The sequence below is a fragment of the Corylus avellana genome, chromosome 8 (genome assembly GCF_965113065.1).
Source record: "Corylus avellana chromosome 8, dhCorAvel1.hap1.2, whole genome shotgun sequence".
NCBI classification, from domain to species: domain Eukaryota; kingdom Viridiplantae; phylum Streptophyta; class Magnoliopsida; order Fagales; family Betulaceae; genus Corylus; species Corylus avellana.
This window is the reverse complement of record NC_142497.1, coordinates 4,920,367-5,062,039: the sequence shown is the minus strand read 5'-3', so window position 1 is coordinate 5,062,039 and position 141,673 is coordinate 4,920,367. Positions and strand designations below refer to the sequence as shown.

Sequence of the window (141,673 nt, the reverse complement as noted above, 5' to 3'; positions counted from 1 at the left end):
GCACAGAAGTTATGTAACACCTTAGACTAATAACTCCTATAAATTAATGTTTGGGCGCGCTACTGTTACTCTTGGCCTTTAAGTATATTATTTTATAAATATATAAACCATAAAACTGGAGTAGTTGTAAATTTAAAACTTTTCTATTACATGCATACAAATTTACCAGAGCTCTAAACCACTATAACATAATGTGAGCGTTTCATAACCTTCTAATCACACCCCTTGCATGACAATCTTCATACCTATCAATTTTACATAAAATAATATCATATTCCTTACGTTATACTCTACTATTGTTTAGCTCAAGCTCCTGAGTCGTTGTCGTTCCTGTCTTGCTGTCTGGTTCAATTCCTCTTTTATCTGTAAAGAAAATTTACAATTGGAAGGATGAGTTCACGGCTCAGTAAGCAAGTAAGTTGGTGCTAGTGTGTGACTGCGTTAACATTTCATAGCTTATTCATGAACATAAATAAAAAAACTTTATAGAAATCATTGCTCCAATTTCTGAAAAAATTTCTTAGTAAACACTTGAACATTTTGCTGAAAGCATAAAAAAAACATTTGACTAAACATTTCAACTTCAATGGTTGATTGGGAGGATCATTGCAAAGATTGAAATATTGAGGGGGACATTGCAAAAAGGATAGTAGTTAGAGGGGGTAAATGTAGTTAACCCTAAAAATAATTGCTACCATTCTCGCCGTTGATATTGTTATTGCCGAGCAGAAAGTTTTTTGCCTATACTTCCTTTTTCTTTTGTCAGTTTTATGCTTTATTCCATCATAGTTGATTTTTTTAAGCTCGTCTTGTAAGAGAAGCTTATTCATCTTTTATGTGATTTTATCGACACGCCACTAACATATATGTCTATTTACATGAGTTATCCTTCTAAGCAATAAAATATGCTGCAATAATTCATTGTTAATGTAATGGAATGGCTGCCATATTTTATAAGAGATGTTTACTATGAGTGTATCCATACCATTTTTTCTCTCCTGATCAATGCTGTGCTGATGTTATTACTCTAAGCATCATTCTGTTGCCAATATCTCGAGCAGATTTCAATGTTTTCAAATGGATAAAATTGCAACAGCAGCTCATACTTTTCTCCCGACCTTTGGTATTGTGCATTCATTGTTTTCCCTGCAAGAAGTTTGTATTTGGTCTTAGATGAACTCCCATGGAGTCTGCATGTCGAGGCTGCTTTCTTATGCAGGCATACGTAAGAATTGCTTAATCAGATATGCAGTAGTGTCTTTAATCTTTTTCTATTCATAATATTGTTGAGTGTTGTTTCGTCTTTTTCCTGGAATGGCTCATTGTTATCTGACAATGCAGGTGCCATTTTGGATCTCACAGTTTTTCGCTGATGGTTTTGGTGTACCCATTCCAGCAAGGGAGCTATTTTGGAGTCTAATTTTCACCCTTCTCATCCCTTTAGTTTTGGGAAAGGTCCCTTCCTTGCCTTTGTTTCAAGTTATTTTACCCGTAGTTTGAATTTTCCAGTTTGGCAGAAATAGTAAATAACAAAATCATCTCCTTATTGTTGCATAAAAGCCCTCTCTAACAGTCATAATCACAGCCTCCCCTTAAAGTTTTTACCTGATGCTTGTAAAATTACCAAAGGAGTGAAAGAAAAGAAGAAAATCTATATTTTCCACATTAAATCCGAACCATAAATATTATATGATTAATAAAAATCATAAACAAGTACAAATTAAAAAGAGGTTGTGGTTATTCATCAATTGAACCAATGTAGCTCCATTTTCTGTAGTCTTATAATTACTGATTTGCTGTCAGTTCGTAAGTGAAAGTATGTAGAACTGCAAAGTTTACTCACTAAGTACTGATGTCTCTGGAACCAATACTGTGACTGGCTAGAGAACTTATTCGCATCATGTAACTGTCAAGTCCGTAAACACTATCCTTTGTCCAATTTTTGTTAATTAAAGCCCCGTGTTGTATGGTGCTCATTTTGAAATATGAAAGTTATGTCCTTAGCTGAATCGAGATCTATGGTTGTTTCACATTTTTATCAAGAGAAGGGGACTAGCGAGACAGTATCTCTCTCTCTCTCTCTCTCTCTCCTTCCAGGGATAAATATGACCAATTTCCTTTGCTGTTAAATACAAACTAATGGTAGAAGAAATGGCCATAATTTGTTTACTGATATGTTCACCAGCTATGTTTATTAATTTATCCCTACCCTAACTTTTATTCATGCAATCACTTCGCCTTGAATTTAAATCTATATCATAGTGTCTCTCCATGGTAACACACTCAAATAAAGCCTTTGGACCAATCCATTTATATACCAAAAGTAAATATGCCTAACATTTCCTATGACCAATGGATTCCAGAATATATCAGCTCTCTAGTCTTAAGGATATTTTTCCAAGTCACTATTGGAAACTCTTTTACCTGAAAATTTATCATGGGGAAAAGGTTTACTATACACTAATGTTACCTACATATTATATGTGATTGTGATAAGCTTTTGATCTTGAAGGTACTATTAATTTAACCTTTAGCACCCGAAGTTATTTAAAACATCAAATTGTGTCTTGTACCGGATTCAGGTAAAATGCTAATGTGTAGAGTATTTGAATAATAAGACTGAAGTAGCAGGGCCAATTGATGCTGAATTTTCTCATACTAGTTCCACTGTGATAAAGCGATTACAGCTTATTGATAGATCTTGATTATCATTAAAAATCACATACAGAGGCAACCGTATTGGAACTTTTGAGGGTCATTCAGTTGATCAAAACATTTTAGTCTCTATGCTACGTGATCATGAATAACATATTACAGGTAAGCTAACCTTCCACTCAAATACCGGCTTATGAAATGGCGCTAATGTTTATCTGGTTTTCTGGTTTTTAACTTTTGATCAGATTAGGAAGCACCATGGGATTAATGTTATGTTTACCCAGGTTGCTGAAAGTATTCAGTAGCTGAAATGCACTCTACTTACAACTTTTAGATACCTTCCCATAATGAAAAACCATTATATGTCAGAAGGACAAGTCTTTTATAAAGAACAAATAATTGAATAGACCGTATAGTAAGGAAGCATCAATAGTCCAAATACTTCCTCCTATCTTTCCTGTATTTGTTTGTACCATGACTGCTACATGATCAGCAACAAACGTTGAATTGTATATCATCTATATCAAAAGTTAAGATCGGCATGTGTCCTACTTATGTACTCTACGAACGATCTTTGTTTCCTTAACTTTCTTATCTCTTTTATTTTTCTGGATTATGGTACTGCTAAAAGGTTATAGGCAATATTAGATGAATTGTTTAACTTCACCATTTTTATCATTTTCCTTGACCTTCCACAGTTTGCAGGATTTTTATGTGATTTTTCATTGACAGGTAGTACGGAATATGTTTAAAGGTAATACAATACCTCTATTGTTCTTCACTTATTTTTGTTTAACATTTATAATTTTTTCTGTGTACGAAAAGTTTAAGTTCCCCTTTTTACATCGTAAAAATCATGTCTATCTCATTATTGAAACTATACTATGCTAGTTCACTTTAGAAGACCTAGTCTGACTACAGTTAGTAGTAGTATAGATTAGTTAGATTCCTAGAACAGAAGAACAGCCTTTACTTTATATTATATGAGTTCTGGATAGCTGGGAAATTATTTCTTACATATTTTTGTTTTCCTACTTTCTTTTCCCACAAAATATCTTATTATGATTGGTTTATAGGTCTGGCAGCATACATTGATCAGAATCAAAGGATTTCCTCAATGATAAGTACAATCCTTCTTAGTCTTGTGAGTATTTGAGCTTACTTGAAGCGAGAAAACAGGGCATTTTCTAAGTTTTATGGTCATGGCAATAAATATTGATTATCCTTTTGTTATTTCTTTTTTGAAAAGTTATCCATTTTTTATCGTCGTTTGGAAATCTGAGTAAAAAGTACACGGAAGCTTCTCAAAGCATAGTAGCATTTAGTATATGCTGGTAAAAATATAAAACCAATGAGAAAGAAGTTAAAATGCTAGAAACAGTAATTACAAATTGTGGAAGAAGAAGTTGAGAAAGAGGTGTGATTGGCTTCAACATATCAATTAAATGCTTACTGCATGACAAATTTAGTCCCTACCAATTCGTCAAAGTCATTGGCTTTTGACTTATGAGCGTGCCTCCATGATACAATGATGCCTAGACTTAAGGTTATGTTTGCTTTTGCCACGCAATAACAAATGGCAAACACCCTCTATGGAAATCTGTCTGCTCAAATAGCAGTTGTCCTGTTCTTTGGGTGAATGATTTACCACCAAAGATTAGAAAAAGAAATACAACAGAAAGTTCTTTGAGGATAGAAAGTCAAGAAGAAGATAATGACTTTGAAGTCTTTAACAAGTCTCGATGAAGGCGATGGCTTTGGATGGTAAGCTTTGGGGTTTCTTTATCAATCAAAACTTGTTTGTTTGGAACCAGTGCACCTTTCATTGTTTATTTGTTCTGTTGCTTCTTCCTTCGTTCTCTTTTTATCTTGGTATTCCTTACTGGTTTTTTTCTACTGGAAGTATTTTTGTGAGTACGTTCATGATCCATTACTAATAACTTTTCTAACTTTTTCTAGACGCCATGGATGCAAGTAAGTAAATCAAGACCCTTGCTTTTAACGTTTATGCCGCAAGTATTTATTGAAGCCATTGGGATGGGAATGTGAGTTCTTCCTATATCAATTAGATGTTCTTTTTTATCTTGGCTCATTAAGAAAAAGAAAGAAAGAAAGGGTTTTGCACTGGTCTCTCTCTGTTTTGGCGTATTTGCATTATTACCTGTCTTTGCCAGATAGTTTTCCATTAAGTTCTTTTTAGTTAACAAAACAATCAAATTCTTTAGTTAAAGAAAAAAGAACTTGTGATCGTCTCACAAATATCATCATCTGCCTTTGTTTGCAGATTAGTGCATCTCACCTTACTGGGTTTTAACACCATTGCATTAAAGTGCATGTCAGCTGCTTTTGGTGGTACTGAATCCATTTTTGCAAAGAAAGAGAATTTCCGTGCTCTCTTAATAGTTTGTAGCCAGGTTAGTTTAGTAGTGGTGAATGATGTCACTCATTAGCTACATCTTATTGATCTCCATATTATCAGATGACTAACCATCAAGGCTGACCATTTGTGGAATCAAATTTGAAAGATAGAACCTAATTATGTTGGACTATATTGATACTCCTGCTTAACCATCCCATATCTGCAGTGACAACATAAGAAGGCTTTAATCCCATGTGGGATATCTTATATATTGTTATCTCCTTGAATGAATTTCTTTCACTTCATTTTGGATGTGATAGACAATGAAAATGTCCAACAAAAGATGGTTGTTCCATTCTCTCTTTTTGGTAGCCAATGTAAATTGCATTTCTATTCCTATATTTCTGTTCTCGGGAGAGAATGCAATGATAGATCTTTCAAGGACCATGAGCATAAAGCTGCATTTTTTAACTCTTTTTGTGCTCAGCTTTCATGATTTTCTTTTCTTTTCTTCTTCCTATGTACCCAAGTTGCGCCCTTCGCTTTTTAATAATATTTCGATTACTTGTAAAAAAAAAAAGAATCAGAGTTTTTTGAAATGAAAATTAGCTTTTAACAAGTTCACCTCATTATGTAGAAAGCCCTGCTTATCGTTGTAGCTGTGGTGGAGCAGCTCAGTGGTACACTAGGTGAATCAGGGCTGCTAGTTCTTCCTTGTGTTGCTGCACATATTAACCAGGTTCTTGTCATCTCACTCTTTTCCTTCTCAATTGTTTTTCCTTATTTTCTGTTTTTTCTCTCTTGGTTAGAGCTAGTTTTAGAAGGAACATTTTCAGCTTACACTAAATTATTGGTGCAGGTCATCATCGATTCACTATTGGTAAACTTTTGGCTCCAGAAAGATAAGTCATACGACAAAAATTTTGAAGCATGACCCTCCTTGATTTGAGAAAACAAAAAAAAAAAAAAACACCCTAAAGTTGCATGGTAATTGCTTCATCCATGACAAAAGATAGGGTTTATTTTAATGACCAAGTTCAGCAACTGTGAGCCTGTTGAGGGCCTCTTGAAATGAGATTTGTATGGATTGGAATGATGACTGTAAATGTTGTAGTTATATTCTGAAATTGGAATGATAAAAATGGATGTACGGATGAATGCTAGAATTTTGTTTTTGTTCCTCACCAAAAGGTATTCCTTTTGCTATAATTTAATAAAGAAAAAATGTATTTAAAAGTGTAAATTAGAATTGTATTACAAAAGGATTTTAGAAAATTTGGTTACGGTATAATTCCATTCACAATTATATTGCTCCACACCAAACAAAAGAATACATATTCAGTACGAGAGCTCATTTTATCAAGATGTGGTGTAAAATTTCTTTTATAGCCTTCAATAAAAATTTGATACATCAGGTAAAAACACAATGAAGATGAAAACAATGTATCTTTAATTCAAATCAATCTCATGAACTTTGCTATTCATTATAACCTAACGGCTAACGCCCATCACTCATCACAGAACCTTTTCCCCCCAACTCATGTTCGAGCCCTCAACACTGGAATCTCTAAAACTGACTAAGACGGTGACTCCGGTGATTTTATCAGTAAATATTTTGTCAATGAGGTTTTTTGTCAAGTGAATGAAAATTATTTGGTGTGAAATATTATATTATTTTTTGTGTTTCAAGTTGAGTTGTAAACTTTTTACTGAAGGGTGCAAAACACTGAATTTATATCATGACCTAATTGAAAGGATTCTCATTCTCATGTTATAGCCAAACTAAGGAATACAATAGTTGTTCGATTGCAACTTCTCTCATTCCCAATAATAGTTATTTTTCTTTTTCAATGAAATAGTTATCCTACGTAATAAATATACTCTAAAGGTTAAAAATGTTTGGATTAACAAAAAAAAAGAAAAAAAAAAAAGAAAAAGAAAAGTTAAAAATATTAAAGATTATAGCTAGCTGAGACTAAGTCGGCCGTACTATTAGAAGGTACTTAACCCGAGGTACCAGGGCTAGCCCAATTTATTGGAGAGTCTTAGGCAAAACTTTAAAATTGGACCTTATTTTTTTAATATTTAAATATTAATTAAATAATATTTATTTAATATTGCAGGAGATCTTTACCTAATAAGCACCCATTCCGCACTTAGTGATTTTTGTTTGAGACTAAAATTACCATTTTGCTCTTATTCTTTGTTCTTTATACTTAAATTAAGCAGGCTTATTTTTGTCTTTCAGCATTTTCGTAGATTGCAAAATAACCATTTTAACATTTTTGAAATGTGAAAAGTTGAACATTTTAACCTTTTGTGAGGGGCTACATTTCTGCAAAATAATTACAACAGACAAGTCTGTGGGATTCTCAGATTTTTTTTTTTTTAGAGGGCCTCGATATTATAAACAAATAATATTATTTTTTAAAAAACATGTTGGCTGTTGAGGGCCTCGTGGCCGTTGTGCAGAAGGCCTCCATATTATAAAAAAATAATATTATTTTTTTAAAGCATGTTGAAGGCCTCAAGAAAGCATGTTGAGGTCTTGATATTATAAACAAATAATAATATTTTTCTTAAAGCATGTTGAGGGCCTTTATGCAAAAATTTGTTTGCCTCATTAAAAAATATTTTGAGCCTTAAAAAAATCTTTTTTGAGCCTTAGAAATTTGCGACTCTAGACGCCGGCCTAACTCGCCTAGCGGTTGAGCCGGCCCTGCGAGGTGCGTGCATTGCTAGGAATTTAGTCAATTTATTCAGCATCTACCTTATTGATCAGTACTTGTATATCTGACCAGAAAACAACAAAAGATCTGAAGGACACCAACCTTTCATTTGGATAGTGTTGAAGTACAATGTCCTAGGAAGCTTGGAAAATCTGGAACCATTATGAAGCATGGTGTAATTCCTTAAGTGTATCTCACCCCAAAATGATGTCTAATTGTCTTCTTGCTCTACGCATATTATATCATCAAGACTTGTGAGTAACACATAAAATATTACAAAATACAAATAATTATGAGAGAGATTTTAAAAGCAGTATATATATATATATATATATATATATATATATATATATATATATATATATATGAAGGTGGCGATTTTGTCCTCCAGGTACATATATATTTATAGGTTGGGACGGGTGCATGACTATCAATCAGGAATACGATTCGAAATGATAGAATGAGATTTGGCTTACATGTTGTTATTAAAATAACAGCATGTATGCTGTAGTTTAATTAACGGTCAAGATTAAATTTCTCAAAATCTCTTTTCATTTTCTCTCTCCTATTAAATGCTTCTAAAAGTAAGTTAACTTTAAAATTCAATCTTGACCGTTGATTAAACTACAACATACATGCTGTTAATAACCGCATGTAAGACAAGTCCGAATGAGATCTGGCTTACATGAATGGAAAGAATAGAAAGAGGGCACAACGTGCGAGATTACAAAGGAATAACAAGCATACTTACTTTCGGAGATTTGTACCCCTATTAATGAGAGAGGACGTTTGAAAATGGCTCTGAATGCTTGACAAGTGGCAGTTAATGGGCCACCAGTTGGGCCTTGGAGGCCCATGAGTACATAGTATGTTCATTGTCAAACCGTGAGATGTCATTCCACCTAAAACCAATTGGTGCTAAGGAAGACAAACATAAGTATTTTATGGACCTCGATATTGCGCCTAGTAAGCCTATTTTTATAGCAGTCTTAAGGAGTTGTAGCATTGCGTCCTCGATCACAATGACGCTTTCACGACTCGATTCCATGGCTTACTAGCTCTAGTACCATTTGTCGGACTGTGGACTGTCATTCTACCTAAAACCAATTGGTGTTAAGGGATGCAAATTTAAATATTTTATGGACCTCAACGTCGTGCCTTAATAATATTAAACTTATGTTATATTTTTAATAATAAACTTAATAATGTTATATTTTAAATAATATTTAAAGGTAGTGTACAGAATCTTCTTTTGGGCAAATGACAAACTGAATCAGTACTGAATCTTATATATATATATATATATGCTGGTGCTTCCGCTAATGATGTCTTATAGTAAGGATTTGGAAGGGAATATATATTTCTGTTTACTGGCCCATGCCAGTATCCTGGGGTCTTTGGAAGTGGATAAGAAACTGAAATTTGGTAAGAGAAAAATTGTCATCAAGCAATGCCGAGGCACCACGTCAATATATATATATCTGATTACATTTTGTCGTTGAGAGATTTGCTGACACTTTCTCAACTTCCTCATTGTGTCTTCATGTGCATGCGTGTGTTTTTTTGCGGGCCTAGCTCTTGGCTCTTGCTGCTTGTTTCTGCACGTGTACATGTTCTGATGATCATTTGCACTCGAGCCGCCTGTGAGGAGTAGAACAAGGCGGGCCCCGGAAGAGGGATACGACAGTTTACTGTATGTTTTTTTGTGCTCTCTCTCTCTCTTTCTCATTGGATGACAAGTTTTTACGAGAATTGGGTTTACAATAAGATCAAATGTATTTGTTTTACTGTCACAGTTGGAGTAAACATAAATCCACTTATAATATCCATGAAGATTAAATTGCTACATGTACTATTATGAGGTTTGTGTCTTACATTAAGAAAGTATAAAGAATAAGAGTGGTTAATATAACTAAGTAGACCTAAGCCCATTAACTCAAGCTTTTAGACTAGAAGTGGAGTCCTAATATATATATATATATATATATATACTCTTGTTTGACTCATCTTGGAGTTCCCCAACAATTAGTATCAGAGCCCATGATTAGCTTCCACTGCTGTTGATACGAGTGTCTTGGTTTGACTCCAATAATGAGGGGAGATTTCTAGTATATGTACTTGTGAGGTTTGTGTCCCACATTGAGAAAGTACAAAGAATAAGAGTAATTAATATATATACTCAAGTTTTTTGACGAGAAGTAATATTCTAATATGTATATTAATTTACTCTTATTTGACTCTCCTTAGTGCTTGTCTCCCTATCACTACGTATTGATGAAAATTTGCGAAATATGGTGACAAAATCATTATCTATACAAAAGATTAAAACTTTTAGAAGAAAAATGAACTTGGTGAAGTTCCACATAATGGGGATCGAGAGAGAAAGATTTGTTGGGTGGTTCCTCATGGAAACAAGCCAAGTGTACAAGAGAACAAATGGGCTAGCCTTTGTTTTATTCCAAAAAGTAAGACGCATTGGCTTTTTAAGACTAAAAACAAGAAAGAAAAAGCAACCAGAAACACGACAAGAGAGAGAGATATCAATCTGGAGAGTAACGCCGGATTGAGAGAGAAAAGAGAGAAAAATTGGAGCTTTTTTCGCATACTTATTTCCATCATGTAATGGAGTGTTGCTTATGGTTCGATTTTGATGAGATTTTAGCATGTTGTTTATAATGATGAGAGTTTTGTAATAACTGGTGTCGATCGTTTGAATTTCTCTCTAGTTGCTTAGTTGCTCTTACCTATTGGAGTGACGAATTTACTTTAAAATGTTGTTCGTGACGATTCGAGCTTTATATTAACTAGTGTCGATTGTTAGATTTTCTCTCTTATTGCTCGGTTGCTCATACCTACTAAGAGTTCTTTTTCTTTGTCATTCTTATTGAAATGCACTATAGGAGTGACAAATTTACATTAGTATGTTGTTCATGACGATGAGAGCTTTGTATTAACTGTGTCGATTGTTGGATATTCTCTCTAATTACTTAGTTGTTCATACCCATTTAATGATATCTTTGTTTGTTTTTCTTGTTGAAATGCACTCTTGGAGTGACAAATAAGAGAGAGAGAGAGAATTCGGCAGCAATTTTGATCATATTTAACGCTCAATCAGGAGGTCTCTTGGGGGACTATGCTTCAACTTTCAAGCATATACTATTAACCACCAAATTTCAATAAACTCAGTTTGGTTTGAACTTGTCCATTTAGAAAGTTTTCAACCAATCATATATCACCACATCACACCAATGGGTCCCTCACAGCTAGTCAATTACAAAGTGCCACATGCTAGATATAGTTTGGTGCACAACTAATATGATCCCAAGTTTCATAACTGGATGCGGAAAAAAAAAGTGAAAAATAGAATGGCCACTCATACGCTGAAACGTTTTTAGACCTTTATTGAAGATATTATTGGGAATCCAATCATGTGTTGCCATGTTTGAGTGAAAATTAACACTTATACTATTACACTGCTATATTCTCTCAATCGGGGATTGTCTTCAATTAACAAAAGCATTGACTAAGGGAAATGTTTTTCTTACAAAAGAATCTGACAAAACTTTTATAAAGAATAATAATATGAAACTTCTTTTATCAACAAAAATATAATACACAAAAGTTTCCCCATCATAATATAATACAGAGCATCCGTCGCATCATTATTAAAAGTCTTCTATATGAGAGGGTCGAATTCCAGACCCATGTTTGATATCAGCGGAAGCCATGAAAGATTGGGAGGATCGATGGGATGGGTGGGTCAAAGAAAGGCTTTTTTTTTTTCTTTTTTTTTTAACAGATTAGTCTAATACAAATGTAAAAAAGAATTTCGTGAGATAAAAGTGAAAAACTTTGTTTGATAATGTGAAGAAAGAAGTTTAATTTTTTTTTGTTTGACAATTTTTTTACAAGTTTTTACCTTGAGTTGCTACCATAAGCTATCTTAGAATATATGGAAAATATATAATATTTTTCGTATATTTCATAATTATGCTAATATCAAATATTATCTATTTATGGGTTGATTGTAATCAAATATTAGGATTGTAATCAAATCAAGGGGACCTTTGTTTCCTTCCGCTTTCTCTCTTCTCTCTCTCATTCTTCCGCTCTTCAATATATTTAACAATATATTTAACATGGTATCAAAGTTATTTCAACATGGTATCAAAGCCACTTTTTTGTGGCCTTCAACGTCATTGACGTTTTCGGCTGTTCTCTCCAACAATCTCATTGTTTCGCTACATCTACCTGCCACGCTCCTGCATGCGTCACCACACACCGGTCATATTCGGTGCGCCGATCTAATAACCGCCCAAGTGGGCTCATTTTTTTTTTCTTTTTTTTTTTTTTTCTTTTTGCCCATCGTTAGCCCATTTTGAAGTTTGGCGCATTGTTAGCTTTGGCCCGTTGTCGGCCCCTTTTTGGATTTTGACCTGTCGTCGAACCCTTTTGAAGTTTGGCTCATTGTCAACCCTGACCCGTTGTCAACCCCTTTTGGAGTTTTGGCCCGTTGTTGACCCTTTTGTATCTGCATTCACCAGTTACCTACCGCCATCGCTGGCCGTCCCGCCAGCCTCTATCTCTTTCGACAGTCACCACCATCTATGGCTCGTTCCCGGCCTCCGCCACCGCCATTATCATTGTTTATGATTTCAAACTCAAGGTTCCAGAATATTCCACATTGAGTTTGAGGGGGGATGTTAGAATATATGGAAAATAAATAATATTTTCCGTATATTCCATAATTATGCTTATATCAAATATTCTCTATTTATGGGTTGATTGTAATCAAATATTGTAATTGTAATCAAATCAAAGAGATTTGATTACAATAATTGTATTTAGACATTACCCTATAAATAGAGACCTTTGTCCTGTAGACAAAATAACAAAGTTAATGAGCACAATATAGCCCTTAGGGGTATTCTTAGTGGTTGACGTAGATGTCTAACATCGAACCACCCGTAAGTTCTTCGTGTTCATTCTCTCTCTTGCTTCTGTTATTATTTCCGCATCATCATTATTTTAATATGGTATCAGAGCTATTTCAACAAGCTACTTTCTTTTCGGACCCTCGATCCCTCTGAGTCTATGACTACTACAGTATTAATCTTTCCTTCTACTAAGAGCACTCATAATGACTTATCTATTTTTTACTTTTATCTAAAATAGATAAGCAAAATACTAAAAAACCTTTTACATCAAATTATGCATCTCAAATGCAAAATACATGTAGTGGTGTACTGTTCACACATCCATCTCATTAATATACTATTTCTCTCTCCGCATCTCTCTTTTCCCAAAATTTTCTCCTACTAGTTCTCTTCCATATTTTTCTTTTCCCAAAATTTTCTCCTACTATTTCTCTCTCCACATTTTTTTCCCAAAAGTTAAAAAATAATGTTAGTTCTTGTGTTAGCTTGATTCAGTTCCAAAATGCAGATGCTACTGTTCACAGTCTCAAACACTAATATAGAATGCTCAAAATCCAATCTCCATCAATCATAATGTAGATTCATGTGTTATGAACGTCTCTGCAAAATTTCAGCTCAATCGGACCACAAACGCCCATTGATCGGAGCTGTTGATCAAGACTGGACAGCATGTCCAGAATGCTGTTTCACCCATTGCATGCCCTGTTTGGACAGGCCTTCCCCGGGTCCGGACCGCATTTCCAGAAACCTTATTTTTTCTCCGCAAGGCACTGTCCAGACAGCCCATTAACCTGTCCGGACACCCCATAAGTTTTAGGCCAAAAAACGTGATTTTAAGTGGGTTAAGTCTAGAATTTTGTCGGGGGTATATATACATCATTATAGAAGAGAGAGGCACGAATTTTTGCCCCCAAAGAATTCGTCGGAGGCTGTGCTAGAAGAGATCATATGTGGTGAGCGTTAAATTAAATCTCTTAGAGTTTTAGTTATTCCTTTGATAAGTCTACGGTTGAGAAGTCTATCAGAATGGTCCGGTAAAGGAGAATCACGTTGAAGAAGATTGTGAGCAAGGAGACGAGTTGTAGGCTTGTCGATCTTACAGAGCCAAGGTCTTGCAAAGGGTTGTAAGTGTTCCTAGTGTCTGTAATCTCTGGATAATCTTTTGATAGTGATTTCCTGGGTTTGGCTGTCCCAGAGAGGTTTTACTTTTAGATCGGTTTCTAAAAGGTTTCATCTTCATAGCCAAAATATCTATGTCTGCCTCTTTATTGCTTTATATATTTTGGGTGATTGAATTGTTTATTGCTTCATAGTATTAATTCCGCATAAATTGTGATAAACAAGTTTTTGGAGTCGGCATAGCGTTTTTCAAATAAGATCTTTAAGAAAAATACAATCCTTACAATTTTTTTTTTTTTTTTTTTAATGATATAGATAAAAAAATAGATAATGGGATATATGGATTCTTTTAAAATTCATTTGCTAAACTAGATAAAGTGGGTTTTTATTAACCATTTTACATAAAAATATACTTAAACCAATGTGAATGCTCTTAGTCCCAACTCCCAACAGCTACAGCAGTGAACTCATAAGTTTGATAACAAGATTTAGAGCAAAACATAGCATCGTGTAAGACAGTTCTTTGCAAAATATCAATGCAAATAATGAAAGGATAGAGTTTTCCTCCAAATTGGGTTTGAAGAATTTTTTCCAACCCAATCTATAAAAATGACATATGAGATGCATATGTTTTTTTAATAGAATGAACACAGTTAGAATAAATTTTACTAAAAATTCATGTGCATCTCACATGTTAATAAAAAAATGGACACGTGTCATTTTTATAAATTTGGTTGGAGAAAAACTCTGTCCATAATTAAATGCATTATACATATTATACATGATATAGCAAAATTGTAAAGTCATAACTCAACTCCATATAGTGTATCTGTGCCCTTAACCCCTTCACAGTAGAGTTTGAGCATCTTGAGCAACATAAGGTACAACATCAGTGTCTCAATGAAGTATAATAGCAGTCACCAACTAGCAATTCGACCTCAGTGGGCCACACTACCAATGATGTTATGCCGTTACCACCTTACGTACACGGCTGGATCAATAACTTGTCTGGCCCATTGGATCCAATTGGTAAAAACATAAACATAAAACTAGATCACTGGGTCATGCCCATATAATGCTAAGCCCATAATTAAAAGTCATATGTCATACGATGCAATTATTTCATTCTTTTACATGCATGCAATGATAAATACTTGCACGAAGTTTCATTCCTTTTGTAGCATTTAATGCATAAAATTTAGTTCATGCGCATTGTTATTTTTGTACAAGGTAGAGATAGAGCATGGATGTTTCATACATAAAGTATTATGCCATCAAAAGAAGATAGCAGTCTCCATGTGAGTTTTACTCAAATTAATCATATGGATTATCCTAAAACTAACTTGGAACTCTTTAACAATGTTCTCTACGAAAAATCCCTATGTTAGAAGGCTATACCGGAACAAAAACTTACCTTCGATACCAAAAATTGAAAAAAAATACGATGTTGGAACAAGGCATAATTGATCCCGTTAGGCCTAGGATCGAACCCAGCTGGGGTTGATAGTTCCTGTCAGCTTGGGATCAATCCTCAATGAGGCTGATTGGTCCTGAGTAGTTTGTGCTAGATCCCAACCAATCTTGAACACTCCGGTGTTAGGAAGATAAGCGGTCATAGAGTTTTTACCAAGAATATATTAATATACATATTTGAACATTACTTTAGTCCAAAAGCCTAAGTTAATGGGATTGGATCCACTTAGGTATATTAACTATTATTTTTCTTTATATTTTCTCAATGTGGGATTCAACACTCACAAGTGCACTAATTACAACAATCTTTCACTCACTTGTAATTATGTTCACATTGACCCAATTCACCCCTCACTTATGAGTCTTTTTACATTTTTAAGAGTATCCCGAGTCAAGAATTGTGAAAGTAGGCACAACTCCAAACCAGACGCGTCTAGACACCCGTCCCAGAAAACTAACCATGACTTTGATACTATTTGTTTGAGAGATAAGTGATTATAGAATTTTTACCAAAAGTACATTAATATACATATTTGAACATCACTCTAACCCAAAAGCTTAAGCTAATGGGCTTGGGTTATCTTAAGTATACTAATTACTTTTTTTTTGTTCCCATTAATGTAAAACTCAACATTCACAAGTATACTCACACCATCCTAATCTTGTATTTTTCCCTCTTTCTTTTTAGTACGTTTCTGTCCTAATAGTACTCATCATCTCTAGCTAGCTAGCTATATATATATCTCTTCCTAGTACAACCATTAGGAGTAAAATTGAAGAATTGTTAAGTACGAGAGTTAGAAATCGACAAAAGAAATGTAACAAAAGGTGTTTTTAAAATTTTTTTTTTTTTTTTAAGTACTGCAAAGGAGTTAAATGCACTGTATGCTCTTTGACCAACATCACCCATTTCAATATTTTCATGAATTTCCGAACTGTACTTTTTATATATGTATTAGTGCTTCATTTGTACAAATCACACAAAGCTAGCTAAAAGTAAAAAGTAAATAATAATAATAATAATTTGCAGGTTTGCATCGTATCTAGATGAAGAGGATTCTCATGAATAGCAATGACAGTGAGAACAAAAAACATGTTCAGTGTTGTAAGCAGGAGGTACTCTTTTGTTTATGTATAGTATGTCCGTCCTCTCCGTTCGGACCGTCGGGAAATCCAACACCTGCACATCCTCTTTTGAAGGGTCAATTACATAGCCTGCCTCTCCATGATTGACACATTGTTATCTCATCACCCAAATAGTGCACCAGTACTCGCTACCAAACAAATCAAACATAATTGCGCAGCTGCCTAAATATATGCATGATTCAATTTTTTTCTTCTTTTTTAATTTCTAACATATGAATAAACTGACCAGAAAATAGAATAAAAGCCTAATATAGATCGAGAATATAAAATATTCTAGCATTTTCGATTGAGTAAACAAGAGAGGATTGACCAAAAGAGAAATTTTTTTTTTTTTTAATTTTTTTTATTTGGAGGGGGAAAACAACAGATTTGGAGGCAAGAAAATGACACTTATCGAGCGTAGTTGGGTGGCCACGATGTGCGTACTGAAAATATCATTTCGTATTGGGGTCTCATATACAATTCTAACATATATTATGTATTTTTTTTATTGCACACTTTACGATAATATTGCCCCAAATACAAGTTATAATCACGTTGTTTCTTGCCATTCTTGCTCTAATCTTCGATGTCAAGATCTTCCCGCACAACTAATTCAGTATTTGACAATTAAGCATCAGTCGTAACTCTTGCATAAATATAGTACTACATAAGTTAGGGAAAACTTCACTGAAGACTCTCGAACTTCTACATGTTTTGAAATATCCCTCTTAAACTTCAAAATCTCTCAATTTAGTCCTCTAAACTTTCAATTGCTCTCAATTTGGACCATTCCGTTAATTTCAATTGCTTTCAAAACGGATGGAAGTTCGGGGGTCTTCAGTGAAGTTTTCCTTATAAGTTACATACATATAATACTATGTATGCACAACGACCTAGGGAAAAATATTAATCACATTTGCACTATCATCCCCAAATTTGGTACATTTGACTAAGAATCCATTAATGTGTCATGTCAACACCAATCATATTTGGACACATGTCACTTACATTAAAAATTAAAAAAAAAATGAAAAAAGCAAAAATAAAATACATATATACAAAAAAAAATTTTAAAAAAATTCAAAAAAAAAAAAAAAAGGAGGGGGTGGTTGAGCCCCAATTTGGCTAAATGGGGGACCCTCTCAGTTTTTCTTCTGGTATATATATATATATATATATATATATATATATATATATATAATGTAAGTGACTCATGTCACAACATGATTGGTGCTTATGTGATGATTAACATACTCTTTAGGTAATTTTTAGTGACAATGATTTTTTTTTTCTTGCTTATCTTATGAAGTGTTTAGTCACTTTTAAGCTTTAAAAAACCTATTTGTCAAAACTCCAAATCACATTGACCAATTTAATATTTATTTCTTTAATTTTTATTGCTAAAAGTGACTTGCACAATGAAAATGGTGTGGTTGCTAAAAGTATTTTTGTTGTAGTTGATATTGTTAAGTGTTTAAGATGGAGGACTACTTCTAGTATTCTAAAAGTGTGTGGAATTAAAAAACAGGCCATCCAAAAGCCATTGTGAAGCAAAATGGAAATTGAATGGTTGCCCATTGTAGGTATATATGAGGTCTTTGATGCCTAAGCTACATATATCTCTAGCTGTCAAGATAAAATCACCCAAAGCTATGAGAGCTACGAAATTCTATCAATTATGCACTAGAGTCTAGCTAGACCTATTTAAATTTTGCAACAAAACCTGCACCATCGAAAGCACTTCTTTTCTTCTTTAGTTAATTTTTTTTTATTTAATTTTATCACTTTAATTATATTCCAAGTACGCTAGAGAGCATAGTTACACAATGCAATAAAGCCTAGTATTTGATCGGCCAACCATAGAATAATACTAGAAAAAGCAATACAGTAAAGACTAAAGAGCTGCTGTTTCTACTAGGTTTTTCTAGTCAGTCTTTGAACGAACACCCTCTTGGTCTTATTCAAACAAAAACCATCATTAGCTAACAAATACTGTGCTCCAGGCAGGCTTGCTGGTTTTTTTTTTTGTACTAGTTTTCAACGTCTTCTTGCAGCTGTTTCCCTTTGGGCATTGAAGAACACGGCAGCCACGGGAAGGCCAAGTTCATTTTCTTCTGCAAATTTTCTGGTGTTAAAAAGATCCCTTGGAGGAGGGATAGTGATCCCTGTCTGCCTGCGCTTCTGCTTGAATAGGAGGAACACAAACCTGTGAATCCCTATGTTTGGCCTTGGCATTTCATAGTTCACCACCTCCCTTCCTGTTTGAAAGAAAACTGAATTTAATAATTTAATTTATATTTTAATACTCTTCTTCATGAATGAGCTAAAACAGCTCAATATATAAAATATTTAATTTAAATAAAAGGTGAACGACAAAATTACCAAAAGTAGCGTTTGTTGTGCCCGGGATATCTGTCACTATCCTGAAAGATGTATAGAGTTACAAAATAGTCGAAAGAAAGCAAGAAATATTAGTTTGGTTTACTAAAACAAAAAATCAGAAATATATATAAAATCTTTCAGTAATTTATGCATACATGATACACCGGCGGCCCCATGCAACATATTATGTTTGTTGCCAGAACAAGAAACATATATAGTTTGTGGTTACTGTTGATTAATTGGTTGGCCTTGTTTTTGCTTTTTAAGGTTCTTTTTCTTTTCATTAAAAAAAACCACCGGTGGGAGATGTTTTCTAGGTTAATAATACCAGTGTAAGTGCTCCCGCAGGTATGGATCACTAGGACCAGGAACATCTGGGTCTGTCATGATCTGCAATATGAAACAAAGATTCAATCATGGAAGAAGATGTTATAGAGATAAAGGAAAAAAGATGGGGTGTATATATATATATATATACCAGTGTGAAAAATGATCTCATATCACCACCATGGACATCAACCTTAGGTTTCATGGTTACTGCAGAAGGAAAAAGCTCATGACCATTATATACTTGCTTGTTGCAGTTGTAAGTCACAGTCATTTTCACAGTTGGAGAGAAAGATTCTACAACATCTCCGATCACTCTCCCAACGACAAGAGGATCTGACATCTTTGCCATGAAAGAAAAGGGAGAGAGTGGTGAGATGCAATAATAAACTAGAGAGCTTTTCTTTTAAAACTTTCTTGTGGGGCTTTCGTATGGTAACCTCGTATTTATAATGTTGAGAACCGATCCTCAAGCTACGTACCAATAGAATATAAAACTAAATAATAAATTCATCTATTCCTATCCGTTTTAAGCTTTTAAGACAAGTGGTAATTTAATATGGAGACATGCTATACATCATTCTCTCAACCATGTTTCAACCATTTCTTTTTGCAAATCTAATGGATCAATCATTGAATTTGTGGACTCATATGAGTTCCACAAAAATTCAATAGTAGATTCACTCATTCACTATACGGAGATGGTTAAAAGATGGTTGAGAGAATGATTTTTATAATTTATCTTTAAGAGATTTTTATCATTTCTCTTTAATATGCATGGTATCAAAATTAAATGTTATGAGTTCGAATCATGACCTCACAATTCAATCTTTATTTTCAATTAAATATTCTACATGCTGGACGTAACCTATTATTAAAAGACAGTTTGAGCCCACACGTACATACGTCTATAAGATATTATAACAGATCTCCTGAGTTCGAGATCTCTTATTCACCTTTCATTTTAATTAAATATTCAACACATTGAGCCTTCCCTTAGCTATCAAGGGTAGGCCTTTTTTTTCTTTTTCTTTAATTTTTTCTTTTTTCTTTCGGAGTGTGGAAGTGTAAGGTTGCAAACACCATAGTGTTTGAATATATATATATATATTAGTATAAATTAAGGTTATGTATCACTCAAAGATTTTAGCATAATTGGCTAATAACAATTAAGATTATACAAATTAAGGGGAAACCTAAAATATGAATGAGTTACTTAAAAAGCACTCACTACAAGCATTACCAAACCAGCCTTAAGTCTTTAGTCTGAAATTTGTTTAGAAAAAGAATCAGTTTTCTTTTTCTTACTTTATTAATAATAATGATCCTTGTTAAAAAAAAATTCCAATGCTGTTACGACCTAAACTTCTAGTTTCGTCACTCGAGAATAACTAGTTAATTCAATTAGTTACAATGTGAAAGAAAAACACATTATATTAAGGAAAAAAAGAAAAGAAAAAACTCAATCTAATGAAGCAAAGCTATCTCAGCAGAAGTTCATTGACAGATGTCAAGTCATCACATCAGGGGCAAGAGTTTAAGATTGAAATAATTCAAAATGTACCAATTGAAGGCAAATATATACATTAATTGGACTGAAAATGATATATATATATATATATATATATATATATATATATATATCCGAAAAGAAATTAAAATTAAATCTAGTGCATGCGCATGCACTCCATCTTCAAGAGGTTTTGACCTAAAACTTAGAGCATGGGATCCATTCTATCATTCTATGGCACATGATCATGTCTCATCGATCTAGTCATCTATATATGTGTACAGGGAAATAAATATATATAATTAGTTATAAATAAAATCCGATTAAGCTCATAAAAAAAAAAAAAACCATTGTTTTTAATCATTAATAATCACGTCAACAGAAACATTCAACTGATCAATATACACACACACACATATATATATATATATATATATATATATATATATATAATTTAAAAAAAAAAAAAGAAAAAAAAAAGGAAAAGAAAACCTCGAGAATACGGATTCTTTCAGTAACTTTTATTAGTTGTAATAACAGTCCCCTGGCCTGCGTCATTCTGCAGAGCATGCATTACAAGTTGTCATTACACGGTTAATAACCTTTGCAAAAAGAGAGAAATTTAGGGTCAGTTTTGAAAAACAAAAGAACAAAGAAAAGATGGATTTGATGTGTACAGTTGATTGAGTTACTGCACCTCTCTCTCTCTCTCACTCTCTCTCTAGGTACATTATGTGTCGAAATTATATATGGCTAAACTACAAAGAGTGACTTCTTCGAATCTGAGGGAAAAAGGTAAACAAAAAGTGACTTGAAAAAGGAGAGTTCAACTCAAAGGAGGTTCTCCCTCTCCCCCCCTCTCTCTCTCTCTTGCATGTGATGCCTATGTGCTGTTCCCATAGCTGGAAAAAGGATGAACTTTCATATGGGGTTCTCATTTTCTGGGCTTTTTTTCAATTAAAGAACAGATACAAGCTAAAAGAAGTGGCAATCCCTTTAGTATTTAAGGTAAAAAAGGGATAAATTCCTGAGATGGGTGTTGCTAGAACCTACCTATATCTGATGAATTGTTACTATTTTTATAGATACCATAAGAAAGAAAGGAACTCCACCACCAAAAATGCCACAAGCACACACTGCTAGTGGTGTCAGTTTGGTCGTCATTTCTATTCTTCAATTGGAATTGGGAGAGAGTGGGTTTCTATATTTGAATGAGGGCCATATTCGGCTCTGGATAGTATGTGATAATCTAAACTAAGACTCAATTATTATTATTTTCCGTCTTAAGCATCTCTTTTTCCTGCTGTTCAGGCATTAATATTTCACTTTTCCAGTTTTTCTGCCACAAAACTTCATATATTTAAAGGCAGTCCATTGATCTTTTATGCCCCCGGCCACCTCGCATAAGTGCATTTCGTTTGTATACACAATATAATTTAATTTACCAACTAAATTAACTAACATCTTTATATATTTTATATTAGGAAAATGTCCCTATATATAGCCCCTTTAGCTTTGGTCTAGCTTGTGCAGATTTGAGTTTTGATCATGTTACGAATAGGTTATTCTATCAATTGTATGACCAACTAAATCATGTAACATGTACCAAAAGCCATGTCATCATGTCATGTAAGCCAGTAACTAAAGAAAAAAAAAAAAAAGACAAATGGAATGGTGGCTCTAACCTCCACTCCCGCAACAGGGTTGAAGGGCTGAGGCAGAGCCACCCTCTGCCGGGGGTTGGCCACGTGAGCCACACCATCGCCTCCCTTGTATGGAACTCCTACCTATATATATTGAGTGTAGCCCTAAATTAACATAGGAGGTATGCATATTGTAACACCCCCGACTTGCTAGGACTATATTTTGTTAACTAATGCCTCATAGGCGCAAAGGAACATTAGCCAGGAGACCTAGAGCATTAATGATAACTAAATGATAGTTTAAAATAGGAAAAATTTCACAAAACCCATTTTGGATTTCCACTCGTTTTGATACTACTCCCTTAAAGTTTAAAAACTCTCAATTAAGGGTATCAAACTTTTAATTTCTTTTATTACCCAATTCTGTTAGGATTTTCTATTAAATTTTGTCAAAATTTTCAAAATACCCAATTTTTTATATATAAAATAAAAAATATTGCAAAGATGTTACAAAAATATTGAAAATATGTTTTTTTTTTTTTTAAAAAAATTATATAAAAAAGTAAATGCTTGAATTTTTACAGTTTTTTATTTTAAAAAACAGAGGTATATTTTGGAAATTTTGAGAATATTTAACGAAAAATCCTAATGGAATTGGGTAATTGAAAGAAATTGAAAATCCGATACCCTTAATTGAGAGCTTAATTTTTGGGAGGTAATTTTAAAATGCGTGTAATTTCAGACAGTTTTTTTTGAAGTTTCTCCTTAAAAATATTAAATGCGAAAACATAAAGTTAACATGAAAATCTAATTAGGTCAATACAAATTAAACAAACTTAATCTCATAAATGTAATTTTTTTTTTTTTTTGAAAGAAGTCGAGCAACATAAAATATATGAAAAACCACTCAGGTATAGCGCTCCATAGAGATAATATCAGAAATACATTGCGGACAGTCCTCTATAAGAACAAATTCCTCATTGATGGCTAGCTAATGCGCGCTCCTTTTGGAAGCCCATGGGCAACGCTATTCAGAGCTCGCTTGACATGCTTTACCTTCCATTGAAATAAAGAATTCAAAACTTCTCTAGCCTCATCAATTAGATGTCCATACCGGCTCCAATTTCTCCCCGCTTTGTTCAACGCCTGCATCAGTAGCACTACTTGGATGGCATCACCCTCAAGAATCACCCTAGAAAATCCCAATTCTCTACCAAAGTTGACAGCTCGTAAAGTTGCCATAGCTTCTGCTATATCAGGTTTGATAATGTGATCCTTTGGTGCTGACAAGATTGCCAAAACCTCACCCATATTGTATCTGATCGATCACAACAACACCAATACCCATCTTCCTTCTACTTTTGTCCAGAGCTACATCCCAATTGATTTTAACAAAGCCATCCAAGTTGACTTGCCATCGTGTAGCCCTAGTACTGTCTACTACTATTTCTATGTATGGCCTTGAATTGGCATTACGGAACAAAGTAAAAATTAGAGTACTGCCTGAAGGAACAACTAAAAATTTAACTTAAAGGAAATAAGATATAACATGCATAAATGACCCCCTAAGCCTACGCATTAATTCTCGCCACCTATCCCGTTTCCTTCATAACACTGAAAGGGAAAAATGAGCACAAATAAAACTTCTAACTAATTAAAAATGATTGGGTCTAAATCATTTGAAAAACAAATGCTCGATCATTAAGGTAGAAGTTCAGAATTAAGTATATAACATAAATTAATTTACTCTAAACTCATAAAACTTTTTCTTATCTCTTTTATAATGGCCTTGCATACAATTGCGTCCCGTATGCATGTGATTGTGCGTAATCTCGAAGAACTTGGTGCTCCTTGTGGCCGCAGATGGGACCCCAATTTTGTGTCTCTAATTAATGAGATCATATGACGGTTTGAGATTTGGATCGGGATCCCAGCAATAGCTGGGAAATTGCCCAACATTTTTTTTTTGAAATTCTAGCTATTAAATCTCATTCAAGGGTCTACAAGTTGTTACGTGTCCTACTAATTAAAAAATAATAATTTTATTATTTAAATTCTAAAAATAAAATATAAAAAAAAATGTGGAGTGGCCGACCACTCTAGATGAGCCATGGGCGTGGCTTCAGCCACGCCCAAGGGCCGGTTGGGGGTGGCTTCGGCCACCCCCATGGCCCCAGGAACCACCCCTTAGGGTCGAAACCCAAAAATTAAATTTTTGGGTTTGGCCTAGGGGGTGGCTGAACCACCCCCGGGGCCTTAGGGGGTGGCTTCGTACACCCCCAAGGAGCGGTTGGGGGTGGCCGAACCACCCCCTGGGGCCCTAGGGGGTGGCTTCGGCCACCCTCATGGGTTAGCTGGGGTGGCCGGCCACCTCCAATGGGGTGGTTGGCCACCCCATATTTATTATTATTTTTTTGTTTTATATTTTATTTTACAATTTAAATAATAAAATATTATTATTTTTTAATTAGTGGAACACGTGACAACTTGTAGACCTTTGGATGAGATTTAATGGCCAAAGTTTTTTTTAAAAAAATTGTTAGGCAATTCTCCAACTATTGCTGATCCCGATCCCTGAGATTTTACATTATATATATAAAAAGTATATTTCATCCTAGAATCCTCTTTTCACAATAGCAACTTAATTGATTAATTATTGGATTATCGTTTCCATTTCTGAAAGGACACCTCATTAATTAATCGTGCATTATATTTATAAGAAGTCTTTAATTACTTTCCAAGAAATGGAATCATTCATCGTAATGCACAACTTAATAAATTAATTGTGGTCGAAAGATATATAGTGGAAAAACTATTACATTATTATTACAACTAAATTATCTTCGGGCCCGACATATTGAACTAGAATATTCTTACCATGTTCGTTACTATAAATTTGAAACTTAAGATGTGAATAAGGGCTGACAAAACAGGTACTTAGCAAATAAATAAATACTTATTTATCCTATGCATGCAACTATTTTTCATGACGCTTAAAAGAATCTTATTATAAAAATATATGCATAAGAAGATCGTGTTTCACTTTTCAAGATTCTCAACTATATAGCTATATATATATGACTACTAAGCTACACAAGTGAACATATTTTGATTTGACATAATTAATGGTGGAATGATAATATATATATAATTAATCAGGAATAATGTGTGAAAAGAGGGCAAACTTTCAATTTTTTTTTTATTAATGTTTTAGCTTTAATAAAACATGCCTTTATTAAGCTATTTGTAAAAACAATGGCAGTGTGTGGGCAATGATGATGGGTTAAGCATGAACGAAAACCTCAGATTTGATGATGGGTTGGGTTTGATTTGGTTTCTAGTGATGTGGTGCGATTGCCATAGAGGACTGGGACTAGATGGATAACTAATTTAATAATATTTGATGATTGTTAGATGTATAATAATTATGTGAAGATAATACACATGGCACGCCATAATTTAACTAGTTGTCTTTTATTTTTTTTGTTTTTTCATTTTATAGGTGTGGCAAACGACCTACGAATAAAATAGATAATGAAATAATTAATTTTAAACTATAAAAAGTACAATAATTAATTTTATCATGTTTGAAAACCCAAGAAAAACTCCATCCCCAAAAAGGGCTTAGGCGACGCCCCCACAAAAGGGCGCCGGGCGGAGAGCGTCATCCCCACAAAGGCGAGTGAGTGGTGTGGCTAAGGATAGATCTCTACCCCTCTTTTTCTTTTTAATTTTTTTGGCATAATTTCATATATGACGTGGGAACGTGGATCTTGATATACATAACATATTTTTATTGGTTTAATGTGAACAAAATAACAATTGGTATGTCCTTGGTTAAGAAATTGATAAAAATTTGACGATTGGACTTGTTTTTTACAAGACAAAAACTCAAACTTTAATTGTCAAATTAGAAAATTTCCCTGGTGGGCTGCACAGGGCAACCCAAAAAGGTTGGGGGTTCTCGACTTCCAAGGTGGGCACAAAACACACCGTTTTGGGTAGGGACTATTATGAACTTTATCCATTTATTGATACTCAATTGAAAGAAATAATGCAGCTAATTTGGTCAAATTTTTTAAAATATGATATTTTTAGATTTTAAAATTCGAGTCTTATATTATATTTAACAGTCTAAACAAGTACAAATGTTTGTATGTAACTAAGGCAATTGGGTTTGGCATGTTGAAAACTAAAATTATTTGTCTCACTAACAAACAAATCTATACATTGATTTGGTCAGTTGTACTTGTAATTGAGGGTTTAAATTTTAAAATTTGAGAAAAAAAAAAAATTAGGGGATCTCAATCGGGTGATTGTCTCTTAAAAAACTTGGGAAATATGTTAATGTAGGAATATTTCAATGGACAAAGTTTTCCTCAATATTGAGTTGGAGGAATTTTTTCCAGCCTAATCTATAATACTGATATGTGTCCTTTAAGTATGTGAAATCACATGTTTTTTTTAATATTAGGTCAAACTTGGAAGAAAATTTAATAAAAAACACATGTGTATCTCATATATTATTAAAAAAGGATTAAGTTTTTTTCTAAATTGGGTTAGAAGAATTTTTTTTAACCTAATCTATAAAAGTGACATGTGTAATTGAGAGATAGGAAGAAAGAGGAGTGCTACACATCCTCAATTTTCTTTTAAAAAATTAATTTTTAAATGATGTGTCACCATCTCACAAAATTTATTATTTTGGAAAGTGTGTTACCACTCAATATAATGGTGATACACATTTGATAATCAATTTTTGGGAAAAAAAATTTGGTATATATAGTATTTCTCACGAAGAAAAATCCGAAAACACCGTAATTGCCAAAAACAACGTTTGGCTATCAGAGAGCGGGAAGCTAGGCGCTATGACAACCATTTCAGGGCCTCCAACCTTGCTTGTGACCTCAACTATTTCTACGTTAGAGAAATGCAAAACCATACATGAAACGCGCCAAATTCACGCCCACATGATCAAGACAAACCTCGTCAATCACACATTCACCGTAGGTAAACTCATTGCTCTTTGTTCCCTCTCCGGTCTCTCCGGTGGCTTAGACTATGCTTTGTCAGTCTTCAGTCAAATCCGAAACCCAAATGCTTTTATCTTCTTCGCACTGATAAAGGGTTTTTCTGAGAGCTCAAACCCATTACAGTCTATAATTCTCTATGCTCATATGCTTTCTTGCTTCAAGGAGTTAAAAGGCATTGAATTTTCTCTTCCTTCTGTACTCAAAGCATGCGGCAAATCGCGCTCATTCGAGGAAGGGCGGCAAGTTCATGCCCAAATCTTGAAAACCCATTTCCGTTTTGACCCGTTTGTGTCCAATTCGGTGATTCGGATGTACGAGGAGATCGGCGAGATTGAGTTTGCGAGAAGGGTGTTTGACAAAATGTTTGACAGAGATGTGATTTCTTGGAATTCGATGATTAAGGGTTACCTGAGGGCAGGAGAGATTGAGTTGGCGTGTGGGCTATTCAATGAGGCGCCTGAAAGGGACGTGGTTACGTGTAATGCAATGATCGATGGGTATGGCAAGAATGGAAAGTGTGAGCTTGCTGAGGAGGTTTTCAGGATGATGAGTGATAAGGATGTGGTTTCTTGGACATCGATGATATCGGCGTATGTACTTGATCATCGTCCGAGGCAAGCATTGGATTTATTCAGGGAAATGTTGAGCCTGGGAGTAAGACCTGATGCCGCTGCTCTTGTTAGTGTTCTTTCAGCTATAGGCGACTTGGGTTTTGTTGAGGAAGGTAAATGGATACATAATTACATATCTGCCAATAAGATTACATTGAATCCTGGATTTATTGTATCAGCTCTTATTGACATGTACAGTAAATGCGGGCATATAGAAAATGCCTATCATGTCTTTAGATGTGTATCTCATAGGAAAAACATTGGGGATTGGAATTCTTTTATATCTGCCCTTGCAACCCATGGTCTTGGCCAAGAAGCTCTTGAGATCTTCCTTGACATGGAAAGAAAGGAAATTGAGCCTGACGAAATCACATTCTTAGGACTCTTAAGTGCTTGTAGCCATGGAGGTATGGTCGATGAGGGTCAATATTATTTTAAAATCATGCAAGAAAAGTACAATATTGTTCCTAAGATTCAACACTATGGTTGCTTGGTTGATCTCTACGGCAGAGCAGGGCTTTTAGAGGATGCACTTGGGGTTATACAGACTATGCCCATGGAGGCTGATGTTTTAGCTTGGAAGGCTATTCTTAGTGCCAGCACAAAGCATGGCAATGTTGCAATAGGTGAAAATGCTGCCTTCAAAGTAATGGATTTAGCCCCAGAAGACTCAAGTTGTTACATTCTTCTCTCCAACATCTATGCCAAGGCCAGGAGATGGGATGACGTCGCCAAGGTTAGATTAATGATGAAACAGAGAGGGGTTAGAAAGATACCTGGATGCAGTTCAATCCTTGTTAATGGAAAGGTTCATGAGTTCCTTGTAAGGAAGGAAATGGATATGAGAAATGATAGTGAGGTTCTCTCTAAGATAGAGGAGATGGTCTCTAGGCTAAAGTTGGAAGGCTATGAGCCTGACCTGACCCAAGTTCTACTAGATATTGAAGAGGAAGGGAAAGGAAGCTCGCTTTGTCATCACAGTGAGAAGATGGCACTTGCATTTGGGCTTATAAACGTTAGAAATGGTGCTCCTATTCATATTGTGAAGAATTTGAGGATTTGCTGTGATTGTCATTCCTTTATCAAGCTGGTTTCTAGGGTTTACAACCGTCGGATTGTTGTGAGAGACCAAAACCGTTTCCATCACTTTGAAGATGGTTCCTGCTCCTGCAAAGGCTATTGGTAATATGCACTTATGTAGCCTAATTGATAGGATACTTATTAAATGATTAAATTCATCATTTCCTATTAACTTAAGTTTTTTAAGATAATTGGTGATTTGAAATGGTATCAAAGAAAAGGTCCTAAGTCCTAACCGTGTCTCCATCGTTCACCTCTCATTTTAATTAAATATCCAGTGTGTTGAGCCTGAGACTTGAGTTCACACGTGATGAGAAATGTTAAAATACTAATTAAATAATTAAATTCATAATTTATTATCAACTTAAACTTTTGAGACATGTGACAAATTTGTATCAATGCGCATAACCAGTATAATTAAATTACAAATTAATTATTAATTGTGATTGTTGATATCGATTATCAAATTAATTTAATGATGAACCTAGTTATGAATGTGTAAAAATCGAAATAATTTATATTTATGAGATATGAAATTGTGTTAATGATCAATTTAACTGTCAACTCAACCCATTTATATTTAAATAGGTTAAAACGGATTGATAATGACTATGTTTATGTCAACCGAACACGATTTAGTTATTAAATGAATTATGTGCAATTAATTAAATGAGTTATGTTCGTGTTGACCATATAATTGCATGTATACCTATGATTCAACATGACACAGACCCAACTCATTAACCTAAATAACCACCCTTAAGACAATCTGATGGCAAAAATTCCTTTTTTGAAAAATATTACAATGTTAAAAATCTATTTGGGCTTTTAGTAATTTGACTAGGTGAATAATGGAGTGTCTACGACTCTACAAATGGATTTATTAGGACCACCTCTCTCAAGAATTGATATATCTTGAAGACAGACTCCTGCGACATTCGTCAAGGTTCATGTCAGGATTTAGGTGCTAGTTAGGATTTAATGGAATTTGAAAAAATATTTATGCCTTAATTTTTGATTTTTTTAAAAAAAATTTTACAATGAAGTATTTTTTAAATTTTAACCGAATTTAACAGAAAATCCTAATAGAATAGTGAAATTAAAAATAAAAAATAAAAAATTGATAAACTAAATTGAAATTTCTTGAAGTGAATGAGAGTAATTGCAAAAGCGGTGAGTTAAGTAAAGTTTCTTGCACCGCTCATCTTAATTACTCTTTTGTTTGTCGTGTTTCTCCAAGTAGTCATCTGCCATTTTATGTCATGGTTTTACTTTCCTGATTTTGGCAAATATCAGTGGATGGATCCTAACTCTTTATTTGATACACATAACTTGCCAAATGTCATCCTGAGTTTGCTTGCATGTCTAAACAAGGGTCAAGTTTATCTTCACTCCTATCCTATTATCTCATATCATTTATGAAAAGTGACTTCTACAATGTATAGAGACTGCAATTATTTGAGCAAATATAATAACATCTGGTGTTTGTTATTAAATTTTCAATCTAATAGTAATTTTCATTGTACCACCATTAAGAAGCCTGTGTGCTGGAGAGTGTTATAGGAGGAGTATGAGTGCATTCCTTGATGAAAATGACAGGGGTAACTCCCACCAAAATGACATGCACCCACCGGTCTTACAAATCATGAAGCTTAATGGCCTATAATGGCATTGCAAATTGCAATTTGCATGCTGTACACGTACGATTCATCTGGACCCTCCTTTTGGTAAGAAAAGAGAAAATTGTCCTTCTCTTTCCTGCAATTCTGCGGTTCAAACTCTCCAGACTCACGTGGGTCTTCGTCACTTGTTTGTCTTATACAAAGTGATTGTACTTTTGGAAGGAAAGGCTGGTGGGACAAGCAAGAAAGTTTATGCTGCGCAAGCCAGGGCTCACACCAGGAAGATCAAAGCCAAACCCACTTCCCTTCTTCCATTTCCTTCAGGTGGGTTTTCGCAAATTTTGCACTTTTTCTGTCTTATTTTGTTTGAGTTTGAGTTTTTGTTTATGGGTTCGTATTATTTTGCTTAAATTTGGTTCATTTGGATCAGATAGAGTGAAAATTTAAGGGAAATGTAGAGTTGGCTGGTTAATTGGGTTGCTTTTTAGAATGTTATGGTCTTAGTTTGGAGATTAGCACTTTCACTTTTCATGAATCCGAAAGATGACAGTAAATCTTGGTAAGTGAAATTAGTTTTGGTTTGCGTACTCTTGGAGATGATCTGTGGTCTACTTGCTTCACCTTTTTGTTGTCTACTTGTGAAACTTGTAAAATGCAATGATCTTATTTCATCAATAAATGAATCCATTGTAATCTTCAGCATTTCTTAAATAAATTAGAAGTGCTGGTTTGTCCGATTTAAATCACTGGGTGTATACAGGTGGGACTCATTTTGTCATTCCATCTTGAAATTTTCTATCTCACTTTTGCCCTCACTATGGACCATTAAAAGACGCTTATATCCTCAATTCACGGCTATCAACGGAGGGTATAAGCGTCTTTAAACAGTCTAAAGTGAGGGCAAAAATGGGATAAAAAATTTGAAGATGGAATGTGGGGTGCACATGATGAGTTAACTGTCTGAGTTAACGCCTTTAATTGACGAAAAGAAGATTTTGGCAATAAAATAGTAGTTTGATGGGATTGGGCAGTAAGATTGTCAGTTCATGGGGATAAATTGACAATGCGTTGTAATTGATGGGAAAAAGGTAATTACCCATAGAATTAATGAAATTAATTTCATTGAGTGATTATAAATCATTTATTTCCGCTGCGTTTTATTATAGCTTAATCCCTTTATTTTATATGCTTACATGTGGTTTGAGAGCCAACTTTATGCTATTTTGCTTAGCATTTTATTATATGTCTCATGTTGCATATTGAAATAAAATGAAACCACCGGCCTTGTTTTATTTTATTTTTTTGTTTCAATAATATTTTAAAGGGGAAACTTCAGTTTGACCCTCTGAACTTCAAGCAAATTTGACAAAACCGCCCCCCTCCCAACTTTCAAATCTCTTACTTTGGACCCCTAAATTTTGATTTGCTCTCACTTTGAACCCCTTTGTTAGTTTTCAGCGTTAAACTCAAACGGTTTGACTTTTTATGCCCATTATACCGCTACCCCAAAACTACACCGTTTTGGGCTCCAAAACTACAACACCCACCCAGCCCAAAACGACGTAGTTTTGGGCATGAAAATTATTTTTTTTTTTTAAAAAAAGCAAAATATTAAAAAATAAAAAATAAGAAAATAAGAAAATTGGGGTGGCTCCCATGGCAAGTCTGGGGGTGGTCGAACCACCTCTATGGCCAAGGGAGTGGCCTGGCAACCCCCAAAAGGCAAAAAAAAAAAAAAAAAAAACGGGAGTATTGGGAGTTTTGGGGGTGGCCGGACTACCCCCAAGGCCTTGGGGGTGGTTTCAGCCACCGCCTACCGGCCATATGGGGTGGCCGTAACCACCCCTAGGCCCTTGGGAGTAGTCCAGCCATTCCCAAAAGCCTAAAACAATTTGCACGAGAGAATGAGTTTGGGCATTTGGGGGTGGCCGGACCACCCCCAAGGGCCTGGGGGTGCTTTTGGTCACCCCATACGGCCAGTAGCCCAAACCCATTCCCTGTGCAAAATTTTTTGGCCTTTTGGGGGTGGCCGAACCACCCCCTTGGCCATGGGGTGGTTCCTCCACCCTCATACCGGCCATGGGGGTGGCCCATGGCCAAAAATGGGGTGGCCGGACCACCCCATTTTGGCCATGGGGGTGGTGCTTGGCCAAAAATGGGGTGGCCGGACCACCCCATTTTGGCCAAGGGGTGGTTGGAGTCTCCCTGATTTTAGTCTTCTTTTTTTCTTTTTCTTTTTCTTTTTTATTTTTTTATTTTTTTATTTTTTTTTAATTATAATGCTCAAAATGACATCGTTTTGGGCTGGGTAGTGATGTAGTTTTGAAACCCAAAACGGTGTAGTTTTGGTTGAGGGTATAATGGGCACAAAAAGTTAAACCGTTTGAGTTTAGCGGTGAAAACTAACAGAGGGGGGGCAAAGTAATAGAAATTGAAAGTTCAAGGAGGTAAAGTGAGAAAGTTTGAAGTTCAGGGAGTTTGTCAAATCGGCTGAAAGTTCAGGAGGCAAAGTGAAATTTCCCCTATTTTAAACCTGGATGCCATGAGTACAGAAAACTGACCCAGAAATGAAACTGCCCTGACCACCGTGACCCACTGTCTTAGCCGCCAACAAGCGGAGTTTCGCGGCAAAAAGGATGCAGCGGAGGGCGGCCAAGGCCGCTTGTTGTGACCGGCGAATGGTAGCTCGTATACGCTGGAATGAACGGCAATTTAGGCAGTGTGGGTGACGGCGAAAGATCTTGTGGATGTGGGTTGGACGGCGCCACGGCTTCCTGCCGGTTGGCATCGTCTGGGGTTGCTGTACGGTGGCCATGCACGGTTGCTGCATGAAGCAAGCGATAGCCCATCACGGCCGCCTGTGAGAGAATAACGGCGGCTCTTTGCCACGTTGCCAATAATGGACAACTGCGGCATCCATACACAGGCTGCCTGTCAGCTGGCCGAAACGGTGACCCTTTCGCCAGTTGCCAAAACCTATTAGGCCATTAGGTGGCGGCCCTTGGTTGCCAGCGCATAAGGTTGGCCGATGGGCGATGGCGCATGAGGAAGTAGAAGGGGGTGGCAGCTAGAGATTTAAGGATGCTAGGTTAGGCTTTGTTTTTTCCGAGTAAGGTTTCAACCCATATGGAATCGGGTCAATATGCGAGCCATTGGGTATGGGTTTTATTTTTAACCCAAGCCCGGTCCAATATATATATATATATAAACTAAGTAATTAAGTGGTCTTACCCGTAGCCCAATAAGGTGGCCCAACCCAATATAGTAGCCCATCCGTTTTTTTTTTTTTTTAAAAAAAAATAATAATAATAAAATTTGGGGTCATGTGGGTTTAGAACTTGGTTTTTCCAGGTATAAAGGGCCTAAGGCCATTTTCTAAGACCATTAGGCGATGCAATTTAATATGTTCTCATATCACAATTTTATTTTTCTTGTGATTTAAATTGTTCAGTATTAAAATTATTATTTCTTTAATGCATGAACTTAGGAATATATTTATTCTTTTAATTTATATTGTTTAAATATAAATTGCTTGATGCCTAGTTTTAATTTATATTGTTTAAATATAAATTGTTTGATGCCTAGACGTGAGAATAATTAACTAAGCCACATATATTGGTGAATGTTTATGGTACTATCCAAAATTGCAATATCTATGAAAGTTTTGGCAATGAAAGTCTTGGGATTTAAGAGTGTCCAATGTGCACCCCCTCACTTTCCTGGGAACTTATTCGGTTGTACCTTGAAAAATACCATTTACCCACTTCCATGTTGGTTTGTTTTTTATAATTGAGAACTTTATTTTGGCATCTGTACAATTATTAGATGTTAACGAAGTAATAATTATCTGAATAATTTTGGGAGAGCAACAACATCCCGATTTTATAATGATAATTGCATCTAGGTTATATACGTGAACTTCAAAAGGAAATGAACAGCATATTGTAATTAATTCATAAATTTAATTGCTAATCCCCAAATGGAATTTTTTTATTCTTATGACTTAATTAGAATAAGATAGTAAATTTAACATTGAAAATAAGATTTCTCTTGATCTTCTGCGATAATTGTGTTGCCATATTCTTCTCTAATAATAATAAAGGTGGAAGCAGAAGTAAGCATATCGACATCAAGTACCTTCGTGTGTGAGAGAATATCAAAAGATTAGTAAATAATGGAGTTTTAAAAAGGGAATGTTAGGGGTTCTCTTGGTTTTCTCCTAGTGTCCTCCTAGTCCTAGGTGGATATTATTTTATAAAAAACAAAAAAGAAAATTGCTCTTATTTCTCTCACTTAGTATTTATAAAATAATATCCACCTAGGACTAGGAGAATACTAGGAGAACACCAAGAGAACCTCTAGCATTTCCCTTTTAAAAACCCTTGACTATTCTAATTTTGGTACTTATGTGGATTGCATAAAGGGAAAGCAAACCAACAAGGCCTCTAAAGGTGCCAAAAAGAGTTATGAGATTCTTGAAATCATACATACAAATATTTGTCGACCTTTCTCTACTCCCTACTTGAATCGTCAGATATTTTATATCTTTTATTGATGACCATACACGGTTTATGTATCTTTATCTTCTAAATGATAAGTCTGAAGCACTAAATGCTTTCAAGACATATAAGGTAAAAGTAGAGAAACAACAAGAAAAGAAAATCAAGATCGTAAGTTCTGATAGAGGCGAAAAATACTATGGAAGGTACATAGAAAAGGGGCCAAGTTGATAGGTCCATTTACACAATTTCTTGAAGAGGAAGGCATTGTTGCTCAATACAAAATGTCTGGCACACCACAACAAAATGGTGTAACAGAAAGAAGGAATCATATACTTATGGACATGGTTAGGAGCATCCTTAGTAATTCCCAGCTACTTTTATTTCTATGGAGTGAAGTCTTAAAAACTGCTATGTATATATTAAACCAGGTCTCATTCAAGTCTGTCCCTAAGACACATTTTGAATTATGGAATGGATGGAAACCAAGTTTAAATCACTTACATATACGGGGTTGTCCAGCTGAAGTGAGGATTTACAATCCAAATATAAAGAAATTAGACCCAAGGATAACCAGCAGTCATTTTATTGGCTATGCAGTAAACTCCAAAGGATTTAGGTTTTACTGTCCTTCTCATAGTACTAGAATTGTTGAGTCTATAAATGCATAATTTTTAAAGGATTTTGAATATATTGAGAGTGCTTACCCTCAAAGGATTGAATTAGAGAAAGTACAATAGTTAACTAAAGCTCCTTCATCTAAAAGACGTTTGATTATGCTCAAGGAAATCCAAATTGATTACCTTGAACTACAATCAATTTCAGAACAGCCAACTCATAAGGAACAAGTTCAGAATGAACCTACTCAACCTCCTCCAAATGTGGAGGAAGTAGGATTAAGGAGATCCTCTAGAATAAGTAGACCAGCAATCCCTAGTGATTATGTTGTATACCTCCAAGAGTTTGATTTTGAAGTTGGGCCTCAGGATGATCCAAAATCGTTTTCACATGCCATGAGTGGAGATCACTCCACATTCTAGTTAAATGCCATGACGGAAGAGTTGGAATCCATGGCTAAAAATCAAGTCTATGATCTCGTTGACTTACCGAAGGGAGCTATAGCTGTAAGCTACAAATGGGTTTACAAAACTAAGAAGGATGCTTCCGGTAATGTTGAACGATATAAAGCTTGAATTGTGGTCAATGGTTTTATGCAAAAAGAAGGCATTGATTATCATGAAACTTTCTCTCCAGTATTAAAGAATGATTCATTTAGGATAATCATGGCATTAGTAGCTCATTTTGATCTAGAGCTATATCAAATGGATGTGAAAACAACATTTCTAAATGGCAATCTTGAAGAGGAGGTTTACATGAAACAACCTGAAGGTTTTGATGATAACACTCAGAAAGCTTGCAAACTAAAGAAATCTATTTATGGGATAAAACAAGCCTCCTGTCAATGGTATATCAAATTTCACAAAGTTATTACCTCATATGGTTTTATTGAGAACTTTGTTGATCAATGTATATATCTTAAGGTCAATGGGAGTAAAGTAATATTTCTAGTCCTGTATGTAGATGATATTTTGCTTGCAAGTAATGATTTAGGTTTACTACACAAGACCAAACAATTTATTTCTCAAAATTCTGAAATGAAGGATTTAGGTGAAGCCTCTTTTGTCATTGGCATTGAGATTCACAGAGACAGAAAGCAAAGAATTTTAAAACTGTCTCAAAAGGCCTACATTAAATTTTTTTTAGAGAGATTCAGACTGAAGAACTATTCAGCTTCTGTAGCACCTATCATTAAAGGGGATAAATTCAGTAATGATCAATGTATCCAAAATGCATTGGAACAAGAGCAGATGAAGAATATTCCATATGCATCTGCAATCGGCAGCCTATTGTATGCACAGGTCTGCACTAGACCTAACATTGCAATGGCAATTGGAATGCTGGGTCGATATCAAAGCAACCCAGGATTGGAACATTGGAGAGCTGTAAAGAAAGTCATGTGGTATTTGCAAGGAACCAAGGACTATAGTTTGACATCAGACACATTGACCATTTGGAGGTAATTGGATATTCAGATTCAGATTTTGTTGGATGTGTAGATAACAGAAAGTCTACTTTAGGGTATATCTTTCTTCTTGTTGGAGGGGCTATATCCTGGAGAAGCAAGTAAACTATAGTTTCTACATCTACAATGGAGGCAGAATTTATTGCATGCTTTGAAGCCACTACACAGGCACTATAGTTGAGAAATTTTGTTGGTGCTCTCAAAATTGTCGATTCTATAGCAAGACCAATGAAGATCTTTTGCGATAATCGTGCTTCCGTATTCTTCTATAAGAATAATAAAAGTGGAAGCAAAAGTAAGTATATCGACATCAAGTACCTTCGTGTGTGAGAGAACATCAAAAGAAATAAAGTGTTCATTAAGCATATCAGTACTGAATTGATGATCGCGGATCCTATGACTAAAGGTTTACTGGTAAAGCTATTTAAAAGTCACGTTGAGCATATGAGGCTCATTAATTCATTTTGTGTTTAGTTCTTTCTTTTAGTATATAGACATCAAGTTACTGTTATAAATTTTTGTGCACATTTATTACCTTATGCATGGGGATAAAAATAAAGTTGGACCCGAATAACTTATGGGAAGTTTATTCATAAAGTTTGATTGCCCATACAGTACTCATTTAAGGGATATTATATATTGTAATGCATGAAAGGGATGACTTATTATATAATGGTTTTACCGCCATGATTCATGTGTAGTATTCCTTATGTGAGTGGGAGAATTCCATAAATAATTAGAATAAATAGAGTAATGGCTATATTATAGAACCGAATTGTATAAGGAATTTATGTGTTATAAGGGCCAAGTGGGAGAATGTAAGAAAATCCTTATGAGGTATGACCTTTTTGTCACATTTATTTAGTATATTTATTATAATTACGGTTACGATAATCAAGTGATTTGATCTAGCCAAAAGATGTTATGAAATTCTAAAAGATGTTATGGAATTGATGAAATTAATTTTATTGAGTGATTTTACTCTTTGATGGGAGGAGCAAAATCAATAACATTTAAGAATAAGGGTCCCTAGCCTACCTAAAAAAAGTCATTTGTATTCCATCATTTGGTACTTGTAGGCATAGGTCAGAAGATCCCCTTTCTATTTTGTTTTATAGAGGTGCATATTGCTAGAGATTGATATTGCTTAGAGGTTCTTCATTATGCTTGAGCAACAATGGCTGTAGGTGATTCTAAATCCTTTATTTCCGCTGTGTTTTATTATAGCATAATTTACTTTATATGCTTACAATTGAACGACTAATCATGAACAAACCGAGTCATTTGTTAGAACATTAATTAAATAATTAAATTTACAACTTCCTACCAGCTTAAATTTTTGGGTTAATTGATGATTTAATATTGTATCATAACAGAGGTCATGTCAAATCTTGTCTTCGTAATTCAACTCCCATTCAATTAAATATTTCACTCAATGTGCCTATTAGCTTAAACTTTAATTGGTCAACTAATATCAGTGTAGTGGCTTGTTATGCTGCATATATAGCTATTGCTTTATATTGAGTTGCATTACATTGTTTTATAAAACGGTCAACATCTAAAGCCCCATGAAAGATAAGGAGACCCTGCATGGTATTGTCTATATGTGATGTGTTTCACAAAATATTACATTAAGAACTTTGCAACTCCTATATTTTTTGGAAAAGTTTTCCTTCTTCATAGTTTGTTGTTTTATGTTGTTGCTTACATGGTACTAACTATGATATCACATTCCTTAGCTATGATTGCACCAATTGCAATGGCATTGGCAGTGGGTTTTCTATGGTGGGCTTATCAGGCATTGAAGCCTCCACCTCCCAAAATATGTGGATCACCAGATGGTCCTCCTATCACTTCACCTAGAGTGAAACTCAGTGATGGAAGGCATTTGGCCTACAGGGAGTCTGGAGTTCCAAAGGAAGAGGCTAAGTACAAGATCATTGTCATTCATGGCTTTAACAGCTCAAAAGATATGGGTCTACCTGTTCCACAAGTATGAACTAACTCTGCTTCTTTAATTGTTGCTGACTTTTTTAACTTGTTTAGAATTATGGTTGAATTTCCTATTTCAAGGAAATTAGCAACTTAAATTTGATTTCCAAGAAATGTGTGGAAAGAAAAAGAAACTCATGTTATCTAAGTTGGTTGCTTTTATTTGTTTTAACTACAATCAAGATCCTTGAATGAAACGATGAGAGACAGAGAGAGATTGGTCTAGAAGATGCAACAAAAAGTTATTCTTGTTAGAGAATATATGTATATACTAAGAGTATTTTAGTCTTTATGTTGCCTTTAGGTTTATTATATTGTTTTGTATTCAGTACAAAATTTAAGCGTAAATGAGAAAACAGAGCATACAACCATGCGCTGGTTGCTCGAATTATCTCATTGTTTTTGTTACTGCTGCCAAAGTAGGTGTTATTACCAAGCACAACAATGATGAATAATATGGAATCGAAGGAGAGAGATCAAGAGAAAGCCAAGACACAAATTTACGTGATTCGGCAATGTGCCTACGTTCACAGGAGAGTACCGTTATATTTTACTATTCAATTATCTAGGGTTACAACATAACATATTTATAAGAAAACTCTAATTGTAAGTATTTTGAAAAATTCCAAAATATCCCCAACAACTTATTTGTCTCCAGACCCACATAAACTTAATTACACCAAATGGGCTAGTAGTTTCAGAATACCTAAGAGAATATAAGCCACTTGTTCTAACAATCTCCACCTTGGTGAGCATTCACCTCTTCAAAGATAATCAAGTATTGTGCCTCCACCTGGAATTGATAAGTTTGGGGATGCCGCCACCTCTCCTCTCCTTTCTAGCACCTAGAGACATTTGTCAAGACCAAGCAATGCTTGACCTTGTCTGTGGTAACAGGCTTCATCAACATGCCCGCTGCATTCTCAAAAGTGTGAATATTCTCAAGTAATAATTCAACTGTAGCAACCAATTCATGATCTTGTGAAACCTCACATCAATGTGGTTGGTTCTCGCATGATACACCTGGTTCTTTGCAAAGTAGATGGCAATCTAACTGTCATAATACAACAAAACTCCACCTTGCTGAATACCTAGCTCCCTCACTAACCCTGTGAGCTACAAAGCTTCCTTTGCAGCCTCAGCCGCATCCATGTACTCCACCTTAATCATGGACATCGCAACTGTGGACTGGATCATAGACCTCCAACAGATGGGTCCTCCTGCAAGAGTGAACACATAACCTATGGTCGATCTCCTGTCATCTAAATCCCCTACATAATCCGCATCTACATACCTGACAACTGACAAATCAATTTTTTGTTTGACAAAAGTGAAGTCATACTCTATAGTACTTTTAAAGTATCTGAAAATCCATTTGATTGCATTCTAGTGCTGTCTTCCTGGATTTGCCATGTACTTGCTCACCAGACTGACTACGTGAGCCAAATCTGGCTTGGTACATACCATAGCATACATCAGACACCCCACTGCACTACATATGGGACCTTAGACATGTCTTTAGTTTATTCAACTATCTGTGGACACTATGAGGTAGACAAACAGAAGTGATTCGTCAAAGGTGTACTCACTGGTCCATGCTAAACCTCTCCAACATCTTCTTCACATAGCTGGCTTGAGATAGCCACAATTTCTTGGCATCATTGTCCCTGCGAATCTCCATCCCAAGAATCTTTTTGGTTGCACCCAAATCCTTCATGTCAAATTCTCTACTCTACAAAACCTTCAATTTGTTGACTTCCACTATACTCTTTAGCGTCAATAAGAATATTATCCATATACAGTAACAAAAAGATAAATGAGCCATCATCAAGGCTCCTTATATACACACAACAGTCATATTCACATCTCTTATATCCAATTCTCATCATATAGGAGTCAAACCGCTTATACCATTGCCATGGAGACTACTTCAGCCAATAAAGTGGCTTCTTCAATTTATAGAACAAGTGCTCATGTCCAAGTTGACAAAACCCTTATGGTTGCTCCATGTAAATTTGCTCCTCCAAATCACCATGGAGAAAAGCTGTTTTCACATCCATCTGCTCTAATGCCATGTCATAATGAGCTACCAATGCCAATACCGCTGTGATGGAAGTATGTCTGATCCTTCTTCATTTTTCTTGAACACCCATTTACATCTTATTGCCCTCTTCCTCTCTAGAAGCTCCACCAAATCCCACGTTGGTTCTTATGTAAAGACTTCATCTCTTCCACCATAGCACCCACACATCTACTCTTCTCTTGGCTATTGACAGCCTCTTGAAAAGTAATAGGATCTCCGTTGTTGATGACAAGAGCATAAGAAACCATGTTTTCAAAACCGTACCTAGTTGGGGGCTGATAGTGTGTCTAGGCCCGTCTATGGCTATAATATGATGCTCCTTAACTCCTGAAGCAAAGGTCTCTGTATCCTAAGAAGTGTTATCCTGCACAAGAGTCTTTAACTCCACCTACACCACCTGTTTATCACTGTTACTGCTTTCTGGCACCTGCTACTCTTCACCCTGAGTACTCTTTAACATGAAATTTTCATCAAATACCACGTCCCTACTAATCACCACCTCGCTTGACTTCAGATTCCAAAACTTGTAACCTTTAACCCTTTTCTTGTATTCGAGAAAGACACATTGTCTAGACTTTGGATCAAGTTTCATTTGTTCTTCACTCGGTATGTGCATATAAATTGGACAACCAAATACTCTCAAACCAGAGTAATCTACCTCATTACCTGTCCACACCTCCTCTGCAACTTTCCCATTTAGTGCTACCCTCGGTGACCTGTTAATCAAGTAACATGCCATACTCACTGTATCTGCCCAGAAAATCTTTTCAAGTCCAGCATTCTACTTGAGACATCGTGCCCTTTCTGTAATAGACATGTTCATCCTTTCCGCGACACCATTTTGCTGTGGTGTTTTGCATACTGTGAAATGTCTCTTTATACCATGCTGTTAACAGAAAATTTTGAACTTGTCATTTGTGTACTCAGTATCATTATCTATCGTGAAGCACTTAACATTTTTCCTAGTCTGGTTCTCCACTTTAGCTTTCCACAACTTGAACTTGGCAAACGTCTCTAATTTGTGCCGCATGAATTACACCCAAACCTTTATGGAAAAATTATCAATAAAAATCACGAAATACATATGTCTCCCCCGTGACGCTGTCCTCACTGGTCCCCAAACATCAGAATGAACATAATCCATAATATCTTCTGTCTTGTGTGTGGTTGTCTTAAATTGAACCCGATTCTATTTTCCTAGAACACAGAACTTATATAAATCAATTTTTCACATTTTAACACTCTTCAACAGATTTCTCTTATGAAGATTTAACATGCCCCGATCACTCATATGATCCAAATCCATATGCCACAAAATAGTACAGTCAGACTCAGACTCTACAGAGGGGATTCCACCTACAACTGTACTTCCCAATAATTTATAGATATTTTTTGAACTTTTCTACCATCTCATCACTACCATCGTATCTTTAGTCACCTTCATTGCTCCATCTTCAGACTTATAACTATAACCGTTTGAGTCTAAGGTACCCAATGAAATCAGATTCTTTTTCATGTCTAACATCACATAACATTCTAACTACACCATCAAACATCTTAATCCTGATATTACCTAAGCTAGTAATTTTACAATGCGTACCATTACCGATAGTAATTATACCAGAATTAACTAACCTGTAGGTGTCAAACCAATCTTTGTTGGATGTCACGTGAAACGAATATGCTGAGTCGAGAATCCAAATGATGCTTTGAATTTGATGCAACAGAAATCATATCACCATCAACATCGTTTGAATTGTCATCCACTATATTCATGGACCTTGAGGAACCTTCATTCTTGTCGTCCTTGTTCTTCTTACAATCTGGACAATCCCGTTTTATGTGCCCTTTATTTCCGCACTTATAACAATTGATGTCCTTCCTCTTCCTAGACTTTGACCGAGAATTCTTGCCATTCGAACCACCATTGTTACTGCTTCTTTCACGCTCTTGGTTACCTTTTACAACTAGCCCTTCTCCTTGAGAACTTTCATCACTAGTTTTCTTTCTCTGATGAAAAGTCAACAGGGCTCCTGTAACGTCCTCTAACTCTAGGGACTCATTCCCCCATGTTAGGGTTGTAACAAAATTCTCATACATAGGAGAAGTTGTGAGTGAATTCAATAGCATCAACGCCTTGTCTTCTTCTTCGAATGTCACATTAACCCTTCAAATCGCCAATTACTTGATTGAACACGTTGATGTGTTAGCTCAGATCCAAGCTCTTCGCCATCTTCAAGCTGTACAACCGATGCTTTAGATAGAGCTTGTTCGTCAACGAATTTGACATATACCGATATTCTAGTTTCAACCAAATTGCTGCCGGAGATTCTTTGTCCATGACATGATACATCACGTTATTCCCTAGACAAAGCCGAATAGTAGCTACTATGGGTGGGCGAAAACCCGCCCGATACGCCCGGATTTAGTTGATTTTTTGAAAAAAACAAGTTGGATTTCTTCCAACCCGTGCGAGGCGGGGCGGGTTACGGGTAGAGAAAATTTTGGGCAGCAACTGCCTGCCCCGCCCCGATCCGCTCCTCAGAAAATAAAAGGAAAAAAAAAAAAAAAAAAAAAAACCCTAGTTCTTCTAAGTTGCTCCCTCTCATGCTGCCTCCTTAGTCCTCTCTCACTCTCGCAAGTCTCGCTACTCCTCTTCTCTTTGCTCCCTCTCTCTCGCAGCTCCTCTTTTCGTTGCTCCCTCTCACTCTCGCTGCCCCACTTTGCCTACCGAAAAAACATGCTTCCTTATTCGTCTTTGGGGATTCGTTATTCAACACCACAACCAATTTCCAGGTAAATTTTGGCCTGTTCGGTGAATCATTTTTTAAGTACCCCACCAGTAGATTTTCCAATGGCCGTATAATGCCTGATTTCATTGGTAAAATATTATTATGTCTCATTATCTTTAAGTTCTTGATTGTTGTTAAATTGAGTGTTAAAGCTTTTGTTACAGCTGAGTATGCAAAGTTGCCGTTAATTACACCCTAACTACATCCTTTTTTTTTTTTTTTTTCTTTTTCTATTCATAAGAGGGAAACAGGGAAAAGAGAAGTATTTACATCCTGATTATAATCAATATTTTGAGAAACACCCGACTCGCCCAACCCGAAACCCGGCAGATAGGGTTCACTGTATCTGGGTTGCAGGTAGGGTTTTTCAAACCTGCTTGGTGTGGGTCGGATAACAGAAATGGGTGAAAATCGACCCGACCCGACCCGTGCCCATCCCTAGTAGCTGCCGCTTTAGCCTCGTGTTCCTTCAAATCTATGTCCGGCATACCTTCTGGTTTCATCCCATATAAAACCTTCATCATCCCTTGTTGCACCAACAAATCCTTGACACTTTTTTGCCATAACCGAAATTATCGATTCTATCGAACTTCATCACGTCGAATTTCACAAAAGATGTGTCAATCCGAGCCATCGCGGAATGAAGCTCTAATTCCAATTGATGTTACCACGCACAACAATGATGAATAATATTGAATCAAAAAGAGAGAGATCAAGAGAGAATCGAGACACAGATTTACGTGGTTTGATAATGTGTCTATGCCCACAGGAAAGTGCAACTATATTTTACTATTCAATTATCAAGGGTTACAACATAACTTGTTTATAGGAATACCCTAATTGTAAGTATTTTGGAAAACTACAAAACTTATTTGTCCTCAGGCCCACATAAACTTAATTACTCTCTATGCCTGAGAGAATATGAGCTACTTGTTCCAACAAATGGCCCTGAGTTTTTTATGTAGATCATAGTACTTGGGATTTCATGAGGAAGACCCATGCAGATGTAAATGTGGAGGCACCCCAAGGAGTCGTGGCAAGGAGAGTCAAGACAAGATCACAAACTTGCGCGGAAGCTGAATTCTGAGCTTCATTTGCAATCTCGTCTGAAGCCCGTCCGGACTAGGAGAGTGAAGTGTCTTCTCGAGAGCCTCATCTGGAGTTTCATCTGCAACCATCCGGATACGAGTAATCCTGAGAGCCTTGTCTGGAGTCTCGTCCAAAGAATATTTGGACAAGCCTAAACCCGAGAGCTTCGTCTGAAGTCCTCGTCCGAAGACCGTACGGACGCCTTTGTTCTTTTCTTGTTTTTACGTCTTTATTTCAATGATAGTCTAGACGGCCATCGTAGAATTGGAAACCGACTATATTTCATTTTTTTTATTAGATTTAGGGTTTTGGAGCCTATAAATACATGTTTTATAGACCATAGAACTCAACTTTTGATTATTATTCAGTTTTCTTAAATAATAATACTCAGAATTGAATTTCTAGCTACTTTTCCTTCAAACCCTAGATAGACTCTGTTATTTTGAGAAGATTTCTCAGATCTTTGATAGACACAAGATCTAAAAATATCTAACTTTTCGTCTTGTTATTGTTTTCTTTGCATTTCACAAAGTCACACAGCATCAGTTTTGCTATAAGACTTGCACTTGACCACCCAAGACTTTTATCATTGCACCAAAAATCAAAATGCGCTACTTGTTTTGTAGATGATTAACGGCAATATAGGAAGTCTTTTTTGCAATGTAGATGTTATATATCTGAAATACTGATAGCAGCTAAAACCCGAAATAAAGATGATGGAAATCAAGCTTCCATTTTGCCTTCTATTACCTTTAGATTTAAGACTGTATTCGGTACTGGATTTACGTGGATATTTATACTTTGATCTTCAAAGGAATAATTACTACAAGGACATTTCTTTTTCTTATGCTCATTGAACAGGAATGCATTTTGTTCTGTTTTGTTTAATATGCTGTAAAAATATAGTAAATTGGAGAATATATTTTATTTGCAGGAACTTATAGAGGAGCTAAAGATATATATGCTGTTCTTCGACAGAGCAGGTTATGGAGACAGTGATCCATATCCTTCTCGCTCAGTGAAGACTGAAGCATTTGATATTCAAGAACTAGCTGACCAATTGCAAATTGGGTCTAAATTTTATGTAGTTGGAGTCTCATTTGGAGCTTACCCTGTTTGGAGTTGCCTGAAGTACATACCACATAGGCATGATCTTTACTTCAACTACGTACCACCATTTATTTTCATTTTCCCTTTTTTTTTTTTTTTTTTTATGTTCTTTCCGTATGTTACTGGGACATTATTTGCAGGTTGTCAGGAGCTTCCTTGGTTGTTCCTTTTTTGAACTTCTGGTGGCCTATTTTTCCTGCCAATCTATCAAGAGAGGCATTTAGGAGACTGCCTTCATCTCACCGAAGGACAATTCGGATTGCACATTACACTCCTTGGTTAATCTATTGGTGGATGACTCAGACATGGTTCCCTTCATTGATCACGGATCAAGGAGCAATGTTCAACGACCAAGATTTAGAGATCTTGAAGAGTTTGTTAGAGGCTCCAAGTGTAGGCGAGGTAGTCACATATCCCACGCTTTTTCTTGGTTTGTTGCACCACATTAATATTTCTTTTTATAAGGATGCCACTTTGCTGTTGGTTGAATCACCCATGTGCGACTAAAGATGTATGAAATAAACTCAAAAGTTGGCCTTTGTAAAATCCTGAATTCAGTAGGTTCTAAGATCCATCACAAACTGCGAAACTGCATTTCGGATTAGGCAAGGAGTAAAAATAGGAGATTTTTCAGCTGTTAATACTCGTTTATGTTTCTGGATTCAGGAAAAGATAAAACAGCAAGGTGTTTATGAATCACTGCATCGAGATATATTGGTTGGTTATGGCAAATGGGAATTTGATCTCTTGGACATAAACAATCCGTTCCCTAACAATGACGGCGCGGTTCACATTTGGCAGGCCTATGCAGACAGGATCATTCCTTTTAAGCTCAACCGTTATATTTCAGAGAAGCTTCCATGGATTTGTTATCACGAGGTTCCTGATGGAGGGCATATGATATTCTTGAAAAGTGAAATATGTGAAGCCATTTTGAGGGCACTTTTGCTTGGATAAACTTCTCTTTTTGAGGCATATATGCTCCGGTACGATGGTATCTCACTAATTAAAAATAAACTCTTTGATGTCCCCTGCTTAGATATTGCTTCTATGCTGCTATGGTGGTAATGTAAATGGAGAAACTTTCTTCCTGTGGCATCATATATATATAAAATAAACTCTTTGATGTCCCCGCTTAGATATTGCTTCTATACTGCTATGGTGGTAATGTAAATGGAGAAACTTTCTTCCTGTGGCATCATATATATATAAAAGAAACTGCAACATCTTATCTAGCCTAAAACTCTCCTGGAGATTGGCCTTTTATTCTGATCTTGCTTGCTTTAGCCGAAAGGTCAAATATACAAAAGAAAAAAGGGGGGTGCCGGGGTTGGGGGTGGTGGGGGGAGCCGCGTTATATTGTAAATTTATGCAAAGTAAAATAAAAAATGCTAACCTTACGAATGAGAGAGAGCGTAAGAGAAGTGTGTTGAGAGGTATATACTATATAGAGGTGTATAGAAATGGTTACATTGAGGCCTCCTTATATAGAGGCTAGAGGAAGTAAGACTCCCTCTCCTTAGCAATGTGGGACTCAGTCTCACATATACACTAACATCCCCCTAGGGAATGGTTGTGTGGGGTGTATGGAATGGTGTGGTAGAGGCCTCCTTATATAGAGCTAGAGGCGAGTAAGATAACAAATGTTGGACTAAAGTCCCATATACACTAACAATCATAAACAAGATAACAAAAATGACATCAATGTGTTTTATTCATCCTATGGCATATTTTGTGGGCACTTTTTGAGCGTTAGAGTATGTATTATTTTTATATTAAATAGGTTTAAATGGGTCATGTTTATATCAACCGAACACAATTTATTTATTAAATTAATTATGAGAGTATCGTGTCACATGTTAAGATTAATGGATTTAACATGATTAATTAAAATGAGTTGTGTTGGTTTTGAACTATATAATTGCATGCGGGGAGACCCAGCTGATGCTTTGGGGGGCTGTGACTCCACCCAAAACTATAAAACATTCTCATTTTTTTTTTTTTTTTTAATTTTTAGTTTTGCCCATCCCAAACCTAAAATTTTAATTTCGCCCATGATTGCATGTATACCTATGACTCAACACAATAGAGACCCGGCCATGAGCCCGAATGACCACCCCTAAAAACAATCTATTGGCAAAAATTCATTTTTGGAAAAATATTAAAATCTTTGGGCAAAAAAATTTGCGGAAGATGTGCTTGGGAAAAAAACATCTAGAAAGTTAAATCTCATCATTTCGTGGGCCAACTTTGGAGTTGAGGATTGCATCAAATCCTATTAGGATATATGTCTCCAGAACTGATAATACCATATTATATTCTAATACATGTTTTGCCATCGTTGAGAACCGAGAGCTTATAGTATTTTGACTTGGTAAAAAATGGAGTGCCTACAAATGGATTAATAAAGTTGAGAGAAAAGTCAGAATTTCATTTAGATAGCATTTTGATGTGAGAGGTCTGCTTCGTCCCTCTTCACAAACTGATGAGAATATTTGAAAGAAGATGATAACCCATGAGAGATGGAGGATTGTAGAGACTATGGAAGAGAAATACTCAAGAGAGATCGAGGGAGAGAAACAGAGAGAGAGTGTAACAACACACAATTTGCTCTCACAAGAAAATGAGAGTAAACTAGTGTTTGGTTAAGAGGATTTTGCTGAGAAAATAGGAAACAGAGTTCTTATTCAAGCCACTTTGTAATGTCTCCTTCTACAATTGAGAACTAGCTAAACAGAATCTACGGATGCTAAGCTAGTTGATTACAAAATGATACTGAAAGCTCGAATGCCTTAACAAGACTACAATGGGGCTTTTATACCCATTGACATGGTTACAATGGAACTTAGTAAGAAAAGAAAAAATTGTCCTTCACTTTCCTGCGATTCTGCGGTTCAAACTCTCCAGACTCATGTGGGCCTTCGTCACTTGTTTGTCCTATACAAAGTGACTGTACTCTTGGAAGGAATAGCAAGAAAGTTTATGCTGCATGCACAAGCCAGGGCTCACACCAGGAAGATCAAAGCCAAACCCACTTCCCTTCTTCCACTTCCTTCATGTGGGTTTTCTCAAATTTTCACTTTGTCAATCTTATTTTGTTTGAATTTCAGTTATTGTTTATGGGTTCGTCTTATTTTGCTTAAATTTGATTCATTTAGATCAGATAAGAGTGAAAATTTAGACTATCTTCCGAGTTTGTAAGGGAAATGTAGAGTTGTCTTGTTAATTTGATTGCTTTTTAGAATGTTATGGTCTTAGTTTGGAGATAGCACTCACTTTTGATGAATCATCCGAAAGATGACAGTAAATCTTGGCAAGTGAAATTAGTTTTGGTTTGCGTACTCTCAAATAAATTTCTCATGGACTTTCCTATAGAAGCCTTTTTTATACGGCTGTCATGCCATGTCATTGATGAAAGAAAATCCTTACGTGGTTTGGCCTTTATTTCACATTTATTTACTATATTTATTATAATTACAATTCAGATAATCTAGTGATTTATTTTGCCAAAAAGATGTTATGAAATTTTAAAAGATATTATGGAATTAATGAAATTAATTTTATTGAGTAATTTGGCCTACCTATATCATTTCGTACTTATAGGCATAGGGAAGAAGATTCATTTTCTATTTTGTTTTATAGAGGTTTGTATTGCTGGAGATTGATATTGCTCGGGGATTCTTCGTTACGCTTGAGCAACAATATTAATTGGAGGTAATTCTAAATCTTTTATTTCCTTTGAGTTTTATTATAGCATAATTTATTTTGCTTAGCATTTTATTATATGTATTCTGTTGCATGTTGAAATAAAATGGCCGCCAAAAAAAAAATATAATAATAAAATGAAACCCACTGCCCTGTTTTTTTTTTTTATAATATGTATCCTGATTAATTCTAAAAAAATAAAAAATGAAACCCACGGCCCTGTTTTATTTATTTATTTTTTTCAATAATATTTGTATTTTTTGTTCCCGTGAATATTGAAACAAAATGAAACCTGGAGGCCAGAGTACAGAAAACTGACCCAAAAATGAAACTGCCCTGATCACCGTGACCCACTGCCCTGGCCACCGTGAACCACTGTCCTGGCCGCAAACAAGTGGCGTTTGGCCACGTAAAGGATGCAGCGGCTTGCGCTGGAATGAACGGCGTTTTGACGGTGTGGGTGACGTCGAAAGATCCCGTGGATGTGGGTTGGACGGCGCCACGGCTTCCTGCCGGTCGGCGTCGTCTGGGGCTGCTGTACGGTGGCCTTGCACGGCAGCCGCATGAAGCAAGCGCCAGCCCATCACGGCCGCCTGTGAGAGAATAACGGCGCCTCTTCGCCTAGTCGCCAATAACGGACAAAGGCGGCAGCCCGTGTCGGGTGGGTGGAACGACGACCCTTTCGCCGGTCGACAAAACTTGTTAGGCCATTAGGCGGCGGCCCTTGGTGGCCGGCGCATAAGATTGGCCGATGGGCGGCGGCGCATGAGGAAGGAGAAGGGGGTGGCGGCTAGGGATTTAAGGATGCTGGGTTAGGTTTTGTTTTTTCCGAGTAGGGTTTCAAACCCATATGAAACCGGGTCAATATGCGGGCCATTGGGTATGGGTTTTATTTTTAACCCAAGCCCGGTCCAGTATATATATAAAAAATAATAATAATAATAATAATAATAATAATAATAAGAATAAGAATAATAAAAAATAATAAAATTAAAAAAAAAATTAAAAAAAAAAACTGGGTAAGTAAGTGCTCTTACCCGTAGCTCAATAAGATCACTACAAGAAAATGATTTTTTTCTGACGTACGTTTTCTGACGTGTCAGGCTGCCTGACACGTCAGAAAACGTCCCTGACGTGGTGTTCCTGACGTGTCTCGCGCGTGAATATTATAAGTGTCAGAAATGGAAAATTTCTGACGTGTCGATTTATAACACGTCAGAAATTTCTGACGTGTTATAAATCGACACGTCAGAAATTTTTTTCTGACGTGTCAAATTCAACACGTCAGAAATTTCTGACGTGTCACAAATTGACACGTCAGAAAATTTTCTGACGTGTTAAATTGTGGCACGTCAGAAAATTTGGTTAATTTTTTTAAATTCTTTTCCACCCCCCAATATATTTTTCTTTAGTTTTTTTGAGACTATACTCGAATTTTGGATTACAATTAACCTGATATACAATTTATCCATCAATCATTGCAAATAATTCTAGCAATTTTTCCGTCAATCTATACAAATAACATAAGTCATGTTATTTTTCCATCAATAACAAATAACATAAGTCATAACCTAATAAGTTAACACATCAGACTATTTTTCCATCAATCTTAACACACACAAAATAACATATATATACCAGTGTCAATAACCATCCACAATTATCAAAAAACTATCTCTGTTGTTATAAAAAGGGATATCATAAATACAATTACGTCAACAAAGTAACTTTTATACAAGTATGAATGGCAAACCAGACGGTCAATGCTGATTATTGACATTCATAGCATCTTCTCCATCACCTGCAAACGATAAAAACAAACAATCACCAAACAATATTGACTATGTAAGGGCAATTCATTTATGTCCAAATATTCACCCAACTCAATTGTTGAGTCTAACACAGTAAATGATATAACAACAAGAGGTAAAACGATGATGAAGTTAATTAGCCAAAAATGCATATAAAAAAAAAAAACTAAAATTCTCCGCCTCAAGAGCAATCAATGTTGACGTTAAATTTATAGACTCATGCGCTTCATTTTTGCCATGGCAATTATGTGAGATATTTATTAACATTTTAATTTGTTGAGGATATTAACACATAGGACTTTACATATATTCAAATCATGTTATATTATTTCCAACAAATTATGATATTCATCTAGTTAATACTTGATCGTTTCATACTCTCAAACAATCACATACACTAGATTGTTAATATTCTACAAGGACTATAGTTGTATATTGATCTCATAATACCAATAAAACAGTTCAAAAGCAACGCTCGTACGTACCCACATCCACCACCAAACCAACAATGATATATAAACCAAATTCAACAGGAATTACACAACATTAATTAATTAAGAGAATGACTACAACATATATATCCATACTCTAAATTTATAAGTTGACATATATATAGGTTTTAGAAGTTCACATGATATAGCTAAAGTTCTAGAAACACATTTGACCATTAAAAATAGAAGCAAGCAAGTTAATTCAAGAAAAGGTGGCCACTATTTTCTATCTCCTAAGGCAGCCCAATTGGAATGCTGTATGTGACAAGTCACGCAAGAATTAGTATATGGGTAACAATGCTTTCTGATTTAATACACATGAGGGATTTCTTCTTCAAAAATAATACATGAGGGAGGGATCCTCGGCCCCGCTACTCTAATCTAGGAAACAGTAGGCCCCTCCATAAAACTGAAAAGGTCATAAGATAACACAATTCCATATATATAGGTCATAAGTTATAAGTTATAAGTTATAAGTTATAAGTTATAAGGTCATAAGTTATAACTGAAAAGGTCATAAGTTATACGTTAACATATATATAGGTTATAGAAGTTCACATATATATAGGTAAAGGTCTAAAAACACATTTGACCATTAAAAAATGTCAGTACCTGCTTCGCCGTCGATCGACGATGGCACCACCGCAATATGTGGGGAAGCTCCATCTGGTGCAGAGCTGAACCGCATCATTGCCTCAATCTGGCGCAATCGGGCGTCAAACGCTGCCTGACGTGCATTGTTCTCGGCCACCAATGCATCTATCTCTTCCTTGTGCTTCGCCCTCTCCGCCTCAAGAGCTCTGTCAAGCGTTTCTTGTGATATCATGGAGTACTGGCTGGTGTTTTCTGACCTTGCTTGTGAAGGTGTATAGTATGAACGTATGGAGCCCCGCACGGGCAAAATACCCGATCCAAGCTGCCGAACCCTACCGGCGTATTCAGGCTTATTTCCATGGGCCTGTGCATACGCGTCGTTTGGCGCCCACTTGACCGTTCCCTCTGTGATGCTAGACGACGCTGCAGGGTCGGTGGGTATCAGCTCCTTCATCCTTTTCTGTATGTTACATTCATTATTGGGTCAGTGGGTCATACAACTGTTAATTGCAGATAATTTTAAAGTATATAAACAAAGAATTAAATTGTAGCATACACATCTTTCTTCCACTATCTCATTCGGATAGCTTTTGTCCGCCTTCGTGTGCGTGCTGATGTAACTCTCTGCACGAGTAGGATACTTGCCCAGACGTATGGCCTGCCGAAAAAATAGGACATACAAATATTTTTAAATATATCAAATGATTTGTTGTTTACATGTTAAATTACACACTTACCTCCTCATCTGTCGCTCTGGCATAGCTCTTCGATCCGGTGCAATGGGGCTCTTTATTTAATGCTCGCAAGCTCTTCATTTTGTTCGCATAGTCCTACACAGTTACCATATTGATATGTTAATAATGTAAGGAAATTTGGTTTTAGTACTCTTTATATGCAACACTACACAATAAAGAGGCAATTTCGTTTTACATGACACTCGTACATGTTAATAAAACCATATAATGACACTACACAAAATGAAGAATTTAACTCATGACCTACCTTATTCTGACGAGTACACCATCTCTCCAATAAGATCTCCACGTCTTCGGCATTGTACTCGTCAAGTGTTTTGTCCCCCACTCTTGCCCGTATAGTATCCGGAGTATCTTCCTCCGTAATTGCACAGCGTCTTTTAAGCTCGTACCTCCAAGTCCGCAGCTTTGATCCCATATCCTTAAATGCTTCATTCTTTATGGCTTTCAAATTGAATTCGGGCGGGACGAAAAAGTATGCCTGCACATGTTCAAAATTATTAAATTACAAAAACTAAAATATATGTGTGCAACTTAGAACGTATATATACATATATACATTATGAGTGTTTTAACATATATGCAACACATACCATCAAGGCGTCCCAAATATCCTCTTTGGTACGCTGCGGTACCTTTAACCAATCGTCCGGTATTCGGACATAATTGGAGCTCCTTACGATATCTCCAGCCATCCGTTTAAACCTCATGGAACTAACGCCGACGGGCTGGCATGCAGCATTGTACTCCATAATGATCCGCTTGCCGGCAGGGACTCCCGGCAACCTGTGCGAGTCACGGATGGTAAACACCTCAATAACTTCGTTTCCCTCTGAATCGGTACCTAATAAATTAAAAAATTACCGATGTAAGTTATGTCGAATTCAATACTAATTACAACTAAATTAAGACATATATACACAACATTCGAACATATCCACTTACTTATGGTGCGGACCTGCCGAGGGAGTAAGTGGTCGCCGGGAGCAGGGTCGGTTGGCTGCGGGTCAGCCGTGTCCTGTGTCGCACCAATACAGTCCTCCTCGGCCGATGTGTCACTGTCGTCGGGACCTGCTATATATGTTTTTTAGAATATTTAGAATTATATGAAATTGTAGTTGTAGTTAAATAATATAATTGATATCGCACCAATACATTTAGAAATTTCCAAAAAACTTGCAATCTTTCCAAAAAAAAATTCGGTCATACCTGCGCTATGCTGGCTATCATCAAGGTGCTCTACATGTCCCTGCATACGCTGTCCAAGCTGGCTCTCTGGCAGATACCCCGTCTGGGCCATGCCTGCCCGACCGTATGGATTATGGAGAGGGATCTCCCCTTCCATATCGCTTGGAAGTACCGGTCGATACCCGTCCTGAATACCCAAAAGCTGAGCAACGTCTTGTTGCTCGCTATCATCAAGGTGGACTGACGGAGACCCAAGCGACATAGGCTGTCGCTTGAGAGACGAGCCCCTGCGTGCTCTTCTCTTCCCCCTATGGCTCATAGTAACCTGCAAAAAATACCACAAATTCAATTAATCACGTATACAATGTATGAAATATTCACTACGTTATGTATGCATGACTCACACGTATGAAATAAGATATACTGACGTTTTTTCCCAATTAAACAACTCTATTAAATGCGTTGATGGGCATATAGTGAACAACTACCAATCTAAACATATATATATATATATAGCTTTTATTCAATCACATACGCTTCAATTGGATCTAAGTCGGGTCTGACGTATTGGATATGATCCTGCAGATCCTGATCACAATTTCTGGTCAATATGAGCGGCTCACACTCGTGATAATTGGCACCTGAATCCTGATGCCCTTCACTCTGACCAACGTCGTATATATTTCTTGGTTTGGTCCTTACTGCGCAAACCCAATCCGGGTATCTGCCATCTTCTACGTAAAACACCTGATCAACTTGTGAAGTTAGCACATATGGCTCATCAGTAATCAATTCTCCGGTGTGAACAAGGTTTTTGAAGTTCACAAGTATCATGCCATACTCATCCACCTTGTACCCCTTGTCCCTCGTGGTGTCCGCCCAATCACATCTGAACATAACGTACGTAGTTCTGTCGTAGTACTCAATCTCAAGTACTTCCGTCAACTTCCCGTAGTACGTTTCGCCATCAACAGTCGGCACACACACCCCGCTGTTCTGAGTCCTCTTTCCGGCATCAGATGCAATTGTACGAAACAACTTGCCGTTAACCACATATCTATTGTATCTGACTGCTGACTCCCGCGGCCCTCTACAATGCATTATCAATTTCTCACCAAGTTCCTTCCTACATCGATCATCCAATCGATCGACCTGTGAATATTTACAATACAATGTTAACACTTGGTTAAAGAGTGTTCCAGTTCATTTGGAAAACATTATGCATGCAAATATAATCCGACAAGTGATTTTGTTAACATCACGTCATTCTTACGTAGTCACGGTACCAGTCGCAGAACAGCTCATAATGTTGGGTTTCCAACTGATCCTCTGTTGTTCGCCCCCTAAGCGTATCCATGTGCATTCTACAATTCGATGATGAAGTTAATTATAATTCGATACGGGAAATGTTACAAGTTCATTGAATATACAATATGGCGTAGAATGACATCGACTTACGTTCGCAATTGAAGGAAGTCGTCCGAATTGAACATAATATACCGGTGTATCTGTGTCATTGTGATTCGGTCGAGCCGGACTCGTGTTCCATGTCCCTTTGAACCATCCGGATTTCTTTGTATCCTATTGTGAAATGTTGGTGTATTATCTAAATATCTCGAACAGAACGTCACCAACTCAGTAGCTATGTAACCCTCCGCAATGCAGCCTTCAGGGGCCGCTTTGTTACGCACATTAGATTTGAAAACTCCAAGGCTCCTAAATATGAACGAATATACAATCAATCAGTGCAGTTAATACTTGTCTTGTATTATAGTTAAACCATAAAATATGAAATATTCGTAAACAAAGTTTACCTCTCTGCCGGATACATCCACCTATACTGTACTGGTCCACCGAGTCGGCATTCACCGATAAGATGCACGACCACATGAACCATGCTTGTGAAAAAGCTGGGGGGAAAAACCTGTTCCAACTTGCACAACGTGATATAGACGGCACTCTGTAGTCGGTCAATATCCTCTTGTGTCAATGTTGTTGAACATAGTTCCCTGAAGAATGCAGACATCTCAACAAGTGGTCTAACCACGTTGCTTGGAAGTGATCCACGCAATGCAATAGGTAGAAGCTGCTGCATCAATACGTGACTGTCATGACTCTTTAACCCCGATATCGTACAGTCCTTAAGTCGTATACAACGGGAAATGTTCGAGGCATATCCATCGGGCACCCTTACATTTCGTAACACTTTCAAAAAATGTGTCTTATCATCCTTGGACATCGTGTGGGTAGCTTGCCGCATATATGTCTTACCATTCTCGCCAGTGTAGGGATGAAGTGTACGTCTCAAATCCATTTCTTGCAAATCTAAGCGGGCGGCGAAGTTGTCCTTCGTTTTCCCTGGAATGTCCAGTATTGTACCAAGTATGTTGTCCATCACGTTTTTCTCTATGTGCATAACATCAAGGTTGTGCCGTAATAAATTATCTTTCCAATACGGCAACCTAAAGAAAATACTTTTCTTCTTGAATACTACATTAGAAGTATTCGTCTTCTGCTTCTTTCCTTTTTCTTTCGCAGCCTCCCTTGCCTGACCAGCGTTCTCATCCCCAAACACCATCCCTTCTAATTGGTTCATGATTTCGTTTCCACTTGGGACATCAGGGGCACATTCTAATTCGACGTTGCCGTCAAATGTTCTTTTGTTCCTCCTCCATGGATGATCCATGGGCAAGTATCGTCTGTGCCCCATATAACACCATTTATGACCATGTTTTAACCACTTCGACCATGTCGAGTTCATACAGCACGGACATGCCTTCTCACCCCTGGTAGACCATCCAGACAAATCTGCATATGCTGGAAAGTCATTAATTGTCCACATCAACTGCGCTCGTAGGACAAAATTTTTTTTCTTTGAGACGTCGTATGTGGGCACCCCTACATTCCATAGTTCTTGTAACTCCTCAATTAAGGGTTGAAGGTAGACATCTATATCCATTCCAGGTGAACTTGGGCCTGGAATAATCAATGATAGTATAAAAGATGTCTGCTTCATGCACATCCAAGGAGGCAAGTTATAGGGCATAAGCAGTACAGGCCAAGTGCTGTGAGATGTGCTCATGTTTCCAAATGGATTAAATCCATCCGAGGTTAGTCCGAGCCTTACATTCCTGCTGTCCGCTGAAAACTCCGGATGTAAATTGTCGAATGACTTCCATGCTTCGCCATCAGCCGGATGCCTCAATACGCCGTCCTTTGTGCGGCCTTCTGCATGCCACCTCATAAAGCGTGCAGTATGCTCTGACATAAACAACCTCTGTAGTCGTGGTACAAGTGGAAACCACCGCAACACCTTTACCGGACGTTTCTTGCCCGACGATATAGGTTGACCATCCTCATCTAAATTGATTGCATCCATCCATTTAGATTTTCCACATACGGTACATGAATCCAACTCCTTTGTGCCCTTCCAGAATAACATACAGTCATTACGACAGGCCGGTATCTTCTCATACCCAAGTCCCATATCTCGTAAAAACTTTTTCGCCTCATATGTATTACCAGGCAGCTTTTCATCACTCTCAGGCAGCAACTGGTTGATGAACTCTAGGAAGGCCGAGAAGCTTGCGTTACTTAGTCCACCAACGCACTTCAGGTTGTACAAGTGTACAGTCGCACTTAGTTTGCTATGTTTTGTTCCGTTATGAAGTGGTTTCTCCGCCTTTTTCATAAGCATATAATACTTTACTGCGTCACCTTCAGCGGCTTCTTCGTTTACAATGTCTTCACCCCCTTGCACTACGACTTGAGGCTCACAATTGTCTTCCCTGACCACTTCGTGCATGCCGAATAAGTCACGCAACATTGCGTGCATGTCTCCACCCTGATTTGCAGTTGCACCCGCATCTGAAGCCGGGCGATTCGAACCAGACGGTCTATCAGGACCCTGTACATGCTTCTCACCATGATAGTACCATAATGTATATTCCGGCATCATTCATTTTCCCCCTGTCAAGTGGTCGAATACGAAATCCGGCGGGTGGCGCCGGTTATTTCGACAAATCTTGCAAGGGCAATTGATTTTTCCATCAGGGGTTTTACAGTTACTAACTGCAAACTCCACGAACAGTCTACACCCGTCTCTGTATTCCCTCGTACCCCTAGACTTTGTCATCCAACTCTTGTCCATTTTTCGCTACGTACATAAATTACGAATCAATAATATAAAAGACTTAAAAAATATATACCTCATTTCAAGCACATGCATATATATAAACCTAAATATTTCAACCACGTTAAAAATATAAACCTATATATACATTATCATATAGGTTTAAATTTTTTATGTGCAAATATAATAATATTCATGCATATATATATATATATATATATATATATATATGGGGACCCTAAAATAATTAAATAACTAGGTTAGTTATTTAATTAATATGAAGTTCCAATATTCATGGATATGAATTTGTTAGAAAAAATAAGGGGATAGTACCAATTAAAGTGTGTATTCATTTGGAGTACTGTCTCTATTTAATTAATACTCATGTATAACTTACAAATTAATAAGAGATTTAATGTACGTCTCAATATTAAGACTCATTCAATTTAAGTATTAATTAAACAAAGTATGGAATTAAATCTCTATAATTATCACTACGTACTACACGTACTTAATTAGAAGGTCAAATGATTAAAATTGAAATTAAATAATGTTGTATAAATTATTTACTAATTAATAAGCCAACATTTTTCAGCTAAACAAACAAAAAATAAAAAAAATAAAACAACAATCCGGCGACATTTTAAAAACTATTATATTATGAAACAAAAACCTAGCTATCATCAGAAACATCATCTTGCATGCATGCATGTGCATATACAGCGAACGTACAATAAGTAAATAACATTTCAAGCAAAAAAAAAAAAATAACAAACACCTCCATCAATTAATACCTACTCACAAATGCTCGATCAATCCAATATATATATTAACCAAACATCATACGGATTCATGACAAAATAAAACATAAATTTGATTAAACAAGACAAAATATATATATATATATATATAATAAAACAGTATATATAAAATAAAACTATATATAAATAAATATATATATATATATATATATATATATATATATATATACCTGCAGGAGATCGAGCTGGAGGTAGTTGATCGACGACGGAGAAGTTTCAGCCGGCGAAGTGATGGAGATGGCCGGAGCACGCGCGTCACGTGAGCTGGAGAGAGATAGAGCGAGAGAGAGAGAGAGAGAGCGCGGGAGAGGGAGCTGATGAGAGAGAGAGAGCGCGGGAGCTAGAGGGAGCTGTGGGCGCCGGAGGAGAGAAGAAAAAAAAGAATGGGAGGGAAGAAGAAGGCAGGCCGGCGGGAGGAGGTAGCTGGAGGGAAAAAAAAAAAAAATGGGAGAAATCCCAAATTTAAACGCCAGCGTACGCCTGCAAGGCGTGGCCGATGGGACGGCCAGCAGGCGCTGGCCTTCCCAAGGCCACGCCTGACGCGCCATCTTAGCACGTCAGGAACGCCTGACGTGCCAAGATGGCACGTCAGTAATTATGTGTATATATATATAAGTTAAATATTTGTATTATATTTTTATTTTATTTTCTTTTTGCTTCAATTCACATAATTTAGGTTTTAATTTAAAAAAGCATTAAATACTATTTTAGTATATGTGTTTAATTGGACCATTATTAAATATTTACTTCGTGGTATTTGGAGTTGTGTAATTATCAAAGTTAATTTTTCCTTCTTTTTTTTTTTTTTTTTTACAGATTTTTGGTTGTCTAAAACTTAATAGCCATCACGTTAAACTTATCAATTACTATCATGTGTTTTATATGCCGATACATTAATATCTTTTTTTAAAAAATAATTAATTAATTAAATTTGAGGGGGGAGTTCCAAATTACATCTTTGCACTAATTAATTGACACATTAATTGTAATATCGTGTGGAGATTATAGTTAAATGAAGTCCATAAAGCCTCAATTAATAATTTTGGGCCAGCAGCCTATTTCAATGCCTACCTCTATCGACATTCATGCTTTAACTTAGACACAATACCCGGCCAATTACCCATGCATGATTAGATGATAGCCATTTAAAAAAAAAAAAAAAAAAACCACTTGTAAAAGTAAATTGTCCAAAAATTTATGGACACGTAATTAAAATTGTATTTAAGTCATCTAAAACACTTGAAATCATAACAAATTCCCCAAAATTGTATTATGCTGATCATAAGAGTGATGACACAAATTACTAGGCCAACTTGACAACTTGGCTTTCATGATTGAGGATGATGTAACGTTGGATAAGCTAATTTTTGGTTGTGCTTAGATGAAGGTTTATCAAAAAAGAAGGAATGCTGGGTCGACACATTGAAGAAAAGTTTAGTTCTGATTGGTTTAAATTTATTTGACATGGCAAAAAAAAATGACCGTTAGATCGATTTTTATATCACTATATATTTTGGAATCTCCTTAAAATAATAAAATTAAGTAATTAACATGCATTAGGCATATTGAAGTATATAAATATTAAATAAGTTGTATAAACAAAAACAAAAAACCAAAAGAAAACAAAAATAATAATAATAATAATAAACATAATAATAATTATAGAAATAAAAATTTCTGACGTGTCGTTTTGACACGTCAGAAATTGCTGACGTGTCGTTTTGGACACGTCAGAAATTGCTGACGTGTCAAAATGACACGTCAGAAATTTCTGACGTGTCAAAACGACACGTCAGAAATTACTGACGTGTCGTTTTGGCGCGTCAGAAATTTCTGACGTGCCAAAACGACACGTCAGAAATTGCTGACGTGTCATTTTGACACGTCAGCAATTTCTGACGTGCCGAATGTTGGCACGTCAGAAATTAATAATTTTTATTTCTAATTAAAAAATTTGCGTCAAAATTAAATTTGGTTAATTTTTTACTGACGCGTCAAGAATTAACACGTCAGTAAATACTGACGTGTTAACTTTGACACGTCAGAAAATAATTTTGCTGACGTGTTTAATTAGCACGTCAGTAATTACTGACGTGGCAAAAAAAAGACACTGTTTACCACGTCAGAAACTCCCCTTTTTTTTGTAGTGGATGACCCAACCCGATTAAGAAAACAAACCCATCATAGTAGCCCATCCGTTTTTTTTTTATAAAAAAAAATTGGGACTAAGGCCATTATAAACGGCCTAAAAGTTTAGAACCTGGATTTTTGGGCCTAAGGGCCATTATAAAAGTTTAGAACCTGGATTTTTCCCGGTATAAAGGGCCTAAGGCCATTTTCTAAAACCATTAGGCCATGCAATTTACTATGTTCACACATCACAATTTTATTTATCTTGTGATTTAAATTATTCAGTATTAAAATTATTGTTTCTTTAATGCATGAACATAGGAATAAGTTATACTTTTAATTTATATTGTTTAAATATAAATTGTTTGATGCCTAGACTTGAGAATTATTAACTAAGTCACATATGTTGGTGAATGTGTATGGTATTATCCAAAATTGCAATGTCTAGGAAAGTTTTGGCAAAGAAAGTCTTGGGATTTAAGAGTGTCCAATGTGCACCCCCTCACTTTCCTTGGAACTTATCCGATTGTACTTTGGAAAATACTGTTTACCCACTTTCATGTTGGTTTGTTTTTTTATAATTGGGAACTTTATTTTGGCATCTATGCAGTTATTAGATGTTAATAAAGTAGTAATTATCTGAATAATTTTGGGAGAACCACGACATCTTGATTTTATAATGATAATTGCATCAAGCTTATATACGTGAACTTCATAAGGAAATTAACATCATTTTGTAATTAATTCATAAATTTAATTATTAATCCCCACGGGGGAAGTTTTTATTTTTATGACTTAATTAGAATAAGGTAGTAAATTTAACATTGAAAATAAAATTTCTCTTGATTTTCTGCGATAATCGTTCTGCCATATTCTTCTCTAAGAATAATAAAAGTGGAAGCAGAAGTAAGCATATCAACATCAAGTACCTTTGCGTGAGAAAGAACATCAGAAGATTAGTAAATGATGGAGTTTTAAAAACTCTTGACTTTACTAATTTTGGTACTTGTGTGGATTGCATAAAGGGAAAGCAAAAGCCAACAAGACCACTAAAGATGCCAAAAAGAGTTATGAGATTCTTGAAATCATACATATAGATATCTGTGGACCTTTCTATACTCTCTACTCGAATGGTCAAAGATATTTTATATTTTTTATTGATGGCCATACATGGTTTATGTATTTTTAACTTCTAAATGATCAGGCTGAAACACTAAATGCTTTCAAGACCTATAAAGTAGAAGTAGAGAAACAAAAAGAAAAGAAAATCAAGATCATAAGATTTGAAAGAGGCGGAGAGTACAGGTATGCAGAAAATGGACAAATGATAGGTCCATTTGCGCAATTTCTTGAAGAGGAAGACATTGTTGCTTAATACACAATGTCTATCACACCACAACAAAATGGTGTAGCAGAAAGAATGAATCGCACACTTATAGGCATGGTTATGAGCATGCTTAGTAATTTTTAGCTACCTTTATTTCTATGGAGTGAAACCTTAAAAACTGTTGTGTATGTATTAAACTGGGTCCTATCAAAGGCTGTCCTTAAGACACCTTTTGAATTATGAAATGGATGGAAACCAAATTTAAATCACTTACACATATGGGGTTTTCTTGCTGAAGTGAGGATTTACAATCCAAATCTGAAGAAATTCGACGCGGTCATTTTATTGGCTATGCAGTAAACTCCAAAGGTAGGTTTTACTGTCCTTCTCATAGTACTAGAATTGTTGAGTTTATAAATGCAAAATTTTTAGAGGATTTTGAACATAGTGGGAGTGCTTACCCTCAAAGGATTGAATCAAATGAAACACAAGAGTTGACTAAAGCTCCTTCATCTAAAGGATGTTTGATTCTGCTCAAGGAAATCCAAACTGATTAATTTGAACCTCAATCAATTTCAGATCAGCCAACTCATAAGGAACAAGTTCAGAATGAACGTACTCAACCTCCTCCAAATGTGGGGGATGTAGGATTAAAAAGATCGTTTAGAATAAGTAGACTAGCAATCCATAGTGATTATGTTGTATACCTCCAAGAATCCGATTTTACGTTGGGCCTAAGGATGATCCAAAATCATTTTAACAAGCCATGAGTTGAGATCACTCTACATTCTGGTTAAATGCCATGAAGAAAGAGTTGGAATCATGGCTAAAAATCAAGTCTGGGATCTCGTTCACTTACTGGAGGGAGCTGTAACCGTAGGCTGTAAATGGGTTTACAAAACTAAGAAGGATGCTTCTAGTAATGTTGAATGATATAAAGCTAGACTTGTGGCCAAAGGTTTTACGCAAAAAGAAGGCATTGATTATCATGAAATCTTCTCTCTAGTATCAAAGAATGATTCATTTAGGATAATCATATCATTAGTAGCTCATTTTGATCTAAAGGTACATCAAATGGATGTGAAAATAGCATTTCTAAATAGCGATCTTAAAGAAGAGGTTTAAACGAAATAACCTGAAGGTTTTGATGATAACACTTAGAAAGCTTGCAAACTAAAGAAATCTATTTTATGGGCTAAAACAAGCCTTTCATCAATGATATATCAAATTTTACAAAGTTATTACCTCATATGGTTTTATTGAGAACTTTGTTGATCAATGTATATACCTTAAGGTCAGTGGGGGTAAAGTAATATTTCTAGTGTTGTATGTAGATGATATTTTGCTTGCAAGTAATGATTTAGGTTTACTACATGAAACCAAACAATTCCTCTCAAAATTTAGAAATGAAGGATTTGGGTGAAGCCTCTTATGTTATTGGCATAGAGATTCATAGAGACAAAAAATAAAGAATTTTAAAACTGTCTCAAAAGGCCAACATTGAAAAAGTTTTAGAGAGATTCAGACTGAAGAACTGTTCGGCTTCTGTAGCACCTATCATTAAAGCGGATAAATTTAGTAATGATCAATGTCCCCAAAATGCATTGGAACAAGAGCAGATGAAGAATATTTCATATGCATTTGCAGTCGGCAGCCTATTGTATGCACAGGTCTACACTAGACTTGACATTGCAATGGCAGTTGGAATGCTGGGTCGATATCAAAGCAACCCAGGATTGGAACATTGGAAATCTGCAAAAAAAATTCATGTGGTATTTACAAGGAACCAAGGACTACACTTTGACATACAGACACACTAACCATTTGGAGGTGGTTGGATATTTAGATTCAGATTTTGCTGGATGTGTAGATAGCAAAAAGTCAACTTCAGAGTATATCTTTCTTCTTGCTAGACGGGCTATATTGTAGAGAAGCAACAAGCAAACTATAGTTGCTACATCTACAATGAAGGTAGAATTTATTGTGCGTGCTACGGAGCCACTACACAGGCACTATGACTGAGAATTTTGTTGGTGGTCTCAAAATTGTCGATTCTATAGCAAGACCAATAAAGATCTTCTACGATAATTGTGTTGTCATATTCTTCTCTAAGAATAATAAAAGTCGAAGCAAAAGTAAGTATATCGACATCAAGTACCTTCATGTGAGAGAGAACATCAAAAGAAATGAAGTGTTCATTGAGCATATCAGTACTGAATTGATGATTGCGGATTGTAATTAAGACTAAAGGTTTACCGGTAAAGCTATTGAAAAGTCATATAGGGGCTCATTGATTCATTTTGTATTTAGTTCTTTCTTTTAGTCTATAGACATCAAGTTATTGTCATAAAGTGGTGTGCACATTTATTACCTTATCCATGAGGATAAAAATAAAGTTGGACTCAAATAACTTATAGGAAGTTTATTTATAAAGTTTGATTGCTCATACGGTACTAATTTAAGGGATATTATATATTGTAATGCATAGAAGGTATGACTTATTATATAATGGTTTTACCGGCATGATTCATGTGTAGTATTCGTTATGTGAGTGGGAGAATTTCATAAATTGTTAGAATAAATAAAGTAATGACCATATTATATAACTAAACCATATAAGGAATTTATGTGTCATAAATGCCAAGTGGGAGAATGTAAGAAAATCCTTATGAGATATTGCCTATATTTCACATTTATTTACTGTATATATTATAATTACAGTTACGATAATCAAGTGATTTATTATAGCCAAAAGATGTTATGAAATTCTAAAAGATGTTATGGAATTAATGAAATTAATTTTATTGAGTGATTTTGCTTTTGGATGGGAGGAGCAAAATCAATAACATTTAAGAATAAGGGTTCCTGGCCTACTTATAAAAAGCCATGTGTATTCCATTATTTGGTACTTGTAGGCATAGGTCATAATATCCCTTTTCTATATTTGTTTTATAGAGGTTCATATTGCTGGAGATTGATATTGCTTAGAGGTTCTTCATTACGCTTGAGCAACAATGGTTGGAGGTGATTCTAAATCCTTTATTTCCGCTGTGTTTTATTGTAGCATAATGTATTTTATATGCTTTCAATTGAATCCACTAATCTTGAAGAAACCGAGTCATTTGTTAGAACATTAATTAAATAATTAAATTCACAATTTTCTACCAGCTTAAACTTTTGAGATAATTGATGATTTAATATTATATCATAGCAAAGGTCATGTCAAATCTTGTCTTCTTAATTCAACTCCCATTCAATTAAATATTTCACTCAATGAGCCTATTAGCTTAAGCTTTTGAAATAATTGGTCAACTAATATCACTGTAGTGGGTTTTTATGTTACATATATAGCTATTTCTTTATATTGACTTGCATTACCTTGTTTTATAAAACGGTCAACATCTGAAGCCCTGTGAAAGATAAGGAGACCTTGCATGGTATTGTCTATACGTGCTGTGTTTCACAAAAATATTACATCAAGAACTTTGCAACTCCTATATTTTTTGGAAAAGTTTTCCTTCCTCGTAGTTGGTTCTTTTATCTTGTTGCTTACATGGTACTAACTATGATATCACATTCTCCAGCTATGATTGCACCAATTGTAGTGGCATTGGCGGTGGGTTTTCTGGGGTGGGCTTATCAGGCATTGAAGCCTCCACCTCCCAAAATATGTGGATCACCAGGTGGTCCTCCCATCACTTCACCTAGGGTGAAACTCAATGATGGAAGGCATTTGGCCTACAGGGAGTCTGGAGTTCCAAAGGAAGAGGCTAAGTACAAGATCATTGTCGTTCATGGCATTAACAGCTCAAAAGATCTGAGTCTACCTATTCCACAAGTATGAACTAACTCTGCTTCTTTAATTGTTGTTGACTTTTTTAACTCGTTTAGAAATGTGGTTGAATTTCCTGTTTCAAGGAAATTAGCAATCAAATCTGATTTCTAGGAAATGTGGGGAAAGAAAAAGAAAATCATGTTATCTAACTTGGTTGCTTGTATTTGTTTTAACTACAATGATGCTTGAATGAAACGATGAGAGAGAAAGATATTGGTCTGGAAGATGCAGCAAAAAGTCATTCTTGTTAGAGAATATATGTATATACTTAGAGTATTTTAGTCTTTATGTTGCCATTAGGTCTATTATACTGTTTTGTATTCAGTACAAAAGTTCAGCGTAAATAAGAAAACAGAGCAGACCGCCATGTGCTGGTTGCTCGAATTATCTCCTTGTTTTTGTTCTTTGATTGTCATGAGTTTGTACAAAAAGTCGTTCTTACTATTTGTTTAGTGGGATCTTATAATCACTGATTTGTTCCATTTTACATTTTATACATTTATTGTTTATTTCAAGGAGAACTCCCACCTCATCCATTCTGCGGTATGGCTCATGTTGCAATTTTTGCAAAAAGGGGTTGGATTTCTTCCAACCCGTGCGGGGCGGGGCCGGGTAGATACAATTTTGGGCAGCGGGTACCCGCCCCGATCCCCCCCTTATTAAATAAATTTTAAAAAAAAAACCCTAATTCTTCCAAGTTGCTCCCTCTCTCGCCGCCTCCTTAGTCCTCTCTCACTCTCACAAGTCTCGCCGCTCCTCTTTTCGTTGCTCCCTCTCTCTCGCCACCCCACTCTGTCGGCTGGAAAAACATGCTTCCTTATTCATCTTTGGGGATTCGTTATTCGATGTCAGAAAAAAATAACTATATCAACACCACAACCAATTTTTAGGCAAATTTTGGCTCGTACGGTTAATCCTTTTTTAAGTACCCCATGGGTAGATTTTCCCATGGCCGTATAATCCCTAATTTCATTGGTAAGATATTGTTACGTCTCATTTTCTTTAAGTTCTTGATTGTTGTTAAATTGAGTGTTAAAGCTTTTGTGAAGTATTTACATCCTGGTTATAATCAATATTTTGAGAAACACATGACCCGACCCGACCCGCCCAACCCGCCCAACCCGCCACATTCAACTTGCCCCATCCAACCTGAAACCCCGCGGATAGGGTTCACTGTATCCGGGTTGCGAATAGGATTTTTCAAACCCCTTGGGTGCAGGCCGGGTAGCAGAAACGACCGAAAAGCAACCCAAACCGACTCGTGCCCACCCTTAGTAGCTACCACTTTAGCCTTAAGTTCCTTCAAATATATATCCGGCATACCTTCTGGTTTCATCCCATATATATATATAACATCTTCACCATCCCTTGTTGCACCAACAAATTTTTGACACTTCTCTGTCATAACCCGAAATTACCGGTTCCATTTCACAAAAGATGTACGCCAATCCCAGCCATTGCAGAATGAAGCTCTGATACCAATTGTTGTTATCGTGCACAACAATGATGAGTAATATGGAATCAAAAAGAGAGAGATCAAGAGAGAGTTGAGATACAGATTTACGTGGTTCGGTAATGTGCTTAAGTCCACATGAGAGTGCAACTATATTTTACTATTCAATTATTTAGGGTTACAATATAACATATTTATAGGAAAACCCTAATTGTAAGTATTTTGGAAAACTCCAAAATACCCCCCACAACCTATTTGTCTCCAGGCCCACAAAAACTTAATTACTCCCAATGGGCCAATAGTTTTAGTATTACATTTTATGTTTGAGAGAATATGAGCCACTTATTCTAACAGTAAGATCTTTGGGGTAAATCTGGAAATGGCCCTGAGTTTTTTATGTAGATCAAAGTGCTTGGGATTTCATGTGGAGGCACCCCGAAGAGTTGTATCAAAGAGAGTCAAGACAAGATCACAGACTCGCGCGAAAGTTGAATTCCAGGCTTCATCTGCAATCTCGTCTGTAGCCTGTCCGAACTAGGAGAGTGAAGTGTCTTCCCGAAAGCCTTGTCTGGACTTTCGTCTGCAACCGTCTGGACGAGAGTAATCCTGAGAGCCTCGTCTAAAGTCTCATCCAAAGACCATTCGGACAAGCCTAAACCCGAGAGATTCGTCTGAAGTCCTCGTCCAGAGACCATCTAGACGTCTATGTTATTTTCTTATTTTTATGTCTTTATTTCAGTGACCATCTGGACGGCGTTATGTTACGTTTGGACAGCTATCGTAGAATTGTAAATTGACTATATTTCGTATTTTTATTAGGTTTTGGGTTTTGGGGCCTATAAATACATGCTTTATAGACCCTAAAACGCAGCTTTTGATTATTATTTAGTTTTTTTCAGTAAGAATACCCAAAGTTGAGTTTCTTCATACTTTTCCTTCAAACCCTAGATAGACTCTAGAGTTTTGAGAAGATTTGTTAGATATTTAATTGATAGACTCAAGATTTAAAAATATATAACTTTTCTTCTTATTACTGTTTTCTTTGCATCCCACTAAGTCACGCTGAATAAACGTTTTGCTATAACACTTGCACTTGACTGCCCAAGACTCTTATCATTGCACCAAAAATCAAAATGCGCTACTTGTTTTCTTGGTGATTAACGGGAATATATATAGGAAGTCTCTTTTGCAATGTAGATGTTAAATACTGATAGCAGCTAATACCGGAAATAAAGATGATGGAAATCAAGCTTCCATTTTGTCTTCTATTACCTTTATATTTAAGACTATTCGGTACTGGATTTACGTGGATATTTATACTTTGATCTTCAATGGAATCATTACTACAAGGACATTTCTTTTTCTTACGCTCATTGAACAGGAATGCATTTTGTTATGTTCTGTTATATTTAATATGCTGTAAAATATAGTAAATTGGTGAATATATTTTATTTTCAGGAACTTATAAAGGAGCTAAAGATATATCTCCTGTTCTTCGACAGAGCAGGTTATGGAGAGAGTGATCCATATCCTTCTCGCTCAGTGAAGAGTGAAGCATTTGATATTCAAGAACTAGCTGATCAATTGCAGCTTGGGTCTAAATTTTATGTATTTGGACTCTCATTGGGAGCTTACCCTATTTGGAGTTGCCTGAAGTACATACCACATAGGCACGATCTTTACTTCAACTACGTACCACCATTTCTTTCTTCTTCTTTGTTTTTTTTTTTTGATGTTCTTTCCATATATTACTGAGACATTATTTGCAGGTTGTCAGGAGCTTCCTTGGTTGCTCCTTTTTTGAACTTCTGGTGGCCTATTTTTCCAGCCAATCTATCAAGAGAGGCATTTAGGACACTGCCTTCATCGTACCGAAGGACACTTCAGATTTCACATTACACTCCTTTGTTATTCTATTGGTGGATGACTCAGACATGGTTCCCTTCATTGACCACGGATGAAGGAGCAATGTTCGGCGACCAAGATTTAGAGATCGTGAAGAGTTTGTTAGAGGCTCCAAGTGTAGGCCAGGTAGTCACATATCCCACGCTTTTTTCTTGTTTTGTCGCACCACATTAATATGACTTTTTATAAGGATGCCACATTGTTTTTAATTTCAAATTCACTGTTGGTTGAATCACCTATGTTCTACTAAAGATGTATGAATCAAACTCAAAAGTTGGCCTTTGTAAAATCTTGAATTCAGTAATTTCTAAGGTCCATCACAAACTGTGAAACTGCATTTCAGATTAGGCAAGGAGTAAAAACAAGAGATTCTTCAGCTGTTAATACAAGTTTATGTTTCTGGATTCAGGAAAAGATAAAACAACAAGGTGTTTATGAATCAGTGCATCGAGATATATTGGCTGGTTATGGCAAATGGGAATTTGATCTCTTGGACATAAACAATCCGTTCCCTGACAATGACGGTGCAGTTCACATTTGGCAGGGCTATGCAGACAGGATCGTTCCTTTTAAGCTCACCCGTTATATTTCAGAGAAGCTTCCATGGATTCGTTATCACGAGGTTCCTAATGGAGGGCATCTGATGTTCTTCAAAAGCGAAACATGTGAAGCCATTTTAAGGGCACTTTTGCTTGGATAAACTTCTCTTTTTGAGGCAAACTATGGTATCTCACTAAAAATAAACTCTTTGATGTTCCCTGCTTTGGTATTGCTTCTGTACTGCTATGGTGGTAATGTAAATGGAGAAATTTTCTTCCTCTGGCATTATATATATATATATATATATATAAGAACATCTTATCTGATCTTGATTTATCGGAAAGGTCAAATACTGTTATGATATAAATCTTTTAGAATAAATGTTGATTTTGTTTTCATAAATTAAGGGATTTAAATAATATTTGTTAATCCTGATTTAAGAGATATGTTTGTATTTGAAATATTTTAAATCAAAGTGTGATATAGTCACAACTTAAACTCAACTTTGGCCCAACTTTTAGACCAAATTTCTCTCTCTCTAGTTTAAGGCTCTCTCTCCCCTCCACATGTAGTTTTTTTTTTTTTAAAAAAAAAAAATTAAGAAAAAAGTTGGGCCAAAGTTGGGTTTAAGTTGTGCCTTTATCATTTTTCTTTTAAATTACTCACATCATAAATTAAGGAAATATACATGTAGCCTATAAGACTTTAATGTGTGAATGTAGGCTATATGCCGAACCATATGTATACTTTACATAGAACTAGCTTATGCAATGACATGTCAGTGCGACTGTCGCGACACTACCACATTAGCATGCAAGGGAGAGTATGTATAAACCTATGTACAAGTAGCTTTAATTTAATCCAAGTAATAATAAACAACTTATGTAACACCCCTAGTTTGTTAGGGCTAGATTTGTTAATTATTAGCAATTTAGCCATAGAGGCGCAAAGGAATTATGAGGATGTCAGGGGAATTAAAATAATACTAAATGAGTTTAATGTCATAATGCGGAAAGCGTTAGGTCAAAACAAAATCCTTAAGTATCGTAAACAAAATAACAAAAATGACATCAATGTGTTTCATTCATCCTATGGTATATTTTGTGGGCACTTTTGAACATCCGAATATGTATTATTTTTATATTAAATAGCTTGAAACGGGTCATGCTTATATCAACCAAACACAATTTATTTATTAAATGAATTATGTGAGTCGTATCGTGTCACATGTAGTTAAATAGTTCATGTTAAGATTAATGGGTTTAATATGATTAATTAAAATGAGTTGTACTCATGTTGAGTTATATAATTGCATGCAGGGGTAGACCCAGCTAAGGCTTCGGGGGGTTGTGGCCCCACCCAAAATTTTAAAACATTCTCAATTTTTTTTTTTTTTTTTTTTTTTTTAAGATATTAACTTAAAAACAATTTTTTGCAACCCCCAATTTTTTTTTTTTAATAGTTTTGCCCGCCCCAAACCTAAAATTCTAATTCCGCCCCTGATTACATGTATATCTATAACTCAACACGATAAGACCTAACCCATGAACCCGAATGACCATAGGGAGTCGGTGCCATCAAAGACTCACATGCGCCTCAGGAGAGCATGTTCGGGTGAAAAGATAAGGAAATGTGGAAAGGACGCTCGGGAGAGATTACCAACCGAGCTTGTCATAATAGCCAAGCAAGAGAGCAACATATTTATTGTTTATAGTATACGCCAATCATGGGATACGCATTAACTATCGAGGTGGTTACAAGCCATTTGAGGGATCAAATTAATTATCGAGACAGTTACACTTAGCCCGTAACAGCCAGAGGATTAGATTATTAATTCATCTGTCAATTACTCTTGGATTCCGGATTCCCAGCCCGATTACCATCTTTAGCGATGGGCAACCTAGTCTATAAATATGCTCACGTATGCGATATGTTTTCTGGTTCTTGAACTACAAAAAAAAAAGGAAATTAACTTTAGCATCGAAGGAAGATCCATCAGAAACATTTTGGTGTATTCTCTGAACCATTGTGTCTTGCAGATCGGAAAAAGGAGCGTAGGAGAAGATTACGAATTGGCCTTGTAGATCACCATACCAAAAACTGTTTTAACATATAACATTACTCTTAGGATAAAAGAAGTAAAAAGTATTTAACAAGAATAAAAATCGTACTTATAGATTTTGTTTTCTTCAAAGAAGTACAACTACCAAATAACAAAGTTTCTCATCTCTTAACGAGACATTTTATAAGAAATTGTAATAAGTCACTTATATTTAATAAATAATGGAAAAGTAAATACTATTTATTATATATGTGGAAAAGTAAAAACTGATTATTTAACTTATAAAATCATCAACGGAAAATTAATTATTGGAACATGTATATGTAATAAATAAACTATGTAGTCAATCACTAAATATTTACTAATGAAGTGTTACTTGAAGTAACTTATAAAAGCATATATTAAATTCAGTAAATCTGATTCTGCAACAAAGACCGAAATACGGGAAAAGCCCGTGGCACTAATCTCTTTGATATTTCTCTCGAACGGGAGATTAAAAATTAATATTAATTTTTTAATGATTATTATTAAATTCTAAATAAATTAATAGTGATTTTCAGTGTACCATGAAAAAGTGTGTGGGTTGTCCCAAGGCATAGCTCAATCATAAAGCCAAAGTCACTTAGTTTTTATTTTCTGTACCTTTCCCTTCTTTTTCCTTGTGTGGATACGTTCAAAATAAAAAAACAGAAAAAAAAGAAAAGAAAAGGAGTCTTTGCGCTTCAGAGTGTTATAGGAGGAGTGTGAGTGAATTCCTCTGATGAAAATGACTTGCACCCACCGGTCTTTTACAAATCATTAAGCACAATGGCCTATAATGGCATTGCAATTTGCACGCTGTACGCGTACGTTTTATCTGGACCCTCCTTTTGGTAAAAAAAGAAAAAATGCGCCTTCACTTGCCTGCGATTCTGCGGTTCAGACTCTCTGGTGGGTCTTCGTCACTTGTTTGTCCTATGCAGAATGATTGTACTCTTGCAATTGGAAGGAATGGCTGGTGGGACAAGCAAGAAAGTTTATGCTGCGCAAGCCAGGGCTCACACCAGGAAGATCAAAGCCAAACCCACTTCTCTTCTTCCACTTCCTTCAGGTGGGTTTTCGTAAATTTTCACTTTTTCTATCTTATTTTGTTTGAATTTCAGTTCTTGTTTATGGGTTCGTTTTATTTTGCTTAAATTTGATTCATTTAGATCAGATAGAGTGAAAATTTAGTATATTTTCCGAGTTTTTAAGGGAAATGTAGAGTTGTCTTGTTAATTGGATTGCTTTTTAGAATGTTATGGTCTTAGTTTGGCGATAGCACTTTCACTTTTGATGAATCCGAAAGATGACAGCAAATCTTGGTAAGTGAAATTAGTTTGGGTTTGCGTACTCTTGGAGATGATCTGTGGTCTACTTGCTTGACCTTTTTGTTGTGTACTTGTGAAAATTGTAACTTGCAATGTTCTTATTTATTAAGAAATGAAGTCAATGTAATCTAAATCAGTTCTTAATAAATTATCTCATGGACTTTCCTATAGCAGTTTAAAGGCTTAATCCCAATTAGAAGTGCTATTTTTCCGATTTAATTAAGAGGCAGTACTTGATTCAACTGCATATGGGGCGGTAAAATTAAAATAAGATTTTTTGGTTGAGCAGAATGAAGTCATATTTATAATTTGTGAATTATTAGTCTGTGACAACAAGTCAACAACTTAATGATGTTATTAAGTTCATAAACTCCGTAATTAATAAACTCAATCCAATACAACAAAGATCAGCTATTTGGGGTTGGCAGGGCACCTAGTTTCTTTGAAATTAATCTCCCACAAAATACTTTAATCAAAAAAGTTATCTGAAATTATTTTATCTGGTGTCATATTTGCTTTTCAAGTCATAACCATGAGTCCTCAGCCTTTATAATTGAATGTGTGCCCACTGCACAAACTCCTTTTTGTGTGAAAATAATCTCTTCTTCATTATATAAAATTTATGTCTCATTTCAATTATGTATACATTTAAGTTGCTGATAAAAACTGAATTATTTATATTATTACTTGGTATCAAACATTAAAGGACTACTCCAGTCTGTGTTTCTGCATAGTTTCATTGTGTTTTTCCTTTCCTGTATGAATTGTCTAATCTATCTCAATGAGAGTACCTCATCCATTTTCTTTTTTAGACATGGAGGTTAGATAATAAAAAGATCTGGTTATCCTTGACCTATTACACTGTTGAAATCGCTGAGTTTATACAAGTGGGACTCATTTATCAATCATTATGCCACCCAAGCACTTTTTATAGGGCTGTCATGCCATGCCATTGAATCCACTAATCATGAAGAAACCGAGTCATTTGTTAGATCATTAATTAAATAATTAAATTCACAATTTCCTACTAGCTTAAACTTTTGGGATAATTGATGATTTAATATTGTATCATAGCAGAGGTCATGTCAAATCTTGTCTTCGTAATTCAACTCCCATTCAATTAAATATTTCACTCAATGGGCCTATTAGCTTAAGCTTTTGAATAATTGGTCAACTAATATCATTGAATATCGTTTTAGTGGCTTGTTATGCTGCATAAATAGCTATTGCTTTATATTGACTTGCGTTACCTTGTTTTACTGGTGGACAGTTTCTAATCAACTTCAATGTTTGTGGTAATTCGAGATATATGAGTTCAAACTCCTGCCCAAACTTGATGATCTTCTCCTGTTGACATTTATTTTTGCTAGTAATCATATAGAGGAGAAAAACACAAACATTGTAGTAGCTGCTTTCTGGAAATTTAACATTTTTAGAATAAACCTTGTGCAAGTATAATGATAGCAAACAGTCAAAATGAATGAGTCCTTATAAAAACGATCAACATCTGAAGCCCCATGAAAGATAAGGAGACCCTGCCTGGTATTGTCTATATGTGCTGTATTTCACAAAAATATTACATCAAGAACTTTGCAACTCATATATTTTTTGGAAAAGTTTTCCTTCTTCGTAGTTGGTTCTTTTATCTTGTTACTTACATGGTACTAACTATGATATCACATTCTCCAGCTATGATTGCACCAATTGCAGTGGCATTGGCGGTGGGTTTTTTGGGGTGGGCTTATCAGGCATTGAAGCCTCCACCTCCCAAAATATGTGGATCACCAGATGGTCCTCCTATCACTTCACCTAGAGTGAAACTCAGTGATGGAAGGCATTTGGCCTACAGGGAGTCTGGAGTTCCAAAGGAAGAGGCTAAGTACAAGATCATTGTCGTTCATGGCTTTGACAGCTCAAAAGATCTGGCTCTACCTGTCCCACAAGTATGAACTAACTCTGCCTATTTAATTGTTGCAGACTTTTTTAACTTGTTCAGAAATGTGGTTGAATTTCCTGTTTCAAGGACTAGCTGGATAGAAGAATTAGCACTTAAATCTGATTTCCAGGATATGTGGGGAAAGAAAAAGAAAATCATGTTATCTAAGTTGATTGCTTTTATTTGTTTTAACTACAATGAAGATCCTTGAATGAAAAGATGACAGAGAGAGAGAGAGATATTGGTCTGGAAGATGCAGCAAAAAGTCTTTCTTGTTAGAGAATATATGTATATACTAAGAGTATTTTAGTCTTTATGTTGCCTTTAGGTCTATTATATTGTTTTGTATTCAGTACAAAAGTTAAGCGTAAATGAGAAAACAGAGCATACAACCGTGAGCTGGTTGCTCGAATTATCTCCTTGTTTTTGTTCTTTGATTGTCATGTGTTTGTACAAAACTATCGGTTCTTACTATTTGTTTAGTTGGATCTTATAGTCACTGATTTGTTCCATTTTACATTTTATGTATTTATTGTTTATTTCTGGGAGAACTCCCACCTCATCCATTCCGTGGTGAGTTTGGCTCATGTAGCATTAATGTATGCACTCTAAATATGTATTAAAGTTTGTTCAGATGCAAATAATAGAAAGGAAGGCTATTACATAGTCTTGCTGGCTGCTGCTGTCAAAGTAGGATCCTTGGGGTAAACCTGGATATGGCCCTGAGCTTTGCTATCACACTTGCACTTGAATGCCCAAGACTTTTATCATTGCACCAAAAATCAAAATGCCTTGTTTTCTTGATGATTAACGGCAATATAGGAAGTCTTTATTGCAATGTAGAGGTTATATATCTGAAATACTGATAGCTAATACCGGAAATAAAGATGATCAAAATCAAGCTTCCATTTTGTCTTCTATTACCTTTAGATGTAAGACTGTATTCGGTACTGGATCTACCTGGATATTTATACTTTGATCTTCAATGGAATCATTTCTACAAGGACATTTCTTTTTTTACGCTCATTGAACTGGAATGCATTTTGCACTATTCTGTTTAATATGCTGTAAAATATAGTAAATTGGTGAATATATTTTATTTTCAGGAACTTATAGAGGAGCTAAAGATATATATTCTGTTCTTCGACAGAGCAGGTTATGGAGACAGTGATCCATATCCTTCTCGCTCAGTGAAGAGTGAAGCATTTGATATTCAAGAACTAGCTGATCAATTGCAGATTGGGTCCAAATTTTATGTAATTGGGATCTCAATGGGAGCTTACCCTATTTGGAGTTGCCTGAAGTACATACCACATAGGCATGCTCCTTACTTCAACTACCACCATTTCTTTTTTGATGTTCTGATTGGTTTCTTTCCATATGTTACGGAGACATTATTTGCAGGTTGTCAGGAGCTTCCCTGGTTGTTCCTTTTGTGCACTACTGGTGGCCTATTTTTCCTGCCAATCTATCAAGAGAAGCATTTAAGACTCTGCCTTCATCCTACCAAAGGTCATTTCGGATTGCACATTACACTCCTTGGTTATTCTATTGGTGGATGACTCAGACATGGTTCCCTTCATTGATGACGGAACAAGGAGCAATGTTCGGCGACCAAGATTTAGAGATCTTGAAGAGTTTGTTAGAGGCTCCAAGTGTAGGCCAGGTAGTCACATATCCCACACTTTTTTTGGTTTGTCGCACGACATTAATATTTCTTTTTATAAGGATGCCACATTGTTTTTAATTTCAAATTCACTGTTGGTTGAATCACCTATGTGCTACTTTAGATATATGCTTTGAAATCAAAAGTTGGCCTTGGTAAAATCATGAATTCAGTAGTTTCTAAGATCCATCACAAACTGCGGAACTGCATTTCGGATGATGCAAGGAGTAAAAACAGGAGATTCTTCAGCTGTTAATACTCGTTTATGTTTCTGGATTCAGGAAAAGATAAAACAGCAAGGTGTTTATGAATCACTGCATCGAGATATATTGGCTGGTTATGCCAAATGGGAATTTGATCTCTTGGACATAAACAATCCGTTTCCTGAAAATGATGGCGCGGTTCACATTTGGCAGGGCTATGCAGACAGGATCATTCCTTTTAAGCTCAACCGTTATATTTCAGAGAAGCTTCCATGGATTCGTTATCACGAGGTTGCTGATGGAGGGCATTTGATGATCTTCAAAAGTGAAACATGTGAAGCCATTTTAAGGGCACTTTTGCTTGGATAAACTTCTCTTTTTGAGGCAAACTACGATGATATCTCACTAAAAATAAACTCTTTTGATGTTCCCTGCTTAGGTATTGCTTCTATACTGCTATGGTGGTAATGTAAATGGAGAAACTTCCTTCCTGTGGAATCTTATATATATAAAAGAAACTGCAACATCAAATATATTAAGCTGCATTATATTGTAAATTCATGCAAAAGAACATGAAAAATGCTAGCCATACGTATACTTTACGTATGGCTAGCTTATGCGATGACATGACAATGTGACGTGACACTACCACATCAACGTGCAAGGGGGAGTATGTAAAAACCAACTTACAGGCAGCATTAATCCAAGTAAATACTAAACAAGCTATGTAACACCTCGGTTTGTTAGGGCTAGGTTTGTTAAATATTAGCATTAGGGGCACAAAGGAATTACAAGAATGCCAGGAGAATTAAATAATCATAAATGAGTTTCATGTCGTAAAGGTAGAGAAGGTTAGGTCAAAACAAAATCCACTAGTATCATAAACAAGATGGTAAAAATGACATCAATGTATTTCATTCATTGTCTCCTATGGCATATTTTGTGGGTGCTTTATGAGCGTTAAAATATGGACTATTTTTAAGAGTGCTCGAGTCACTCACTAACTTAAGCATCAAAACTATTTCCAACTGGTACATTCTAGTATGTTCTTTCACTTTTTTTTCCCTTTCTCTATAGGCATTCTCGATTGGCAATTGGCACCCGGTTAATTATATCAAAACTAGGAAAAAAATGTATGTCGTGGAGCATTGTAAATTTTTATTTCTTATTTTTTACATTCATACGTTATTTATTTATTTTGTTAAAAAAAAAAAAAATCTATATTTCCATTTTGTGCACGCATTTTTATCCGTGGAGATGGCAACTTGAGATAGTCACAAAATTTAAATATGAATTGTTAATTATAAATACTTTCAATCTTCATTTATCTTCACTTTCTTCAGTTTAAATAGTAATGGAAGGCTGAAGCTTAATGTGTCATATTTATTCATAAGGATTTTCTAAAATTTGAAAGAAATTTTATATTATAAAATTATGTAAATTCAGGCCCTTTTTTGCATCGAAAATAAGAATTAATTATTAAAGTGATGGGGATTTTCTAGCTGCCAAACCAAAAAATAAGATATGCTACTTGTCCTTCCTTCCAGTTGGGTTTCTTGGACTTGAGTCAAACTTGAAACCCGGGCCGGTTGGCCCGGTTGGGTAGGTAGACCAACGAGACGCACCCCTAAGGGCGTAACCTAACCCCTTTTTTTTTTTTTTTTTTTTTCCAGTGAGTGGAAATGCAAGTATTCAAACCGCAGCTAAGAGCTAAACAGGTGCAGGAGAGCTAAACTCAATTTACCAACTATTCTAAAAGATTAAAGCAATAATAAATAGTTAATTTGATTATTTAATTAATATTTTAACATTCAATTTTCTTTTATATGGATTGAAATTTTTTGTTAACAAATAAAATATTTAATTGAAATAGAAAATGAATGATGTGAATAAGGTCTAAACTCATCTTTTTACTCTTGTTAGGCCTAACGACCTGAATATCCAACCCATTGCCCAGATCTATGAATACCCAACCCATCGCCCTAAATACCTAAACATGGCGTGTTAGGCCTAGTGACCCGAATACCCAACCACAAAGAGCCACACCAGATCCTATCTCTCAATACATTAATGTTGGTTCTCACAATCCCAACATTAAATGATGGTTTGCGGGAGTCACGTGACCTAGGGAATACAACAACAGGAAAGCCTCCAATTACGAGCGGAATCAACCCTAGCTTTGGGGCTTTCGGGCCCCTCTAAAATTTTAAAAATCACAAAAATTGAAACTTTCATCTAAATTCTAGTCATTTTTGTGAAATTGACCCCCAAAATTTTATTATTTTTTAGTTTTGTCCCCTACTCTTAAAATGACTAAAAAACTGACTATAAAAGGCAACAAACATTAGGTAAAAAATGTATTTTTGTTTCCTTCTCTTAAATTCTATTTCTTATCTTCTAACCATTCTTTTCAGTAATACTGACTTAAACATCAGAGTTATCACCTTTGGCTCATTTTAGCAAGCTCGGATGCTTATCTTTCTCTTTCTTTCTTTGTAGGTACCTCGGATCGTTACCTTAGCCCTTGGTCAACTTTTCTAATAGCTCTTGTAATCACCAAATATTAAAAGTTAAAGTCAATAGAAATTAGTAAATATAATGATTGTAATTAATATTCAACCCAAAGAAATGCTGGTAGTCGCTACTAGATTCCAACAAAAAGTGCATGACAAAAAGGAAAGGGAATGACTTTTTTGGTTCCCCAACTTTGAAACGCAAAATACCCAATCCGAGCAGGTAAAGTTGAACAATGAAGGACTCTGCTTTCGTGCACTCGCTTGTATTAAATCTTCGCATCCCATTATGCAGAAGATTTCTTTCCCATTCGTTTGATTATATGTTATAATATTTTTACCAGAAGGTTAGGTGGGCGGCTATGAACTAAAAGTCAATAAATTAGGCTACCAAAACAAGAAACCAACGTTTATAACAGCTTCTACTATCACTACCCAAAACAATTGTCTATCTCCTCTTACATTTCTACACATTTCCCATTATCTTTGTCTGTGCCAGAGATGTTTACATTGGCAGCTTCGGTTTTTGTAGTGGGTGTCATCATATATGCTTATAGGAGCACTAAGCCTCCACCTCCCAAGATATGTGGAACACCAAATGGCCCTCCTGTTACTTCACCAAGAATTAGGCTGGGAGATGGGAGGCATCTGGCCTACAGAGAGAGGGGTGTTGCTAAAGAAAATGCCAAGTACAAAGTCATCGTTGTCCATGGCTTTGACAGCTCCAAAGACATGTATTTGCCACTCTCTCAGGTAAGGAATTCTGCTCCAAACCAACCCTTTTGCTTATAAATCAAACATCTTGAACATAATTGTTTTTTGAGGTTGCAGGAATTGATGGATGAGGTGGGTGTGTATATAGTATCATTTGACAGAGCTGGGTATGGTGAAAGTGATCCAAATCCGAAGCGGTCGGTGAGGAGTGAAGCATTTGATATTCAAGAACTGGCTGACCAATTGAAGCTAGGACCCAGGTTTTATATAATTGGAATGTCACTTGGAACTTACCCAGTTTGGGCTTGCCTCAAATACATACCACACAGGCAGGCTACTCTTTCCCACTTCTATTTTCATGCCATTTTTGGTTTAATTTCTCATCCATTTGTTTTTGTTTTGGAGCCAATTTGGTTCTCTCCTATACAAAACACTTTGAAGACAAGGGATATTGTATCAACAAGTGACCAGAATTTTATGAAATTGTTGAATTAAATGTTGCAGGCTAGCTGGTGTGACTCTGGTGGTTCCAGTGATCAATTTTTGGTGGCCTTCTTTTCCTCCGAAACTGATGAATGAGGTGTACAAGAAACAACTAAAGAGAGATCAATGGAAACTCTGGATTGGGCATTATGCCCCTGGACTAGTCTACTGGTGGATGACCCAGAAGTGGTTCCCTTATTGTTCTATCTTGCAAAGACACCCTATTCTTTTTAACAAACGCGATGTAGAAACCATCCAGAAAATGTCACAAGTGCCAATGCCTGATGAGGTAAAGCTTCCCTTTACTTGTTTAGTGATGGTTTATGGCCAGTTATGACAAGGTCATGTGTTTTTGTGTATGCAGCATAAGGTAATACAACAAGGGGTCTACGAATCCCTGCATAGAGACATAATAGTGCATTTTGGGAATTGGGAATTCGACCCAATGGAGATTAAAAATCCATACCCTAACAATGAGGCCTCTGTTCATCTCTGGCATGGACATGAAGATAAACTTGTGCCATTTGAAATGCAGCGATATTTGGTGAAGAAGCTCCCCTGGATCAGGTACCATGAGGTTTCTGATGGTGGGCATCTAATGATTCACGAGAGTGGTTTGTGTGAGGCTATGTTCAGGGAACTCTTGCTTGGAGAAGAACCCTGTGTCTTATAGGCCTTCTTCACCCCAAAGCCGATCCAGAAATATGCTTGTATTGGTATAATGGTATATATGCCATATGAGATGGCCAATAAAATTCAAGTAAAATGATTTGTTTATTTATTTTAGCTTAATAATTTTATGTCATACATTCAACCTTTTGTAAAAAAGTTACTTTCATCGACTTTAGGAAACACAACTCCAAGGAAAGGGTTAGTAACACACACCCAAAAAAAAAAAAAAAAAAGAGGCCTTTCTCCTTATTTAGCAAATCATTAGGAGACCAATAAATTAACATGGGTTTGGTCTTAAAAAAAAGAATAGGTAGTTCCTTTAATCCTAATGCTATTTTTCAGTTTGTATTGGATACACTGTTCAGAACTGGGTAGAATAACAAGCACAGGTTTGTGGGAGGACTAGAGTGCACTTACAATTAATGAGTTTTTCAATATCCCGGTGTAAAAAAAAGAGCTATTTTAATAATTCTTTTCAATCTGGCCCAAAAAGAAAAACCTATTTTTTCAATAGGTAACAGTAATGAAGACCTTTTGGTTTTTTAAATTCTTTAATTGTCCCAATTTCGAAAAATGATCATCTCAATTTCAAAATTCATCAATTTTTTCTATTTAGTGCATTTTGAATGGTAGTGTTGTCTAAAAGTTTTAATGATGGTAGTGCATTAAATGCACTACCCTTCAAAATGCACTAAATTGAGGGAATTTGAAATGGAGAAGATCATAATCCCCCAATTTCAACATGCCGGCTTTCAAGCCCAAGGCCCGTTGAGCAATCCAAATTCAATGTCAGGCCTTAGTTAATTAAATTGATAATATTGTAATCGAAGATTCTCACCGCTAGCAGGTTGGCAATCACAATGACAATAGACTAAGAATTGAATCATTGTTCATTTCTCATGTTGATTGCCAAGTACTTGTCCCTATCATCTAAATGTTAGCAAAGTGGGGCCCGATGCAATCAATTCATCACTTCTCAAGCCCTTAAAACTTGAGAAAAATAATGTGTCACACCGTATTGAGTCATCCTCGAGTTTCACCCATAGTCTTACATAAAGGGTATGGGAACGTCCCCTTGTTGACATGTCGCTACCCAGTGTCACATCCATGGCCACCTTACATGCCCTAATCTCGGGATTTGTGAAGTTAGGGGATCAATTTCAATAAGACTTAGGCGGTATAAATAGCCAAGGAGACTTAGGTATGAAGATTCGAACACTCTCTTATTCTCAAATACTGTCATCTTCTTACAACCTTATGAAAGCGGATATTGACTTAAGCATTGAAGTTATCTTCTGTCAATTCATTCTGGCAAACTCTCTACCTCATTGTTCATTGTCTTGCAGGTGTTGACATGTCCCCAACAGGCAAAGGCGGACATACATCATGCCTTGGGGATCCATGGCACCCCCAAGGATTTCTAAAGCCTTTATATATATATGCCTTTATATGGGCCCGGCAAGGTTTTTACCCCTAAAAAAAAGTTTTAGGAAAAATTACATTTTGCCCCCATGAACTACAACGCCTTGGCACTTTTCTTTCACTGTACTACTTTGCCCCCATTAACTACCATTTTGTGCCCAAGATCCCCTTCTGTCAGTCAAAGCTATTAACTCAAACAATCAACCCTGTGACCATAGTTAACCGTTTGAGTTAACGGCTTTGACTGATGGAAGGGGGTCTTAGGCACAAAATGGTAGTTATAGGGGCAAAGTAGTACAGTTGGTAGTTCATGAGGGGGAAAGTGTCAAGGTGTTGTAGTTCATGGGGGCAAAAGGTAGTTTCCCCAAAGTTTTAACACTCGCCACACGCTATACCTCAAAAAAAAAAAAAAACAAAAAAACAACAACAACAAAAACAAAAAAAAAAAACAACAAAAAAGTCCTTTCCTAGACGCCTAGTCAACTAGGCGCAAAAAAAAAAAAAAAAAAAAAAAAAAAAAACTTTTTATAATCATAGATAACAGAAAATAAACCTATAAGAAACTTTTTATAGAAACTAGCAACACTAACAATTCTTTTCAAAAAGCAATAATAACAATTAAAAAAAAATAAAAAAAAACCCTATAAAAAAAATGACAAATAAAATATAATAATACTGAAATTAATTAGTGTGTTTAAGAGGTAAGCGTGGAATTTATTAGTGTAATAGTACTGAAATTTATTTGGTAGCGTGAAAACTAGGTGAGCCTTTTTCAGCCGATGTACTAATTAAAATGCAACACTTTTAATATTTTTTTTTTTAAAAAAAAAAAAATTAGGTAACTTCTTTTTTATTGTGTTCTTTCATTTCTTCTTCTAATTCAGTTTTTTTTTTCAAGCATTCAACTAACACCGATTGTGTTTGGTTTGTTTCTAAGAAATTCCTCAAGATAATGCTAATTCCTAAAACGTTGCTCATTTTTCTTAGACCTTATTAATTTTGTGTATTTTATTTTTCCATTAGTTTAATTATATTATTATGTACTTGTGATGCCGTTATTTTAAAATCTTGAATATATACTTTGATTATTAGATTTTTTTTTTTGGCAAATTAATGTCTGTAAAAGTTTAGACCACCCCACACAAAAAAAAAAAAAAAAAAAAAAAAATCCTAGTTCCGTCCATGCCAATGGGAAAATTGTCCTAACATCTACTATGAGCCTAGTTGCACCCTTAGATGCATAGTAATTTCATAAGTCCCTTTTGTGTCCCTAAAAAAATAATGTGGCTCTTAAAATTATTATTTCATCAAAATTCAATAATGATCAATCACAAATCTAATAATGATTTTAAGAGCCACATTATTTTTAAAGAAATACAAAAAGAACTTTTAGCATTACTCTAAATAGCAATAATGCGCAAAAATTGTAGGTCAGTTTAATATTTTAACTTATTGTCTGGTTTTAGTTGTTTGCATTTTGCTTTAATGACTGACTACTATTTTCTATGTACACCTGACTTGTTCGAGGCAAGAATGGAGAAACTGCAGTCACAGCAGCCTAGAATATCAACAATTAATCAGATTAGACCAATTTGTAAAGGGACCCATTCAATTTCGTAACCCACAAGTTGAGTTTTTAAAAATATAAGCTTGGAATTGCTGTAAAAAGCATTAATGATGCAAAGCTCGTGTTTCTTCTTTGATTCTTGCACTATTTTTAATTACTCTGCTTTTTGACTCCAAAAGAGACTTAAAGCCGTGTTGAATGGAAAAGCCAGAAAACATGGCGTGTTGTCAGTTGTAACTTTCCACGACATTTCCTTCTACTTTCGTGGACACTAGAGGGAAATCTAGCTAAAAAAAACAGAAAGAAAGAAGAGAACCGGATGCACCAAAAAAGAAGCATTCGTTCATATCTGGTATCAAACTATCAATATAGAATTAGAGTAGTAGGGGTTGTAGACACATGTACAAGTTCATTTTGTCGTCAGTTAGATTTAGTTTCTGTAATTTATAAATTGTGCAGAAAGGATCAGAAAATTTGAATAGAATTTTGTATTTTTGTGTGTCAAACTGTGTACAAAAAAGTTATATTTATGGTTAAAATAATGTCATTAGTTAAAATAGAAATGAAACAATATTAGTTACAGAATAAAATCAAGGTATACAAGAAAATATAAATCAGTCAGGCAAATACAAAAAATATAAAAATATATTTTGGAATATATTCTAAGACAGGTAATCAAGCTGGAAGTGGAGATCAAGCTAGAATTGGGTTTTTTAGTACTGGAATTTAACAATTCATAACAAATACTAATAAAAAAAAAATGCATATAATTCTCTCTCCTCTAATAAAAAAACTCACCCACTATGAAATCGATCGGTGGCAATGAAGCATCTCTGCAAAGAAAGAAGCTTTCTTTGAGAAAAGCAGACCAACTACATACATAAAAGGTCAAAAGCAATGCAAACGCAACTTTCTTTTTATTTCTTAATTGTAACCTCCAACTAATTTCGTCATGTTGATCGCTCTTTTACAACGCGGAAAGCCTTGCATATAACAATACCCAGAGCCTTGTTAAGAGAAACTGATTAAGCCTATTCTCCAAATCTGCAAATTACTAATATTCCATTATTAAACAATCTTCTAAGTCTCCGATCATCGATGGCGTCCACGAGTACTGAAATTGTGTCTTCGTCTTCTTCTTCTTCAACACCTCCACGGAGTTATGATGTTTTTCTCAGTTTCTACGGCGAAGACACTCGCAAGAGTTTTACAGACCATTTATATGCTGCTTTGATTCGAAAAGGCATTATCGTGTTTAGAGACGATGAAAAGCTCGAGCGAGGAAAATATGTTTGTGAGAAGCTCTTAAAAGCAATACAAGAATCCATGTATGCGATTGTTGTTATCTCTCCAAACTATGCTTCCTCTAGATGGTGCCTCATTGAACTTGCCAAGATCGTCGAATGCATGAGAGACTCGGGGCTGACAGTTTTGCCTATTTTCTACCACATGGATCCTTCCCACGTACGAAAACAAGAGGGGACTTTTGCAGAAGCTTTTGGTAGGCATGAAAAAGAAAAAGATCCCAAGATTGACATCGACGAGATACAAATGTGGAGAGCCGCTTTGAGAGAAGTAGGCAGTATCTCTGGATGGCATGTACATGATAGGTAACATTAAATAATTAGCCTTTTCCAATTCTTTCGGTTTGTGATTTTGTAGTGACAGAAGCATCTTTATTTTCCTTTTTTGTTTCTTTTTCTTCTTCTTTTGGGTCTAGCTAAATCATATATTATTGGCATCATCATATCATCATCATAACAACTCACAGATTTTGTAGAAAAAGTACCACAGCAATAAAGACCTAAAGAATAAAAAATAAAAATAATTTAGATATATGATGATGTCGCTAAAATAAATTATCATAATAAAGAAATTTAGAATAAAAAATTTAGACAATACTCATAACAAATCAAGAATCACATCAAAATTGTGACGTGATCAAATTACATCTTACTATTAATAAACAATATTTGGGGGAGTTGAAATCCATAAATTTGGATTAAAATGCTATTGCCATTTCCAATTAACCATACGCAACCATGATGATCATTTACACCAATCCTTTTGACTTGTTGACAATGAGTAATATTTTTAACCTCTGTATATCATTGTCTCTCAAATTTATAGTTCGTGCAGAATTGCTTTGATTAAAAAAGCAGCATTATGTAGTAAATGTATTTAATTGGTCTGTTTGTGATATCTTTTTCTTATTGTGAAGATAAAAGAAAAGAAAGACTTTGAAAAAGGGAAAACAAGAAGCATACAAATAATTTAAGGGGAAACTTCATTTAACTCCCTAAACTTTCCATGCATTTGCAATTATTTTTCTAAAGTTTAAAAACTCTCAATTTAGTGTATCCAACTATAAAAAGTTTGTATTGTCACCCATACCTTTAGGGTTTAGGGTTAAATTAGATGGAATATATGTGAAATGTCCCGTATAATCCTATATTTAACATTTTTAAATAATTAAATTTTCTATAAAAAAAAAAAAATAGATCCCACGGTTTGGCCATAGGTCAGCCCAGCATCAATTTATTTTTTTTATTTTACTTTTAAAATGTGTATTTTGGCATATTCCCTTAGGATTTAACAAAAAAATCCCAACGGAAATGTGACATTGCAAACTTTTTATAGTCAAGTGAAAAAAAAAAAAAAAAAAACATAATTCTTTATTAGACGATACAAGGACCCAAGCAAATCAAACCTTAACTATGGTGATACACTATAAATTAAGATTTCTCATTTATTTGTTAAATGAAGCTAAACCATTGTACATGATTAAGCATTTTGTCTCTCTATGGCTATTCTAACGTCCTATCTTTTCTACAGTCACGAATCAAAAGTTGTTGAAGAAATTAGTAGAAAGATATTTAGAGGATTGGTTAACTTCTCAAATGCTTCCAAGGGTCTTGTTGGAATAGAATCCCGTGCGGAGGAAATTATGAGCAAACTTTGTATTGGGTTGGATGATGTTTGCTTTTTGGGAATTCATGGGATGGGTGGAATTGGGAAGACAACCCTATCAAAATTCATTTATGAAAGAGTTTCTCATCAATTTGAAGCTAGTTGCTTTATTGCTAGTATTAGAGAAGGAACTAGAACTGATTATGATCTAGTTTATCTACAAACACAACTTATTTCTAAGATCCTCATGGATAGAGAAATTAAAATATGGAATAGCTTTGAGGCAATCGGAGTGATAGCAAGCAGACTACGTAATAAAAAGGTTTTTATTGTTCTTGACGATGTGGATGAAGAAAAACAACTAAGAGCATTTGCAGGGAGCCATGATTGGTTTGGTCAAGGGAGTAGAATCATTATAACAAGCAGAGATCGTCATTTGCTGAACAGATTTGTGGATAATATCTATGACGTTAAAGAGTTGAATGATGCTGAAGCTTTACAACTATTTAGTTTGAAAGCCTTCAAGAAACCCTGTCCTGAAGAAAATTATGTTCAATTGTCTAGGAATATTGTGAATTACGCTCAACGCCTTCCTTTAGCTCTTGAAGTTTTTGGTTCCCTCTTATTTGGTAGAACAATGGATGAATGGAAGAGTGCTAGGGATCTACTAAAAGAAAATCCCAATGCAGAAATTTTGGATAAACTTAAAATAAGTTATGATGGATTGGAGGATTTGCAGCAAAAATTGTTTTTAGATATTGCATGTTTCTTCAATGGAGCATACATAGAAGACATCAGATACAAACTAGAATGTTTTGGTTACTATCCGGACTTCAATATGAGAGTTCTTGTGGATAAATCTCTTATAACTATGTCAGAGGGAATATTTGTGGACAAAAATCTTGTAACTATGAAAGGGAGAATGTTGCAAATGCACGATTTGTTACGAAAAATGGGTAAAAAAATAGTTCGTTGTGAGTCTGCTAAGGAGGAGCCTGGCGAATACAGTAGACTGTGGTGTAACAAGGATGTCATTCATGTATTGAAAAATGATAGTGTAAGTGGCTAGTCTAGACATAAACATAGAGAAGTACATTTTTGATACTGATTATTGTAAGTATTTGTCAAATATTTCCACCATACTTCCTAATTTAATTTTTGTTGGTTATTAGGGAACTGATGTGGTTAGAGGCATTGTCCTAAAATTACCTTTACAGATAGAAGAGCGACTAAATGTTGAAGCCTTCTCAAAGATGAAACGATTGCAAATGCTTCAGATTAGCCACGCTAATATTGTATCACGTTTTTCTAAAGCTCGTGATGATTTACTCACTAATTTGGAATGGCATGGAGATCCTTCGAATTTCATGCTAAGCAATGAGTTATGCGTTATGGAATGGTGGGTATATCCTTTAGAATCCTTGCCGGCCAGTTTCCAATCAAACAAGCTTGTTGAGCTCATAATGCCTTACAGCTTCATCAAACAATTGTGGGATGGAAGGAAGGTAAGATTTTGGCTTATGCAGATCGATTTAATTTATTCTTATTCTTCTTAGTCCTTTTACTCTTCTTCATTTTATCTAACTATTCATTGGTCGTCTATAACAGAGTTTTGACAAATTGAAACACATTGACCTAAGTCATTCTCTAAACTTGATCAAGACACCAGATTTGAGCGGCGTCCCAAATCTTGAGAAACTAAAGCTTTCATATTGTACAAATCTGTCCAAGGTCCACCGATCCATTGGATTTCTAAGACAGCTCAAAGAGTTGGATCTAAAGGATTGCAAACATCTCAAGAGACTTCCAGACGAGATGACTAGCTTGGAATCTCTTGAAATTCTCGATATATATAATTGCTCAAGACTAGAGAAAATCCCAAAGAACCTGTTGAGTGGTATGAAATGTTTAGAGCGTCTTCGGGTAGGTGGAAGTGCTACAAGGAAATTTCCGATAGGTAGTGGACCAGATCCCATGATAAGTCTTTTGCTCCCAAATTCATTCTCGTGTTTAAGCTCTTTAAGAGAACTAGATTTGAGTTATTGCAACCTATTGGACGGAGCGATCCCCAATGATCTTAGTTGCTTATCCTTGCTTTCTAAATTAAATTTGAGTGGGAACAAATTTACAAGAATACCAGATAGGCTGGCTCAACTTTTAAATCTTCTTCAGCTTAGCTTGAATGATTGTAGTTGGCTTCAAGTATTGCCGAACCTTCCATTGTGGTTAAAATACTTGAGCGTAAAAAATTGTCCATTGCTGGAGTTGTTTTATAATGAGCAAATGGAGATGTGGAGGAGTTCAAATGAAAAATTAAGGAGCATTGATTTCTTTGTTGTACAAGCTTATTTTGATTATGATGGAAATCCTTTCCAGATCCTCCATCTGCATCCACGAAGTTGTTTACGGAGTGAAGAAAGAGTGAGTCTCTTATATAGTGATCTCTTTTTTAACACATGCATGCACTAAATTAAGTTATAATATTGTTTTGTAATAGCTTTAACATCTTTTTCTCTTCGGTTTTTATTTTACAGTTCCAATTTTTTGAAAATATAGCATGCGGCCCTGCGTTGGTGGGATCAGGAATCCCAGAGTGGTTCAACGATAAAAGCACTAATTCCTTTGGAACAATTCAATTGCATTCAGATTTGGGCTCAGATATGAAGAGGGAGGGGTATGCTCTTTTTATTGTTTATGAATTTCATGAGCCTCACACTACTCATCCCGGAAAGAGAAGAAAACTCAAGGTCGATGAGCGGAAGGGGAATTCGAATTCTACAACATTTGATGGCACTCATCCTAATTTTCCTAACTTTGTTTGTCAATTTCAATATCAAGTCAATGGAGTTGATGTTACAAAACTGTTAGTCCTTTGTGCCCCTGGAGTCCCTTCCGTTGGGCCAAACGGATTTTGGGTGTATATACCAGCTAATTGGTTCCGCTTTAGACGAGGGCGGAGATCCGTTGAGGCTTCAATTACAACAAGCAGACTGAATGTTGAGGTAAAGGAGTGTGGGGCGCGTGTTGTACGTGATGAGAATGATGCTTCCGAGTTGTACCAAGTTCTCAACACCATTTCTCCACGTGCTTTGGGTTTCAAAAGTTATGAGAAACTTTTTTCTCATTTGTACAATAAAGATTTCCCACATCTCATGGTCGTGGGCCCAATTAAATCTAATGTTGTAGCATCTGGATCAATTGAGTCGGTTAATTGTTAGAGGATTAAAATTCGCCTCATAAGAAACAGGTCAATGGGCATTAAGATAAAACAAAAAACGTTGACGTTTCCATCCCTGAGGATTAGACGCGAATTGACAAAGAAAAGGAGAAGAATAGCGCACGAATGACGAGCGAACACAGAGCCACCTCACTCCGCAGCTCTACAACCTCGACACTGTACAAGAGTTTTAGTGGTGCGTTTCTAATTTTACCCATTCTCTCTCTCGTCTATTTGATTTTAGGCTTATTTTTTATATTTGGTAATTTTGTTCTTGTTTTGGTGTTGATGGTGATATCACTGATATGGGTTTGTGTTGCTATTTTTCCTCTTTCTTCATTCCTTTCTTTCTATTTGGTTGCTCACAAAGTTTCTAGGAATTCAAAGTATTTTAAGTTTTCTTAGATTTAAGACAATGATAATATTCTGATTTTTCAAAGTCATATTTCTCTCTGTTAATTCTTGCTTTGTTTATTTTATTTATTATTGTCAAATTTCTCGAACCAGCTCAATAAACTTCCCTGGTTCCATGTTATGTACTTTCTTAGTTTTCTTTTACATAGAGTGAAATTCAGCATTAGTACGTGGTGTTTGATAAAATGTCTCTTTGGTGGTTTTTTGGTGTTCTTATTGTGAATAAAGCAGATATGAGGGGGGTTTGGCGGTGTTCTAGCACTCTTTGGTGAGCCTTTAGATGCCATTCCTTTGTTGCTTTAGCCGCTTCCTCAAAGCTTGTTGCCAAAAACCCGTCATTTTGTGAGTCTTAGATGCCATTCCTCAGTTGCTTGGGCCGCTTTCTGAAAGCTTGTTGCAAAAATCCCCCGTCAATTGCCATGGTTCTATAAGATTTTTTTGTTGCTTAGTGTGACCGGTAGTGCATTGACAAAAAGATTGTTAAAACTCATTTGGTGTGTGTGCCTAACTTACGGATCAAAAAAATAAGTAACTCTTGTCATCATAATCCCTTATGCCATATGAGTCAAGATAGTTAAAATTAGTGATTTATACTGAAAGAGTATGACATGGTGGCAGTAGATTTATAAAGGTAATTGAAGGATGTTGGTTTTCTATGGTATGCCATGTTGGCCAGATCATTTATATTGGCTAGCTTCTTGTTTACTGATATGGTAGTGTAATTAGGTTAAATTTTTGGAAAACCAGAAAATAGGATATGTGAATAACTTAATGTGGGTACATGGTGAAGTAGGTTGTACTCATACTTTATGTATTTTTACTTTTTGTTAACATATGGATTTAATTTTGTCTTTTCTTTTGTTGGCTAGGCTTGGGACTAAGTGATATTTTGAAACCAGATTTGATAATGCCATTCATCCGCACTGTGCCATTAGCACACCATTTAGCATTATACTTACCTGAGGTATACAATAGTCTGGAGTTCTTATTTCCATTAGTACTTTACCTTCATACTCCAATTTATGAGTTCTATTGCTTATAACATGCAAGGTCAATTTACTTCGGAGGATATATTGGAATTGCTGCAGAGTTCAACTTTTTGCCAACGAGTAGATTTTCCACTTATTAAATAATTTGAAGCCCCACTTCTTGGGACTCTATCATGCATGTCGTACTGGTAACTTTTGTATTCTTAATATATAAGTCAAATTCTTCATCTTCATTATGTTTGCTTGTTTATGCTATTTTCCATATCAAATCATAGGGAGCTCAGCAAAGTTTTGAATTATTTCCAGGGTAGAAGAAAGCTTGTAGGTTTGAGTTATTTATTTGTGTTTTGCAAGGTGATGTTGAGAACAGTCCTTGACACTATAGGATACTTGCATGTTTGTCAAAACAAGCTTTTGTTGGATCCAAACGTGTGAGGGGCTGATGCTGATTTTATTTTTTGTCTGCACAATTCATTACTTGAAAAAAAAAAAAAAACAATAATAATAAGAGAGAAGAAAAAAGGTCTTATATTACCTTATTTAGGAGTGTATTGTGTAATTTTTGTTTGGTTTATCCACTCATTAACTCATGGTTATTTTGTCTTTCCTCTTTTCTTACAGTCAAATTTACTGGTTTGTCTTTTCTTGAGGCACTTGAGGATTCTGTTTTTGTTTCTGGATCATCAAAGTCTGAGTCAAAGGAAGATGACAAGGATTTAAGATCTCAATCTTGTAATCGGAATGACTCTATGGTGGACTCCCAATAGCAGATACACTTTCACGTATCTTTGTTCATTTCTTTTTTCCTTGATTCTGAAGAGTTGTTGACTATCCTTTCAATACTCTCAAGCCTTTAGAAGGCCATTGAACAAATGGGAGAACACAGAGTTGTTCCTTGCTTGCTTAGCATCATTAGAAAGAGCATTTGTAGACGTAACAAGGAGAATTGCATTGCAACCCTCCAAACCATCTGTTTTAATGTGGCCTCTCGGGCCCTTAATTTGTGTAGTCATTCTCAATTACCTTTTAGTATCTTCTCATTTTGTCTAGATTCAGTTTCACCTTCATAAGTTAATTGCTATGACTCTGGAAATAAGTAAAAGGAAGCTTTATTCATAAAATTGTCTCTTGTTTTGTTTTATTTTGCTTTTACTTGCGATTTGGTGTTGTAAGGAGGAAGTCTGCATTTTTGCGGTTTTAGCGAAGAAAATTTGGATGAGACGTAACGTAGTAGTGCATGGAGGGGTATTTTCTCATCCAAATAGTTTGATACAGGAGGCAGAAGCATTACTCTTACAATTTCAAGGGAATCCGTGTGTGCAGGGAAGTAATGTGAATGGTGGGGTGGAGGCTCCTGTGTCATGGAAACCACCGGTTTTTGGAAGATTTAAAGTTAATTGGGATGTGGCTCTTGATACTAAAAACAATTGTATGGGTTTGGGTGTTATTGTGAGGGATCATAAAGGATTAATACATGCTGCACTGAGCAAAACTTTAAACTGTTTACATCCCTCAGCAATAGCGGAAGCAGTTGGAGCATTACGAGCTGCTGAATTTTGTTGTGATTTGGGCTTGCATGACGTGGTGCTAGAAGGTGATTCTTTGATTGTGGTCCAAGATATTCTTGCCTCAGCTTGGAATTGGTGCGCTCATGGACAAATTGTTGCAGATATTACGGTGGTTCTAAACTCTAGAAGGAGTTGGATGGTCATGCATACTAAAAGGAATGTGAATCAAGCGGCACATGGACTAGCCAAGCAAGCAGTTAGGAATCAAATGGATCGTATTTGGATAGAGGAAATTCTCCGCTGTATTTCAAATATTGTTGTTTTAGAGCATTTTGCTCTTTCTATTTAGAGTGTTTAGCTCTAGATGTTTATTGGTATTATAATGAGATGAGATTTATTTAAAAAAAAAAAAAAAAGCTCCAATACATACAAGCTTGGATATTATTGGCAGCAACAAAAATGTTGGTTCCTTTAGCCCCATCTCTTTGACAAAGTTTTCCTTCGAAAGAATTTCCTTCAACTTAGTCTATAAAAGTGATATGTGTCATTTTTTTTTTAATAACATGTGAGATGCATATGAATTTTTAATAAAATTTATTCTAACTTTGTCTTTGCTATTAAAAAAACATGTGCATCTCACATGTTCAATAAACACATGTCACTTTTATAGACTAGGTTGAAGGAAATTCCTCCAACCCAGTTTAGAGGAAAACTTTGTCCCCATCCCTCTTTCTCACGTATGTGAATATCATCCCTCTTTCTCACATGTGGAGAAGGATAATCATAATGGAATGAAGATGATCAAGATCAAGCCCACTGAAGTAGAATTGGATGAAGATTTTGCAAAAGTTAATGGATTGGATCTAGCTAATTCAGGATCTAGGAAATCTGGTCTGAACAATAAAGCAAGCTATGATGCTAGTGATGCTCTGTTGATTGGAAAGTCTTGCAAGAAGATGTGTAGTATTGGTGATTCTGGAATCGTAAATAATTATATACAATTTTACAATTATATACATCTCTTCCACTGGATCTCGCTTCCAAATTTAATCAACGAAAACACTTGAGCAAGAATACTATATCAATGGTCAGTCATCTGACGAATTACCTATTTTTGTATCTTGAGAATTTACAAATTTTATTTTTTAAATTGTAAGAGATCCTAATCCTAAGCGTAGGAAAAATGACATGAATTTCTTTTTTCTTGTCAAAGGAAAAAAAATAAACTAACAAGCAGCTTAAATTAATCTCCTCATATTCAAGAAATAGCCCATGTGCGTTGGATGATGATGAGCACATTGAACCATGCCCGTTGTTAGGATTTCACCCAGTTTCAACATGCCAGGTTGGTTCATTCATTGGACCATTGCATTTAAATTTCGGCCTGGGTCTGCTTCTTAGTATTTGCTGTAGTCATTACTATACAAAATTGCAATTTGTTGGTAAGGTACATTATTAACAAAATTGAAAAATTGAAGAGACATCGCAAATAATAAGGTGGTAAATTGAACTTTTGCATAAGCTTTTGCTAAACATGAAGCTTCTGTGAGAAAGAAAAAACCCAAGGTCGACATTGAGATGATGCGAAACTGGAGAGCTGCTTTGAGAGAAATGGGCAGTATCTCGGGATGGCATCTACATGATAGATAGGTAACATTCAAGTCTTTTCTTCTTTTAGCGTGAGCATCAATAAGTTAATTTTTTTTTTCGGCAAAATAATCAAACTTTGTTCTAAATTAGCATCTTCATCATGATTTACTACACTAAAATTTGGCGGACTCTCCCATGGATTAACATGCCGAAATTTTATTTAATTTCCTACTCCAATAGAATGACAACAACTTTAAGTTTGTTTGGACTTCGGAAAATTAAAATTTTAATTTTTGCCAACTCCGAAGAAACTTCTAGTCTTTGTTTTTTTGCCTCACCAACAATTATCTGTGTATATTAATTGTAGTGACAGAAGCATCATTCTCTTCTTCTTCTTCTTCTTCTTTTTTTTTTTTTTTTTTTTTTTTTTGTGTTTTTCACTTCTTCTTTTTTCCCCGGGGGTCTAGTTAAATCATATATTGGGATCATCATCATCATAAAAACTCAGATTTTGTAGAAAAAGTACCACAAGCAACAATGATATGAAGAAGTTAAAAAAATAAAAATGATTTAGATTCTTGATTTTTTATTACAATTTCAAATTTGATTACAATACACCCTTAAATAGATAATATTTTAATATCAATTAAATATGAAATATACGGAAAATATTATATTCTAACAATGTGATGAAGCTAAAATTAACATAATAAAGAAATTTATCACAAAAAATAAATAAAAATCACATAAAAAACCGTACGTAACATGGTCAAATTACGTACATGTTATGAATAAACAATATTATTTGGGGGAGTTGAAATCCATAAATATTGGATTAAAATGCTATTGGCATTTCTAATTAACCATCCACAACCATGACCATTACACCAAGTCTTTGTTCTTTTAAGCTCACAAATTTAAATTTTGTGCAGAATTATTGCTTCAATTAACAGAAGTAGCATTATGTAGTAAATATATTTAATTGGTCTATTTGTGATATCTTTATCTTATAATTGTGAAGATTAAAGAAAAAAAAAATGACTATGAAAAAGGGAATACAAGAAGCATACAAATAATTAAAGGACCTACTAAAATTAAGAATTAAGAATGCAGCCTAACATTTTAACTTATTCAGCATTTTTTTTCTCTATGGCTATAGTTGATCTATCTTTCTTACAGGCAGGAATCAATCTTTGTCAAAGAAATTAGTAGAAAGGATACTCTGTGGATTGACTTGTAACTTCTCAATTGTTTCCAATGGTTATGTTGGAATAGAATCCCGTGTGGAGGAAATTATGACCTTACTTAGCATAGGATTGGATGACGTTCCATTTTTAGGGATTTGTGGGATGGGAGGAATTGGGAAGACAACTCTGTCAAAACCCATTTATGAAAGAGTTTCTCATCAATTTGAAGCTAGTTGCTTTAATGCAGTTGGTATCAGAGAAGAAACTAGATCTCATAGTCTACTAAATCTACAAAAACAACTTATTTCTAAGATCCTAATGGAAAGAGAAATAAATATATGCAATGAGTATGGGGCAAGGAGAGTGATACTGAATAGACTACGTAATACACTAGATCTGAGTTATTGCAATCTATTGGATGGAGGGATCCCCAATGATCTTGGTTGCTTATTCTTCCTTCGTTCTTTAAACCTAAGCGGGAACAAATTTACGGGAATACCAGATAGTGTGGCTCAACACTCTGATCTTTGTCAACTTGAGTTGGAAGATTGTAGTTGGCTTCAAGCATTGCCGAAGCTTCCATCGGGTTTACATTCCACGCGTGTAAGAAATTGTCCATCGTTGGAGTTGTTTTATGTCAGATTTTGTGACTTGTTTTCACAAGTCTTACTGTGGGCCCCACAGCAGTATGGCATCCCATACTCTTTGTCTTGTTTTTTTCTCTCCCACACGTCTCTCTTTCTCTCCATCTATTGAGCTTCTTCTAGAAGCTTTGAGAAAAGGCTGGCTTTGTTTTATTTGAAGCCATTCGGTCATCGAGAAGGAGGAGAGGGCAGCAGCTACTTTAGCAAGAAAAAGAGAGAAAGAAGAAAAGAAAAAACTGCCGAGAGAGAGAGAAAGGCTTGTGCTGTTGGGAGAAGAAGATGCACCATTTTTCTTCATTTTGATCTCACTTTTGGAGTGCTGAAATGCTTAGAGAATTTTAGAGAATATTTTTCTCTTTTGTATCTAATTCTCTTTTGAGTGAGATTGTGGTGTATTGGGGCTTTTGGGTTTGAGTAGTTTTGTTTGTACTACTCTTTGTACTCCACTTTTTGTTAGTGAATTTCTCCTGGATCGTCTCCGCCAGTGGATGTAGGCTTGTTAAGCCGAACCACTTAAATCTTGGTGTCTTGTGTGGTTGTGTTATTTTTCTATTCTGCACTTTTCTACTTCTTTGGTGATCTTGGAATTTGCATTTGTCACAACAAACTGGTATCAGAGCTTGGGTATTTATTTTGCGGGATGGCTACTGCAAAATTTGAAGTAGAGAAGTTTGATGGTTAGAATAGTTTCAGCCTTTGGCGCATCAAGATGCGAGCTTTGTTACGACAACAAGGCTTGGCGAAGATTTTGGATGGCGAGGTGCCATCAACATCATCAACAGAGGAAACGAAGGAACTTGAAGAAAAAGCCCATAGTGCAATTTTGTTGTCTCTTTCAGATGGAGTTTTAAGAGAAGTTGCCGATGAAGAAACGGCCGCTGGACTTTGGAAGAAGCTGGAGAGCTTGTACATGAAGAAATCCCTCACTAACCGATTGTATTTGAAGCAACGGTTATATACCCTCAAGATGAAAGAAGGTATGCCTCTTTGTAATCATCTTAATGATTTTAATAGAATTATTTTGGATCTGAAAAATATTGATATTAAAATAGATGATGAGGATCAAGCCCTGATTTTGTTATGTTCACTACCGGATGCCTTTGATAATTTTGTTAATTCAATGTTGTATGGTAGAGATACTATCTCCTTAGCTGATGTTAAATCTGCTTTAAATTCTATGGAGTTGAGGACAAGATTGAATAGTAAAGGTAGTGATAATCAGGCAGAGGGTTTATTTGTTAAGGGTCGTTTAGAAAATTCTTCTAATTTTAGAGGTCGATCCAGTGAGAGGGATTCGGGTAAAAGTAAATCAAGAGGCCGATCACAGTCCAAGTCAAAGAAGAAAGTAAAGTGTTACTATTGTAAAAAGTATGGGCATTATAAATCCAAGTGTCCGAAGTTGAAAAATAAAGAGGAAGGTGATAGGCAAAGTTCCTCTTCTGTGGCTGGTGTTGTCGAAGGAAATTCTAAAGGTTCAGACCTTGTCCTTGCAGTTACCATTTCTAATGATCGTTCTAACGACAAGTGGGTCCTTGATACTGCTTGTACATTTCATATGTCCCCTAAAAGGGATTGGTTTACTACCTATGATTCAGTCAATGGTGGTTCAGTCTTGATGGGAAATAATGTCGCCTGCAAGATTGTTGGTATTGGTACAATCAGAATTAGGATGCATGATGGGATTGTGAGGACTTTGACGAATGTTCGACATATACCAGATTTGAAGAAAAATCTTATTTCATTGGTCACTTTGGACTCCCTTGGATACAAGTATTCCGGTGAAGGTGGAGTCATTCGGGTTAACAAAGGCTCATTGGTTATAATGAAAGGTAACAAGGTTGATGGCCTCTACTTTCTTCAAGGTAGTACAGTAACAGGTTTAGTTGCTGTGTCTTCTTCAGATGATCCAGATTCAGACACTACCAGATTATGGCATATGCGGTTGGGTCATATGAGTGAGAGGGGTATGACAATCCTGAGCAAGCGAGGTTTGCTTTGTGACCAGAAAACAGGATCTCTTGACTTTTGTGAGCATTGTGTGTTCGGGAAGCAGTGCAGAGTCAAGTTCAGTACAAGCATCCACAGAACAAATGGTACTTTGGATTATATTCATTCAGATCTATGGGGTCCCTCTCAGGTTCCATCAAAGGGTGGTGCTCGATACTTTGTTACATTTATTGATGATTATTCAAGAAAAGTTTGGGTGTATTTTTTGAAGAAGAAAAGTGATGTGTTTGTCACTTTCAAGCAATGGAAGACATTAATTGAGAATCAGACTGGGAAGAAAATCAAGCGACTCAAAACAGACAATAGCATGGAATTTTGTGGTGGTAAACTTAATAAATTCTGCAAGAATGAAGGCATCGCTAGACATCGCACAGTTAGTCATACTCCACAGCAAAATGGAGTTGCTGAGCGGATGAACAGGACTCTCTTGGAGAGAGCGCGTTGCTTACTTTCAAATGCCGGGTTGTCTAAAGATTTTTGGGCTGAGGCGGTCAATACTGCTTGCTATTTGGTCAACCGTTCTCCATCAACAGCCATTGATTGTAAAACTCCTTATGATGTATGGTCTGGTACTCCTGCTGATTATTCATTTTTAAAAACTTTTGGTTGTCCTGCTTATTGTCATGTGAATGATGGTAAGCTTGAGCCTAGGTCAAAGAAATGTATATTTCTAGGTTATGCGGATGGGGTGAAGGGATATAGATTGTGGCGTTCTGATCCTAAATCACCTAAGTTTATAGTCAGTAGAGATGTTGTATTTGATGAATCTGCCATGCTTCACCCGAGAAAGGAGTCTATTGTTTCTACAGGAAAGGAGCAGAGCTCTAGCAAGGAGGTGGAGCTTCAGGTGGAGGCTTCACAGAGGGTGCGAGATAACACTCAAGATCAGCCTGTTACAGATGTTCTTGATTCCAGTTCCGATGATGATGATCCACAAGAAGAGCAAGAGACCAGTATTGCGGCTGGTAGACAGAGGAGGCAGATTAGACCACCTCAGAGATATGGCTATGCAGATTTGGTAGCATATGCACTTACTGTGGCAGAGGACACTGCAGTCCAGGAGCCTTCCACTTACTCAGAAGCTGTCACAAGTAGTGAGTCTGCTCAATGGGTTGTTTCCATGAATGAAGAGATTGAGTCTCTTCATAAGAACCAAACATGGGAATTGGTGAAATTGCCTAAAGGCGCTAAAACTGTTGGTTGCAAATGGATCTTCAAGAAAAAGGAAGGAATCCCGGGTGTTGAAGATGCAAGGTTCAAGGCACGTTTGGTAGCAAAGGGCTATAGTCAAAGAGAAGGTATGGACTTCAATGAAGTTTTCTCTCCTGTTGTGAGACATAGTTCTATTCGTGTTTTGCTTGCCATGGTTGCTTTAAATGATTTGGAACTTGAGCAACTTGATGTGAAAACTGCATTTCTGCATGGTGAGCTTGAGGAAACCATTTACATGCATCAGCCAGAAGGATTCATTGCTGAAGGTAAAGAAGATCATGTTTGTCAGTTGAGGAGGTCGTTGTATGGTTTAAAACAATCTCCAAGACAGTGGTACAAGCGCTTTGACAGCTTTATGATCGGACATGGTTACACAAGAAGTAGCTATAACAGCTGTGTGTATTACAGGCAATTGTCTGATGGTTCTTTTGTTTATTTGTTACTCTATGTGGATGACATGCTTATTGCTGCTAAAAGCATGTTGGAGATTAAGAGATTGAAATCTATGTTGAGTGATGAATTTGAAATGAAGGATTTGGGTGCTGCGAAGAAAATCCTTGGTATGGAGATTCACAGGGATAGAAAAGCGGGAAAGTTGTACTTGTTACAGAAAAAGTACATTGAGAAAGTACTTGAACGCTTTGGTATGCATAATTCTAAACCAGTGAGTACTCCATTTGCAGCTCATTTCAGACTTTCAGTAGCGTCAGCGCCACAGAGTGAGGAGGAGGAGCAGTTCATGTCACATGTTCCTTACTCCAGTGTAGTTGGAAGCATCATGTATGCTATGGTGTGCACTCGTCCAGATATTTCATAGACAGTCAGTGTTGTTAGTCGCTACATGGCGAATCTGGGCAAGGTTCATTGGCAGGCAGTGAAATGGATACTCCGTTATTTACGGGGCACTACAGATGTTGGTTTAGTCTATGATAGAGGCAGTGGTATCAATTCCAGTGTTACTGGTTATGTTGATTCAGATTATGCTGGTGATTTGGATAAAAGAAGATCTATGACAGGTTTTGTTTTCACTCTCTCGGGGTGTGCCATTAGTTGGAAAGCGACTTTACAGTCGACGGTTGCTTTATCCACTACGGAGGCAGAGTATATGGCAGTAGCAGAGGCAGTGAAAGAAGCTATTTGGCTCAGAGGTTTGGTTAGTGATCTGGGTTTGCAACAGGATGAGACTGTTGTATTTTGTGATAGCCAGAGCGCAATACATTTGACCAAAAATCAAATGTATCATGAGAGGACCAAACACATTGATGTCAGATATCATTTTCTTCGGGATGTCGTGACACAAGGTGATATCATAGTGAAGAAAATTGCTTCGGCGGAAAATCCAGCAGACATGTTGACTAAGCCACTTCCGATCCTCAAGTTCAAGCATTGCTTGGGCTTGATTGGTGTTTGTCGTTTGTAATTACCCTTAGGGGTGTTGGAGGAGACGTCTTGAGGAGATTTGAGTTGAAGACTTGATGAAATTCAAGTCAAGGTGGAGATTTGTCAGATTTTGTGACTTGTTTTCACAAGTCTTACTGTGGGCCCCACAGCAGTATGGCATCCCATACTCTTTGTCTTGTTTTTTTCTCTCCCACACGTCTCTCTTTCTCTCCATCTATTGAGCTTCTTCTAGAAGCTTTGAGAAAAGGCTGGCTTTGTTTTATTTGAAGCCATTCGGTCATCAAAAAGGAGGAGAGGGCAGCAGCTACTTTAGCAAGAAAAAGAGAGAAAGAAGAAAAGAAAAAACTGCCGAGAGAGAGAGAAAGGCTTGTGCTGTTGGGAGAAGAAGATGCACCATTTTTCTTCATTTTGATCTCACTTTTGGAGTGCTGAAATGCTTAGAGAATTTTAGAAAATATTTTTCTCTTTTGTATCTAATTCTCTTTTGAGTGAGATTGGGGTGTATTGGGGCTTTTGGGTTTGAGTGGTTTTGTTTGTACTACTCTTTGTACTCCACTTTTTGTTAGTGAATTTCTCCTGGATCGTCTCCGCCAGTGGATGTAGGCTTGTTAAGCCGAACCACTTAAATCTTGGTGTCTTGTGTGGTTGTGTTATTTTTCTATTCTGTACTTTTCTACTTCTTTGGTGATCTTGGAATTTGCATTTGTCAAAACATTTTATAAGCAAATGGACCTGTGGAGGACTTCAAATGAAAAATAAAGGGGCATTGATTGCTCTCTTGTACAAGCTTATATTGATTATGATGGAAAACCATTCAAGATCCTCCATCTGCATCCACGAAGTCCTTTATGGAGTAAAGAAAGTGTGAGTCTCTTATATAGTGATCTCTTTTTTAACACACAGAATTAAGTTATATTGTTTCTTAATAGCTTAACATCTTTCTCTTTTTGGTTTTTATTTTGCAGAGTCAGCGTTTTGGTACTGTGGTAGCATGTGGCCCAGCGCTGCTGGAACCTGGAATCCCAAAGTGGTTCAACAGTAAAAGCACTAATTCATTTGGAACAATTCAAATCCATACAGATGTGGACTGGGATTATGATTCATATGAGTGGAAGGGGTATTCTCTTTTTATTGTTTACCAATTTCATGAGCCTCACACTTACCCAAGAAAGAGAAGAAAACTCAAGGTCAATGAGCATGGGAATTCGAATTCTACAATATTTGATGACAGTGATCCTAATTTTTCCCGCTTTGTTTGTCAATTTCAAGCCAATGAAGTTGATGTTACAGAACCCTTAGTCCTTTGTGCCCCTGAAGTCTCTTCCGTTGGGCCAAGTGGATTTTGGGTGTATATCCCAGCAAAGGGGTTCGGGAAAGAGAGGAATAATTTGGTTGCAAGGGGCTACCTCAAGGCTTCAATTACAGCTCGCAGCCTGAAGGTAGAGGTGAAGAAGTGTGGGGCACGTGTCGGCCGTCAGCATGATGCTTCAGAGTTCTACCAAGTTCTAAACAGCATTTCTCCACATGGTTTGGATTTTCAAAGTTATGAGAAATTTTTTTTTCTTTATGATACGCTAGGCCTCCTGGTCGATGGCCCTATTAAACAATTTAAGGGAAATGCGGAGACTACCCTTGTTGCATGCTCCTGTGGAAGTGATGTTCAATCTGTGCTGAATCTGAAAGGGAAGAAGCAGATGTTGTTGTAGAAGGTGAAGACGAGGAGGCTGGGAGGAATGGCCAGCGAGGTAGCGATGGCAGAGAACACAGAGGCCGGCACCTCTCATAGTTTCCTCTGTTAATTCTAGCTTTGTGTGCTTATTTTATTTATTATTGTCAAATTTCCTGAACCAGCTCAACAAACTTCCCTCTTCCATGTTATTTAATTTTTTGCTTTTCCTTTCCATATATTGAAATTCATCCTTTGTGCTTGGTGTTTGATAAGATGTCTCTATGGACCATGGTGGCTCTTTGGTGTTCTTATTGTGAATACAGCAGAAAAGAAGTACTCGGTGGTGTTCCAGCACTCTTTGGTGAGTCTTAGAGCCCATTCCTCAGTTGCTTAGGCCGCTCTTGTTTCTAAAAGCCCCAGTCATGGTTCTATTAAATTTTTTGGTTGCTTGCTGTGACCGGCATTATATTGAAAAAGAAAAAATTGCCAAAACTCATTGGGTGTGTGTGCCTAACTTACTAATCAACAAATCGAAGATACAACTACTCCAAAAGGGAGCTCTACTGCTCACAGCAGAGACCAGCCCATTAAAACTCTAACAAACTAGCAAAATAACCCAAACCAAAAGCACCTATACAATCTGAATAAAACAGAGTATAGTGAATCTACTGCTGCAGAAACCTATACAGTAGCCAACTAAACCAACCAATATAAACCCCCATCTGCAGCAAATAAACTTGCTTTCCTCAGATTTTTTTAAATGAACCAGCCCCCATAATTCTGGTACGAATTTCCCAATCTATCTGCTTCAAAATCTGTTCCTCTGACCTCACCACATTACCATGTCGCAGGTCATTTTGTTGTTTCCAAATATTGTACAACACAGCACCAAGGGCCAATTTACAAAGAATTTACTCTTAGATTTTTCCCTTTTATCACCTTAATTCCATCACTCCAAAACATCATCCCATGCCACAAGAGAGGCAGCTTTCATGCAGCTACCCAGAATCTCACACCAAATACTTTTTCTGTAGCTGCATTGAAAGAAAATGTGGTCCCAGCTTTCAATACAAGCTCTGCACAAAGCTCAGGATGTACTGGTAACTTTTATAATTTTATTATGTAATTCAAATTCTTCATCTTCATCATGTTTGCTTGTTTATGCTATTTTCCATATCAAATCATAGGGAGCTCAGCGAAGTTTTGAATTATTGCCGTAGCAGAAAGCTAATTTTAGTTGGTTTATCCACTCATTAACTCATGGTTATTTTGTCTTTCCTCTTTTCTTACAGACAAACTCACTGGTTTGTCTTTTCTTGAGCCACTTGAGGATTCCGTTTCTGTTTCTGGAACATCAGAGTCTGAGTCAAGGCAAGATGACAAGGATTGAAGATCTCAATCTTGTAACCGAAATGACTCCATGGATGATGACAGCTCCCATTAGCAAAGACACTTTCATGCATCCTTTTTCATTTCTTTTCTCCTTGATTCTGAAGAGTTGTTGGCTATCCTTGCAATGCTATCAAGCCAGCAGAAGGGCATTGAAGAAATGGGAGAACTTGGAGCAGTTCCTTGGTTGCTTAGAATTATTAGAGAGAGCATTTCTAGACGTATAAACAAGAATTGCATTGCAACCCTCCAAACCATCTGTTTTAATGTGGCCTCTCGGGCCTTCTGTGTAGTCATTCTCAATTACCTTTTTGTATATTCTCGTTTGGTCTAGATTCAATTTCAGCTTCATTAGTTAATTGCTGTGATTCTGGGAATAAAATGAAAGGAAGCTTTATTAAAAAAATTGTATCTTCTTTTGTTTTCTTTTGCTTTTTCTGGTGATTGGGAATGGTCCAATGCATACAAGCTTGGATTTTATTGACAGCAACAAAACGTTGGATCCTTTGGCCCGATCCCTCTTTCTGACAAATCCCACTCCTTTGAGACTTCATGCTGCAGTACGTGGTTGCTGGAGTCCAAGAACTCATGTTCTACCACCAAGACCTAAGGTTTGATTTTGAGCATTTTTGCTTCAAATGTAGGTCTTCTGTATTTTTCTAGAAAAGATTTTATGGGCTAATGGAAACTGACTGAATAAGAACAGAATCTTAAAGCTGGATTTCTGTTGGCCTGTGAAGAGTTTGTGGCTATTCCTCAAGCTGAGGGCCAGTTATTGACATTTCCAATTTTTGAATTGCAGCATTACAATAGTTGACTGCAGGAGTAACATTTAACATACTTTATGGTTGGGCCATTTGGAAAAAAAAAAACAAACTATTAAGAGAGAATCACGAAGTCTACAAAAGGTACATTAATATACATATTTAAACACTACTCTAACCTAAAAGCCTAAGTTAATGAAGTTAGATCTACTTAAATATATTAATTTTTTTTTTTCTTTATACTTCATAAGACACTCAACAAATCTATTATATTTAACATACTTAATGGTTGGGCCGACTAAAGCAATTAGTCAATTGGTCTTGATAAACAAGATTAGAACAATTTATAATGGGACCCATTCAATTTCACAACCCTCAAGTTAAGTTTTTTCCTGAGTCAAGGTCCTTTTGAATTGCTGTAAAAAGCAATCATGCAAAGCTACTGTTTCTTCTTTGATTCTAACACTGTTTTTACTCTGCTTTTTGACTCGAAGAGAGACCAAAACTGTGAAGATCAATGGGGACACATAAACGAAGGCGGAAGGGAAGTGGGGCTAGTGATGATGATGAGAGAGAGAGAGAGACAATGATGAAAATGGGAAAGCCAGAAAACATGGCATGTTGGGGCCTCTTTGTGCTCTCGTCTCTGTTTCTTTCTTTCTTTGTTTTTTTGTGGGTCAGATTGTGTATAATTTGCATGCTATGGTTGGAGGGTCATTAATTTGGAATTTTGAATCTTCCATCTGCATTGCTTGGATATTCCTTTGCCATTTGTATTTTATTTTTTATTTTTTTCTAAATAAAATAGTAAGAGGAGGCAAACTGTAACTATTTTACCTAGATCTTACCATAGTTGCCCTTTGCTTGTTCTACCATGGTATCTTCTTATCCATGGTGCTTTTAAACTCATGCATTAGGACATACTGGTCAATTGCTTCAAGGCACTTGATCATATATTACAAATCAGTAATATATAATGCTTTTTCTTTATTCTTTTTTGATAAGTAGTAATTACTGAAATTTGATTATAAAAGAGGATATACCTAAAGCATACAGCCTATACAGGATGTAGACAAAAGGTTTATCTCAATAATTAACTCAAAGTTAATATTTTCCTTGAAATCTAGAAAATAAATTTTTTTTAAAAAAAAAGGAGGAGAAAACTGGTTGCACCCAAAAAGAAGCATTCGTTCATATCTCATTATCTTGTATCAATATAGAATTTGTGTAGTAGGGCTTGCAGACACATGTACAAGTTAATTTTGTTTACGAAAATGTTGTCGTCAGTTAGATTTAGTTTCTGTAATTTAGAAATTGTGCAGAAAGGATTAGAAAATTTGAATAGAATTTTGTGTTTTTGTGTGTCAAACTGTATACAAAAAAGGTATACATATATATTTTGAGCAGAAAGGGTAGGCCGGGGAGACTAATTATGGCTATTCTACCTGAACGTGACCATAGTAGCACTTACCTGCTGGGAGAGGCACAAGAGGGGGCTAGACGGTGGGAACCGTAGGCTTTCTCTCAAGTTCGACTGAACCATAGCCTGACCCAGCCTCATCAGCGCATCAACGACAATACAAGGTGTCTAATACTAATCGGGCTTATGTAGGGATTCGAACCCACGTCTTAGTACATGCCCTAATCACTTGGGAACTTCTTTGGGTCATTGAACTACCACCCTTGATATTTATAGTTAAATAATGCCAATTAAAATAGAAAATACAATTAGGTAAGTAATGGGCAATATTACATAATAAAATTCAACCTATACAAAAAAAAATATATAAATCAGTCAAGCAAATACAAAAAGAATGTAAAAATATATTTTGAATATATTCTAAGACGACAGATAATCAAAGCTGGAAGTGGAGAGTCAATTGACTATGTATATTGACTATGTATATACTCTATAGTATCTAAAATAAAATGCTAGAGTAGGCCACCCGACAATTTTTCCAATTTTGATCCCAACAATTCATCCAAATTACACCGAATCCAACTTTCCACTTTCCACGACATTTCATTCTACTTTTGTTGACCAGAGAAGTTTATGCCTCTTTTGTTTCTTCAGTCTTCATATATAGTCGGTTGAAGTTCTTCCTTGGATGGAAGTCTTGACTTTGTCTCCGCACTATTATCCTTAATACTCTGCCAAACACAATACATTGCTGATGCTTTTCATGGACTTCCTGGGGTCGTTAATACGTAAATCACTAATATTATTGTCTTAATTAATGAAGAGTACGTAGATTCAAGATTGTAATCAAATGCAGTTTCTGCCAGTTGGTCCTTTTGCTCTAGCTATGTAAAGCGACAACGACTACACTAAAATAAAATTCTTTCGTTGCAAATCCTTTCCTGAGTGTCAATGGCGATTAAAAGAGGTTTCTGAAGATGAAATAAGAGATACATTGTTTCATATGAAAGCCAATAAAGCCCCTAGTCCTAATGGGTTTTCTGCAGATTTTTTTAAGTCTACTTGGTCTATTGTGGGTAAGGAGGTAGTGGCTGCTATTAAAGGTTTCTTTACTTCTAGTTTATTGCTTAAGGAAGTGAATGCTACTATTCTTTCCTTGGTTCCTAAAAAGGTTAATCCTTCCGCCATGGGAGATTTTAGACCTATTGCTTGTTGTAATGTTATATATAAATGCATTACTAAAATTTTGTCTAATAGGATGTTGCCTTTTTTGGGTGATTTGGTGAGCATGAACCAATCTGCTTTCATTCCTTCTAGGAATATATCTGAGAATGTTCTGTTGGCTCAGGAACTTGTGAGGGGTTATCATATGGAAAAAGGGAAACCTAGGTGTACTTTGAAAATAGACCTTATGAAGGCCTATGATTCGGTGAATTGGGATTTTATACTTCATTACCTTCACTCTTTTGGTTTTTCTAACAGATTTTTGAGCTGGATCAGGGTGCGTATTACATCTCCTAAATTTTCTGTTTGTGTCAATGGTACTTTGGTTGGCTATTTTGAAGGTAAAAAGGGACTGAGGCAGGGTGACCCTATTTCTCCTTACTTGTTTGTTCTTGCTATGGAGGTGTTCTCTCGGATTATGGCTGCACATACTGGTGGTAATGCTGGGTTTAAATTCCATCCTAAATGTGAGAGAATGAAGCTTACTCATTTGTGTTTTGCAGATGATCTTTTGATTTTTCAGAAGCTAGTTTGAGTTCTATTAAAGTTATCAAGTCTGCTCTTATTGAGTTTGAGAATCTGTCTGGGTTGAAAGCTAATCCTTCTAAGAGTTCTCTTTATTATTCTGGAGTTTCAGATAGAATGAGGCATATTCTATTGGATGATTTGATGATAAAGGAAGGTCATTTCCCTGTAAGGTATCTTGGGTTCCTCTTATTTCGTCCAGACTTTCTGCAGCTGACTGTGGAGCTTTACTTAGCAAAATTTCTGGCAGTATAGATTCTTGGCTTTTCAAGAATCTTTCCTATGTAGGTAGGCTCCAGTTGTTATCTTCTGTTCTTTATAGTTTACAAGTGTATTGGATGGATATTTTCATTCTTCCTAAAAAGATTATTAGAGCTATTGAACAAAAGTTCAATAGATTTTTATGGAATGGGAATGAAGAAGGTGTAGCTAAAGCAAAGGTTTCTTGGTCTGATCTCTGTTTTCCTAAAAAGGAGGGAGGTTTGGGTTTAAAGAAGCTTGATATTTGGAATCAAACTTCTATGCTTAGGCATATCTGGAGTATTTTTGCTAGGTCTGGTTCTATTTGGGTTGCCTGGGTTAGAGAAAATCTATTAAAAAGAAGGAGTTTTTGGAGTGTAGGTATTCCTCAGAATTGTTCATGGAGTTGGAGAAAAATTTTAAAGCTGAGATCTATTGCTAAAAGGTTCTTGAAGTTTGAAGTTGGGAATGGGGATAGCATTCATATGTGGCTGGATTTGTGGCATCCAGCAGGAGTTTTGATAGAGCAATATGGCTTCAGGGCTGTTTATGATGCTCAAAGTAATATTGAAGCTAAGCTGTCTTTTGTCATTTGCAATGGAGATTGGTTCTGGAGACCAGCAAGATCAGAAGCTCTAGTTGATATTCAAGCTAGGCTTTCTGAAGTTTGTTTAGGCCAATTTGATAAGCCAGTTTGGATTGTTTCTAAAAAAGGTGTCTATGTTAGTGCAGAGACTTAGGAAGCTCTTAGAAAGAAGAATGTAGAGGTTGTTTGGTGGAAGTTAGTTTTGTTTCCTCTTGCTATTCCTAAGCAGGCTTTTATTTTGTGGCTTGCTATGAAGGATAGGCTACTTACAGGGGAGAGGTTACTCAAATGGGGTTATAAGGGTGAGGTTCAATGTTGTTTCTGCCATTCTCAACTGGAAACTCGTGATCATATTTTCTTTGAATGCAGCTTTAGTTCGAGAGTTTGGAAATATTGCATGATTCGTTGTAGAATTGATATGCCTCCTGTGATTTGGGATGAACTTGTGTAGCTGGGTTGCAACAAGTGGGGAAATAACTCTCTTAAATGCTTGATATGTCAATTGGTTCTTGGTTCTGTTGTTTATAATCTCTGGCATACTAGAAATGAACTTAGACATGATGGTGTTCCAAAAACTGAAGAACAGTTATTGAAGCAGATTTTCTGGGAAATCAGGGCTAGAATTGCTATAAAAAGAGGTTTTCCTAGAACTAGGGAGAACCTTTTGTTGTGTTCATTGTGGAACTTGCCTTCTGCCATCCTCTGTAATGTTGGCTTGTAGTTTGTTTCTTGTTTTCAACATGTAAGGGTTGTAAGGGGCTGTTTTGGTGTTGAGTAGTTGTTTGGTTTGTAGGTTTTGTTTTCCCCTATTTTTTGTTTTGTAAGGGGTTGTATTTGTGTTTCAGTGATGCTCTATTTTGAGCTTTGGTTTTAATGAAATGCTTATTCATCAAAAAAAAAAAAAAAAAAAATGGCGATTAAAAGATTTTCTGTCTTGTATTACTTCTCTATCTTCCCTTGTTTCATGAACGGCGAGCAGATTTTAGACGTTAAAGTACCGAGTTAACATAGTCTCTCTGTCAGTGTGTTAAAAAAGCTGTGTACTCCTCACATGTTTTAAGGGATAGATGTTAACTTTTAAATTAGATTTGAGAAAATTCTTCTAAATCATAAGGAAACAACCATGGAAATAAAGTATGTTATTAAATTCAGGTCAAAAAATAGTCTTTTAATTTGCTCTTATTTTTTTAGGAGGAGTGTTACGAATTATTCTCTCAATTATCTCTGTTCACAAATCTAAGAAATTCATAATTGAATTTGTGAACTCGTATCAGTTCCACATAAATACAATAGTGAATTTACATGTGAGATAGATAAAAAATTGGATGAAATAGTGAAAAGTTACTTTAAATAGTAAAAAAAAAAAAAAAAAAAAAAAAAAAAAAGCAGAAGAACCTCTCCACCGATAGTCACTAAGGAATTGGGTTTTTTAGTACTCTAATTTAACAATTCATAACAAATACTAACAAAAAAAAAAAAAAATACATATAATTATCTCTCCTTTCACGTACGACAAGACTCGAAAAGAGACTTAAAACCGTGTTGAATGGGAAAGCAAGAAAACATGGCGTGTTGTGGGCTCTTTTGTGGGTCTGATATATAATTGTGTAGAATTTGCATCCATTTCCTGTAGTTGGTGCGTGGGTCATTAATTTGGAATTTTGATTCTTCCATCTGCATGGCTCTGATATACCCTTTTGCCCTTTGCTTGCCCTTATCAATAGTGCTTTTAAAAACTCATGCTTTAGACATACTGGTCAATTGCTTCAAGACACTTGACCTTATATTACAGGGGCAACAAATCAGTAACAATGTTTTTCTTTATTCTTTTTTGACATGTAGTAATTAATGAAATTTGATTATAAAAGAGGAGATACCTTAAGCATACAGGATGTAGACAATAGGTTTAGAGTAATGTTTGGACCATCTTTTTATCCTCCTAAAGTTGACGTGACTTTTAAAATTACTATTAGATCAAAATTCACGTATGATTTATCTAAAATTTAATACTAATTTTAAAAGCGAAAGGAATAGATCAAAATTTGAATAGAATTTTGTATTTTTGTGTGTCAATCTATGTACAAAAAAGGTATATTTATAGTTGAATAATGCCTGTTAAAATAGAAAATACAATTAAATAATTAATGAATAATATTAGGTACATAATAAAATCAGAAAATATAAATCAGTTGAGCAAATACAAAAAATATATTTTGAAAATATTGTAAGACAGGTAATCAAGGTAGAAGTGGAGATCAAGCTAGAATTGGGTTTTTTATTACTGGAATTTAACAAATTCATAACAAATACTAATAAAAAAATACATATGATTCTCTCTCATCTAATAAAAACATGACGTGGCACAATACGATTAAAAATGAGATAAATTCAACTTTTGAAAAACTCAATCATATTGTGACACATCATATTGTAAATTGTTTTTTTAAAACTTTATTGGTAAGCCTAACATTTTTCAATAAAAAACCTCACCCGTTGGCAATGATGAACATCTCTGCAAAGAAAAGAAGCAGACCAACTACACAAAAGCAATCTCATGTCCTAGATTTAGTCAGCACAAAGTATATTTGTTCCTTAAATGCAATTGTACATGGGTTAGGAGAAACTTGAAGCATATTTTCAGAGTTTTATGTTCTGTGTTATAAGAGCTTTATGCTCGTAAAATTTCATTTTCATTCCATATTTAAAAAAATATATATATAAATAATAATAAAAAAAGCTACACAAAAGCAATATGAAGACAACTTTCTTTTATTGCTTAATTTAATTGTAACCTCCAACTTACCTTCATGTTGACCGCTTTTTCACAACCCCGAAAGCTGGGGAATTGCTTGAAGCTAAGGGACATTGCAACTTCCAAGTAATTTTCCCTTCGATCACATAAAACAATTTGTTATCCTACTTTAAAAAAAATATTTATATTAATAATAATAATTTTTTGCCTTTCTATGTTGCTTTGTGCGAGGCTTGGATCCTTTGTGGATCCATTGTCTACCGTTTGTTTCTATTATCATTTCTATATTAACTTTTTCGTTTAGGTTTTGTTGTTGGAAAGTCACCCAATTTTATTTGTAATTGTCCGTGTAACTCTGGTCTCATTGTTAAATAAAAAATAATAAAATAATAAAAAAAAAACAGTTTATCTGAGTAATTACACAAGATCTACTAATAGCCTAAACATGAGACTGACTTTCTTCTAAGAGTATCTACAAAAGAATGTGCAAATTCTTTATAATAGTTAGATTTGACTACGATTAACCTTTTTTCCTTTCTAGCAAAATAACTATTTTGCAGTTTTTCCTTTTAGTATGAATAGTAAATAGGCTGATTAACCTATTCACTATTCACACTATAAACTTTGTTTATTATTATTTTTCTCTTCATTTCTTCCTTTTACTCTCTCTCCTCCTCTTTCTTTCACTTGTTCACGCACAAAATAATATTTAAAGAAAATAGATAGTAGAATAGAGAATTTATTGGAGTGTGCATGAAAAAATAAGTAGTTAAAGTAAAAAATTATACCTTTTTAGTAGCTATTTTGCATATTTCTGCTGAAAATGCTCCAAAAATAGAAGGAAAGTAGAAAAAAATGTTGAAGTTAATGTCCTAACATCTACTATGAGCCTAACATGAGACTGAAGATCATCACAATCACATAAAACAATATTGTGTCATCCTACTTTAATTTTTTTTTTTTAAAAAAAAAAGTATTAATATTAATTATGTGTAGTATATAACTAAAATATAAGCAAAGCATGGTAGGTAGCCAAGTTAGGTACAGTGCGAACTTCGAATTTCCATGAAACTTCACGTACGCCAAATTACCTTCATTGGTGGACCCCCAATCCAACTTTCAACGACATTTCCTTCTACTTTCGTGGAAGTTTCCTCATGTTGACCGCTTTTTCACAACGCGGAATTAAAGCCTTGCATATATAACAATACCCAGAGGGCAGAGCCTTCTTGTTAAGATAAACTGATGAAGCCTAATTCTTGAAATCTGCAAACTACGTACTAATATTCCATTATTAAACAATCTTTTAAGTCTCCGATCGATGGCGTCCACGAGCACTCAGATAGTCTCTTTGTCTTCTTCTTCTTCAACACATCCTCGGAGATACGATGTTTTTCTCAGTTTCTACGGTAAAGACACTCGCAAGAGTTTTACAGACCATTTATATACGGCTTTGGTTCAAAAAGGCATTATCGTGTTTAGAGACGATGAAAAGCTTGAGCGAGGAAAAACAATTTCTAAGGAGCTCATAAAAGCAATACAAGAATCCATGTATGCGATTGTTGTTATCTCTCCAAACTACGCTTCCTCTAGATGGTGCCTCATTGAACTTACCAAGATCGTCGAATGCATGAAATACTCGGGGCTGGAAGTTTTGCCTATTTTCTACCACATGGATCCTTCCCACGTACGAAAAGAGAAGGGGACTTTTGCAAAAGCTTTTGGTAGGCATAAAAAAGAAAAAGATCCCAAGATTGACATCAATGAGATGCAAATGTGGAGAGCTGCTTTGAGAGAAGTGGGCAATATCTCCGGATGGCATGTACATGATAGGTAACATTAAATAATTAGTCTTTTCTAATTCTTTCTGTTTGTATTTTTGTAGTGATAGAAGCATCTTTATTTCCCTTTTTTTGTTGCCTTTTCTTTTTCTTTTGGGTCTAGCTAAATCATATATTATTGGCATCATCATATCATCATAAAAACTCACAGATTTTGTAGAAAAAGTACCACAAGCAATAAAGACCTAAAGAATAAAAAATAAAAATAATTTAGATATATGATGATGTCGCTAAAATAAATTATCATGATAAAGAAATTTAGAATAAAAAATTTAGACAATACTCATAACAAATCAAGAATCACATCAAAGTTGTGACATGATCAAATTACATCTTACTAATAAACAATATTTGGGGGAGTTGAAAACCATAAATTTTGGATTAAAATGCTATTGCCATTTCTAATTAATCATACACGTACAACCATGATGATCATTTACACCATTAATTCCTTACGATTTGTTGACAATGAATAGTCTTTTTAACCTCTATCATTGTCTCACAAATTTACAGTTGGTGCAGAATTGCTTTGATTAAAAAAAGCAGATTATATCTAGTAAATGTATTTAATTGGTCTATTTGTGATATCTTTTTCTTATTGTGAAGATAAAAGAAAAGAAAGACTTCGAAAAGGGGAATACAAGAAGCATACAAATAATTTAAGGGGAGACTTCATTTAACCTCCTAAACTTTCAATGCATTTGCAATCATTTCTCTAAATTTTGAAAATTCTCAATTTAGTATATGTGAAATTCTCTAAATTTAGGGTTAAATTAGACGGAATATATGTGAAATGTCCCTTATAATCCTGTATTTAATATTTCTTAAAAAAAAAAAAAAAAACAGAACCCACAGCTTGGCCATTGGTTAGCCTAGTTGGCATCAACTTATTTTTTTTTTTTATTTTACTATAAAAATGTTTATTTTGGGTATTTTGGCATCCTTCATTAGGAATTAACAAAAAAACCCAATGAAAATGTGACATTGCAAACTTTTTATAGTCAAGTGAGAAAAAAAAAAAAAAAAAAAAAAAAAAAAAAAAACACGATTCTTTATTAGACCGTCCAAGCAAATTAAATCTTAATTATGGTGATACATTATAAATTAAGAATTCTCATTTATTTGTTAAATGAAGCTAACCATTGTACATGATTAAACATATGTCTCTCGATCTATGGTTATACTGATGTCCTATCTTTTCTACAGTACTCACGAATCAAAAGTTGTTGAAGAAATTAGTAGAACGATATTTAGAGGATTGGTTAACTTCTCAAATGTTTCCAAGGGTCTTGTTGGAATAGAATCCCGTGCGGAGGAAATTATGAGCAAACTTTGTATAGGGTTGGATGATGTTCTCTTTTTGGGGATTCATGGGATGGGTGGAATTGGGAAGACAACCATGTCAAAATTCATTTATGAAAGGGTGTCTCATCAATTTGAAGCTAGTTGCTATATTGCTAATATTAGAGAAGAAACCATAACTCATGGTTTACTTTATTTACAAAAACAACTTATTTTTGAGATCCTCATGGAAAGAGAAATAAATATATGGAATGACTATGGGGCAAGCAGAGTGATAATGAGCAGACTACAAAGTAAAAAGGTTTTTATTGTTCTTGACAATGTGGATGGAGAAGAACAACTAAACGCATTAGTAGGGAGCCATGATTGGTTTGGTCGAGGAAGTAGGATCCTTATAACAAGTAGAGATCATCATTTGCTAAATAGAGTTGTGAATGACACCTATAAGGTAAAGAAGATGAATAATAATGAAGCTTTACAGCTCTTTAGTAGGAAAGCCTTCAAGAAATCCCATCCCGAAGAAAATTATGTGGAATTGTCTAAGGAAGTTGTGAATTACGCTCAAGGCCTTCCTTTAGCTCTTGAAGTTTTTGGTTCCTTCTTATTTGGCAGAAACATTGATGAATGGGAAAGTGCGAGGGATTTCCTAAAAGAAAATCCTAACGCAAAAATTTTGGATAAACTTAAAATAAGTTTTGATGGATTGGAGCCTCTGGAGAAACAGATGTTTTTAGATATTGCATTCTTCTTCAATGGAGCACATATGGGTAGCATCATACACAAACTAAAAGGTTTGGGTTACCATCCGAACATCAATATCAAAGTTCTTGTGGACAAATCTCTTATAACCATCTCAAAGTTCGAAACATTGAAGATGCATGATTTGTTACAAAAAATGGGTCAAAAAATAGTTCATGATGAGTCTGCAGAGCCTGGCAAACGTAGTAGATTATATCATGATAAGGATGTCATTGACGTATTGAAAAATGATACTGTAAGTGGATTAGACATAAACATAGAGAAGTACATTTTTTATAGTAATTCTCCCAAGTATTAATTTCCAAATATTTCCATCATACTAATTTCATTTTTGTTTGTTATTAGGGAACTGATGCGGTTAAAGGTATCGTCCTAAACTTACCTTTAAAGAAACCGGAGCAACTAAAGTTTGAAGCCTTCTCAAAGATGAAAAAATTGAAATTGCTTCAGATTCGCTGTCATTACTTCTATGCATATCATGATAATTTATGCACTAATCTGGAATGGCATGGAGATGCTTCGAATTTCATGCTAAGCAATGAGTTATGCGTTATGGAATGGTGGCAATATCCTTTAGAATCCTTGCCGACCAATTTCCAATCAGACAATCTTGTTGAGCTCATAATGCATGAGAGCTGCATCAAGCAACTATGGGTTGGAGGGAATGTAAGATTTTGGCTTATGCAAATTTAATTTATTCTTATTCTTCGTAGTCCTTTTACTCTTCTTCATTTTATCTAACTATTCATCGGTCTTCTATAACAGAGTTTTGACAAATTGAAACTCATTGACCTAAGTAAGTCTCAAAACTTGATCGAGACACCAAATTTGAGCGGAGTCCCAAATCTTGAGGAACTAAAGCTTTCATATTGTACAAATCTGTCCAAGGTCCACCGATCCATTGGATTTCTAAGACGGCTTAAAGGGTTGAATCTAATGAATTGCAAACATCTCAAGAGACTTCCAGACGAGATGATCAGCTTGGAATCTCTTAAACGTCTTAATCTTTCTGGCTGTTCAAGACTCAACAAAATTTCAGATAATGTGGGTAATATGACATCTTTGCAATATCTTTCTTTGAATGAGACTGCCATAAAAAAGATACCACTATCATTTAAGAGGTTGTCGTCTCTTAAAATTCTCGATATATCTGATTGCTCAAGACTAGAGAAAATCCCAAAGAACTTGTTCAGTGGCATGAAATGTCTAAAGTGCCTTTATGTAGGTGGAAGTGCTACAAGGGAATTTCCGATAGGTAGTGGACCAGATCCCATGATAAGTCTTTTGCTCCCAAATTCATTCTCATGTTTAAGCTCTTTAATAGCACTAAGTTTGACTTATTGCAATCTATCAGATGGAGCGATCCCCAATGATCTTAGTTGCTTATCCTGCCTTTATTATTTAAATTTGAGTGGGAACAAATTTACAAGAATACCAGATAGTGTGGCTCAACTTTTAAATCTTCATCAGCTTGACTTGGATGATTGTAGTTGGCTTCAAGTATTGCCGAATCTTCCATTGGGATTAGAAGCCTTGAGTGTAGAAAATTGTCCATTGCTGGAGTCATTTTATAATAAGCAAATGGAGATGTGGAGGAGTTCAAATGAAAAATTAAGGAGCATTGATTGCTCTGTTGTACAAGCTTATTTTGATTATGATGGAAATCCCTTCAAAATCCTCCATCTGCATCCGCGAAGTCATTTATGGAGTACAGAAAGTGTGAGTCTCTTTTTTAACACACTAAATTAATTAAGTTATAATATTGTTTTGTAATAGCTTTAACATCTTTTTCTCTTTGGTTTTTATTTTACAGCACCAAGATTTTTCTCCTATAGCATGCGGCCCTGCGTTGGTGGGATCAGGAATCCCAGAGTGGTTCAACATTAAAAGCACTAATTTGTTTGGAACAATTCAATTACATTCATATTTGGGCTCATATACGCACTGGAAGGGGTATGCTGTTTTTATTGTTTATGAATTTCATGAGCCTCACACTACTCATCCAAGAAAGAGAAGAAAACTCAAGGTCGATGAGCGGAAGGGGAATTCGAATTCTACAACAATATTTGATGGCAGTAATAGTAATTTACCCAACTTTGTTTGTCATTTTCAAGACGATGGAGTTGATGTTACAAAACCGTTAGTCTTTTGTGCCCCTGGAGTCCCTTCTGTTGGGCCAAACGGATTTTGGGTGTATATACCATTTTCGTGGTTCGAACCGATAAGTTTCTTTACTAGATTTCGATCCCTTAAGGCTTCAATTACAACAGACAGCCTGAATGTTGAGGTAAAGGAGTGTGGGGCACGTTTAGTACGTTATAAGAATGATGCTTCCGAGTTGTACCAAGTGCTCAACACCATTTCTCCACGTGCTTTGGGTTTCGAAGATTTTTCTCGTTTGTGCAAGTCATTTGGGCCAAATCTCTTGGTCAAAGGCCCAATTAAATCTAATGTTGTAGCATCTGGATGAATTGAGTCGGTTAATTGTCAGAGGATAAAAATTCGCCTCATAAGAAACAGGTCAATGGGCATTAAGATAAAACAAAAAATGTTGACGTTTCCATCCCAGAGGATTAGACGCGAACCGACAAAGAAAAGGAGAAGAATAGCGCACGAATGACGAGCGAACACGTACAGAGCCACCTCACTCCGCAGCTCTACAACTTCGACACTGTACAAGAGTTTTAGAGGTGCGTTTCTAATTTTACCCATTAATCTCTCTCTCTCTCTCTCTCTCTCTCTCTCCTATTTGACTGTAGGCTTAATTTTGATATTTGGTAATTTTGTTCTTGTTTTGGTGTTGATGGTGATATGGGTTTGTGTTGCTATTTTTCCTCTTTCTTCATTCGTTTCTTTCTGTTTCTTTTCTGACAAAGTTTCTAGGAATTCAAAGTATTTTAAGTTTTCTTAGATTTAAGACAATGATAATATTCTGATTTTTCAAAGTCATATTTCTCTCTGTAAATTCTTGCTTTGTTTATTTTATTTATTATTGTCAAATTTCTCGAACCAGCTCAATAAACTTCCTTGGTTCCATGTTATGTACTTTCTTAGTTTTCTTTTACATAGCGTGAAATTCAGCATTAGTACGTGGTGTTTGATAAAATGTCTCTATGGTGGTTTTTTGTTCTTATTGTGAATAAAGCAGATATGAGGGGGGTTTGGCGGTGTTCTTGCACTCTTTGGTGAGCCTTTAGATGCCATTCCTCTGTTGCTTAAGCCACTTCCTCAAAGCTTGTTGCCAAAAACCCGTCATTTTGTGAGTCTTAGATGCCATTCATCAGTTGCTTGGGCCGCTTTCTGAAAGCTTGTTGCAAAAATCCCCCGTCAATAGCCATGGTTCTATAATATTTTTTTGTTGCTTAGTGTGACCGGTAGTGCATTGACAAAAAGATTGTCAAAACTCATTTGGTGTGTGTGCCTAACTTACGGATCACAAAAAACTCTTGTCATCATAATCCCTTATGCCATACGATTCAAGATAGTTAAAATTAGTGATTTATACTGAAAGAGTATGACATGGTGGTAGTAGATTTATAAAGGTAATTGAAGGATGTTGGTTTTCTATGGTATGCCTTGTTGGCCAGATCATTTATATTGGCCGGCTTCTTGTTTACTGATATGGTAGTGTAATTAGGTTAAATTTTTGGAAAACCAGAAAATAGGATATGTGAATAACTTAATGTGGGTACATGGTGAAGTAGGTTGTTGTCATACTTTATGTATTTTTACTTTTTCTTAACATATGGATTTAATTTTGTCTTTTCTTTTGTTGGCTAGGCTGGGACTAAGTGATATTTTGAAACTTGATTTGATAATGCCATTCATCCGCACGGTGCCATTTGCACACCATTTAGCATTTTACTTACATGAGGTATACAATAGTCTGGAGTTCCTATTTCCATTAGTACTTTACCTTCATACTCCAATTTACGAGTTCTATTGCTGATAGCATGCAAGGTCAATTTACTCCGGAGGATATATTGGAATTGTTGCAGAGTTCAACTTTTTGCCGACGAGTAAATTCTCCGCTTATTAAATAATTTGAAGCCCCACTTCTTGGGACTCTATCATGCGTGTCGTACTGGTAACTTTTATATTCTTAATATATAAGTTAAATTTTTCATCTTCATTATGTTTGCTTGTTTATGCTATTTTCCATATCAAATCATAGGGAGCTCAGCAAAGTTTTGAATTATTTCAATGGCAGAAGAAAGCTTGTAGGTTTGAGTTATTTATTTGTGTTTAGCAAGGTGATGTTAAGAACGGTCCTTGACACCATAGGATACTTGCATGTTTGTCAAAAAAAGCTTTTGTTGGATCCAAACGTGTGAAGGGCTGATGCTGATTTTATTTTTTGTCTGCACAATTCATTACTTAAAAAAAAAAAAAAAACAATAATAATAAGAGAGAAGAAAAAAGGTCTTATATTACCTTATTTAGGAGTGTATTATGTAATTTTTGTTTGGTTTATCCACTCATTAATTCATGGTTATTTTGTCTTTCCTCTTTTCTTACAGTCAAATTTACTGGTTTGTCTTTTCTTGAGGCACTTGAGGATTCTGTTTTGGTTTCTGGATCATCAAAGTCTGAGTCAAAGGAAGATGACAAGGATTTAAGATCTCAATCTTGTAATCGGAATGACTCTATGGAGGACTCCCATTAGCAGATACACTTTCACGTATCTTTGTTCATTTCTTTTCTCCTTGATTCTGAAGAGTTGTTGGCTATCCTTTCAATACTCTCAAGCCTTCAGAAGGCCATTGAACAAATGGGAGAACTCAGAGTTGTTCCTTGCTTGCTTAGCATCATTAGAGAGAGCATTTGTAGACGTAACAAGGGGAATTGCATTGCAACCCTCCAAACCATCTGTTATAATGTGGCCTCTCGGGCCCTTAATTTGTGTAGTCATTCTCAATTACCCTTTTGTATCTTCTCATTTTGTCTAGATTCAGTTTCTGCTTCATGAGTTAATTGCTATGATTCTGGAAATAAGTAAAAGGAAGCTTTATTCATAAAATTGTCTCTTGTTTTGTTTTATTTTGCTTTTACTTGTGATTTGGTGTTGTAAGGAGGAAGTCTGCATTTTTGCGGTTTTAGCAAAGAAAGTTTGGATGAGACGTAATGTAGTAGTGCATGGAGGGGTATTTACTCTTACAATTTCAAGGGAATCCGTGTGTGCAGGGAAGTAATGTGAATGGTGGGGTGGAGGCTCCTGTCATGGAAACCACCAGTTTTTGGAAGATTTAAAGTGAATTGGGATGTGGCTCTTGATACTAAAATCAATTGTATGGGTTTGGGTGTTATTGTGAGGGATCATAAAGGATTAATACATGCTGCACTGAGCTAAACTTTAAACTGTTTACATCCCTCAGCAATAGCGGAAGCAGTTGGAGTATTACGAGCTGCTGAATTTTGTTGTGATTTGGGCTTGCATAACGTGGTTCTAGAAGGTGATTCTTTGATTGTGGTCCAAGATATTCTTGCCTTAGCTTGGAATTGGTGCGCTCATGGACAAATTGTGGCAGATATTAGGGTGGTTCTAAACTCTAGAAGGAGTTGGATGGTCATGCATACTAAAAGGGATGCGAATCAAGCGGCACATGGACTAGCCAAGCAAGTAGTTAGGAATCAAATGGATTGTATTTGGATAGAGGAAATTTCCAACTGTATTTCAAATATTGTCGTTTTAGCGCATTCTGCTCTTTCCATTTAGAGTGTTTAGCTCTAGATGTTTATTGGTATTACAATGAGACAAGATTTATTCAAAAAAAAAAAATGGTCAAATACATACAAGCTTGGATATTATTGGTAGCAACAAAAATGTTGGTTCCTTTAACCCCATCCCTCGGACAAAGTTTTCCTCCAGATGAATTTCCTTTAACCTAGTCTATAAAACTGACATGTGTCCCTTCTTTTAATAACATGTGAGATGCACATGAATTTTTAATAAAATTTATTCCAACTTTATCCCTGTTATTAAAAAAAATATGTGCATCTCATATGTTCAAGAAATACATGTTACTTTTATATATTAGATTGAAGGAAATTCCTCCAACCCAGTTTGGAGGAAAACTTTGTCCCCATCCCTCTTTCTCACATATGTGAATATCATCCCTCTTTCTCACATGTGGAGAAGGATAATCATAACGGAATGAAGATGATCAAGATCAAGCCCACTGAAGTAGAATTGGATGAAGATTTTGCAAAAGTTAATGGAATGGATCTAACTAATTCAGGATCTAGGAAATCTGGTCTGAACAATAAAACAAGCTATGATGCTAGTAATGCTCTGTTGATTGGAAAGTCTTGCAAGAAGATGTGTAGTATTGGTGATTCTGGAATCGTAAATAATATATACAATTTTACGATTATATACATCTCTTTCACTGGATCTCGCTTCCAAATTTAATCAGCGAAAACACTTGAGCAAGAATACTATATCAATGGTCGGTCATTTGATGAATTACCTATTTTTGTATCTTGAGAATTTACAAATTTTATTTTTTAAATTGTAAGAGATCCTAATCCTAAGCATAGGAAAAATGACATGAATTTCTTTTTTCTTGTCAAAGGAAAAGAAAATAAACTAACGAGCAGCTTAAATTAATCTCCTCATATTCAAGAAATAGCCCATGTGCCTTGGATGATGAGCACATTGAACCAAGCCCGTTGTTAGGATTTCACCCAATTTCAACATGCTGGTCAGTTCATTCATTGGACCATTGCATTTAAATTTCGGCCTGGCTCTGCTTTTTCGTATTTGCTGTAGTCGTTACTATACAAAATTGCAATTTGTTGGTAAGGTACATTATTAACAAAATTGAAAAATTGAAGAGACATCGCAAATAATAAGGTGGTAAATTGAACTTTTGCAGAAGCTTTTGCTAAACATGAAGCTTCTGTGAGAAAGAAAAAACCCAAGGTCGACATTGAGATGATGCGAAACTGGAGAGTTGCTTTGAGAGAAATGGGCAATATCTCGGGATGGCATCTACATGATAGATAGGTAACATATTGGCGTTATCATCATCATAAAAACTCAGATTTTGTAGAAAAAGTACCACAAGCAACGATGATATGAAGAAGTTAAAAAAATAAAAATGATTTAGATTCTTGATTTTTTATTACAATTTCAATATTTGATTACAATACACCCTTAAATAGATAATATTTTAATATCAATTAAATATGAAATATACGGAAAATATTATATTCTAACAATGTGATGAAGATAAAATTAACATAATAAAGAAATTTATCACAAAAAATAAATAAAAATCACATAAAAAATTGTACGTAACATGGTCAAATTACGTACATGTTATGAATAAACAATATTATTTGGGGGAGTTGAAATCCATAAATATTGGATTAAAATGCTATTGGCATTTCTAATTAACCATCCACAACCATGACCATTACACCAAGTCTTGTTCTTTTTAGCTCACAAATTTAAATTTCGTGCAGAATTATTGCTTCAATTAACAGAAGCAGCATTATGTAGTAAATATATTTAATTGGTCTATTTGTGATATCTTTATCTTATAATTGTGAAGATTAAAGAAAAAAAAATGACTATGAAAAAGGGAATACAAGAAGCATACAAATAATTAAAGGACCTACTAAAATTAAGAATTAAGAATGCAGCCTAACATTTTAACTTATTCAGCATTTTTTTTCTCTATGGCTATAGTTGATCTATCTTTCTTACAGGCAGGAATCAATCTTTGTCAAAGAAATTAGTAGAAAGGATACTCTGTGGATTGACTTGTAACTTCTCAATTGTTTCCAATGGTTATGTTGGAATAGAATCCCGTGTGGAGGAAATTAAGACCTTACTTAGTATAGGATTGGATGTCGTTCCATTTTTAGGGATTTGTGGGATGGGAGGAATTGGAAGACAACTCTGTCAAAAGCCATTTATGAAAGAGTTTCTCATCAATTTGAAGCTAGTTGCTTTAATGCAGTTGGTATCAGATAAGAAACTAGATCTCATAGTCTACTAAATCTACAAAAACAACTTATTTCTGAGATCCTAATGGAAAGAGAAATAAATATATGCAATGAGTATGGGGCAAGGAGAGTGATAGTGAATAGACTACGTAATACACTAGATCTGAGTTATTGCAATCTATTGGATGGAGGGATCCCAATGATCTTGGTTGCTTATTCTCCCTTCGTTCTTTAAACCTAAGCGGGAACAAATTTACGGGAATACCAGATAGTGTGGCTCAACACTCTGATCTTTGTCAACTTGAGTTGGAAGATTGTAGTTGGCTTCAAGCATTGCCGAAGCTTCCATCGGGTTTACATTCCACGCGTGTAAGAAATTGTCCATCGTTGGAGTTGTTTTATAAGCAAATGGACCTGTGGAGGACTTCAAATGAAAAATAAAGGAGCATTGATTGCTCTCTTGTACAAGCTTATATTGATTATGATGGAAAACCATTCAAGATCCTCCATCTGCATCCACGAAGTCCTTTATGGAGTAAAGAAAGTGTGAGTCTCTTATATAGTGATCTCTTTTTTAACACACAAAATTAAGCTATATTGTTTCTTAATAGCTTAACATCTTTCTCTTTTTGGTTTTTATTTTGCAGAGCCAACGTTTTGGTACTGTGGTAGCATGTGGCCCAGCGCTGCTGGGATATGGAATCCCAAAGTGGTTCAACAGTAAAAGCACTAATTCGTTTGGAACAATTCAAATGCATATAGATGTGGACAGGGATTATGATTCATATGAGTGGAAGGGGTATGCTCTTTTTATTGTTTACCAATTTCATGAGCCTCACACTTACCCAAGAAAGAGAAGAAAACTCAAGGTCAATGAGCATGGGAATTCGAATTCTACAATATTTGATGACAGTGATCCTAATTTTTCCCACTTTGTTTGTCAATTTCAAGCCAATGAAGTTGATGTTACAGAATCCTTAGTCCTCTGTGCCCCTGAAGTCTCTTCCGTTGGGCCAAGTGGATTTTGGGTGTATATCCCAGCAAAGTGGTTCGGGAAAGAGAGGAATAATTTGGTTGGAAGGGGCTACCTCAAGGCTTCAATTACAGCTGGCAACCTGAAGGTAGAGGTGAAGAAGTGTGGGGCACGTGTCGTCCGTCAGCATGATGCTTCAGAGTTCTACCAAGTTCTAAACAGCATTTCTCCACATGTTTTGGATTTTCAAAGTTATGAGGAATTTTTTTATCTTTATGATACGCTAGGTCTCCTGGTCGATGGCCATATTATACAATTTAAGGGTCTCTCTCTCTCTCTCTCTCTCTCTCTCTCTCTCTCTTTCTTATATGATTTTAGGCTTAATTTTAATATTTGGTGATTTTGTTAATGTTTTGGTGTTGATGGTGATTTCTAACGAACTTCCCTCTTCCATGTTATTTAAATTTTTGCTTTTCCTTTACATATATTGAAATTCATCGTTTGTGCTTTAGGTTTGATAAGATGTCTCTATGGACCATGGTGGCTCTTTGGTGTTCTCATTGTGAATATAGCAGAAAAGAAGTACTCGGTGGTGTTCCAGCACTCTTTGGTGAGTCTTAGAGCCCATTCCTCAGTTGCTTAGGCCGCTTTCTGAAAGTTTGTTGCTAAAAGCCCCAGTCGTGGTTCTATTAGATTTTTTAGTTGCTTACTGTGACCGGCATTATATTGAAAAAAAAAAAAATTGCCAAAACTCATTGGGTGTGTGTGCTTAACTTACTGATCAACAAATCGAAGATACAAGTACTCCAAAAGGGAGCTCGACTGCTCACAGCAGAGACCAGCCCATTAAAACTCTAACAAACTAGCAAAATAACCCAAACCAAAAGCACCTATACAATCTGAATAAAACAGAGTATAGTGAATCTACTGCTGCAGAAGCCTATACAGTAGCCAACTAAACCAACCAATACAAACCCCCATCTGCAGCAAATAAACTTGTTTTCCTCAGGTTTTTTTAAATGAACCTGCCCCCATAATTCTGGTACGAATTTCCCAATCTATCTGCTTCAAAATCTGTTCCTCTGACCTCACCACATTACCATGTCGCAGGTCATTTTGTTGTTTCCAAATATTGTACAACACAGCACCAAGCGCCAATTTACAAAGAATTTACTCTCAGATTTTTCCCTTTTATCACCTTAATTCCATCACTCCAAAACATCATCCCATGCCACAAGGTGCGGCAGCTTTCATGCGGCTACCCAGAATCTCACACCAAATCCTTTTGCTGTAGCTGCTGAACGAAAATGTGGTCCCTGCTTTCAATACTAGCTCTGCAAAAAGCTCAGGATGCACTGGTAACTTTTATAATTTTATTATATAATTCAAATTCTTCATCTTCATCATGTTTGCTTGTTTATGCTATTTTCCATATCAAATCATAGGGAGCTCAGCGAAGTTTTGAATTATTGCCGTAGCAGAAAGCTAATTTTAATTGGTTTATCCACTCATTAACTCATGGTTATTTTGTCTTTCCTCTTTTCTTACAGACAAACTCACTGGTTTGTCTTTTCTTGAGCCACGTACTTGAGGATTCCGTTTCTGTTTCTGGAACATCAGAGTCTGATTCAAGGCAAGATGACAAGGATTGAAGATCTCAATCTTGTAACCGGAATGACTCCATGGGTGATGACAGCTCCCATTAGCAAAGACACTTTCATGCATCCTTTTTCATTTCTTTTCTCCTTGATTCTGAAGAGTTGTTGGCTATCCTTGCAATGCTATCAAGCCAGCAGAAGGGCATTGAAGAAATGGGAGAACTTGGAGCAGTTCCTTGGTTGCTTAGCATTATTAGAGAGAGCATTTCTAGACGTAACAAGAAGAATTGCATTTCAACCCTCCAAACCATCTGTTTTAATGTGGCCTCTCGGGCCTTCTGTGTAGTCATTCTCAATTACCTTTTTGTATATTCTCGTTTGGTCTAGATTCAATTCAGCTTCATTAGTTAATTGCTATGATTCTGGGAATAAAATGAAAGGAAGCTCTATTAAAAAAATTGTATCTTCTTTTGTTTTCTTTTGCTTTTTCTGGTGATTGGGAATGGTCCAAATGCATACAAGCTTGGATTTTATTGGCAGCAACAAAACGTTGGATCCTTTGGCCCGATCCCTGTTTCTGACAAATCCCACTCCTTTGAGACTTCATGCTGCAGTACGTGGTTGCTGGAGTCCAAGAACTCATGTTCTACCACCAAAACCTAAGGTTTGATTTTGAGCATTTTTGCTTCAAATATATATAGGTCTTTTGTATGTTTCTAGAATAGATTTTATGGGCTAATGGAAACTGACTGAATAAGAACAGAATCCTAAGGCTTTGTTTGGTAATGGGGATGGGGTTGGCCCAAACACTGTTCATCACCATTTTCCAAAAAAATCAACATCAAAACATTCTAACTTTTTCACTTTTAATATCAAATCATTAACTTTTTATTATTATTCAAATAAAAAAATCACTACAAAACAAAACTTTTTCACTTTTCCATACCATTTTTTCATTTTTTTTATACCAAACATTCTTACTTTTTTTCACATCAATCTACATCAACTACAGTGTTTAAGCCATCCCATTTGCCAAACACCCCCTAAAGCTGGATTTCTGTTGGTCTGTGAAGAGTTTGTGGCTATTCCTCAAGCTGAGGGCCAGTTATTGACATTTCCAATTTTTGAATTGCAGCATTACAATAGGTGACTGCAGCCTGCAGGAGTAACATTTAACATACTTTATGGTTGGGCCATTTGAAATAAAAACACAAACTATTAAGAGAGAATCACTGAGGAAGTCTACAAAGAGTACATTAATATCATATTTAAACACTACTCTAACCTAAAAGCCTAAGTTAATGAAGTTAGATCAACTTAAATATATTAATTTTTTTTTTCCTTTATACTTCATAAGACACTCAACAAATCTATTATATTTAACATACTTAATGGTTGGGCCGACTAAAGCAATAAATCAATTGGTCTTGATAAACAAGATTAGAACAATTTATAATGGGACCCATTCAATTTCACAACCCTCAAGTTGAGTTTTTTTCCTGAGTCAAGGTCCTTTTGAATTGCTGTAAAAAGCAATCATGCACAGCTACTGTTTCTTCTTTGATTCTAACACTGTTTTTACTCTGCTTTTTGACTCGAAGAGAGACCAAAACTGTGAAGATCAATGGGGACACATAAACGAAGGCAGAAGGGAAGTGGGGCTTGTGATGATGATGAGAGAAAGAGAGAGAGAGAGACAGTGATGAAAATGGGAAAGCCAGAAAACATGGCATGTTGGGGCCTCTATGTGCTCTTGCTCTGTTTCTTTCTTTCTTTGTTTTTTTGTGGGTCACATTGTGTATAATTTGCATGCTATGGTTGGAGGGTCATTAATTTGGAATTTTGAATCTTCCATCTGCATTGCTTGGACACTCCTTTGCCATTTGTATTTTTTTTTTTTCTAAATAAAATAGTAAGAGGAGGCAAACTATAAGTATTCTACCTAGATCTTACCATAGTTGCCCTTCGCTTGTTCTACCATGGTATCTTCTTATCCATAGTGCTTTTAAACTCATTCATTAGGACATACTGGTCAATTGCTTCAAGGCACTTGATCATATATTACAAATCAGTAATATATAATGCTTTTTCTTTATTCTTTTTTGATTAGTAATTACTGAAATTTGATTATAAAAAAGGATATACCTTCATACAGGATATAGACAGAAGGTTTATCTCAGTAATTAATTCAAAGTTCATATTTTCCTTGAAATCTAGAAAAAAAAAAAAAAAATTTAAAAAAAAGGAGGAGAAAACTGCTTGCACCCAAAAAGAAGCATTCGTTCATATCTCATTATCTTGTATCAATATAGAATTAGTGTAGTAGGGCTTGTAGACACATGTACAAGTTAATTTTGTTTTTGTTGTCGTCAGTTAGATTTAGTTTCTGTAATTTAGAAATTGTGCAGAAAGGATTAGAAAATTTGAATATAATTTTGTGTTTTTGTGTGTCAAACTGTATACAAAAAAGGTATATATATATATATAGTTTCGGTATGCCGGAGAAACCAATTGTGGCTATCTTACATGAGCTTGATCATAGTAGCACCTACTCGCTAGGAGCCGCACAGGAAAAATCTAGACGGTAGGAACTGCAGGCACTCCCTCAAGTCCGACTGAACTATAGCCTAACTCAGCCCCACCAATGTATCAACGAGAATCCAATGTGTCTAATACTAATCAAACTTATGTGGGAATTCTCTATTGTAGAGATTCGAACCCACACCCTAGTACATGTCTTGATCACTTGGAAACTTTCTTGGGCCATTGAACCACCACCCTTGATATTTATAGTTAAATAATGCCAATTAAAATAGAAACTACAATTAGATAATTAATGGACAATATTACATAATAAAACTCAACCTATACAAAAAAAATATAAATCAGTCAAGCAAATACAAAAAGAATGAAAAAATATATTTTGAATATATTCTAAGACGACAGATAATCAAGCTGGAAGTGGAGAGTCAATTGACTATGTATATACTCTATTGTATCTAAAATAAAATGCTAGAGTAGGCCACCCGACAATTTTTCTAATTTTGATCCCAACAATTCAGCCAAATTACACCGAATCCAACTTTCCACTTTCCACGACATTTCCTTCTACTTTTGTTGACCAGAGAACTTACTTTATTACTGGTTATAACCTGCACGTTTCCTCAGGTTGACCCTTTTTCACTTAGTTATAGCAATGCGTATAATTAATTGTATTTGACTAATTAATTTCCCTCTATCTTTACAATGACTCTAAAATTTGCCCTTTCCCGTTTCAAGTTTATGCCTCTTTGGTTTCTTCAGTCTTCATATATAGTCGGTTGAAGTTCTTCCATGGATGGAAGTCTTGACTTTGTTGGCTCTGCACTATTATCCTTAATACTCTGCCAAACACAATACAAAACACAATACATTGCTGATACTTTTCAGGACTTCCTGGGGTCGTTAATACGTAAATCACTAATATTATTGTCTTAATTAATCAAGAGTACGTAGATTCAGGATTGTAACCAAATGCAGTTTCTGCCAGTTGGTCCTTTTGCTCTAGCTATGTAAAGCGACAACGACTACACTAAAATAAAATCCTTTCGTTGCAAATCCTTTCCTCAGTGTCAATGGCGATTAAAAGATTTTCTGTCTTGTATTACTTCTCTATCTTCCCTTGTTTGATGAATGGTGAGCAGATCAAAAAATTGTCTTTTAATTTGCTCCTATTTTTTTAGGAGGAGTACTGTTACAAATAATTCTTTTGACTATCTCTTTTCACAAATTCAATAAATTCACTATTGAATTTGTGAACTTGTATCAGTTCCACATAAATACAGTAGTAAATTTACATGTGAGGTAGATAAAAAATTGGATGAAATAGTGAAAAGTTACTTTAAATAGTAAAAATAAAAAATAAAAACAGAAAAACCACTCAACCGATAGTCACTAAGGAATTGGGTTTTTTAGTACTCTAATTTAACAATTCATAACAAATACTAACAAAAAAAAAAATATATACATATAATTATCTCTCCTTTAATAATAAAAAAACTCAGCCAATGTGAAATCATTGGTAATGTTTGCAGTTGAAGCATCGACGTCACTAATTAAGAAAAAATAAAAATAAATAAATAAATTTCAATTAACAACTTTAGTGACGTGTGCACTGCTTACACGCCACTAATTAGTGGCGTGTAAGCAGTGCACACGTCACTAATTTATAAAGAATGAAGAAAAATTAAAATAAATAAATAAATAAATTTCAAATAGCAACTTTAGTGATGTGTGAACTTTAACGCATCACTAAGAAATTTAGTGACATTTCAAAAAAAAAAAAAAAAACAAAAAACAAAAAAAAGTTATTGTAAACATGTCACTAAAACCAGATTTTTTTTTTTGTAGTGATCCTGCAAAGAAAAGAAGTGTCTCTGCTTTTCTCAACACAATGCCGACCAACTACACAAAAAGCAATCTGAACACAAACTTTCTTTGATTGCTTAATTCTAACCTGCAACTTAATTTCCTCATGTTGACCGCCTTCCCATTTTCTTATTATCTTCTTGTTGTTTTATTTGTGATATGATATGGATTTTATTGTGTATCTACTATGAGCCTAAAATGAGACTGAAGATCATCACAATCACAGAAAGCAATGTGTTATCCTGCTTTAAAAAATATATATATTAATATTAATTATATATAGTAACTAAAATATAAGCAAAGCATGGTAGCGAAGCTAGGTAGGTAAAGCACTTCAAATTTCCATGAAACTTCATGTACGCCAAATTACCTTCATGGGTGGACCCCGAATCCGACTTTCCACGACATTTCCTTCTACTTTCTTGGACAAGAGAGGGAGCATTTGTGAATTGTGAGTAACCTGCAGCTTTCCTCATGTTGACTGCTTTTTCACAACGCGGAAAGCCTTTCCAATATAAACAATACCCAGAACCTTGTTACAGAAACTGAAACCTATTCTCAAAATCTGCAAATTATAGCATTGCTTTTAAAAAATGTTGGCTTGCTTTTGTTTGTTGGTGTGTTTTTTCGTTCTTGGCATCATCTACTTGCAAAAAAAGAGAAGGCATTGCATTAAACAAGCTTGTATGCCTTCGATGGTGTCCACGAGCACCGAGATAGCCTTTTCATCTTCTTCTTCAACACCTTCACGGAGATACGATGTTTTCCTCAGTTTCCACGGCAAAGACACTCGCAAGACTTTTACAGACCATCTACATGCCGCTTTGAAACACAAAGGCATTCTCGTCTTTAGAGAATATATGTTTGTGAGGAGCTCTTAAAAGTAATACAAGAATCCAAGTACGCAATCGCCATTATCTCTCCAAACTACGCTTCCTCCAGATGGTGTCTCATTGAACTTTCCAAGATCGTCCAATGCATGAAAGACACGGGGCTAACAATTTTGCCCATTTTCTACCACGTGGATCCTTCACACATACGAAACCAGACGGGAAGTTTGCAAAAGCTTTTGCTAGGGATGAAAAAGATCCCAAGTTTGACGTCGAGATTATGCAAAAGTGGAGGGCTGTTAAGTATGACTTGAATTAAAAGTCATGGTGGGATCCAATGGTTTGTCTCCTTCTTCAAGTAGGAGAGGTTCTTGGTTCAACCGGTTTGCTCCTTTATATGTGGGTTTTGGAGTCCTTCTCCTATGTGTAATTGGACTCCTTGTTTTGACTTATAGTAAAAGTCCTAGATCAACATGTAAAAGGAGAGTTAAGCTTCTATATAAGGAACAAAGCACAAGGTGAATGTGTGTGTACCAAAAACGTGAAGCACCAAAAGGAGGAGAAAAAAGAGAGAATTTGAGAGAAGAAGGTACAAGGGCAGCAAGGATGTTTTTTTCTTGGTGGTTTTTGGAGAAGCCAAAAACAAGTGATTAGAAGAAAAATGGTGCTGCAGAGTGAGAAGAAAATAGAGATCAGCCGTCATCCGTTCCAGCAAAAGAAGAGTTTGTACATCTGTCTTTTATATTCTATTTTAGGAATAATCTCTCTTGTGTGATTGTGAGATTTGGGTGTATTGGGGCTTTGGGATCTGAGTGATTTTCTCTCTACTATTTTTGTACTCCATCTTTTGATAGTGAATTTTCTCTGTGTCGTCTCCGCCAATGGATGTAGGTTTGTTAAGCCGAATCACTTAAATCTTTGTGTCGTGTGTGATTCCTTATCTTTGTTATTCCGCATTCTTCTTATTTTTCGCATCTCACTGGTCTTGGGAAATAGGATTAATTTCCTAACAAGAGCTGCTTTGACAGAAGTGGGCAATATCTCCGGATGGCATCTATGTGATAGGTAACTCTTTTTGTTTCTCTCTTTTTTGTTTTCTTTTGGATCTAGCTAATTAAATCGTATATTGGCATCAATTCATCATCATCCTAAAAACTCATATTTTGTATAAGAAGTACCTGAAGAAGTTTTTTTTTTTTTTTTTTTTAAAAAAAAAAGAAAACGATTTAAAGATATTAATAAACAATATTTGAGGGAGTTGAAATCCATAAATTTTAATTTGGATTAAAATGCTATTGCCATTTCTAATTAACCATCCACAACCATGACGAATATTATAGAAATCCTTGCGACTGGTTGACATTTGACAATGAATTATCTTTTTAGCCTCTATATATCATTGTCTCACGAATTTACAGTTCATGCATAATTGCTTTGATTAACAAAAGCAGCATTATTATGTAGTAAATGTATTTAATTTGTCTATTTGTGATATATATATATATATATATATTATTTTATTGTGAAGATAAAAGAAAAAGAAAAAAAGACTAAGAAAAAGGGAATAGACATACAAATAATTAAGGGGAAACTACATTGTGCCCCTTAAACATTAAAAATTCTCAATTTAGGCTTTGTTTACTTCGACGTAAAATGGTTTTCAGAAAATGATTTTCGCATTTTTCGGTATTTACTTCGACGTAAAATAGTGGTCAACAGAAAATATTTTCCTTTTGACTGAAAATTCTTCTTTAATTTTCAAAACATGGTTTACGGTTTTGAAAAACGTAAACCATTTTCCGACTGTAAGCATCTCATTCTTAAATCGATGGACCTTGCCAAGACCTGCTGTTGATAATGGCTCAAATTGTCAACAAATGTGAAGATAATTGCTGGAAAATATCAATATTCAAGTTGGTTGGCTCAAGTCATATTTATCTATAAGAGGATAAGGTTAGTTTTAAAAGGAGTCCAAGAACAACTAGAATTGGATTTTTAGAGAAAACGTGTGTGGATAAACATGTGGGCTGAAATGCTTATCTTCATCATGGAAAAGACTTTGTATTCATGATGGTTTCGTTTTCTCAGCAGCAATTGGATTATAATTGTTTCTCCTCTTTTTTCGTGATTAAGCCTCTATAAAAGAACATGCAGTCCTTGGTTAAGTGGGGATCCGGAAAATTCAAATTGGTGAGAGCACTTTGTGGCGTTTACAAAGTGTAGAGAGTTTTTCTTTACTGGGTATTTGAGAGGGAAAGTTGAGTGGGGTGTACAAGGGCTTAAGGGCTTGGGTTTGGAATATTAAACTTGAGCGGTTCAGGCTTGTACCATTGTACTCAAAATTTCTCAATAGTAAAGAAGGAGACCGGATCACGCCCCGTTGACGTAGGCATATTGCTGAACTATGTAAACTCTTTGTGTACGTGTGTGATTGGTGTGTGTTCTCGCGTGTTTTCTTTCCAAACTTATCTTTCGCATAAAGGGCTGGTGGGAAATTGGTTGCCAATTAATTATCAATTTTCCCAACAATTGGTATCAGAGCTTGGTTGCGGATTTCTACTCGTTAAGAAGAAATGCAGTCCTTGAAGTTTGGGATTGAAAGGTTCGACGGGAGAATGAACTTTGGCTGGTGGCAAATACAAGTCAAGGACATCCAATCTGGGCTACACAAAACGTTGAGAGAAGCAGGTTCGGCAAATTGCTCCAAAAACGCTAATAGTGTTTCTCTCGCTGCAGTGAGAGATGATTATGATGATGCTCTTTGGTAAGGGCATGTACATCCTCTGGCATGACCGCTAAAAATGTCAGGATAATGGATGTGTTCTATTAGCGGGTCCACATTTGCATACGAGACATTGGTTTGGTTTGTTGATGTTAGGTATGTGGTGGAAAAGGGTGTCGATGGCTGATGAACTTCCGAGGGAACCAAACATGAAAGTTGCACCATATTTTTCAGCAGGATTTTTTCGACATGTGCCAAAAGATGAAAATTCTTGGAATGGTTTAATTCTAAGTGCATGTGCTCTTTATGGTGGAGCATGATAATTCTTGTATAATTATTACTGTTAGTGTAGACAGTGTTTTGTACCACATCCTAGGGCGTGGGGATGGGCATCGGTCAAGATGCGGACCTGAGGTCTCAGGTGAAGGTTGCCAAATTTTCGCCAAGGTGGAGATTGTTGATAATGGCTCAAATTGTCAACAAATGTGAAGATAATTGCTGGAAAATATCAATATTCAAGTTGGTGGGCTCAAGTCATATTTATCTATAAGAGGATAATGTTAGTTTTAAAAGGAGATCAAGAACAACTAGAATTGGATTTTTGGAGAAAACGTGTGTGGATAAACATGTGGGCTGAAATGCTTATCTTCATCATGGAAAAGACTTTATATTCATGATGGTTTCGTTTTCTCAGCAGCAATTAGATTATAATTGTTTCTCCTCTTTTTTCGTGATTAAGCCTCTATAAGAGGACATGCAGTCCTTGGTTAAGTGGGGATCCGGAAAATTCAAATTGGTGAGAGCACTTTGTGGCATTTACAAAGTGTAGAGAGTTTTTCTTTACTGGGTATTTGAGAGGGACAGTTGAGTGGGGTGTACAAGGGGTTAAAGGCTTGGGTTTGGGATATTAAACTTGAGCGGTTCAGGCTTGTACCATTTTACTCAATATTTCTCAATAATAAAAAAGGAGACCGGATCACGCCCAGTGGACGTAGGCATATTGCTGAACCACGTAAACTCTTTGTGTACGTGTGTGATTGGTATGTGTTCTCGCGTGTTTTCTTTCCAAACTTATCTTTCACATAAAGGGCTGATGGGAAATTGGTTGCCAATTAATTATCAATTTTCCCAACACCTGCCCAGAACCTCGCCAGAACTTGATCGAGACTCGCCTAGGACCCGCTCGGGACCGCGCTAGGACCTGACCGGACTTGAACTGGACCTGCCAGGACCTGCCCAAGACCTACCTGAGACCCGATAAGGACCCGCCCTAGACTTGATCGGGACCCGCCCAAGACCTAGGCGGGACTTGTCAAGAACCTGCTCGGGACCTGCTGGGACCCCATCGGGACCTGATCGAGACCCATCTATGACCTGACCGGGACTTGACCAGGACCCGCCAAGGACCTACCCGGGACCTGCTTAGGACCCGCCCGGGACCCCGCCTGGACCTGCCCGAGACTTGATCGGGACCCATCCGAGACCTGACCAGTACTTACCTGGGACTTAACCAAGACCCCACCGGGACTTGACCAGGACCTGACCGAGACCTGCCTGGGACCCGCCCAGGACTTGCCCGAGACTCGCCTGAGACCCGCTCGGGACCTGACCGGGACCCGCCCGGGACTTGACCGGGACTTACCGAGGACCTGCCCGGGAACTGCCTGGGACTTGACTGGGACTCGCCTAGGACTTGACCGGGCTTGCCCGGGATCCACCCGGGACTTGTTCAGGACCCCTGCGGGACCCGCACGGGAGTTACCTGGGACTTGACCGGGACCTACCCGTGATTTGATCGGGCTTGCGCGGGACCCACCAGGACCTGACCGGGACCCGCTCGGGACCTGCTCGGGACCCGCACGGGACTTGCCCGGTTGAGTCCCGGTCAAGTCTCGTCGGGGTTCCTGGCGGGTTCCGGTGAAGCCTCGAGCAAGTCCCGAGCAAGTCTTGGGTGGGTCCCAGTCAAGTCCTAGTGGGGTCCCGATCAAGTCCTCGGAAAGTCTTGACGAGGTGTCGGGCGTGTCCCGATCATGTCCTAGGCAAGTCTCGGCAAGGTCCCAGGCAAGTCCCGGGCGGGTCCCGATCAAGTCCCAGGATGGTCCCAAGCAACTCTCGGGTGTGTCCGAGTCAGGCCCCGAGCAAGTCCCGGGCGGGTCACGGGCAAGTCCTGGGTGGGTCCTGGTCAAGTCTCGGCGGGGTCTCGGTCAAGTCCCGGGTAGGTCTCGGCGGGGTCCCGGACAAGTCTCAGTCAGGTCTCGGCAGGGTCTTGGGCAGGTCCTAGTTGGGTCCCGAACATGTCCCAGGCAGGTCCCGGTGGGGACCTTATTGGAAAAAATATATATATATTGGGAAAACTTCACTAAGCCCCCCTGAACTTCCAATCGACTTTGCAGACCCCCCCCCCCCGGGAACTTCCAAATCTCTTATTTTGAACTCCTGAACTTCCATTTGTTCTCACTTTGGACCCCTCTGTCAATTTTTAACATTAGATTAAACGGTTTGACTTTTTTATACCCATTATACCTCCCACGTTAACTACACCGTTTGGACTTCAAAACTACAACACTCACCCAGCCCATAACGACGCCGTTTTGGGCATTAACATATAAAAAATTAAAAATTAAAAATTAAAAAAAAAAAAAAAAAAGGGAGAGAGATCGGGGTGGCTCCAGCCACCCCTTGGCCAAAATGGGGTGGCCGGACCACCCCATTTTTGGCCAAGGGGGTGGTTGGAGCCACCCCCTGGCCGATCTGGGGGTGGTCGAACCACCCCCATGGCCAAGGGGGTGGTCCGGCCACCCCCTTGGCAAAAAAAAAAAGGGGATCGGGTGCATTTGGGGGTGGCCGGACCACCCTCCAGTGGCTGGGGTGGTTTCGGCCACCCCATACCGGCCGTATGGGGTGGCCGAAACCACCCCCAGCCCCTTGGGGGTGGTCCGGCCACCCCCAAATGCACCCGATCCCCCCTCCCCCTCCCACCGTTTTTTTTTTTTTTGGCCTTTTGGGGGTGGCCGGACCACCCTCTTGGCCATGGGGGTGGCTCCAGCCACCCTGTTCTCTTTCTCCAGTTTTTTTTTTAAAGAAAAAAAACAATTTTAATGCCCAAATCGACACCGTTTTGACCTGGGGTGTTTTATATATATATATATATATATAAATAGTTTTTTAATATTTTTAATATTTTCATTTTCTTTTTTTTTTAAAGAAAAAAAATATATAATTTTAATGCCCAAAACGGTGTCGTTTTGGGTTGGGGTGGGTGCTGTAGTTTTGGGCATTTTTGAAATTTCAAGTGGGCTGGGTAGGGGTATAATGGGCATAAAAAGTCAGATTGTTTGACTTTAACGTTGAAAACTAACAGATGGGTCCATAGTGAGAGAAAATGGAAGTTTAGGGGTCCAAAATGAAAGATTTGGAAGTTCAGAAAGGGTCTGCAAAATCGGCCGGAAGTTCAGGGGGGCTTAGTTAAGTTTCGCCTAAAAAAAATATTTAAAAAAAAATTATTTTTCGTGTTCGCGGAAAACGTCGTAAAATGTTTTCGACAAAAAACATTTTCAGGGAAAATCGCTTCCCTGAAAATATTTTCCGACAAAAATCATTTTACATCGAAGTAAACGGAACCCTAGTGTATACAATTTTAAAAATTTTGCAATGGCAAACGAAGTATATGTAAAATATCCCCTATACCCCTATATTTAAAAATTATTTAACTTTTAAATAAATAAAATTTGTAAAAAGGAAAATGGAAACCATGGCTTGGCCATGCGGGTCAACCTGGCAACAAATTTTTCTTTTTAATTTTTAAATAAGGGTATTTTGGTGTTTCTCATTAAAAGAAAATCCTAACCGAAATGTAACATTGCAAACTTTTTAAAGTTTGATACACTAAATTGCGAGTTTTTTTTTTTTTTTTTCTTTCTTTTCAAGTTTATGGGATGATTGTAAAAGTGCTAAAAGTTCAAGGGATTAAGTGAAGTTTCTCTAATAATTTAAAGATAAAATTATGCACTCTCAAGCCATTGAGCTTTTATAGTCAAGTGAAAAAACATGATTTTACATTAGACTGGACGAGCGACCAAGCAAATCAAGCCTTAATTATGGTGATACATTATAAATTAAGATTTCTCATTCATTTGTTAAATGAAGCTAACCATTGTACATGATTAAGCATTTTGTCTCTCTATGGCTATATTGACGTCCTATCTTTTCTACAATAACGAATCAAAAGTTGTTGAAGAAATAATTAGTAGAATGATATTTAGAGGATTGGTTAACTTCTCAAATGTTCCCAATGGTCTTGTTGGAATAGAATCCCGTGCGGAGGAAATTATGAGCAAACTTTGTATAGGGTTGGATGATGTTTGCTTTTTTGGGATTTATGGGATGGGTGGAATTGGGAAGACAACCTTGTCAAAATTCATTTATGAAAGAGTTTCTCATCAATTTGAATCTAGTTGCTTTATTGCTAGTATTAGAGAAGAAACTAGAACTAAGTATGATCTAGTTAATCTACAAAAACAACTGATTTATGAGATTCTCATGGCCAGAGAAATAAATATATGGAATAGCTATGGGGCAATCAGAGTGCTAGTAAACAGACTACGAAATAAAAAGGTTTTTATTGTTCTTGATGATGTGGATAGAGTAAAACAACTAAAAGCATTAGCAGAGAGTCATGATTGGTTTGGTCAAGCGAGTAGAATCATTATAACAAGCAGAGATAGACATTTGCTTAACATTTTTGTTGATAAAATCTATGAGGTTAAGAAGCTGAATGATGTTGAAGCTTTACAACTCTTTAGTTGGAAAGCCTTCAAGAAACCTTATCCTGAAGAAAATTATGTGCAATTGTCTATGAATATTGTGAATTACGCTTAAGGCCTTCCTTTAGCTCTTGAAGTTTTTGGTTCCTTCTTATTTGGTAGAACAATGGATGAATGGAAGAGTGCCAGGAATCTATTGAAAAAAAATCCTAGAGAAGAAATTTTGGATAAACTTCAAATAAGTTATAGAGGATTGGATAAATTGGAGAAACAAATGTTTCTAGATATTGCATTCTTCTTCAATGGAGCACATATGGATAGCGTCATACACAAACTAGAAGGTTTGGGTTACGATCCGATCATCAATATCAAAGTTCTTGTGGACAAATCTCTTATAACCATCTTAGAGCTCAGAAGATTGGGGATGCATGATTTGATACAAAAGATGGGTCAAAAAATAGTTCATGATGAGTGTGTAGAGCCTGGTGAACGCAGTAGATTGTGTCATGATAAGGATGTCATTCACGTACTGAAAAATGATATTGAAAGTGGATTAGTCTAGACACAAACATAGAGAAGTACAATTTTTATACTGATTCTTGTAAGTATTTGTCAATTATTTCCATCACACTAATTTCATTTGTCTTGGTTACTAGGGAACTAATGCGATTAGAGGCATTGTCCTAAAATTGCCTTTACAGAAACAAGAGCGGCTAAGTGTTGAAGCCTTCTCAAAGAAGAAAAAATTGAAAACGCTTCAGATTGGAGTCAACGAACCTGGAGTTATTTGCTATTCTAAAGCTTATGATAATTTACGCACTAATCTGGAATGGCATGGAAATCCTTCGAATTTCATGCTAAGCAATGAGTTATGCATTATGGAATGGTGGGGATATCCTTTAGTATCATTGCCGACCAATTTCCAATCAGACAATCTTGTTGAGCTCATAATGCCTTACAGCTGCATCAAACAATTGTGGGATGGAAGGAAGGTAAGATTTTGGCTTCTACAAATGTAGTTTCCTCTTCCTTTTAATCTTGTTCATTTTATCTAACTATTTATTGGTCTTCTATAACAGAGTTTTGACAAATTGAAACGCATTCACCTGAGTCACTCTAAAAATTTAATCGAGACACCAGACTTGAGCGGAGTCCCAAATCTTGAGCAACTAGAGCTTCAATATTGTACAAGTTTGTGTGAAGTCAACCCGTCCATTGGATTTCTTAAACGGCTTAAAGATTTGTATCTACAAGGTTGCAAACGTCTTAAGAGACTTCCAGACGAGATGATCAGTTTGTCGTCTCTTGTAAATCTCAATATATCTGATTGCTCAAGACTAGAGA

At 36.0% G+C, this 141,673-nt stretch overlaps 13 protein-coding genes, 1 long non-coding RNA gene, 1 other non-coding gene and 3 pseudogenes across 18 annotated transcripts in view; 13 read left to right on the top strand and 5 right to left on the bottom strand.

The window, feature by feature from the left end:
* Window positions 1-6,202, top strand: part of LOC132164471 (putative sodium/metabolite cotransporter BASS4, chloroplastic) — a 10,578-nt gene extending 4,376 nt beyond the window's left edge. Inside the window, exons 8-14 of the mRNA XM_059574988.2 lie at window positions 1,342-1,455; window positions 3,388-3,409; window positions 3,732-3,799; window positions 4,615-4,700; window positions 4,940-5,069; window positions 5,652-5,753; window positions 5,874-6,202. Of these exons, the coding sequence (XP_059430971.2) occupies window positions 1,342-1,455; window positions 3,388-3,409; window positions 3,732-3,799; window positions 4,615-4,700; window positions 4,940-5,069; window positions 5,652-5,753; window positions 5,874-5,948 (597 nt within the window). The 3' untranslated portion in view covers window positions 5,949-6,202. The remainder of the gene's footprint in view (window positions 1-1,341; window positions 1,456-3,387; window positions 3,410-3,731; window positions 3,800-4,614; window positions 4,701-4,939; window positions 5,070-5,651; window positions 5,754-5,873) is intronic.
* Window positions 6,203-18,392: 12,190 nt separating this feature from the next.
* On the bottom strand, window positions 18,393-19,499 carry ATC (centroradiali). Its single transcript, XM_059574871.2, has 4 exons — window positions 19,261-19,499; window positions 19,111-19,172; window positions 18,783-18,823; window positions 18,393-18,658 (listed from the first exon to the last, which is right to left on the bottom strand). Exons 1-4 carry the CDS (start codon window positions 19,459-19,461, stop codon window positions 18,438-18,440), a joined length of 525 nt encoding a protein of 174 aa, XP_059430854.1. The 5' UTR covers window positions 19,462-19,499; the 3' UTR covers window positions 18,393-18,437.
* Window positions 19,500-30,534: 11,035 nt separating this feature from the next.
* Window positions 30,535-47,384, top strand: LOC132163399 (uncharacterized). The gene is made up of 6 exons (XM_059573683.2): window positions 30,535-30,713; window positions 30,836-30,932; window positions 38,930-39,183; window positions 46,081-46,292; window positions 46,397-46,658; window positions 46,923-47,384. The coding sequence occupies exons 1-6, from the start codon at window positions 30,642-30,644 to the stop codon at window positions 47,211-47,213; spliced, it is 1,188 nt and encodes a 395-aa protein (XP_059429666.2). The 5' UTR covers window positions 30,535-30,641; the 3' UTR covers window positions 47,214-47,384.
* A 1,539-nt stretch (window positions 47,385-48,923) lies between these two features.
* Window positions 48,924-71,216, top strand: LOC132164223 (uncharacterized). Its single transcript, XM_088519017.1, has 6 exons — window positions 48,924-49,970; window positions 66,166-66,234; window positions 66,795-67,048; window positions 69,957-70,168; window positions 70,268-70,529; window positions 70,813-71,216. The coding sequence occupies exons 2-6, from the start codon at window positions 66,225-66,227 to the stop codon at window positions 71,101-71,103; spliced, it is 1,029 nt and encodes a 342-aa protein (XP_088375143.1). The 5' UTR covers window positions 48,924-49,970; window positions 66,166-66,224; the 3' UTR covers window positions 71,104-71,216.
* On the bottom strand, window positions 51,219-51,327 carry LOC148584008 (small nucleolar RNA SNORD90). The gene has a single exon (XR_015913059.1). It is a non-coding gene; the product is annotated as a small nucleolar RNA SNORD90 (small nucleolar RNA).
* Window positions 51,625-54,957, bottom strand: LOC148584007 (uncharacterized). Its single transcript, XM_088518706.1, has 8 exons — window positions 54,822-54,957; window positions 54,558-54,683; window positions 54,206-54,456; window positions 53,860-54,093; window positions 53,595-53,687; window positions 53,414-53,515; window positions 52,876-53,317; window positions 51,625-51,762 (listed from the first exon to the last, which is right to left on the bottom strand). The coding sequence occupies exons 1-8, from the start codon at window positions 54,955-54,957 to the stop codon at window positions 51,722-51,724; spliced, it is 1,425 nt and encodes a 474-aa protein (XP_088374832.1). The 3' UTR covers window positions 51,625-51,721.
* On the bottom strand, window positions 55,320-56,317 carry LOC148584006 (uncharacterized). Its single transcript, XM_088518893.1, has 3 exons — window positions 56,259-56,317; window positions 56,074-56,164; window positions 55,320-55,952 (listed from the first exon to the last, which is right to left on the bottom strand). Exons 1-3 carry the CDS (start codon window positions 56,315-56,317, stop codon window positions 55,320-55,322), a joined length of 783 nt encoding a protein of 260 aa, XP_088375019.1.
* LOC148584005 (uncharacterized) lies at window positions 56,443-58,755 on the bottom strand. Its single transcript, XM_088519045.1, has 3 exons — window positions 58,694-58,755; window positions 57,411-58,588; window positions 56,443-56,516 (listed from the first exon to the last, which is right to left on the bottom strand). Exons 1-3 carry the CDS (start codon window positions 58,753-58,755, stop codon window positions 56,443-56,445), a joined length of 1,314 nt encoding a protein of 437 aa, XP_088375171.1.
* A 2,597-nt stretch (window positions 71,217-73,813) lies between the features above and the next one.
* On the top strand, window positions 73,814-78,704 carry LOC132163400 (uncharacterized). The gene is made up of 5 exons (XM_059573685.2): window positions 73,814-74,095; window positions 76,044-76,297; window positions 77,397-77,608; window positions 77,695-77,956; window positions 78,238-78,704. The coding sequence occupies exons 1-5, from the start codon at window positions 73,969-73,971 to the stop codon at window positions 78,526-78,528; spliced, it is 1,146 nt and encodes a 381-aa protein (XP_059429668.2). The 5' UTR covers window positions 73,814-73,968; the 3' UTR covers window positions 78,529-78,704.
* Window positions 78,705-81,023: 2,319 nt separating this feature from the next.
* Window positions 81,024-82,648, top strand: LOC132164271 (uncharacterized). Its single transcript, XM_059574751.2, has 4 exons — window positions 81,024-81,425; window positions 81,504-81,715; window positions 81,891-82,158; window positions 82,234-82,648. The coding sequence occupies exons 1-4, from the start codon at window positions 81,174-81,176 to the stop codon at window positions 82,540-82,542; spliced, it is 1,041 nt and encodes a 346-aa protein (XP_059430734.2). The 5' UTR covers window positions 81,024-81,173; the 3' UTR covers window positions 82,543-82,648.
* Window positions 82,649-86,519: 3,871 nt separating this feature from the next.
* Window positions 86,520-87,144, top strand: LOC148584004 (disease resistance protein RPV1 pseudogene; annotated as a pseudogene).
* A 1,189-nt stretch (window positions 87,145-88,333) lies between these two features.
* On the top strand, window positions 88,334-91,434 carry LOC132162775 (TMV resistance protein N-like). The gene is made up of 5 exons (XM_088518705.1): window positions 88,334-89,497; window positions 89,613-89,945; window positions 90,049-90,861; window positions 90,975-91,256; window positions 91,369-91,434. The coding sequence occupies exons 1-5, from the start codon at window positions 88,334-88,336 to the stop codon at window positions 91,432-91,434; spliced, it is 2,658 nt and encodes an 885-aa protein (XP_088374831.1).
* A 156-nt stretch (window positions 91,435-91,590) lies between these two features.
* Window positions 91,591-94,966, top strand: LOC132163564 (uncharacterized). Of its 3 annotated transcripts, none has more exons than XR_015912994.1 (4): window positions 91,591-91,853; window positions 92,941-93,035; window positions 93,122-93,248; window positions 93,682-94,966. It is a non-coding gene; the product is annotated as an uncharacterized LOC132163564 (long non-coding RNA). The 3 variants fall into 3 exon arrangements; XR_015912995.1 differs by lacking the exon at window positions 91,591-91,853 and adding an exon at window positions 92,305-92,413; XR_015912993.1 differs by lacking the exon at window positions 91,591-91,853 and having other exon boundaries at window positions 92,305-93,035.
* Window positions 94,967-104,528: 9,562 nt separating this feature from the next.
* Window positions 104,529-107,167, top strand: LOC132164524 (uncharacterized). 2 transcript variants are annotated; one of them, XM_088519225.1, is made up of 3 exons: window positions 104,529-104,639; window positions 105,130-105,378; window positions 105,571-106,388. In XM_088519225.1, the coding sequence occupies exons 1-3, from the start codon at window positions 104,552-104,554 to the stop codon at window positions 105,666-105,668; spliced, it is 435 nt and encodes a 144-aa protein (XP_088375351.1). In that variant the 5' UTR covers window positions 104,529-104,551; the 3' UTR covers window positions 105,669-106,388. The 2 variants fall into 2 exon arrangements, 1 of the variants encoding a protein (XP_088375351.1); XR_009438388.2 differs by lacking the exon at window positions 104,529-104,639 and adding an exon at window positions 106,926-107,167 and having other exon boundaries at window positions 104,901-105,378; window positions 105,571-106,278.
* A 1,942-nt stretch (window positions 107,168-109,109) lies between these two features.
* On the top strand, window positions 109,110-111,147 carry LOC148584003 (uncharacterized). The gene is made up of 4 exons (XM_088518704.1): window positions 109,110-109,212; window positions 110,186-110,562; window positions 110,683-110,873; window positions 110,970-111,147. The coding sequence occupies exons 1-4, from the start codon at window positions 109,110-109,112 to the stop codon at window positions 111,145-111,147; spliced, it is 849 nt and encodes a 282-aa protein (XP_088374830.1).
* A 3,352-nt stretch (window positions 111,148-114,499) lies between these two features.
* Window positions 114,500-117,513, top strand: LOC132162783 (disease resistance protein RPV1). Its single transcript, XM_088519223.1, has 2 exons — window positions 114,500-115,011; window positions 117,426-117,513. Exons 1-2 carry the CDS (start codon window positions 114,500-114,502, stop codon window positions 117,454-117,456), a joined length of 543 nt encoding a protein of 180 aa, XP_088375349.1. The 3' UTR covers window positions 117,457-117,513.
* On the top strand, window positions 117,355-126,652 carry LOC132162780 (disease resistance-like protein DSC1; annotated as a pseudogene).
* A 5,926-nt stretch (window positions 126,653-132,578) lies between these two features.
* LOC148584002 (TMV resistance protein N-like) lies at window positions 132,579-140,891 on the top strand (annotated as a pseudogene).
* The last annotated feature ends 782 nt before the right edge of the window (window positions 140,892-141,673 follow it).

What these genes read in the sequence shown, in the direction of transcription:
- LOC148584007 (XM_088518706.1), bottom strand. Translation starts at nt 54,957, where the DNA reads ATGGAAGGGGAGATCCCTCTCCATAATCCATACGGTCGGGCAGGCATG. An exon ending in TGATAGCCAGCATAGCGCAG is followed by an intron (nt 54,684 to 54,821) that starts GTATGACCGAAT and finishes CATATATAGCAG; the next exon opens with GTCCCGACGACAGTGACACA. An exon ending in CCAGAGCGACAGATGAGGAG is followed by an intron (nt 53,516 to 53,594) that starts GTAAGTGTGTAA and finishes TTTTTTCGGCAG; the next exon opens with GCCATACGTCTGGGCAAGTA.
- LOC132164223 (XM_088519017.1), top strand. An exon ending in CTGAAGTACATACCACATAG is followed by an intron (nt 70,169 to 70,267) that starts GCACGATCTTTA and finishes CATTATTTGCAG; the next exon opens with GTTGTCAGGAGCTTCCTTGG. An exon ending in AGGCTCCAAGTGTAGGCCAG is followed by an intron (nt 70,530 to 70,812) that starts GTAGTCACATAT and finishes TTCTGGATTCAG; the next exon opens with GAAAAGATAAAACAACAAGG.
- LOC132164271 (XM_059574751.2), top strand. Translation starts at nt 81,174, where the DNA reads ATGTTTACATTGGCAGCTTCGGTTTTTGTAGTGGGTGTCATCATATAT. An exon ending in CTCAAATACATACCACACAG is followed by an intron (nt 81,716 to 81,890) that starts GCAGGCTACTCT and finishes TAAATGTTGCAG; the next exon opens with GCTAGCTGGTGTGACTCTGG. An exon ending in AAGTGCCAATGCCTGATGAG is followed by an intron (nt 82,159 to 82,233) that starts GTAAAGCTTCCC and finishes TTGTGTATGCAG; the next exon opens with CATAAGGTAATACAACAAGG.
- LOC148584006 (XM_088518893.1), bottom strand. Translation starts at nt 56,317, where the DNA reads ATGACACAGATACACCGGTATATTATGTTCAATTCGGACGACTTCCTT. An exon ending in GACTTCCTTCAATTGCGAAC is followed by an intron (nt 56,165 to 56,258) that starts GTAAGTCGATGT and finishes ATCGAATTGTAG; the next exon opens with AATGCACATGGATACGCTTA. An exon ending in GCGACTGGTACCGTGACTAC is followed by an intron (nt 55,953 to 56,073) that starts GTAAGAATGACG and finishes AAATATTCACAG; the next exon opens with GTCGATCGATTGGATGATCG.
- LOC148584003 (XM_088518704.1), top strand. Translation starts at nt 109,110, where the DNA reads ATGTTGCCTTTTTTGGGTGATTTGGTGAGCATGAACCAATCTGCTTTC. An exon ending in GGCTCAGGAACTTGTGAGGG is followed by an intron (nt 109,213 to 110,185) that starts GTTATCATATGG and finishes CCTGGGTTAGAG; the next exon opens with AAAATCTATTAAAAAGAAGG. An exon ending in GTGATTTGGGATGAACTTGT is followed by an intron (nt 110,874 to 110,969) that starts GTAGCTGGGTTG and finishes CTGGCATACTAG; the next exon opens with AAATGAACTTAGACATGATG.
- LOC132163399 (XM_059573683.2), top strand. Translation starts at nt 30,642, where the DNA reads ATGGCCTATAATGGCATTGCAAATTGCAATTTGCATGCTGTACACGTA. An exon ending in TCATCTGGACCCTCCTTTTG is followed by an intron (nt 30,714 to 30,835) that starts GTAAGAAAAGAG and finishes TTGGAAGGAAAG; the next exon opens with GCTGGTGGGACAAGCAAGAA. An exon ending in AGGCTCCAAGTGTAGGCGAG is followed by an intron (nt 46,659 to 46,922) that starts GTAGTCACATAT and finishes TTCTGGATTCAG; the next exon opens with GAAAAGATAAAACAGCAAGG.
- LOC132163400 (XM_059573685.2), top strand. Translation starts at nt 73,969, where the DNA reads ATGATTGTACTCTTGCAATTGGAAGGAATGGCTGGTGGGACAAGCAAG. An exon ending in TCTTCTTCCACTTCCTTCAG is followed by an intron (nt 74,096 to 76,043) that starts GTGGGTTTTCGT and finishes CACATTCTCCAG; the next exon opens with CTATGATTGCACCAATTGCA. An exon ending in TGGCTCTACCTGTCCCACAA is followed by an intron (nt 76,298 to 77,396) that starts GTATGAACTAAC and finishes TTTTATTTTCAG; the next exon opens with GAACTTATAGAGGAGCTAAA.
- LOC148584005 (XM_088519045.1), bottom strand. Translation starts at nt 58,755, where the DNA reads ATGCCGGAATATACATTATGGTACTATCATGGTGAGAAGCATGTACAG. An exon ending in GTACAGGGTCCTGATAGACC is followed by an intron (nt 58,589 to 58,693) that starts GTCTGGTTCGAA and finishes CGAAGTGGTCAG; the next exon opens with GGAAGACAATTGTGAGCCTC. An exon ending in ATGTGCCCCTGATGTCCCAA is followed by an intron (nt 56,517 to 57,410) that starts GTGGAAACGAAA and finishes GTTCATATTTAG; the next exon opens with GAGCCTTGGAGTTTTCAAAT.
- LOC132162783 (XM_088519223.1), top strand. Translation starts at nt 114,500, where the DNA reads ATGGCGTCCACGAGCACTCAGATAGTCTCTTTGTCTTCTTCTTCTTCA. An exon ending in GGATGGCATGTACATGATAG is followed by an intron (nt 115,012 to 117,425) that starts GTAACATTAAAT and finishes GTTTGTTATTAG; the next exon opens with GGAACTGATGCGGTTAAAGG.
- LOC132162775 (XM_088518705.1), top strand. Translation starts at nt 88,334, where the DNA reads ATGGCTATTCTAACGTCCTATCTTTTCTACAGTCACGAATCAAAAGTT. An exon ending in GTTTACGGAGTGAAGAAAGA is followed by an intron (nt 90,862 to 90,974) that starts GTGAGTCTCTTA and finishes TTTATTTTACAG; the next exon opens with TTCCAATTTTTTGAAAATAT. An exon ending in ATCCTAATTTTCCTAACTTT is followed by an intron (nt 91,257 to 91,368) that starts GTTTGTCAATTT and finishes TGTATATACCAG; the next exon opens with CTAATTGGTTCCGCTTTAGA.
- LOC132164524 (XM_088519225.1), top strand. Translation starts at nt 104,552, where the DNA reads ATGTCTCTATGGACCATGGTGGCTCTTTGGTGTTCTTATTGTGAATAC. An exon ending in TGGTGTTCCAGCACTCTTTG is followed by an intron (nt 104,640 to 105,129) that starts GTGAGTCTTAGA and finishes ACCATGTCGCAG; the next exon opens with GTCATTTTGTTGTTTCCAAA. An exon ending in ACAAAGCTCAGGATGTACTG is followed by an intron (nt 105,379 to 105,570) that starts GTAACTTTTATA and finishes CTTTTCTTACAG; the next exon opens with ACAAACTCACTGGTTTGTCT.
- ATC (XM_059574871.2), bottom strand. Translation starts at nt 19,461, where the DNA reads ATGGCAAAGATGTCAGATCCTCTTGTCGTTGGGAGAGTGATCGGAGAT. An exon ending in TGAGATCATTTTTCACACTG is followed by an intron (nt 19,173 to 19,260) that starts GTATATATATAT and finishes TTCATATTGCAG; the next exon opens with ATCATGACAGACCCAGATGT. An exon ending in CACAACAAACGCTACTTTTG is followed by an intron (nt 18,659 to 18,782) that starts GTAATTTTGTCG and finishes TCTTTCAAACAG; the next exon opens with GAAGGGAGGTGGTGAACTAT.